This window comes from Sminthopsis crassicaudata, chromosome 4 (assembly GCF_048593235.1).
Source record: "Sminthopsis crassicaudata isolate SCR6 chromosome 4, ASM4859323v1, whole genome shotgun sequence".
NCBI classification, from domain to species: Eukaryota; Metazoa; Chordata; class Mammalia; order Dasyuromorphia; family Dasyuridae; genus Sminthopsis; species Sminthopsis crassicaudata.
In genome coordinates, this window is record NC_133620.1 from 428,388,234 (window position 1) to 428,532,412 (window position 144,179).

Consider the following 144,179-nt stretch of genomic DNA (forward strand, 5'->3'; position numbering starts at 1 on the left):
TTGTTAAGATCTAATTAATTTCATTTTCCACTGCTACTCAGTATTTGATATGTTTGCTGACTATTGCATCTTTTCCTGAAGAAAGCATTCATGATGTGAAGGTAATACATGATGCATTTTATCTAAAAATAATAGCAAGCATTTATATAATGCTTTGAGGTTTGTAAAGCACTTTAAATATTTGATCCTCACAACAACTTGAAAGAGAGGATTTATTCTAATTTTTTATTCTAATTTCATTAAATGAAACATTTGTGAGATGTTTAACACCATGCCTGGCACATAGTAGGTACCTAGTAAATATTTTTTTCTTTTGCATATGAGGAAACTAAGGCAGACAGAGGTTGTGTCCAAGGGTCATATAGCTAGTAAACGTGTGAGGTTGGATTTGAACTGAGGTCCTCTATCTTGAAGTCCAGTACTCTATCCACTGAGATACCCAGTTGCCTCTCCATATCTGCCCGCCCCTCTACATGTATCTGTCTATTCTCTCCAACTCTGATTGTTCCCAAATCTGCCTGTCTATCCCTTCTATGTCCTTCTCATAGGATAGCTCAATAATTACACTGATAATTGTAAAAGGGGGATAATATATCTATCAGGCTTATTGTGAGAATTAAAAGAGATATTTTTTGAAAAGTGCTCAGCATAGTGCCTAGCACACAGTAAGTACTTAGTACATACATGTTTGTTCTCTTCCTCAAATGCCCCTCCATCATGTTTTTGTCTGCTGCCCTTCTGGCCATCCTTTGCATATCTGTGTGTTTCCTCCATCAGCTCGTGCTAACATTGTACTTTTCACTTCACAAAACCCTTTCTCCATACTCAGTGTAGTGGGTATTACAAGAATCTATTCCTATTTTACAGATAAGGACACTGCCAGATGATGAATAATTGGTTCAAAACAACGATACTTAACATCTGTATGGGCTTTGCAGTTGGCCACATTCTTTACATATTCTGTCTCCTCTGATTCTCAGAACAGACTATCAAGGCCAGGACAAATTTGCTTATCCTCATTTTACATATGAGGAAGCACAAATCAAAGAAAGTAAGTGATTTGCTCATGGTCTCACAACAAGTAAACATCAGAGGTGAGAGTTGAATCCTGGTCTTTTTGATTCCAAGGCCTTCACTTGAGAATCAGGACACCATATTGCCTTTCACACAGTCAGTAAGTTGTTGTTTAGAGACTGGCCTTTATGTGTTTCACAGAAACAGTGCCAGAATTTAAGAGTTAGAAGATGCTTCAAAGGTCTAATCTGTCTCATGCCCCCCATAAGATCCTCTCTCTAAGATCTTCCCTCCCCAGCCTTTACTTTGAGATCACTGAGATAGAATTCCCAGAGGCATCTCACTCTACTTTTTTATAGTGTAACTTGTCAAGAAAATGTTTCTTATCTTAAATTTGCTTCCAATTTTCACTCATTGATCTTAATTCTGTTCTCTGGAAGACAAAAAGAGCAAGTTATAATTCCTATTTCACACAACAGACTTTCAAATATTTGAATCTAGCTTTCCTATCTTTCTTTTTTTTAGCCAAACATCCTCTATATCTAAAACAAGTCTTTTTATAGCACGATTGTCAGGCCTTTGATTATCCTCTTGGCTCCCCCAAGTAATTTTCAACTTAACAACATTCTTTTGAAAATATGGCAACTAAAAGTGAGCATATTACTGCAGATGTGGGCTGACAGGAAAGGGAGTGGGGATACTTTCTTGCAGGACTATTTTTCTAGTCCTGCACACACTCCTCTTAACATAACCTGAAATTTCACTAGTTTTTTGGCTTCTGTATTGGCATATTTGGAGTGTGGGGCCCACTAAGACCCCTAGATCCTTTATAGAAAATTGTTTCCTGGCCATTTTCCACTTAGAAAATTTTCACTTAGGAAATATAATTTCTGAACAAAAAATCAAGACCCTATATATGAATATCCTTTATTATGTTTCCCCTTATTAGATTCAGTCCAATGTTCAAGAAATCTAACAGTAAAACATATGTTAAGTGATTGCCAAATTACCATGTCATGTACTGGGGGAATGTCCTAAATTGTGAGAATAGAATTATATAAAATGCCACACTACTTTAATAGATCTGTGATCTTACCAATATGAGTAAACCCCTCCAGGAATACATAGGATGACCATCCATGCACTCTTGTCTTATACAATTCTTGTCCTTTTTTACTCCCTAAAGATACAAAGCCAGAAAGAGTAAACCATTCTGGACCAAAAGACCTTGTATTATGTAATTTAATCTGTTATCTTTTTGGATCCTAACTTTGCCTCCAACATATTATTTGCCCCTTTTAGCAGATTTGCAAATTTGATTAGCATGTTAATTATACCTTACTTCAAGTGTGTGTCAAAAATGCTAAATATCACAGAGCCACTGACAGATCCCTAGGACACCTCACTAAAGACCTCATGTCAACATCAAACCATTCACGACTCCTTTATTAGCCCAGTCATTTAACTAGATGAACAATATAATTCATCAATAATACAATCTAGGCAGCCAGCCCTTCAACCAGATGAATAATACAATCGCTCTAATTATATTATTACTTAGGCTACAATTCTTTTTCTTCTATGCAAGAATTGCATAAGAGATTTTTATCAAGTGCTTTGCTCAAATGAAGTAAAATATAGCTACAGAGTTCTTTTGATCTACCACTCTAGAAATTCTGCCAAAAAGGGAAATGAGCATGAGTGGCTTCTTTAGATAAAGTCATGCTGACTATTTTTAAATGAATAAGTGGGATAACCAGAAAAAGCATTTATTAGGCACTTACTATGTGCGAAGCACTGTATTAAGTGCAATGAATGTAAGTTAAAAAAAAAAAAAAGATAGTCCCTGCTCTCAAGGGGTTTCTTCTCTAATTTAGAGGGACATATAAAGCAGCAGCTTCAGGGAAAATGTCATGGATCAGAATAATAACTATATTATAGCCATTTTAAGGTGTGAAAAAGATAGTATGTGTCTCATTTGAACCTCTCAACAACCCTGGTATTATTATTATCCCCATTTTATAGATGAGGAAGCTGACACATAATGAGTGTCTGAGGCAGTATAAAAACTCTTATCTTCCTGACTCTCTCTACTTTCTTTGAAACACATAAATTCAGAGACATTTCTACTCCCAATGTTCAGATGTACTATTTGTGTCTGATCTTTGATAGAGCCTTCTGAGCTCATACTGGTCTGATCAGCTGCAGTTGGACACACTGTACCTTGATCGGACATAGTGATGTCATTTTGGTTCTCAATGAGCATGAAAGACAACAACCACATATATATTATATTATCAAGTTATTTTCTGCACCAGAAGTCCTAAAGTTGCAATTGGAGAACAGATATCAAAAGTCAGGGGTGCACCAGTTATTTAGATGACAGTGTTCAAAAATGGCAGTAGGGTAGTTGTTAAAACCTGGTGGTCCTCCATCTCAGTGCAAGATTTGTAGATAATGACTGCTAGCTCATACTGTGGCTATGAACAACCACAGTAGTTTTCCCACTTAGCTACCTCAGAGAGGGTCTTGATGGCTTGAGGGTCCTTCAGAAAGGAGTAAAGGAAAGGTAATGGGAAGGATACTCCTGCTTAAATTTCTCCCTAATTGGCCAATTCAAGTTTGTGAGAAATTGGACAGTCACTGAGGCAAAGAATAATAGTTAGGCTAAATACATCTTATATAATGATTATATCTGTTGATGATGCAAGTGTATATATATATACATATATGTTATATATATGTATATGTATGTAGTCTGTTAGAAGGGAAAAAGTTTATATTTCACTATCCCTTCTCTGGAGAAGTTATTTTTTTCCCTGTTAACCAGAGTTGATCTTTCTTTCAGTGATCTTTTAATTAGTATTATCATAATCATTTGGTATATTGTTTTCTTGGTTTTATTTGCTTCATCAGTTCATAGACCAATTCATAGAAATTTTCTAACATTTCTCTGATTTCCTCCATCATTCATTCTTACTTTGTAAAAGTATTCCATTATATTCATATGCCCTGGAGATTTTTCTTGTTGTTCCTCTAAATGATCTTTTTTTTCTGATTGCATTTTAAAATTTATTTTTAGCATTTTTTTTTTTTTTGCTGAGGCAATTGGGGTTAAGTGACTTGCCCAGGGTCACACTTCAGGGCTACCCCCACTGCACCACCTAGCTACCCCAACATTTATTTTTTTCCCCCCTGAGGCTGGGGTTAAGTGACTTTGCCCAGGGTTACACAGCTAGAAAGTGTTAAGTGTCTGAGACCAGATTTGAACTCGGGTCCTCCTGAATTCAGGGCTGGTGCTCTATCCACTGCTCCACCCAGCTGCAACATTCATTTTTTAAAGGAAAAACTTTAAATTCTGAATTTCCATCCTTCCTTCCACCCCTCCCCCACCTACTGTGAAAGCAAGAATTGTGATATCACTCATATATGTGAAAGCATGCAAAACATATCCATATTAGTCATGTTGCCAAAAAACCACCAAAGAAAGAAAAATAAAGTGAAAAAATTATGCTTCAAACTTCATTTAGATTATATCAGGTTTTTCTCTGATGGTAAAGAGAATTTTTCATCATAAGGCTTTCAGAATTATCTGGGATCATTGCATTATTTATCAGAATAGCTAAGTCATTCACAATTGATCATCATACAATATTGTCAATTCTGTGTACAATATTCTTGGATCTAAGCACGTCACTTTGCATTTAATTCCTATATATATTCCAATGTTTTTCTGAAATTATATTATTTATCATTTCTTACACACACATACAATAGTATTCCATCATAATAACATATTATGACTTGTTTAGCCATTCCCCATTTGATGGACATCCTTTCAGTTTCCAATTCTTTGCCACCACAAAAAGCTGTTATAAATATTTTTGTCAATATGGGTTCTTTTCCTTTTCCTTGAATTTCTTTGGTATACAGTAATAGTATTGCTGCATTAAAGGGATGCACAATTTTATAACCCTTTGGATAAAGCTCCAAATTGTTCTCCAAAATACTCGGATCACTTCACAACTCTACCAACAATGCAATAGTGGTCCAATTTTTCCACACCCTCTCCAATATTTGTCATTTTTTTCTGTCATATTAGACAATCTGATAGGTATGAGGTGGTACCTCAGAGTTGTTTTAATTTTCATTTCTCTAATCAAATGTGATTTATTAGAGCATTTTTAATATGAATATAGATAGTTTTGATTTTTTTCTTCCCAAAATTGCCAGTTCATATCCTTTTACCAGTCATCAATTGGGGAATGCCTCATATTCTTATAAATTTGACTCAGTTCTCTACATATTTGAGAAATGAGGTCTTTATCAAAGAAAAGTGCTATAAAAATGTTTTCCCAGTTTCCTGCTTTTCTCCTACATCTTGGCTACATTGGGTTTGTTTGCGCAAACCCTTTTTAATTTGATGTAATCAAAATTATCCATGTTATATCCCATGATCCTCTCTTATTTGGTCAAAATAGTGAGTTCTTGTCTAAAAAGCTTAAATATTTGGTTTTATTGAGTTACTGTTGTCATTTTCCATGGTGTATTGTGTACCTAATCTGTTCCATTGGTCCAGCACTCTATTTCTTAGCCAGTACCAAATTGTTTTGATGATTACTAATTTGTAATACAGTTTGAGATCTGGTACTGGTAGGCCACCTTCCTTCACATTTTTTTCATTGATTCCTTTAATATTCTTGATATTTTGTTTTTTCTGATGAATTTTGTTATTACTTTTTCTAGCTCTATAAAATAATGTTTGTTGGGTTTAGCTCAATGATTTTTTAGATTTAATTCCAGTTCCATACTTAGTAGCTAAGTTGTCTGAGTGAATCATGGAATGTTTTGGAGCTTCTGTTTCCTTTTTCTGTAGAATAGGAGATGTTAATACTTATTCTATGCATTCCCAATGCTTTGTGAGGAAAGAACTTGATAATTCTTACAGCATTTTATACCTTGATACTGTCAAAAATCTGTGACTCCCTTGGTTCAGGAACCCCTTTCACCAACTTCAGATTTATGCTTTTTATTCATAACTGAAAACATCATCACCACCAGACTCACCTTGGAGTAAGGAACTCTTCTGAACTTAGAGTCTCAAAGATCTTATGGAAGTGATCCCTCTGAAGAGTACAAGCTGTGCTAAGCCTGACCAAGCCGGAAAGGTTTCCTTCCCACTGATAGTGCTTCTGTATTAATACCTTTATGTTATTTCAGTTTTAGAGAATGAAATTAATCTGAGTCTGGAGACTGGAATCAGAAGGCAGCCTAGGAATGGACTATTCATCAGTCCACACAGGATCAGCTCAATGAAGCATGGGAATTCACAAAAGGTCTGTGATTTTGTCAGTGTGAAAACTCCCAGTGTGGAAAGTTCTTTCATCAAAGCAGAGCTCAACCCACCTATAACTTTGTAAATAAGTCCTAGGGAGTTGCTTGTGTCACATAGAAACTGTGATTTCTCAAGGTTGAATAGATAATAAGCATCAGAAGCAGAACTGGAAATCTGTGTCTTCTTTTTTATTGAAGCTTTTTATTTTCAAAACATATGCAAGAATAATTTTTCACCACTGACCCTTGCAAAACCTTGTGTTCCAATTTACTCTTCTCCTCCCTACTTCATCCCCTAGATGGCAAGTGGTCCAATATATGTTAAACATGGTAAAATATATGTAAATCCAATATAGGCATACATATTTATACAAATATCTTGCTGTACAAGAAAAATCAGATCAAAAAGGAAAAAAATGAGAAAGAAAATAAAATTCAAGCAAACAACAACAAGAGAAGTGAAAATGCTATGTTGTGATTCACACTCAGTTCTCACAGACCTCTCTCTGCATGTAGATAGCTCTCTTCATCATAAGATCATTGGAACTGGCCTGAATTATCTCATTGTTGAGAAGAAAAACGTCATTGCATAGTCTTGCTGTACAATGATTTCCTGATTCTCATTTCACTCAGCATCAGTTTATGTAAGTCTCTCCAGGCCTCTTTAAAATCCATCCTACTGATCATTTCTTAAAGAAATAATATTCTATAACATTCACATACCATAACTTATTCAGCCATTCTCCAACTGATGGGCATCCACTCAGTTTCCAGCTCTTTGCCTCTACAAAAAATGGCTGCCACAAATATTTTTGTACATATGGATCTCTTTCTTTCCTTTAAGATTTCTTTGGGAATAAACCAGTAGAAACACTGCTGGATCAAAGGGTATACACAGTTTGATATATGACTTCTTGACTGTAAGAACAGAAAAATATAAGAATCAGAACTGGAAATCTATGTCTTCTTGACTATAAGGTAAGCATTTTATCCGCTTGGCTATTCCACTTTCTACATACAAAAAGCATATTATTGATGTGTAAACAATGATTATTATTGGGAGACTGATGAGGTGTACTTGGAATCCCACTTCTGTAACTACTACCCCTGTGTGACCTTGGGTACATAATTTATTTTTTTCAGGCTTTACATTTTTTTCCTATAAAATGAGAAAGTCAGATTGACTGGTTCCTAAGATCCCTTCCAATTCTAAATCCATCATTTTATTATTATTCTACTTTTGTTCATGATAGTATTATTATTATTAAGAAGAAATTGAGGTTGAATTTCCCAAACAGAGTGATGGAAGGTTTTGTTTTACTTTCCCCCTAATTCTCTAATTAAATTATTTAACCCTTACCACAATGAACAGAATGTGCTGCTGATGAGGCCTACAGAGTGAATAAAGAACATTAGAAAATTTTCTTCCATGGCTGGAGAGGGCTGTTGATAACAAGAGGAAAAATGGAAGCAACTGAAAAAAAATGCTGTAGGGATTATCTTTGGGAATTATTTCTAGGCTTTCAGAGTAGTTTCCAGGAAATCTAATAAAAGTGGCTTCCAGTTTTGTCCTCTGCCCTGAGTTCAAATTCAGAAAGTATAATTTAGCAGGCAATTTCAGGACATATAAATAAAGAGCTTGTGTTTATAGATTGTTGTAAACATTCAAAGTGCTTTTATATCCATTATCTCAATCTTATTGGATTTTCCCAATAAGCCTCTGATACAGGCAGGTTAGATATTATCAGAGTCCTCTCCCACTCTTTAAAAGTATGTGAGTAGTAGTTGAAGCAGCAGATAAATTAATGAATGAATTTATGAATCAATAAGCTTACAATATTAAAAGAAGATATTTGCTGGTACTTTAATAAAAGCAGGGGGAAAGATCAGCAATTTTGAAATGATTCATTTTAAATTATTTTATGAATCTAAGAAAATGAGGTTAAATGTTATTTTATGACTGGTAATGATTACTTACATGATTAGAATGCTCAGAACCCTCACATTGGTCTGATCAGCCATATTTAGATACACTAGCTTCACCCTAACATAGCAATGTCATTTTGGTCTTCTTGATGAATGAATCACATCAACCAACCAACCAACTTATGTGATATCAAATAAAGTTCAAAACCAAACTAAACTTCAAACATGAACAAGGCAACATTATAACCTTGAATTTTTTTCAGAATTTTAGAGTTGGAAAGAATCTGTCATTACAGCTAGTCTCCTCCCCCCCCCAAAAAAAAAGGACTCCCAGTACAACATATCTGGTAAGTGACCATCCATCATCTTATCAAAGGATACTGTGAAAGGGGACAGCCCATTACACTATTGTGTAGCTTTAATTAGGAAAAGGTTTTCCTGATATTAAGCCTAAATTTGCCTGTTTGCCAACTATTGACATTAACTTGCACATAATCATTGTGAATTACCTTGTAAGAAGATAAAAGAAAGAAGATTATATGTTAAGAAATAGTGAGATATGCATACCTTACCACTTCTTCCTAGGTCTTGCCCAAAAAGAAAACATTTACCATACAGATAGAAGTGTGATTTTTGACAAGTTTGAGAGTAGACAGCAGTTATCTGCTGGTTTTTAAAAAAGTCAACAAGTCACCATTCACTCATGAAGTACCTACAATGTGTCAGGCTCTATGCTAAGGCTGGAAATACAAAGAAAGCTAAATGTGATGGCTGCTCCCAAGGAGCTTATAATTTAATGAGGGGAGCAATATACAAATAATTTATCATTTTTCTCAGCTCTTTAATTCCACCTGCCCTCTACCAGTTATCCTTGTGTATTTTCTTCCAAAAATCCCATTATAATATTATACTATATATATAAAAAACATAAAATACATCTCTATATCACTCCATACAGTCTAGTAGGTTTTCCTACATGGTGCTACCAATGGCCAGTGTTTTCTTCCTTTGACTCCCTCTCTCTTCTTGTTTTCCTCCATATCTTTGCTCTTCCCTCATTTATTTATCCCATCAAATCCAAGGGACACTGGATTAAACTCTGGCTCCCTGTCCCAGGCTCCACTTATTTTACTGAAATATCTCCCTTCTACACCTTTACATCTCCTTCCTTTCTGGAACAAACTGGCCCCGGATCCTTTTCCTTATCAAATACTTTCCTTCCTTCTTATCTATATGGAAATGTCTAAAATATATGTGAAAAAAGCAGAACTTTAGGTAAAGGTTGAGGGTGGGGTTATAGAATTGTAAATGATCTGCATAGAGGTAATAATTGGAACTACCTGAATACCAAGGTTAAAAATAATGATAAGAAAAGGGATCAAAAGCAGATAAAGCATCAGACCTAAAATTGAGAAAATTTGAATTGAAATCTACCCTCAGACAGCTGCTGGCTATGAAACCCTAGGAAAGTAACTTCTCTGCTTCTCCTTTGTTAAATAGAGATAACAATAGTACCTAACCTCCAGGGATGTTGTGAAAAGGGAATGAGATAATATTTTCAAAGTACTTTGCAAATTATAAAGTGATATACCTTAAAATGACATAAATGCTAATTATTATATTATCATTAATTAGGGACTTTGATCTTGGAGAAAGGTATTGAAGTAGGGTAATAAGACTCTTCCCTCTATTTCTTTTTACCTATCTCACATTAGTTCATATATGCCTCTTGACAACTGTAGGACTGCATTTTCTTATAAAATTTTTCTGAAAGGTTTGGATTATACCACTTAGGATTTCTTCCAGTACTAAAATTCTGTTTCTGAGGCCAACTTGCAGTAGAGTACTATACTACTATTACTCACCAGAGGTCGCTCTCAGCACATCCTTCTTCCCATCTTCCTTTCATTCTCCATCACCCCTTCTATTGAAAAAGATCCCCTACTGCATCTAGGGCCATCTCCAGTCATTCTGATCTATATCTTGCTATTGGTCCCAGATGGCTTCCCAGGAGAAAATGAGGCTGGTGATTTTGCATTTTACTTAAATCCAATTCACTTGCATGTCATGAATCGCCTCCCTAAAGTCATGGTCCTCGTTGAGGATGAAGGACAAACAACAGTAACTCCTTATATAAGCTCCTTTTGCTTTCTTATCTTCAGGCATCTCTGAGTTCCTATTACTCTAATCTAAGATACCTTAGAGAGGAGTCTTTGAGCAAAATCTTGAAGGAAGCCAAGAATTCTTAAAGGTGGAATTGAGGAGGAAGAACATTTCAGGCATATGGGACAGCCTGAACAAAGGCAAGGAGTTGGGAGATGGAGTTCTTTGTATGAGGAGCAACAAGAGGGACAATATGAAAAGACCATAGTCTACATGGAAGAGAATAACATGTAAGAGATTAGAAAAATAGGAAAAAACTAGAGGATGGAAAGATGGAGGATGGAAGAGTTTTAAATGCCAAATAGAGAAGTTTGTACTTGACTCCAGGGGTAATAAGAAGTCACTAGAGTTTGTTGAGGGAGGGAGAATGACACAGTATGTGGCCCATACTTTAACAAACTTTGGCAGCATGTAAAAGATAGGTTGGAGTAGGGAGAGACTTGGGACAGAGAGACCAATTAGAAAGCTATTACCATAGACTGGACATGAGTTGACATGACCTGAGCTAAGGCTGCAACTCTATAAACAACAAAGATGTGTTGGATAGCTTCACTAAGCCACAGTGCTAGTTTCTCTCCTATTTTTAACCATTTTTCATTTTTCTCTTTTTTATTCTCTTTGCTTAGGGAAATGGCACAATTCCAGCTAGTCTGGGAATGCTTTTGAAGTTATTTATTCATGTTTTCTTGGCATGGAAGTTTGATTCTGGTGAAACAGAGAGGGCAACTCTGACTCCTAAGAGACAAGAGAGTTCCATGGCATTTTCCTAAAAGTTCTTAGTATAGGGCATCTAACACTGATACTATGTATCCTATCGCTATAATTTTACTTGCTAATTTAAATAAATTATTATTTATGCAGTTTGTGGATTATCTAACCTGGTACCTCCTTGTCCTGGCTTATCAAACTTCCCTCTCCCTACTACCCATTCTAACTCCCTACTCCTTTTGGCCCTTTCCTGTTCTATAATAGTTTTGTACTGTTTTCAAATTTAAAAAATTAAGGAATCTTTTTGAGTCTAAACCAGTTAAACACTAGTGAGAAGGTATGATATAGTGGAGAGAGCCCTGATTTTGACATGTTAAGACCAAGTTTTAAATCCCTCTTTAATAAATATTATTTATGGGACTGTGGTGAATAACAAAATTTTCTGTGGCTTTAGTTTCCTTATCTGTAAAAGGAGGGAATTGGAATAGATGACTTCTGAAATCCCATCCAGCTTTAGACAATGAACCTATGAAATTTTCAATGCTTAGTCAGATTGAGTTCAGGACAATAAGGTCTCTGTGATCATGTGTCAACCTGCATCCTCTAGATGGGGTTCTCAAACTACCGAGCAGTGAGTGAGCCAGATATGGCCAGCTGAGGATGCTTATGCGACCCTAAGGGTTATGGCAAATGGGCTGAGGGGCGGAGACAGAGTGTGAGTTTTTGTTTTTACTACAGTCTGGCCCACCAACAGTCTGAGGGACAATGAAATGGCCTCCTACTTAAAAAGTTTGAGGACCACTGCTTTAGACTCATCAGCTACTAACATCAGAAGGGACTTTAGTATAACATCTCCAGGTATGATAACATCTAATAGGGTTAAAGCAGCTACCTAAGGTCTAAAGCTACAATAATACATTGAGGATTAGCTATGCATCTATCTTTATGGGAAATGATAATTTATATAGATTTTTGTTTTCTGTTTATGTTGTAATCAATTTTTTTTTGGTTAATGATAATTAGTTTTACAGCAAAGTCCTATTCTAAAGCTTCTTCTTTATGGTATAGTTATGAAACCATAACTGGTTTCTAGAAAGCTATACCAAGCAAACACAAGCTTTGGTACTGGAAAAGCTTTGAGATAGGATTCTGTGACAGGCTCATCCTTAGAGAGCCAGCCCAAGTGATGGAAGCTCATTCCCAAGCTGGCTGAATTTTTTAAGCCAGACAAGTCTCCAAAATCATCTTTTAAACTGCAAAATTGTTGGGCTCTGTGTCAGTGAAAGAAGCCACACCAAGGCAATAGTAAATTGAAAATATGAAAATATTAACCCATTCCATTATATTGTGTTTAGACTTCTCTCAGAGAACTCTCACATTTTGTCTCCCTCTCCCACCTTCATTTTATTATAGATACTGTCACTGCATAACCTACATGGGTACATATATCTAGGACAGGCCCTATAATCAAACAATAAGCTACACCCATAATTAAACAGGAGGGGAAAAGGATCCTGGGTAACATTTGGGAAACTGTGCAGTGCTTAGCACGATCCCAAATTCCTTTATGACACAAAAACCCATTTTAAAAAACACTGATGTTCTTCCCCAGATTTCTATATTATGGTTTTGAACTATGAAACAAGAATTTCCAAAGAGTCAGAAGTATAGGTACAAAAGGACAAGGAAAGAGACACAGTGGGCATAAGAAGACTATCTCATCTTACTGCTGAGGTTTTGTGTTCAAGAAGTAGTGTTAATGATATTACCCAGGAGAGAAAGAAGCCAAAGATAAGGGTTGGACAGCTCCAGCACTGCACCTGGTTGGTACTTATGGAATTAGTCAATCATCAGGTGTTTAATCAGGTTTCCACTAGGCTGCTGCTAGGAGCTGGAAAATGTTCAAAGACCTAGAGGAAAGCCTATATTGTGTTGGGTCGATACTCTATGGAAGATTTTTTGAAAGATATGGAAAATAATCACATAGGATGAGAAGTTGTGAATAGGTAGTGGTCTGTACCAATGGAAGTTACCTTTACAGATGAGATCATAAGGCTGATGAAATATTGTGGCAAACTTAGCTACAGCTAGGCCAAACTCTGCTCCTAAATGTAATTTCTTTAAAGTCTACCCCACAAATTCCAGACAGGGAGACTTCAGGAGAGGAAAGTGACTTTTTGTGAGGTTCATATTTTCAACATTCAATATATATTTATCCAGCTTGTCAGGTGCCCAGAAAGGTAGTAGGTGCCGGCAGATAAAAAAGAATTGTTACTCTCCTGCCTTGAAGGAGCTTACAATCTTGGATAGAAAAGACATAAAGGCATAAAAATTAAATAACAATGTAAGAGACAAATAGCAAGAGAGACAACGAAAGGCTTACTTTGTGTGGGGCACAGTGAAGAGTTTGTTATAGAATGGGCCTAAAGCTGCTTACACATTCTGGCTGCACAAACTCCTTTTATTACAGAGACCTCAGGCGAGGGACATAAAGGGAAATAAAGGACCCCAAATGGATCTGGCTTCAGTATGTGAGCAAGTTGTCTGAATAGAGCCCGAACACCTGTCTCCCCCAAAGACCTGCCTCCTTTTGTCTCTTTCCTTCTCTATGAACGGTGTCCCGGACTCGGCCACTACCCTGGACAGCTCCAGCATTCTCTCTTTGTTCCACCAGTGGGAAGACCATTTTTACACAAGACTAAAGGGACTCATGAGACTCTGCACCTAATCGCAAACTCCAAGAACTGCAGGAGCCGCCTCCTCAATGTCCTGATTCAGTCCCTGCGATAATTGCTGGTGACTGTTGCATCAGGTTCTCAACAAAACATACAAATACCTCAGAGACGCTCTTTTCCTCAACTCAGATTCCTGGGGCTGTGAGCAGCCGAAATCCATAGTTCAAAAGGACTCTTTTTCCTGCAGTACCTTATGGATGGCTCACTTCAAGACGGCCTCTCCTTCCAGTCCCAACCTTTGGGGAATACCTTAAGTAACTACGAAACAGCAATAGTCCAGCTAATGGGTGGGGCGGATGGACGATTCAGAGGGACCCGCTTAGGGAGACGCTAGAAACTAGGGGAGGGGAGATAGGTCAGGGGTCAAAAGCTCCTTTTTTCTCGGTCCCCGGGGCTGCAGTGGGCGGAGCTGCTGATTGAAGAGCTAGCTCCCGAGAGGGTGACGAGCGAGGGAGGGGAGCAGAAGCGGAGCGCCGGGCTGAGCGCCGGCAGTGACGGGGTTACTCGGCCCGGCGCAGTTGCGGGCTCATCTTGGGCCCGGAGAGAGAACCAGCCCTCAAACCCCGAGCAGCCGCGCCCGGCACCCCTAGTGGTCCAGGCGCAGCGCCTCGCGCCCCGCCCATCCCACCCCACTGAGGGCGCGCCTGGGCAAAGCGGAGCCGTCAGGAAAAGCCTCCGAGCTGGGAGTCCACAGCCAAGCAAAATCAGGAAGCTTCTCGGACGCCTGGGTCCCCCACCCCCGCCGCAGCAGAGCCTCCACCTGAGAGGCTACTTTGCCGGACCACCTTCACTTCCTCTCACCCTCCGCTTTGGCCAACCCCCCCTCACTTTCTCTCCCCGACAAACGTCGCCCCCCCTCCCCCCGCCCCGACATGGGCCGAGGCTTGGATGGCAAGGCCCCCGTTGCGGCTGGATCCCAGGGCCCCGGCGCTGGGGCGCTCCGCTGAGGCCGCCCCCCACCCGCGGCGCAGCCTCCAGGACTAAGCGCCGGGTGCCAGCGCTCTGCTCTCCCACAGATCCATCCGGACAATCCGCGGAGGGCGCCCCAAGCTCCGGTCAGCGCTGCTGCCCCGCCCCTTCTCACAGCTCGGCGCAGGACGCCCCGTCGGACTCCCCCGCCCGCCCGGCTCCGGCCCCCGCAGCGCTGCACCCAGACGCCACCTCCCGGAATCCCACTCGCAGTCCGCGCCACGGACCCAGGGGCCCGGGGCTCGCCAGGTCCTACCCTCACCGGCTTGTTTTCCTCCTGCAGGCGCCGCCGCCTCGCCCAGCGCAGCCCCTCCCCCGCCCCTCCCCCCTCTCTGCGCCGGATTTATGAATGGGGGGAAGAGGCCACATGCCGCCACCGCCGGGGCCGCCGCCGCCGCCGCCGCTGCCTCGTGTTGACCAGGAGCAGTCAGGGCAGGCGGAGCCGCTGCCGTGAGAGCATCGACCCGGCTCGGCAGCCTCTGCCGCGAGGACTTGTTGCTGCTGCGCTACCGCTGCCCCCGCTGCCCCCACCGGCGCCTCCTCGGCCGCCCGCGGTCCTGCTCCGGGCTTGGAAGGAGGCGCTCCCGGCCTGGGTCCGGGTCTGGCTGCCAGAGTGCGGCTCCGGCTCCGCGAGCTGCGGGAGTGAGGCTTCCCCGGCTGTGTGCGCGCGTCCCCGGCCCTCGCTGGTGCGGCTCCGGACGCTTCTCGTCCTTTGCGGGGGGGTGGAGGGTGTCGCGGGGCGTGCGTGTGTGAGTGCGCCCCTGTGGGGTGAGGGAAGGAGGGCGTGTGCGAGTGTGAGTGTGTTAGCGCGGGTGAGTGTGAGTGTCTGGGTCTGTGTACGTGCTCGCGCGTGCCCCTACCTCCCTGTGTCCCTTGTTCTGGCCCTCAGTTTTCCTCTTCCCGCTTCCCCCTCCTGCCGCCTGGCTCCCCCTCCCTTCTCCTCTCCCTCCCTCCCTCCTTCCTCCTCTCTCCCTCTCCCTGGCTGCTCTGCCTCCCCAAAGCCCCAACCACCTGTGCATCCGAGAAACCTAACTCCTTTCCTCGGAGCCTCGGGGAGTTGTGCCCCGGGGGGGAGGCAGGGGCAGAGGCGCTCGCCGGGAGGGGCTGCCCGCCTCTCTCTTCCTCCTCCCTTCCCTGCACCCCCCCCCCCGTGTCCCCTCCTCTCCTCCGCCCCCCCCCCCCTCAGTCTGACGCTGCCTCCTCAGGAAGGGTGTTTAGAGGGCAGCGGCCGCCCCAAGCCGGAGCCCCGCAGCGCTTCTTATGATCAGCTCGGTGTGTGTGTCCTCCTACCGCGGGCGTAAGTCGGGGAACAAGCCTCCGTCCAAAACATGTCTGAAGGAAGAAATGGCCAAGGGCGAGGCGTCGGAGAAGATCATTATCAACGTGGGCGGCACGCGACATGAGACCTACCGCAGCACCCTGCGGACCCTGCCCGGCACCCGCCTCGCCTGGCTGGCGGACCCCGACGGAGGGGGCCGGCAGGAGCAGGATGCGGGCGGCGGCCGCGCGGGGAGCAGCAGCACCTGCGGCGGCGGCGGCGGCGGCAGCGAGTTCTTCTTTGACCGGCACCCGGGCGTCTTTGCCTATGTCCTTAACTACTACCGCACCGGCAAGCTGCACTGCCCCGCAGACGTGTGCGGCCCGCTGTTCGAGGAGGAGCTCACCTTCTGGGGCATCGACGAGACCGACGTGGAGCCCTGCTGCTGGATGACCTACCGCCAGCACCGAGACGCCGAGGAGGCGCTGGACATCTTCGAGAGCCCCGACGGCGGCCCCGCAGCCGGGGAGGAGGCCGGGGAGGACGAGCGGGAGCTGGCCCTGCAGAGGCTGGGCCCTCACGAGGGAGGCGGTGGAGCGGGCCCCGGGGGCGCGGGCACCTGCAAAGGGTGGCAGCCGCGGATGTGGGCGCTCTTCGAGGATCCCTATTCGTCTCGAGCTGCCAGGGTGAGTAGCTGCCTCAGCCTTTCTCCTCAGGTGCACCCCTCACCAGAGACATCCGGGAGATGCTTGCGATGAGTTGTGATGTAGGGGAAGTTAGATTCGGAACTAAGGCCCGGACCCCTCCCCGGTGACCCGGGACTCTTTAACCTCCCCCCCCCCCTTCAGCTTATTCACCTCTTTACACACTTTCCTGGAAGACACATGCACCTGTACCTTTTCTTTCCCATCTTAGACGCTGGCCATGACTCGTTCTCCCCCCACCTTCCCCTAATCCCTAAAAGTAGCTGTGTCCCCATCCCACCTGCGTGTCCTGGCCTGCTCCCCATTCTGGGACCATTTAAGGGTGTTCCCTTGGCTTTTGCCCAAATGGAAGCCTTCAGACGTGCTGTCTAACTGCTTCTGGCACTCCTTCAGTGCAAAACTCCTCCACCTGATGGAGGTACGTACTCTATGGCTCCCGCACACGTAGGTGCCCACAGACCCGGCTAGACCGCCATATCGTGATTTATTTCTTCTTAGGTTAGGAAAGAGTGGAAAACAAGGGCAGGGCAGGGTTGGAAGTGGAGCAGAGAGGAGATGGGCTAGGTCTGAGCTTGTTTTCTGACCTTTAGGAAAGCTGCTTAGAGAAGCCTAGAATTTCAGATCAATCTCTGACCCCCGATTTCACTGGTCTCAGCCTCATTGGGGCTTAGAAAGAGTGCCCACCTTGCCTGACCCCAGATGACTTGGGCAGAAACTGGGCTGTCCTTTAGGCAGCAGACTTGGATGCAGTTCTGGTGCTTCATGCCTATTCATGGCCCTGTGTGTATGTGTGTGTGTGTGTGTGTGTGTGTGTGTGTGAGTGTGAGTGTGTGTGTGAGTGCGTGTGTGTGAGTGTGTGTGTGAGGGTGTGTGTGTGTTGGCACACACAAGTGTATATGCATACATGTACACACACACTCAACCTAGAGAGAGGAAAACGGGGAAGACTTCTCCCCACACATGTATATTTATGTGACTAAAATTTTAAAAACAGGGATAGGATGGAGTTTGGCCCTCAAAATAACTGCAGTCATGTATGAGGCAGAGACCCCTACCCGACCAGTGATACCCTTAGCCCAGGGTCTCCTCAGCTGTGATTCTACATAAAACACTAGTGGATTATCTCTCCTTCCACCACGGCCCCTCACTTCAGCACAGAACAGGGTACCTCGTATATATATGGTCAGTGGACTTTTAATGCTTGCTGAATTGAATTGGGGAAAAGCAAAGTGCTTCCTTCTGGGAGTAGTCGGTCACCTAAGACGTTCCAGGTTGCTTTATTGAGTGTTGTGAGGCAGCCATCTTCCCCCACTGCATCCTATGCCCAGTACCTCAACCTAGTTGCTGAAAAGTTCCCTTTCCCCAATCTGGGGAGAAGAGAGCAGAGCAGAAGCAGGGTATGAGATGGGACTGAAGGTAATGGGGGGGGATTGAGCTGGTATCCTAACTGAAGGAAGTATCCTTTCTCAGAAGGAAGGGAGGGCCAGGGCCAGAGGGCAGTCCCCCAGCCTGTGACAGGGTGACAGCAGGGACTCATGGCCCAAAAACAAAGTGTTGTGTGAGTTGGTTTCTCCCTTGAGCAAACCAGAGCCCAGGATTAAGGGAAGAACATCTGTTGAGGGTATTTGGGCATCCTGGAGTCTGTGCAATTGCCTATTCCTCCATCCTGGCCTTTCTCACAGCTGGTTACACAAGTTCCTTGACTAAGGCACCGAGACACTACAGTTAGATCATTCACCTGCACTAATGATGAGAGACAGGGGCAAGCATAACTCCACAAAGTAAGATAATCCTCCTGATGACCTCCATTTGGGTCAGGGTCCAGAAGTAGAGATGAAGAGGCAAGAGGATTATGAATGATGGGAGCTTGGCTATGACTGAAGTAGTGGGGAGGCAGCTGAAGAGATAGGAAGCTGGTGAGCTGAACAAAGGATCCTAGATTCAGTCCATTCATAAGCTTATAGTCAAGATGCCCCACTTTCAGCAAGCTGAGGCCTTTGGGGGTTTCTAAGATTCTTCCCTCCAGGAATACGCCTTTCCCTGTGATGGTATCTGTGTCCCAAGCTCTTGGATTAGACTTTTTGTTTGAATACTATTGGCTCCAGCTCGGGGCCCAGCCATAGAGTTTTCTATAGGAGAGATAAGCTTGAAATAGCTCTTCTGAATTGCTCAGAATCCCAAAGCAGAACTAAGTTTCTTTGACATTCAGTCCTATGTATGGTCATGGACACCAGTTAGAATGGACTAGAGTGGGGCCTATTTACCTTGATCCAAAACTTGAAATGAACATATCTGGGGTTTAAGTATCCCAGTTGGGGTGAGGGTGCCCCTGGGGACTTATAGTCAGTGACCACTTGGAAATTAATAACTGACATTCATATGGTGTTTTAAAGCTTGAAAAAGGACTCTGCAAATATTATCTTACTGAGATGGAGGGTGACCTGAGAGAAACAGGGATGTATAAAACCCTTCCAGAGCTTGTATCTACACCATTGTAGTGGGAAAATGTAATCATGTAGCATTCGGAACTGGAAGGGACCTCACTACTAGATTTGGGAGTCAGAAGACCTGCTACTGCCCACCTGTGTGACCTTCAGTAGATCTAAGACTTAGTTGCTGTATCTGTAAATTGAGGATGATCCTGGTACAACTTCTTCATAGTTATGTAAAGAATCATAGTTTTAAAACGGGAAGGGACCTAGAAGTCATCCGGTCCCACTACCCATTTTACAGATATGATAAATGAACCCTAGAAAAATAAAGTAATTTACCAAATTTACCAAAGGTCACAGAAGTTGAAACATACAACTTTTATCTCCCAATCGAATGCCCCTTTCATTGGTTTATGCTTGGAAAAATTCTATAAATGTCACTAAGGATATGCTGGGAAACAAGGAGAGCAGAACAAGCATTTATTAAGTACCTACTATATTCCAGACTCTATGCTAAGCACTTTAAAAATATAATCTTATTTTTATGGAGAGAGGGAGGCAGTTGGGGCCAATTGACTTGCTAGCGTCCGAGACCAGATCTAAACCTGATCTGAAGGATAGTGCGTCATCTATTGGACCACTTACCTGCCCCTATTATTATCTCATTTGATCTTCACAACATTGTCTCCATTATTATTGTCTCCATTTTACAGTTGAGATAACTGAGGCAGGCAGAGATAACGTAACTTGCCCAGGTAACACTTGAACTCAGGTCCTTCCCAAATCAAAACCCAGTGTTCTGTATACTGGAGCACTTAGCTGCCAAGGGAGGAAAGTCCAAACGTCTCCTTCTGAATAAATTTCTTAACATTGGTATTTAGGACCTTGAGTTTGGGAACTTTAGGCAAAAATCAGGTCTAATGTGGGGATTTGTGGGGTAAAATTCAAGAGCCCAAAGCTATTAGGGAGAGAAGGGACAGACTTTTCAGACCCCCAGAAAGCAGGCAAGTTTCCCAGTCATTGAAGAAGTAGATTATAATAGCAGCAAAATAGAAATAAATTAAAATCAAACAAAGCTGGTTTTGGGAGCCTGTTGCTTGGCTACAGGCCTGGGTCCCATGTAAGTTCAAATCCAACTAGATGCCTCATTCTTGGAGATTTGTCACCTTCAAGGTGCTTCTGGAGTACAGCTTGAGAACATGGCAATTGCCTCAGCTCTTGCCTGCTCTATCCTAGGCAGTGGTAATGCTAGTCTGGCCCTTGGTGAGACTGCCACATCCCTGATTGTTGCCCAAAGGCAAGTAAGAATATTTCCTGGTGTAGAGGACCAGAGTTAAATTAATGGTGATTTTGATTGAGCTGCCCAAACCAAGTAACCAGAACCCCCTCCCTGGGGCCAAAAATAACTGCATCCAATTTTCAGTGGGGCCTTATAAAGTCACAGAAGAATAGGATGTCAGAGCCACTGGGGATCTGAAGAATGAACACAGTTTTTGATGGCGCCCTGGGGCAAGGACTAAGATTAATAGTGAAAGTCAGAATTGTAAGGAAACTTAGAGGTCACTTAAACCAGCTGTAATTTAGAGGTCAAATGATGTTCCCAAGGTCACTAGTCAATTTGGAGCACAAAAAGGATTATATCCTAGGTTTCTTGACTTCCCACTATCCGACCTTGCTCTTTTTTTTTTTTTTTTTTTTTTTTTAAACTGTAATGATTTCTAAATAAGCCCCTCTGGACAGATGGAATAAGCCCCTTTGTGGGGTAATAGAAGAATGATGTTTCTGGCTATGAAAATTGTTAGTAGAATTGCTCTCTCCTGTCCTTTTGGTGGATGTCAGAGTGGACAATGGGTTCACGCAGGTGGGTACTGCTCTCCCAGCCAGAAGAAAGGAGGAGGACAATAGCAGGGCCAGATTGGGTAGCCTTGGCAGGGCTGTGGTTGGGTTCTGACACACCAGGGTTCTGGTATGGAGAAGGCTGATAGGGTCTGGTCCAAGAACCACTTTGAAGGCACTAATGTTTTCCCAGGCAGAGATGGAGGTGCTTCTGCATTTGGGGGCTATAATTGAATGCATGGCTTTCTCCTATTCAAGTAATTCCTCCTGAGTAGTCAGAAAGAATCAGGGAAATGGTTCTTTTCATCCTCTTTTTCAATCTCTTCCCAAGCTCATTGTTATTCAGTTCCCTATGCCCCTCTCTCCCTGCCAACTTCACTCTGAGAGTTGCCTCCTACAAAGCCAGGGTACAATCTGAGCTCAGATCAGAGACGGGAAGAAGGCTGGAAATGGGAGTTATGGAGGAGGTGACAGAAAGAGCAGTGAAAGACACCCAGCAATAGTGTTTGCCCTCAAAAGAAGTGGAATCAAATAAAACAATCAGAATGCCACTTGCCTGTCCACCTTAAGGCCCTCGATCTTGCTCCAGGAGGACTATCCTTCTTAGAATGATGCCTGGGACTTAGAAGGATTCAGGGATCTGCTACAGAACAGAGACATGACAGATCTCAGCCTGGTTCTTGACCCTGCTGGACTTTCGCAGCTGCCCAATCTCTGTCAGAAAAACCAAAACTCTGAAAGACTGTGAGGGGATCTCAAGAGAGAGTGCCCAGATCTCCTGGGCCCTCTTCCTGGCTCCCTTAAGGCAAAGGAAGAAGCCCGAGTTCTCTGTTCCAGCCTCAAGCAATTTCCTAACAAAGTCTTCTGTTTTTGTTTTTCTCTCTCCTTTCTCTAAACAGACTAACGTTTGCTTTTGAACATCTTGTTTCTGGGACAATGAGGTGTTTGTGCTGTTTTTTGAATTTTTTGAGGGTTTTTTTTTGTTGTTTTTTTTTTTTACTGGGGAGGGTGTTGGGAGTAGGTTAAAGAAAATACATTTAGACTATATTGAAAAGTGGAGAGTAGAGAATAAGAAATCTGGGTGTCTGTGGGCTTCATTTTCCCTATCCCTTATCTTCTTGGGGTTTGGAAGAGGGATGAAGGGTAGGGTGGCTAGAGCCTGAGACCCAGTGCACCATTTTTTGGCTTCAAAACACAAAAGGAGCCAGTTAGCATTCGACCTCTTGGTAGTCTTGTCTAGTTAACCCTGCACAGGTGGTCACACTTAGGATGATCAAAGGATTGGCTTACTTCAGGGAGACTCAGCCTCTGGGATTTTTCAGGGGAAAGTAATGGACACCATGATCTGATCTGACTTGGATATTTTGGAGTGTTGACACTTTTCATTGAATCTTCCCAGGTTCCAAGCCCAACACAAACTATCTTTAAGGGTCCCTAATGCCAGCCTTGAATAAGATGCCAGACAGTAGGCTAAGCTTGGACAGATGTAGCCCCTTCCCTGGGCTGACGAGAAATGATGGCAGAGAGTTGGAATTTCACACCGAAGATTACCCTGGAGCACAGCTGCAAATGGAGCCCTGGTATCTGAGAGTAATCTCTCTCCTGAGCCCCTGGGCCCAGTTTTCCCAGGGACCATTTTCTACTATGAGGTTGCTGGGGAACATTGCCATTTGTCACTGGAGGGGAAACCCCTATACCAAAGTCTCATATAGAAAGGACTTCTGTCTGACCTTGACTGTCTCCTTGGACCAGAGGGATCTCTTTGACATTCATCATTAGTTTTTCTTTTCATGGCACGGGCAATTGATCTACATTAGGAACAAGCATTTCAGAGTTAGGGTAAAGATCAAGGCTCCAAAACTGGAAGGAGACTTAGGCCAATCTCTTGGACCTCAGTTTTCTCATCTGCCAATTTTTTAAGGTGACGTCCAACTTCAAAATATTATAATTCTATGGTTCCCTTCCTTCTTCCTCCCTCTCTGCATAGCTCTGTCCCCATATTGGATATCTGGACACATTCAGGGTGCTCCAGGACATACAAGGTTGGTGGAAATAGCTTAATGTGAAAGGTTTCTGTCAGATGTTATGCATCAAGAGGGGAAACTGAGAATTCAGACTTGGTGACTGAAAAGGAATACCTTGAGGAGATTCTGATAGAAATGTGAGGTGACCTATCCCAAATCCAATGGCACCCATCTACATGTTTCTAATTGCTTTGTTTCTGTGGGATCTGCAGATGGAAAAAAAAAGCTCACTATTCAAACATTGTCGCATTCTGAAACTGAGCAGTCCTATCCCCAACCCCCATCTCCTGGAGTTCTGGGAAATGAGGTTCTATTTCTCATCTTCCCTGTCTGACAGGGGAGACAATATAAGGAGCATCAGTAGGTGTCTCTAACCCAGTTTGAGTTTACAGCAACCTGTTTCCTGGTATAATAAAAAGCCCATCAGAACCAGACATCATTGCCTTTGCCAAAAACCAATTTTTTTTTGAGGGAGTTACTATGTGAGCTTATGGCAAATCAGTTCATCCCTCTGGATCTCATTTCTTTGTCTATAAAGTGAGGAGATGGGGCTAGATGTGGTAGTCCATGCCTGTTGTCCCGGCTATCCCAGGGAAGCCAAGGCTGGTAAATGGATTAAGTTTGGGAGTTCTGAGCTGCAGCAGATTCAGTGTGCACACTAACTTTAGCATCATATAGGGAGCCCTGCCTATCCCACACCCCACTGCTTCACTGATCCTTTCTTCTATTAGGGAGTAGGAAGTCCCTGGGCTGCTTAAAGAAGGACAACCCAGTTCGAGACAGAAACAGACAAATTAAAGCTGGTCAGAAGTGGGCTTGAGTCTAGAGTAGTCTCTGCATTTCCAGTATAGGTGAAAGACTCTCTCAAATCAATAAATACATGGATAGATAAATACATATAGAAAACATTTATCTTGTGTATATGTATAAATATATGTACATAAACATACATGTTTAAGTGTGTGTATTTGTATAGTGAGAGGGTTGAACTATCTAGATTCTAGATCTGGCTGGAACCCTTAGAGACAATCACTTCTCTCATCCTGAGATTCTTTGGTCTTTGTTCAGCCTGATAAATATCTATTAAAAACATATCCTATGTGCAAGGTATGAAACTGACTCTAAAGACAAATGAGAATTGCTCTCTGCCCTCAGGGAGCTTACAGTAGCACCATATGGAAGACGAGTATATAATCATGGTACAGATTAAGAACCTAATGATGTCCTAAGAGAGATATGGGCAGGGTACTCTTGTGGAAACATTACACACACACACACACACACATCCCTAGGTCCCACTGAACTCAATTTTTTAAGCCTTTCCAGAAATATAAAAAGGGTCTTCCTGCCCTATCAAATCTTCAAGATCAGAAAAGTTCAGTTCAGGTTTCCTCCCATCCTTCTAGTTTGACTTTTCTAGCTCCCATCAATACTTTTGAGGACAAACTAGGAGAACTGAAAGAGACCTAGTTATTTGTGCCTGGAAGCATCTGGCCAAGTATCTTGGCTGATGAGCTGAGTAATAGATAGCAAAGAGGGGAGGAGAAACACGTCACTCAGTGTCAATGGGCAGTGTGGGGCTGTTCTTAATTGAAGACTGGATGGACATAAAGGGTTTTGATCTTTAAACCAACCCTGCTTCTTCCCAGGATGTAGGGACTGCTTCTGGAGGAGAGTGAAGGTGCAGCCAAAAACACCCCTTAGGCTGGGAATAAATGGAATCCTCACCATTGCTCATGAAACTAGATACAAAATCACTCAGTCATTTTAGAAAATAAAAGTACCTGATCAGCCTTGCATGAGAAATAGTTAATTTTGCAGGTACACTGGATACTGGACTGTGGATATGAGTCAAGAATTTCTTGAAACCCCAGCCCCTGGGATTCATAGGCTGTTGAACCCCAATGGGTTGCTTTCCCCTAGGGCTTCCTGTAGAGGCAGTGATATAGATGGGGAAGATACCAGCTGTGGAATCAGATCAGAATTTGAATCTTACCTTTACCATATACTCTTTGTGATCTTGATCTTGCCACTTCTATCTATTTGAACGTCCATTTCCTTCTCTGTGATTTAATTCAACAAACTTTTATTAAATACTCAGAATGGGAGAGCCAGCTAGCCTTGGAAGCAGGAAGCCTTGAGTTCCAGGCTAGTCTCTCTCACATGTCAGCTGGGAGCCTGGGGGGAGGAAGCAAACCCTTCCGTGCATCCAGTTCGGCTCTCTAAGGCTACAGGTTACAGGAAAAAAAAAAGTTCTCTTACTACTAATAACACTATTATTATAATATTATCATATAATACTAACAGTACCATAGTGCTTTAAGTTTTACAAAGCTCTTTACCCATGTCCTCTCATTTGATCTTCACCACAAACTTCAGTGCTATTATTATTCCCATTTTACAGATGAAGAAATACAGGCTGAGAGATCTTCAGGACTTTTTCCCGGAGTCACACCAGTAATAAGTAAGGGTCTGGGGTAAGATTCAGTCTTCCAGAATTGGCTCATCCAACATGACACTTGGTTGCTTGAGATGAAGAGGGGTTTCCATACAACAATGAAATCCCAGCTTCAGACTATTACTTACTAGGATTAAGGACACAAAGATGATATAAAGCTATGTCTGTCCCTCAGAAATTTAATTCATCAGAGAGAACTTTATTGTCGTCTTACAGGACAGAGGTGGAGTGATACCTGTCAAGCTTATGGCATTTTGTGGGGATCAGACAAAATGAAGCATATGAATGAAGCATATGAATGTACTTTCTACAATCTACAGTGCTTTGTGTGCAGAGATATTAGAATAATAAGTTGCAATTCCATGATGCTTTTCTTCCCAGGAACCCTGCAGGGTAGGGCAAATACAGAATGCTCATTTGACAGATGAGGAAATCAGCTTCAAAGAACTCTGTGATCCTGTAGGGGCAGAACTGGTGTCTCCACCCAGGTTTCCCGACTCTAGGTCCCTCAGACCACAGGAGAGAAGATGGTCCCTGCTTAGAAACTGCTGAAAGTGCTTAGGCTGAGAAGGAAAACAATGCATTATGTTCCTAAGGGGAGAGGAAGAGGCAGATAAGAAGAAAACTAGCATTCCAGATGTTGTGGGGAGAGGAGTATGTTCTGTTGTTTTGGGGTTAGACAAGCTGGAGTGATTTCCCTTGGTTGAACCAATGAGGTACCTAAGATAGAAGAATGGTTTAGTAGAAGAAAAGAAAAAAATCTATAGATTGGAATGAGAAGCTTGAATTCCAAATCTTATTTTTTTAAAATTAAAGCTTTTTATTTTCAAAATATATACATGGATCGCTTTTGACTTTTCAAAACCCTACAAAACCCTGTGTTCTAATTTTTCCCTCCCTTCCTCCCACTCCCTCCCCCAATCAGCAAGTGATCCAATATATGTTAAATATGTGCATTGAATTCATATCTCAACTACCTGCATGACTTCAAGCAACTCTGGGTGCCTCAGTTACTTCAGCTGTAAAATGGATACAGTAAAATGAGTAGCCTAATTCTCAGGGATTTGTATGGCATAGAAGAAATGATTACATTAGAAATATTTTGGGGGAAAAAAAGCAAAAGGTTGTATACAAGTGCTAATACAAACCGGACGGTTAGATGTCATAGTGGATAGAGCACCAGGCCTGAATTCAAATCCAGCTTCATTCACTTACTAGCTAAGTGATCCTGGGCAAGTCACTTAACCCTGTTTGCCTCATTTTTCTCATCTGTTAAATGAGTTGGAGAAGGAAATGGCAAACCACTCTAGTATCTCTGCCAAGAAAACCCCAAATGGGTTTATGAAGAATAGGACACAACTGAAAAACAATTGAACAGCATTTCATTACAATAGAAAAAGTAATTTTCAGGGCCCTAGGCAAGCCATGGCCATTTACTGTGAGCTTGATATTGTTGGTTTTGCAAGCTCCTTTTGATAACGACCTAGCTCTGATCAGAAACACAGAAGATTTGTCTTTGTCCCTGTAAAGAAACTGAGGCTTAAAAAAGAACAAAAGGGTTCTTTCTTTCCTTTCCTCCCCCCTTGCTTTATGCTGAACTCAGCCTCTTGGCTTCTCTATCTGCACTTGGTTTTTTCCAAATTACTAATTAACTTAAAGCTTTGGCTCCCAGATGAGCCAACTTCCCCACTCAGGAAGCAGTAGCATCCCATCACCCATTTGTTTCCATAGCTGTGCAATACCCACAGATAGAGGCTCAGTCTCAGCCATCTCCAAGAGACCAGCTTTAGTGTTTTCTGCCCATTTTTCTAGTGAGCAAAGAGCGGAGCAAGGAAGCTAATGTCAACTCTGGATAAAACAGAACCAAGTTCTTCTGACCCTTTCTCTTTCTTTGGTAGCAATCCCTTCTCCCCTTGTCCCCCCACATACACATCCATACATATCTTAATCTCATGGTACTCTTGTGTTCTCTCCTTCCCAGGAGCAAAACCTGTTCTCAGGAAAGGGCCAATAGATCATTATAAATAAATGAAAAGATGCAAAATTATCCTTCCCAGGAACAAGGTGAGGTAGTGAAAGGAATGCTTGCCTTAGAGGAAGTGAGTCCAAATGCTTTCTCTGCTACTGAGGGACAAATCATAGCTTCAGTGGGCTTCAGTTCCTTAATTTGTTAAATGAAGGAGTTAGATTAGCTCTAAATAGAGCTCTAAATATATGATCCCCAATCAATCATTTATTAAGTGGCTACTATGTGCTAAGTACAAAAAGAAGCAAAAGATAGTCCCTTGGGCTCAAGGAGTTTACAAGAACATGCATTTTATTTTTCTTTTTATTTCAATAATAATTTTTTATTTTCAAAATTCAAAATTAGTTTTCAACATTCATCCTTGTAAAACCTTGTGTTCCAAATTTTTCTCCTTCCCTTCCCCCTTCCCTTCTCCCCTAGAAAGCAAGTAATCCAGTATAAGTTAAACATGTGCAACTCTTCTAAACATATTTCCACATTTACCAAAACATTTGCATTTTAGCAAGGCAAAAATGTGACTATTAAATTTCAGTTATCTGTGAGTAGGGTGGCAAAGCTATTCTAGTAGCAAGGTTCCCTCACATATCTGAAGTTTTACTACTTGACAACTGCCCATCCTGCTCACCTGTAAAGCCTTAGAGACAGGACCTTTCCTTATCTTAACTGACACCTATCCTGCTCATCCTCATTCCCAAGAATTGTGGGTCCTCAGCCAAATGCTCCTGGATCTCCATCTTCCTTCTGAAAGCATCATCATGTGGTACACTCATTGACCTTGGGGTCTCAGGAGACACAACCCAGCCAGTGTCCCATACTTTCCCTGATCGCTCCCCTGCACCCCAGCTGCCTATAGAATCTGTCAATAAGCATTGATTTTGCCAGGTCACAGTGCCAAGGACAGGATACAGACGAAAAACAGAAACAGCCCCTGCCTCCAAGGAGTTTTTGATCTAGGGGGTGAGAGACAGCACAAACGAATCATCTACAGAGTAGTTAGAGGGATCCTCTACAGACTAGAAAGGGTGATAGTATATGAGCTGGGACAGGGATGGGACCAAGATGGGACCAGTCTCTGAAAGGGAGGTGGCCTTCAAGCTGACAGTGAAAGAGCTATGGGTTCTAAGAATGGAAGGTTAGGAAGGAGTGTTCCAAGTGTGGAGAATGGCCAGCACAAAAGCAGAGAGACAGGAGATGGGCTTTTCTTGTGTGTGGAACAGGGGTTAGGCTAAGATGATTGATCACAGCACGCACAAAGGGGGAAGAATGTAAGATTGGAAGGGCAAGAAGGGGTCAGCTTGTAATGAGTTTTAAATGGCAAACAGAAGACTTTATATTTGATCCTGGGGCCATAGGGCTTATTGAGCAGGACAGTAACATGGTCAGCCCTGTGCTTCAGGAAAATCACTGGCAACTGAGCTGATGATGGATTAGGGCAGCGAGAGACCAATGAAAATCCCAGTGCAACAGTTCTAGAGAGAGGTAATGAACTGGGGAGTGGCATTGGGAGCCAAGGGAAGGCGGGAGGAGTGTCCAAGATGCAGAGAAAAATTCTAAGGTTTGATGACTGATTGGATTGTGGGGTGGGTCAGAGCTGTGAAGTCTTTGAATCTGAGTGACAGGAAGGAGGATAGCACCCCTGACAGTAATAGGAAAGTTCAGCAGAGGGGAGGGTTGGGGGATAAAGATAATCGGTCCTGTTTTAGAAAAATATTTGTCCCACAGGCGCCAGTCTGGCTTCTCTACAGGACAGGGGGAGAAAGTCATTGCCCAATAGGAAAACCTATGCCAGAGAGGTAGGTTGTGATACTGGAAGCCCTGAAGCTTCTCACTTGCCTTTCTGGCTCAAGGGAAAGTCAAGAGTCTCCAGGGATCTAATTCAGGGGCAGGAGCCTGCAGCAAATAGCGTTTCATGTTCTGCTAGTCTGAGGCATCTTATGTCTTACAGTCTCAACAGCCTATGATTCTCCTCTCTAATCATAGACCTCTGTGCCTTCAACTCCAAAATTCTCAGAAGCTCAATCGGGAGGCAGTAGAAAGAATTGATTTGAACTCAAAAGACTTGGGTTTGAATGATTCTGATGGGCCAGTCAATTTCCTGTTCTGGATCTCATTATCTTCACCAATAAGTTTTAAGGTCCCTTTAGTTTTTTTTTTTTGTTTTTTTTTAGGGGGATGGGGCAATTGGGGTTAAATAACTTGCCCAAGATCACACAGCTAAGTGTCTGAGGTTGGATTTGAACTCAGGTCCTCTTTCCACTAAGTCATCTTGTTGCCTCTTCACCTCTAAATATTATGAGCTTTAAGGACCCTTGATTCAAAATGCAACAGGATTTGAGTCCTTGTTCTGCCATTTCAAATCACTTTGGCTATGGGAGCAAGTCATTTAACTTAGCACAATATTTGGTGTGTAGCAGGCAGTTAAATGTTTATTGAATTGAATTGAATTGGACTTGTCTGAACTTCCATTTCCTCATCTGTAAAATGGGGATAGAAATCGAGGATGACCCAATGATAGAATGCCAATATCAGAGCCATGGAAGATGTGACTTCAAATCCTACATCCTACATCTGACTGTGTGAGTGATTCTGGGCAAATCACTCAAGCTCTCAGTCTTCCCACCCTGAGAACTCTGGAAACCCTAAGTTTTAAGCAATTTCTTCTCTTCATTGGTGGGGAAATTTTCCTCACTAAGTGTTCTCTACACCAATTTAAACCCCTCCTCCCCCCAAATGGCAATAATGATACCCACCCCTACCTATCTCACAGGATTGTGGTTAGGATCTAATGAGATCACTTTATAAGGCAGAGAATGGCATCGAAACATCAACTATTACGATTATCGAGGAGTTTCTGAATGAAGGTGACATCCTCCTATCCACCCACCTCCCTACCTCAGCCCCCTCCAGTCCTGGATGAGGAAGTCTTAAGCACAGGCAGGTGGAAGCAGAAGGTTTTGGGAGGGAAGGGGAGTGAGGATGTGAGAATGAAGAAGCTGGCTGGCCTCCAGCTGCTGGGATCCTGACGGGTGGCGGATGGCAGCCACATGAATAACAGAGAAAGGTTCCATAATTGGTGTTATTACACATGCATTTCATCTCCATTCATAATGATTGGATACTTAAACCCAGTAGTTACTCAGCTGAACCCTGCTCTCATCATACCAGTAGCTGCCTGGATCAGCCCCCATCACTGGTGCGGTCCTCTCTCCCTCACCCCACTTCATGAACTGAACTTCTTGGGGAACTTAGAAGCAAAGTGATCACCCTGTCTGCTCTCTTCTATCCCCTTCCCTCCTTATGTCCCTTCCTTCAGAGGGTACCCCTTAAAGGACATAGTAAGAGAGATTGAGAGGACAGTGGTGATCATACCTTGAATAAAAAACCAGGCTCTTCAAACAGGAAGAGATTAAAGGATTATTTGTCCCATCCATCTGCTTCTGGGCAGATCTTTATCTTAGATACCTTACATTACATCTTAGATATCCCCTTACATTACTGTAAGTTGCTTGAGAATAAGGACCTTGTCTTTATTAAATTTTGTCTTTCCTTCAGCCCCTAAGATTGTGAAACTGTTTATAGCCAGCATTTAATGTTTGTTGTAGTTTCACTTTGGCGCTACAGGCACATCTACAAGACACTGTGCTAAGTAACAAAAATCAGGACTTGCCTGTCTTCAAAGAGATTACATTCTAATGGGGATGCAGTATGCACACAGGGATAAATATAACACTAGCAAGGCCTTGGAAGGAACAATAGACAAATGAGACAAAATGTTCTGACAATATGTAAGGAGAGAGCAAATACTAAGATTTCCTGGAGATGCTGACACCCGAACCTAGAAGAATGGTAAGGTTTCTGAAAGGTAGAAGGAGTATATTCCAAGCTTGGAGTACAAATGCAAAGAAACAAGAAAATGCCATCCCTTTTAAGAAGGCATTTTTTCTTATGTTTATTATTACCCATAAAAATGTAAGCTCTTTGAATACAAGGACTATCTTCACTTTTTCTTTGTACGCATAGCACTTAGCACAGCACCAGACATACAATAACAGGTTAATAAATGCTTGTGGATTGATCAGCTGATGATATGGCCGAATCAAGGAACAGACAGTAGAATCCAGTTGGACAGGAGTGTTGTGTGCATGAAGATTAAATCAGATGTAAACTCCCTGAGGGCAGGGTCTATTTATATTTTGTCTTTGTGTCTCCAGTGCCCCACGAAGATTGGAATTTAGTATCCAGAGAGATCTCCTGAGATGAGCACTTTGCACCCCTACTCCATCACCCATCCTGGGATCCTCCTCTAGCCCCTCTTTCTCAGGTTACATACATTGCCTCCCACCCCCTTCCTGCCCAATCCAGGGAAGTAAAACTCCCTCTCATTCCACCAGGACCAGTCAAAGTGATATAACCCAGTGCCTCCTCCCCCCTTCCCTTTGTCTCCTTCCCTGCCCTGCAGGTTGTGGCCTTTGCGTCTCTATTTTTTATCCTTGTCTCCATCACCACTTTCTGCCTGGAGACGCATGAGGCCTTCAACATTGACCGCAATGTGACAGAGATCCACCGAGTGGGGAACATCACCAGCGTGCGCTTCCGGAGGGAGGTGGAGACGGAGCCCATCCTGACCTACATCGAGGGGGTCTGTGTCCTTTGGTTCACACTGGAGTTCCTGGTGAGGATCATCTGCTGTCCAGATACGCTGGACTTTGTCAAGAATCTACTGAATATTATAGACTTTGTGGCCATCCTCCCCTTCTACCTGGAGGTGGGGCTGAGTGGACTCTCCTCCAAGGCAGCCCGGGACGTGCTGGGCTTCCTGCGTGTGGTCCGCTTCGTCCGAATTCTACGCATCTTCAAGCTCACCCGACACTTTGTGGGCCTCCGGGTCTTGGGCCACACTCTCCGCGCCAGCACCAACGAGTTCCTATTGCTGATCATCTTCCTGGCCTTGGGCGTCCTCATCTTTGCCACCATGATCTATTATGCTGAGCGAATCGGGGCCAAGCCATCTGACCCAAGAGGCAATGACCACACCGACTTCAAGAATATCCCCATTGGCTTCTGGTGGGCTGTGGTCACTATGACAACACTAGGCTATGGAGACATGTACCCCAAGACGTGGTCAGGGATGTTGGTGGGAGCTCTGTGTGCCTTGGCTGGGGTACTCACCATTGCCATGCCTGTCCCTGTCATTGTCAACAACTTTGGCATGTACTACTCCCTTGCCATGGCCAAGCAGAAGCTGCCCAAGAAAAGGAAGAAGCATGTGCCTCGGCCCCCCCAGCTTGAGTCGCCGGCCTATTGCAAGTCGGAGGAGACATCGCCCCGAGATAGCATCTTCAGTGACTCTAGCCCCCCTGTGGGGGAAGAAGGCATGGTGGAGAGGAAACGGGCAGGTGAGACTTATATGGGGGATGCTGGCGGGGTGAAGTTCAGTAAGGCTTTTAGATGAATCTTCTGCCTTATAAACTGACCCTCAGATTTTCAAGGGACTGATAGAATGGCTCTGGCTCAAGTCTTTTTAGGATTGATTATCGATACTGCATTTACCAAACTATGAGATGCTCTTTTCTGGAAGGGAAAATATTGGCTTTAGATTGCCCCATGTCATATAACTTTCTGCCATTCTGGGTTTTTTGGAGTGAGATCCCTAGAGTTCCCTGTAGGTACTCCTCCACTAGGCAATTCAGTTCCAGGAGCATCCTATTTATTGTTTCCACCATTACTCAACCAATAAAAATTTATATGCCAGGCACTCTGCTAAGTGTTAGGGACACAAAGAAAGGAGAGAAAAAAGACCCTCCTTCAAGGAGTTTACATTCTCCTCCCCACCCCACCCCCGAGGCAATTGGGGTTAAGTGACTTGCCAAGGATCACACAACTAGGACGTGTTAAGTATCTGAGACCAGATTTGAACTAAGATCCTCCTGACTTCAGGGATGGTGCTCTATCCACTGTGCCACCTAGCTCCCCCTAGGAACTTATATTCTAATGAGGGAAGCCAATATGCATATAGATAAGGAGAAGCAATGATATATAGTAAAAAACAAACAAAAAACCACAAAGACTAGGTGCCTGGTGGCCTAAGACACAGGTCTTAGATTTAGAAGGGAGCTCAGAAGCCATCTAGACTAACCTCCTCATTTAAAAAATATTCATTTAAAACCTAAATACAAAATGAGAAAATAAAAAGGACATTTCCATGTACACAGTAGAGCATAGAGGATTCAATATTCCATTTCAAACTGATTTTTTTAAACCTATATAATAGTGCACATTGTTTTCAAAGCTACCCAGCTTTTTTGTGCTTCCTTCTGTTTCCTTTTGTTATCTACTCTGTACTTTTAATTGTATTTCCTCCCCAATTCCCTCATTTTGTACCTAAAGAAAATGAGTCCAGTCTTTCCCTCCTGTATCACCTTAGCCTAAAGTCTGGCAAGATTTAAATTCTTCTGAGTCACTTATTGTTTCTGTATTTCACTTTCCCCACCTGCAAAATAGCTATGTCCCCTACCTCTCAGATAGTAGAATATACTGTCCGATAATAGAAATGAAGATGATTTGAAAAGTTAAACCCACTTTACACATTAAGGGATTAGTCTGAGAAAGGCAGCTTGAAGTAAAGAATAGATCACCAGATTTGTTATCAGGATGATCTGAGTTTGAATCTCCTCTCAGACATTCTCTCAGTGTGTACAAATCAATTCACCTTTCAGAGACTTCATTTTCTTATCTCTAAAATGGAAAAAAACAGAATTTTTTTTTATTCAAAATATGTTTAATAGTTACTATTGCTTTATTATATATAAATGCATATATCAGCTTTCTAATAATTATATGACACTAGACATTTTGAATTGTGTTTACCCATGTTTAATAGACATGAAAAAAATAAAAACATGCAAAAAATGCCCCAGATTTCTTGATTCAGAGGCATTATGGGGCTTAGCTAGGAGACGTGCAATTTACTTTATTTGCCACATAGTAACAGGATTGTTATAAGGTTCAAGTGAGGTGTTGTGTATGAGATACTTTGTAAACATGACAGTGTTATATAAACTTCAGCTATTATTTAGTTTTTAGAGGGAGATCACTGACCTTACAAGATATATCAGCAAAAGAAACCCTTCCTTCCAAATATTTCCTGGAGTATCTCAGAACCCAATCAATAAGGTCAGTTAAGGGTAGCACAATGCTGTCCTTCATTATGCTTAACCAGTCCTAACTTCAGATTTGGCCTCCCAAGTTTGAAATGGAAGGAGAAAAATGGAAGAGAGGTTGAATTCATGTAAAGATAAGTTACATGTGATAATCAGCTAATGAGAATTCTAAAGAAGATGGAGGAGGGCTAAAAGAACTAGGATCATGTGGCCTGGAAGAGAAGGCTGAGAATTTGAAACGCATATCTCTAGTTTGTTGAGCATAGGTGGGAGCTGGTTGATGAATTGTCCAGGATTTTGCTTTTGGGGATAATGAGTGAATTGTTTCTGGCCTAGGAGGGAGCATCTTCCTAGGGAGACTATATCCTGATTTGCTTATGATACAAACTAGAAGTTGGACTGCTCAAGGTAATTTAATCAATAAGCACTTATTAAGTACTTACTGTATGCCAGCATCTGTACCAGGCACTGGGATTACAAACATAAGCCCCATTTACAGGGAATTGTGAGTTTATAAGTGGGCCCTGCTGACTCTGTCTGTCTTCCCTTAGGAAGCAAAACAGTATTTTTAAAAATATTATTTTAATATTTTTAGTTTTTTATTTTAATAGTTTATTTTTATATATTATATTTTATATATTATAATTTATTTATTTTATTTTAATAGTTTTTTATTTTCAAAATATGTGCAAATATAGTTTTATTTTTTCTTTTATTATTTTTCTTTTCTTTTTTGTAAAGTTTTTATTTTCATTTTCAAAACATTATTTTTTAAACATATACATAATTTTCAACCTTCACCCTTGCAAAACCTTGTGTTCCCAATTTTTTCCTTCTCTTCCCCCCACCCCCTCCCTAAATGACAAGTAATCCAATACACGTTAAACATGTGTAATTTTTCTACACGTTTCCACAGATATCATGTTGTACAAGAAAAATCAGATCAAAAGGGAAAAAATGAAAAAGAAAATAAAATGCAAGCAAGCTACAACAAAAAAAAGATGATAATACTATGCTGTGATCCATACTCTGTCCCCACAGGTCTCTCTATCACAAGAGCATTGGAACTGGCTTGAATCACCTTGCTGTTGAAAAGAGCCATGCAGGATAATATTCTTAAAGCTTCCCTTTCTTGTCCTTCACCTATAACACTTTCTCATTTCTCAATCCCTGGTCCTTAGCTCCACATCCCAAGATGTCAGAGCATGTTCATGCCTTTGGTATGAACTCAGTTGTCTGGCAGATTCAGAAGGCAATTTATGCCATTGTACTTTGGGGTAAGAATTACCAGTCTTATGCACAGATAATAAAATGACAGCTAATATCAGTTTTCTTTCCATTATAAGATCCCCTTTCCCATGCTGAAGAGCCCTGATCCTTAGGGTGTTTTCCAGCTCTGATAATTTAGCGCCATCATTCAGTCTAGGTAGATTGTGATGTAGTGGAAAGTCACCCTATGTTCCAATCCTGACTCATTGGACAAATCACATTTCTAGAGCCATTCCCTTGTCTATTGAATGAGGAAAGACCACAGGTGCTATCCAAGGTCCTACTTGGTTTAAAACGTAATTAGTTACACTGCAAGACATTTCATAATACTGTCTGAAGCTTTTGAAGGGATAAGAAAGAGTGAGAATTATAGTCTCAGAGTCCAAAAGATTGGAAGAAAGGAAACATTCATGGCTTGTCCATCTATATTATACCAGACACTATCCAAAACATTGTTCTGGGTACTAAGGGTACAGATGAAAATGAAATTGTTCCTGCCCTCAAGGAGAATATATTCTATGTATGTATCTAATTATGTTAAAAGCATATACAAGATAAATACAACCTAAATTTAGCAGGAACGTAATAGTAGCTCTTAGAATAATAATGACACATGGATTGCTTGCTGTCTAGGGGAGGAAGGAGGTGGGAAGGGAAGGAGAAAAATTTGGAACACAGGTTTTGTAGGGATTAATGTTGAAAACTATCTTTGCATGTATTTTGAAAAATAAAAAGCTATTATAAAAATTAAATAAAAAACATAGAAATATATGTAATTGCCCTTAGAAAATAAAGTACAATTTTTTTTAAAGAATAGTAATGATAATCCTCTACATTAGTAAAGAGGTTTAACCTTTTAAAAGCATTTTTAGATCTACTATCTCATTTCAACTTCACAAATATTATTTCAACAAACCAGAGAAATAGGTACTGTTATTATTATCATTCTCTTTTTTTTTCATTGAGGAAACTGAGGAAAAGGTTGATTGATTGTCCAGAGTCACAAAGCTAATGTCTGGAACAGGCTTTGAACTCAGCTCTTCAAGATTTTTCTATCCACCGGGCCACCTAACTGGGGATCCTGAATGGAGCTATCCTGAAGGAGTTGCAGCAATCCTGGGCCTAGATTTTAGCTGCCATATTTCCAAGAAAGCTAGTGAGGTCATTGCTTGGAGAGCTGATTCAGGAGTTGTGGCTGGCAAGGACCCAGGAAGCCCAGTTTTAGGCTTAGTGAAGGGAGGTTGAAATCTGAGTCTCCAGGTGGTTTTTCTAATGGACAAGGGAATCCCCTAGTGAAGAGCCATTTGTCTTGAAAGACCCTGTTATTCAGTCTGGGTTCTTCTGTAGAATAGTTAGTCCTCCATTATTTGAGACACTGAGAATTTGAGATAAAGAAGGGAGCTACGTGTTTGTCTCTAGGTTGTTTTTCTACACTTACAGTTGGCCTAGCTACAGTCTTTTACCTTCCATTAGAGATGTTTGCTCAGGAAAACAAATTCATTTTAAGACTCCTGGGGAGGCTTGATTCAGCCCAAGCATGATGGAAGCTATGCCTATTTACCTATAGGCTACCATATTGCTTAGCCTCTCACTTGAGGGAATTTGCTTTGCTTAACTGTGGATATTTATTATAAGATTTTTCTTTTTCTTTTTTTGTGTGTTCAACTGGGGTATGGCAGAAGTGGGAGGTAGAGAAAATAATTGCCTATTAATTGAAAAATAATAAAACTAAATTTAAAAAAAAGCTAAAAAAGAAACTCCATACTATATAATAATTGGGAAGAAATATTTCCTTTTTTACCGTACTATAATATAAACTCTTCCCTGATCTTTCTTATTAATTAACTAACCCTTTAACAAGCATTTTTCCCCCACCTGAGGCTGGGGTTAAGTGACTTGCCCAGGGTCACACAGCTAGGAAGTGTAAAGTGTCTGAGACCAGATTTGAACTTGGGTCCTCCTGAATTCAGGGCTGGTGCTCTATCCACTGCACCACCTAGCTGCCCCCTAACAAGCATTTATTAAGGATTTAGGGGTACAGTACTTGGCATACAGTAGACACCTCATAAATGCACAACAGGGAAAAGAATAACAATTATCATATTAGGTTTTTGTGAAGGCAATGAGATAACAAATGTAAAGTACTTTGCAAACCTCAGCATTCTATATACATTATAACTACCACTAGAGATTATTATTAAATGTGTATTTTATTGATGGGTCGGTTGAAAGTACTGTGCCAGATGTTAAGGATACAAAGACAAAAAGAAAATAGTCCCTGCAAGGATTTTATATTCATCCTTCCCTCCCTCCCTCCCTCCCTCCCTCCCTTCTTTCCTTCCTTCCTTCCTTCCTTCCTTCCTTCCTTCCTTCCTTCCTTCCTTCCTTCCTTCCTTCCTTCCTTCCTTCATTCCTTTCTTTCTTTCTTTCTTTCTTTCTTTCTTTCTTTCTTTCTTTCTTTCTTTCTTTCTTTCTTTCTTTCTTTCTTTCTTTCTTTCTTTCTTTCTTTCTTTCTTTCTTTCTTTTCTTTCTTCTTTCCTTCCTTCCTTTCTCTTTCTTTCTTTCTTTCTTTCTTTCTTTCTTTCTTTCTTTCTTTCTTTCTTTCTTTCTTTTCTTTCTTTCTTTCTTTCTTTCTTTCTTTCTTTCTTTCTTTCTTTCTTTCTTCTTTCCTTTTCTTTTTTCTTTCCTTTTCTTTCTTTTTTCCTTTCAATCTCTCTCCCTCTGCCTCTTTCTTTTCTTTTCTTTTCTTTTCTTTTCTTTTCTTTCTCTTCTCCTTCCTTCCTTTTTTCTTTTTTCTTTATTTCTTGCTTGGTTGGTTTCTTGATCTCTTTCTTTCTTCTATCTACCTATTTATCCATCCATTTCTCTATATGTCCATCTAGCTAGCTAGCTAGCCATCTATCTCTATTCATCTCATTATCTTTCTATCCATCTATTCCTCCATCCATCTGTTTATCCATCTATCTATCCACCCATCTATCTCTTTCTATCCATCTGTCTCTTAACTATCCATCTATCCATCTATATAATTATATTATATTCAAATATATACAAGATAAATACAGTGTATATTTGGCTGGGAGGTAATAAAAGCTCTTAAGAATAATAATATTGATAACATCGATAAAGAGGCTTAACCTTTCCAAAGTGCTTTTTCTATTTGAATCTTTTGAGCAGTTGGAGAGGTAGCTAACCCTCCCTTATATGCTAGACCTCATCAGAAGGTCAAGAAAAGAGAAGCTAGATATAAGGTCTAAGGAAAGGGGGTAGATCATGAGAAAGAGGGGTCCACCAGGAAGCAAATGGCTCTTGGAAAATTGCCAAAAATTGTATGGGACATTCTCAAGTCAAAAAGAGCTTATCCATTTCTTTAGTTTATCTGTGCCATAATTTTTCATCCATGGAAGGTGATCGAAGATCCAAGCACCAGCCAAGCAGAAAAGCTAACACCAATATTGAAAGGTTCACCTTCCTAGGTTCATAGACTTAGAGATAAGGGAACTTAGAAGTCATCAAGTCCACATTCTCATTTTGCAGATAAGGAGTGATGATAAGTCAATTTACAAGAGTCCTGCAACTAGTAAGGGTTTGAGGTGGGATCCAAATCTAGATAATTCAGACGGCCTTTCTCTCCAAAATGGATGGCTTCTATGGATAGGCAAGAGGGGATGGGAGGACAGCTCCTTGCCCAGAGCTAACAGAAGCTGACCCACTAGTTCCAGATCATCTCCCTTGATCTTCATTGTGAAAAGAAGGGACAGAAGAGCTGGAGCTGAGGTGCTTGGAAAGGGGACAAGCCCCCATGAGGAGAAGTCCATTAGGCAGCAGCTGAATCTGGAACTGACCACCTCAAGCCCAGAGGAGCATCATCCCTTTTTCCCCCATGGTTACAGACCTTTTAATCCATATCTTATTTTCCCTCTCCTCCCTGCCATTAACAGATTCCAAACAAAATGGAGATGCAAATGTGGTGCTGTCAGATGAGGAGGGGGCCTGCCTTACCCAGCCCCTGGCCTCAGCCCCTGAAGAGCGAAGGGCTATGCGCCGTTCCAGTACCAGGGACAAGAACAAGAAAGCTGCCACCTGTTTTCTGCTCAGTGCTGGAGACTATGCTTGTGCTGATGGCAGTGTCCGAAAAGGTAAGAAAGGCCTTGCTGTCCAGTGGGGTAGGGACAGATGAGCCAGAGTCTGGGTGAGAGAGTCCCAAGGAGGGGCCCTTTCCATCATCTTCTCAATATAATAGCCCCATCTTTGAAGTCAAACCACACCTTTGAATTAGATTTAGACTTATCTACCTCCTGGCCTTTCTGTTTGTGCTATTCCTGGTCCCTTCTCCCCCACCTTTTTATACTGACCACCAGCTCTAGTGTGTACTCCATACTAAGCCTATTCTTCCAAGGACTTATCTCCTTTCCATAAACCCCAAATTAAGTGCCTTCTTTCTTCCTCCACCTTTCACTTCTTGACCTTCTTATATTGTTGCCCTGGGCTGCTGGACCCTTCCCAGGATCCACAGCTTAAGTCCAGTTCTCTCCACTTCCATCCCCACCCATCCTCAATTCTGCTTTCATCATTCATCCATCCATCTCTCTCTCCACTGGCTTCCACTTCTGACATTACCACCTGGGATTTTTCCTCTGCTCCTGAGCTCGGGGCCATTAGGGAACCTAATCAGTCCCTTTTTAGTGTTCCAGGTTATGTTTATTCTGGGCATGAGATGCTTTGAAAACTCTGAAATGTGTTCCCAGTCTGCCAGGATTTTCCAGGTCATTTTCTGCTAGATAGCCCCAACCACAAGGAGAATCCCCAGCTGTTCCAAAGGCATACTGTTCAATAACCCTGCATGAGGGAATGACAATAAGAAGAATAAAAGAAGCAACCTTCTAAAACTGAGATTTCAGAACTCATGTCCCACTTCTTCACCTTAAGTTAGCCCAGAAGGTCAAGTTTCCCATAGTTTGGAATGGCCACTCAGAGAGGAAGTTTTCCTACATTTGGATTTTATATACCTAAACTGGCTAGTGATTCTGCCTGGACTTGGCTACATGGTCTAAGCTGAAGAATTTTTTTTATGTCTCCCCCGCAGTGAGTGCTTCCTGTCTTAGACCTCTCCTCTTCCTCCTGCCTATCCAGCTATTTCCTCTATCCACCCTGTACTCCATATTCTCCATACCTCTGGCTTCCAGCATTCCTGTTCTAGATTTCATTATACCCAACTCAGCCCTGAATATTTATCCCAGGTAGATAGAACTACCCAATCCCCTTTCCTCAACTCAATCCTTTCCCAACTTCCTACTAGCCAGGGGACCCAGAATACCCAGTCCCTAATCCTTCATCATTCAGTCCCAGGATTTTTCCTTAGCCTGTCTCCACCTTTTCCCTCCCAGGGCCATACCCTGGGCTCTGCTCAGGTGCCTACCAGCTCCTTCTTCCACCTAGCCTTCTAGGAATTTACCTTCTATGTACAAGAATGTTTCATTTCATTGCTGAGGGGCATTAAGTTAATTGCTCCTCAGCAATATTGTTTTTCCCAAAGTTATCTTTTCATGAAACAGGTTAACAGTGGCAGAGTAGTATATGCTTAACAGTTTGAAACCCTTAGGCCTGCTCAGAGAGGAAATCCTAAGGCTAAATTGATAATAATCAGACTAAAGGGATGGACGTATTTTAGTCTTGATTCCTATACACAGATCCCTTGGGCAACATGCCTACTTAAGCTGGAGGGAGAAGCAGGGACTTCTTGGCTCCCTTGTAAGGAAAGGATACCCAGATGAGAAGTTCATTTTTGGTACCAAAATGAATTGCCGTATCATCCTTGGGGAATTATTTGCTGTTTCTTTTCCTCAGTGACTGTTTCTGGGTCCAAATCTGGTCTCAGACACTTAACACTTCCTAGCTGTGTGACCCTGGGCAAGTCACTTAATCCCAATTGCCTCAGAGAAAGAAAGAAAGGAAGGAAGGAAGGAAGGAAAAAAAAGAAGGAAGGAAGGAAGGAAGGAAATAGTAGTCTTGTAGCATCCTGAGAGTGGTAAAACCAAAATGAGCCTACTCCCAGACACCTGAGATCGATAGTTATTCCCATTAGGAATCATCCCAGAGTTATTGGTAGTGGAGGATAGCTTCTCATAGGAAGTTGGTTCTTAGCTCCTGCTCTGCTTCCAGTGCCCAAGGGTCTCCTGCTTAGTCAGAGAATAAAGGGCTTGGGTATAATCAGATGGCTGACCCTTGTGCTGAAGGAGAGAGGATGCCTGAGGGGTTCTGGCCACATGAAGAAAGTGTTCCCAAGGTCAGTTCAATAGCTAAATGTTGCCTGAACAGATGGCTTCTTCCTCTCTCCATCTGAGCCAGCTGCCCAAGCCCTATCCTATGGCCCTTTGTTCTGCCTTCATCCTCAGTGGCTTTTTCTCAAAGGTGAGAACAAAAAGGTTTTCTACTTTTCTTTCCCAGACATGGCACCCCATCCCAATGGGGAAGGTCTAGGTTTCAATAGAGAGAACAGTCCATATTTTTACTCCCATGGGTCTCAATTGCCTGATCCATTAAATGAGGGAGGTGGAGATGGCCTCCAACGTCCCTTCCAGCCACCGATCTATGATCCTATGATCTAACCCTCCGGAGAGAGTACTGCCCCAAGCACTAGGGAATATGGGAGCCAGTAAATGCCTTAGTCCACATGACTCTACACTCACGGCTGTGTTCAGCATGTGCTTTTCACAGCATGAATGACATCAGCAGAAAAAAACAGGTCTTCTATGGGCTTCTGATTCAATAGTCTACATGGACGGGTATTAGAGAGAGCATGTATTTCAAGGTTGCATCAGTGGATGTGGAGGTGGCCAGGATGCAGGAGCGTGGGCAAAAAGGACAAAAGCTGGAGGAGTGACATCTGGCTCTGGGGGTGTCCACATGTTATCATGTAGTAAGAACAAGTATCGTGTGTGTGTGTGTGTGTGTGTGTGTGTGTGTGTGTGTGTGTGTGTGCGCGCGCGCATGCACGTGCGTGCCTCTGTGTGTATGTTTGTGGAGAAGGGAAAACCTGCCTCCTGCTGCCAACACAGTCTGTGCCTCAGGGAGAAGAGCCTCTGGGGTACCCCCTGGGCCCAGCTACTGTGTTTGTCAGATGCCTCTACACAGCTCCTTGGTAACAAATACGCTGCTTAGCCAATTAGAGTGACCTTCATGAGGGAACAGGTGGGTTGCTGGGAAACAGGCCCTGCTAAGCAAGCACGGCAATTAGCATTCTCGAACCCCCAATGCTCGGCAACTTTCCCTGAACCTAGTACCCGAGCCCAGTTTGGAAACAGCATCATAAGGAGCAGTGATGGGCTGTGTCCCATAGGGATACAAGAACCCCTTGGCATTATTAGGAAAGGAGGAAGGCGAGTTGAATGAGGGATACCTAAGGTCGGGGGAGATCCCCCCAGGAATGAAGCTATATGACAAAGGTGGAGTGGGGTGAGCCAGAGAATGGGAATCATGGCAGACCAAGTTCTCTACCTGAAAAAGAAATCTCCCCTGCATTTTCCCCGTGAAGGGAAGATTATGTTTCCAGATGGGAGATGAGAGCTGGTAACCCAAGGGACATTTGACCCTTGCCCTGGGGGTTCCCTTTCAGTGCCCCTTGGTGGAAATACTGCATAGCCTAACTGGACGGGTGCAGCCTCTCTCTCACCATGCGTCTGCCTTTTCTTCACTAAGGCTGCGAAAAGTCCCGAAGCCTAAACAACATAGCCGGAGCAGCAGGAACAAGTCTGGGGCTCTCTCCACTCCCATCGCGCTACAGCTCACCCTACCCTCCGAGAAAGCTCCTGCTCTCCCACCCCTTCCATTCTCTAACGGGCCCGACCCACGGACATGCTGCTCCTTAACCAGCCCGTCTCCAGCGCCACGGTGCATCAAGGCTGCTCCGGCTCACCCTCATCTTCCTCACCTGCCCTCTGCCTCTCCCCCTTTCCTCGCCATAAGTCATGCTGCCCAGCCTCCTACATGACCCCTGCCTAGCCCCTGTGCCTCCCCCGCTCAAGCCTGCAGCTTTGACCCCATTTGGGGCGCCTCACTCCAACACCCCCCCCAACTCTTCAGAATTCCCACCTCCGGAGTCAGTGACCAAAGGTGGAGAACCGCAATGAGCTGCTCCCTAGATCTCTAGGCCCATCCTGAGAGGACAAAGAAGCCCCTGGCCCTCCTCTGTCTCAGGGCTCTCCCCGCCTCTGACCTTCCTGCTGCCTTTGTTCTGGGCAGAGCTGGGTGGGTGTGCACCCAGACCATGCCCACCCTATCCTGGAGCTGCTGGATGAACAATGCTGAAGCCTTAGCACCTTTCTTACCTTAGATGTTTATTTTTCTAATGGCAACAAAAACATTCCATTTCCATGCTGCCTTTAGCCAGGAATGAAATAGTTTTGCAAGAATGTCTTTGTCTACCTGTCTTTCAAGAAGAGCCTGGGCCCACTTAAAGCAAATCTGTGACCTAGATGGGCTTCTCTTCTCCCATCACCATTCTCTCTCTATGTCTCTCTCCTCTGTCTCTCTGTCTCAGTGTCTGCCTGTGTATGTATCTGTCTCTCTGTTTCTCCCTCTGTCTCTGTCTCTTTCTTCTTCTCTCTCTGTTCTCTCATAGGATGGGTATGAGAGAGGTTTAGAAACTTTTTTTTTTAACCCTCAGTCATGCTGCTTTTCATTGTGAGGATTAGATCAGGGATGGGGTCCTATGGCAATAGAGGAGGATGGGGTTACCCTCTGGAGCTCTCCACTCTGAGCTCTGCTGACTGATGACTCAAGTAAAACTCTTTACATAGATGGGCTTTGATTCACTTCTCCCCAAATCCATCATTATCTCTGTCTCTCTGTCTCTCTGTCTCTCTCTCTCTCTTTCTCTCTCTCTCTCTCTCTCTCTCTCTCTCTCTCTCTCTCTCTCTCTCTCTCTCTCTCTCTCTCTCTCTCTGTTTCTTTCTCTCTGTCTCTCATAGAATGGGGGTGAGGGAGGCTTAGAAACCTTTCTTTTACCCTCAGTCATTCGGCTTTTCATCCTGGAGGATAGATTTTGGACGGGGTCCTGTGGCAATAGTGGAGGATGGGGTTATCCTCTGGAGCTCTCCACCCTAATCTCTGCTGACTGATGACTCAAGGGAGAACCACTATATACTACAGAAAGCACAGCTTTCGCATGGCCCCCTTCTCCTTGGCTGTTCCAGGCAATTGCCTTCCCAGTGCCCATCTCCCCCCCACCTCTCACTGGACAGGCCAGGCCACAACAATAATCTGAACTTCAGGCACCCCTGTTTTCATCCAATTCCCGTGTCTGTGTTTCCCATTCCTGATATCCCCCCTCCCCAAACTCCTCTCTTGCCAAACTCTCTGCCATGCCTGCCTCTGAGTCACATACTATTCCCACCCAGCCTCTCCTCTCTCTATTTCTGCCAGAAGCAGAGACTCATCTAATTTCTATAATTAAGTGTATTCATTTACCTAACAATCCCGAGCCTGGGAAGACAACAGGTTTGTGAGTCACTAAGTGAGCATGTGTGTGCCTCGGACAGGAGAGAATTGACTTCCGTCTGGGCCCTACCAGCCACTTAGCCAAGGACAGGGTTATCCTTTAGGGGCTAGGTGTGGTAGTGCCCCCATAAATCTGGCCAGCTGAGCCAGGCTTCCTGGTGGGGTGGGCTCCTCCAGACCCTCTGAGCTCCCGAGCTCGGCCAGCAGCTGGACCTTCTGCAGGACCCAAGTTTCTCAGTGGAGATACTTCACAGTCTACCTGATGGGGATTAGATCTGACAGTGGAGCTATGTGCTCGGCAATTTTTAGAACTGGCATTATGCAACTTGGTGGGAATGACTAACCGTCCGTCTCTGCTCCTTCCAGAGCTGGCAGAGGCAAAGTTACAGCAAGAAAGAGAGTTCTGGGAGTGGAGCAGCAAGCAATATCAACTGGGAAGCTTTGGAAGATAGAGATTAGGGGGTGAGGGAGGTGGGCTCTCATTCTTTGGAGGAATAAGGCTGTGTCTGGGGGTTTCCTGCTTTTGATATTTCCCAAGTCTTAAGGTTCCCTTGGAGATGAGCCTTGGGTTGGGCTGGCCAAGGCTCTCTGGGGATTCTGACGCCTGTGACTTGCTTTACCTCCAGTCCTACCCTCCCAGAATGTGATGTTCCCTATAGGAAAAAAGGGAAGGCATTTGAAGAATCCTTCTCCCAATGGGGTCCTCAGAAATAATAGTAATAATAATCATGATAGCCACTTTCAAATTCACAGAGTGCTTAAGAGTGTGTCCAAGCAAAAGTCCTCCAGAGATAGAAAATAATTCCCTGAGGAATCAGAAGAACCAATGAGGTACCAGAGGAGTGAGGCAGGCAGCCTAGGAGCAAGGAGAGTGTCTCCTGGGACGAGGGCAGGAAAGCCAAGGGCGCCAAGGGACTAATTTGGCCCTGGCCTGGGACAGCATGAGCTAAGAGCACAATATCACCCCCATCCAAGCAGAGCTATTTTCTCCTGCAACTCTGTTTCAGAGAATTGAGTTAGCTATTTCTGTGGCAACCTCAGGAACTGTCAGGAACCCAAGTTTCCACAGTACTTCCCCCCCACCCCCTCTGCCCCTGGGAGGGGCACCATCCTTGAACAAGCTGCCCTTGTCGTGGCTCCAGTTGGCCAGGAGCAGCCTGATTTGGGTTGGTGCTGAAGCTGGCTCTCAGACTTTTCCTCCTGGCCCTTTGATGATGACATATAACTAACTCCTAGCTGGGGAATAACTTGAAGCCTCTTATACCTCCTCTCCTTGCCCACCCCCAGGATCTGTAGGGGTTCTCCTGGTGGAAACAGAGAGACAGTGCTAGACTAAGATAAGAGACCTAATTACAGCCAGTTGTGTCCACTATCTCTACTTCTCTAGAAATGTAAGCTTCCCTTAATACCTAGGCCTTAAAGCCCTATAGTAACACTACCTCTATGAAGCAGTCCCTCATCAGGAAAAAAAAGGGACTCTAATTTGCTTATATGTTGTATATGTACAATAATAGTATTCTAGCTCTTGTATTAGATAATAAACCCCATAAAGACAAAGTCAGCGTCTTGCCCAAACTTTGTGTCTCCCCCAGCGCACAATGCCCTAGGCCTAGCAGGCCCTTAATACGTGCTTGTTAAATTGAAATCTATCTGTAGTAAAACATTATTAGGGCATTACTAATGAGGGAAAGGACCAAATTAACTTGCACTTATTGAATGCATCCCCTATGTGGACCAGCCTTGAAGGAACAGTGGCTGCTCTCTGTTAGGATATTAGTATTGCTAGACTTTGGGATGTGGCCCTTCACAATAGGAGAGATGGCTGGATTTGGGTTGGCCCTTAACCTTTCAGTCCTTCTTAGACTCAGAACTCAGTTTCTTCAGCTTGAGGATTTGACAGATCTTGGTTCCCTACCCGTCTGAGACTGACTATTAGGTTTCTGGTCTCTCTTGAGTACAGGACTCGTTTTCTCCATTTTGAGGATTAGACAGGATGCTCTCAAGTCCTGACATGAGGACTTGGGATCAAAGTACTAAGATTAGCATGGGGAGGAGGGGACCTTTGCTCTTATTTTTTTTTTTTTTTTGAGAGAGACAGTCCTGGGGCCAGACAGAGCTTAACAATTTTGAAAACTATCTCCCTCTGATGCCAGAGGGGAAAGTGTATGGATCCAAGGGTTAGCCTTGCCCCCAGTCAGGAATTCTTTCTAGGGGCATCATATAGACCAGTAATTTGGTCACCCATAGTACACTGGTGGTGATCACTGTACTCAGGAGGGTCAAGGAACAATGTTTTCATGTAGGACCCAGTTCTTTCCCCAGGCTTCTTCTATCCATTTGGCTCATCCATCATTTTTGGCAAGTCCAGTAGGCAGATATAGCTAGCATAATGGGAAATCCCGGTTTTAAGAGGCTTTATAAGTACCCTTCTAGTTTATCAGATAGCCCAGGGAAAGAATTATGGGTCTGGGGGCAGGGAACCATTTCCCAGAATCTCTCATGGATCTCTTGGAGCATTAGACCATAGGATATTTAGCCAGAAGGAACCTTAGAGACCATCCAATCCAGCTCCCACATTTTACAGATGAGGCCCAGAGTGATTGTATAGAATTATAAATGTAGAAGGGACCCTAAAGCCATCTGCTTCAGCTCTCCTCATTTTACAAATGAAGAAGCTGGAGCTCAGAGAGGTTAGAATAGCTTGTTCAAAGTTACAGAGTAACAAAGCCAGGATTTTAGCCTGGATTCTTTCTTCCAGATCTTATTTTCTTTCCTTCCTCCGTTTAGCCCAGCTCAGTTGCTTCCTTTTATCTTTCATACAGCCCTGCCTTGGGAAGGCTTGAGATTGGGAGACTGTGGGGAACCTTTTCAATCAATGAGAGCCTCTTTATTTATCCCCTCCTAAAACCTGACATTTGGCTCCAGGTGGTTTCCCCTTGGCACTGGAGAGAGAAGGGATACCAGTGTTACAGATTTTGGAGCCAGAGTTGGGAGCGGGATGGAAGGCCTTTTTCTAGCTCCTTTAGGCCTGACACTAGGAGGAACCTGCTTTGGACTACCTGAGCTGAGATTTGTTGTCCTTCCACTGTACAATGGAAAGAATACTTATGATGGAGTTAGAGAATATTGGTACAAATCCCACTTTTGGTTTTTATTTGTGTCAACTTGGGCAAATTACTTAGGCAAATACTCTGTACCTCATTTATAAAATGAGGGGGAATGGCCGTGGAGTTCCCTTCTGGAACTATGATCCTATGAAGATTGTTAATCTAGATCTGGAAGGAATCTCAGAAACCATTCAATTCAACCCTCAGAGGTTGCTCATGATCCTACCAAAGGTTTGGGACGACTTCAAGTTTTTTGCTCTTTTCTCTGAGCCACGCTGGTGCCTGAGGCAAGGAGAACCAACCTGGATATCTGGTGATCTGGAGGAGGCTTGAATGCTAGGTTAGCAATACTATGCACAGGGTCCTGCACAATGATGTTTAGGATGCTTGGAGAAATAGCTTCTCCTAATGGAAAGAGCATTAGACTAAGGAGCTAGAAGAGATCTGCATTTAAATCTCTAACACAACATAGCTGTATGACTATGGGAAAATCCCGTAAGCTCTCAGAACCTCAGGGAAAGGAGGATAATAATATCCACATTGCCCAGGACTATTGTGAGGAAAGAACTTTGTAAGCCTTTGACTTACTACTCAGCTTTGTGAAGGACCTCTGTAGAGAGCTACAGGGCAAAGTGAGGGCCTGCTCATTAGGCTCAAGAAGGAAGTCAATCTCCAAGATATTGTTTTGGATCCATGTTTGGTCTTCTGGATTCACATGGTTCTCAGGACTTTAGTGGGAGATGAAGAATTGTAGGAAGGGTCCTAAAAGCTGGAAGAAGGGGTAAATAGCACTATCCAAAACCTAAATCTGTCACTTCTCCAACTCAGGGGATATTTGCTTAGTTTCTCATTGGGTTTTGGCCCCCTTCATTTGTTGACAGAGAAAATAGGCAGGACATGAGGTTTTGGGGGTTTTAGTTGCCTGTGTTTTGTGGGTAACATATAACTTGTGTACCAGCAAGGATGGGAGATCAGGCTGGTTGGACACAGGACACACTGTTGGAAACTCCACTAAACTTGGGAGGAATCCTGTGATAGCTCAAGGGTCATCCCAATAACCCCATGATTAAATCTGCCAAACTGGGCCCCCATCCCCTTGAGGGGTTATTTGTGCTTAGAGGGACCTGGGGACCTTCTGGAAACAGATCTGGATGTAGGGAACTGTTCTCTCCCTTCAAAAATTTTCCAAGAATACTCTGTGTCTGTCCTTTCTATCATGCTCTACCATATCTTATACTTATCTACATTCACATCAGATTCTCCCTTAATAGGTAGGCTAAGCAATTTGAGGGCAAAGATATATTGAATCTCATCCATCTTGTGCTAGCCCCTTCTGCATTGGCCAAGTGGCAAGGGTCAACCATGGGAGATGTGTGGATATGAAAAAAAGAAGAGGGAATAAGGAGAGGAGAAAAAAGAGTGTTTTTAAATACTGAATTGCTATTAGCTCCTCCCAAATCCTTCAGCCAAGAAGCAGAAGGCCTTTTGTCCGCTCTGTACACCTGGACTCCTGGATAGTCTCCATTGGCTTCCTCACCTGGGGGGTTGCGGGTTTCTCCCTCCTAATTTGTTCTTGCCTTCACCCTATTCCCAAAGAAGGCAATGTCGATGGGAAAGTGTGCATACCGGTGACTCACACCTGTGCTCTTTAAACACAGAGACCTGCCAAGACGTCCTCTCATCCAATTATGCCCAGGCCGAGGTCCTCACCTTCTCTTAAAGTTTGGCTCACGTGGAGGCCGGGAGCATGGAGAGAGACAGTGCGAGAGGCTTAGGGAAAACCTTGGATCTTTCACTCGGAAAGAATTGGAAATCCTTGTTTGTGCAGGACCGTTGGAACAAATACGCACACGCGCACACACACACACACACACACACACACACACACACACACTCTATGGGCCAGGATGGGTCCGATGGTTTATTATATTGTACAAATCTATAAAGATCTATATGCATATATATACATATATATTCTATATTCTTACATGCTGTACCCCTGTTTGTAGTGCATGTGTTGCTTGGTGGTCTGTCTCTTGTGTCAGCCTCTGCTACCCCTTCTCTTCCCCACCGATCCCAAGTCCTATGGTCCCACCTCCTTTCTTGCTCCTGGTTCCACATTAATTTTTCTGAAGCGACCCAAACCCTCCCAGAGAATTCCGATTGTAACTGGCCGGTTGGCTGATGTGGTTCCTGCTTCCACGTCACACTTGATTTGGGTTTAGCCAGTCCCTCTGTATCCATCTGTCTTCCCATTCCAAACCACATGTATCAGGGCAGGCAGAGCCTGACAGAAATTCAGACTGCCAGTCTATCCTCTCCCCCGACCCAGGGATCCCCTTCAAAGAAAATCCATTATTCCTACTCTCATGGCTTGCGGTCACTGACATCCTGGCCAGGGGAATGGGATGAGGGATCCCCTGCCTATGTCCCCCTGCCACCCCGTCTACTCCACAGATGAGGGTCATTTTGTTATTGTATTTCTATGTGTTGTCTCCCTCTACGTTTGTTTTCAAAGATGCTGCCAGGCGGACTCATGGGGAGGGGTGTCTGTCTGTCCGTCTGGCTCAAGGGTCCAAGGACCCACGGAAGCCTCGGGATGAAACGAGATGAGTTGCAATACACTCCTTCCTGACCTTGGGCCAGGGGACGCGTGCAATAGCAGAGTCAGGGCTGCCCCTTCTGCCTTGACCTCTGCCCCTCACCCCAGCACCCCTTCCCCTGCCCCCGACCCAACCTTCCCCGGTGTCTGTCAGCACTTTTCTAAAACTGTTACCTCTCTCTGTGTCTAAGGCAATACTCCGGCCAGGAGCTGCTGGTCTGTCCGCATGCCTCTGGCTGTTATACTGTGGTCAAGCCCCAATAAAGAGATTTGGAGCTGTCTCAATGCCCTTGCTGTGTGAATGGGCCTCTCCCTTTCCTTGCCGCTCTACCAGGGGAATACATTGACTCATACACGTGGCACTCGTACAACTCTGCTGGGACCCAGGGTCTCCCCTCTGGGAGGTTACAGTCTAAAGGTCGACGTACACATAGAAGGAAACGCTCGAATGGTCACAAAGAAAGAAAAGACCCAAGAACTGGTTGAAAATCCTATGTAGGATACTGCATGACAGGCTTTCTTGGGACTCAGTTTCCTCACCTGTTAAACTGCTGAACTAGATGTCCTCTGAGGCATTTTACAGATTGACAATCCCATGATAAAGTTTGTCTGAGGGGCCCCTCTCTATCCCATAACATTCCCTGCCCAACCATTTTATGAATTGTGTTCTCCTCATGAGAAATGTCTCCAGAACTCCTCTCTCCCACAGTCAGATGACCTTTTTAGAGGCAGATGTGGATGGGTGGCTATGTGCATGGTTGAAAGGACCCTCCAAGCTGTTAAAATGAGAAGTCCATTGAGTAAGATTCTATAGGTAGAGAATGGATGTTAATTTAATTGAATGAAACTTTTAAACTGGAGAGAACAACTCCATGGAGTCAATTTCTTCCTCATACATTGATATACAGCAATCTCAGATAGGGAGGCAGTATGGGACAGGAGACTGAATGCTGACTCTAAGGTCATAGGTTCTGGGTTCAAATCCCATCCCTGATGTTATCTTTCTCCTCAACTATAAAAGGAGTAAACTGGACTAATTGACTCCTGAGGTCCTTCTGACCATATATGTGTGAGCTCTAACATCTCCTCCTCTGTCTTTCAAGTCTTGTCCTATAACCTCAAGGGGGGAAAAGTCGACTTGAAAAGTCTTTATCTCTCAATGATTCTGGGAGGCAAGCAGTACAAGTGCAATTGTACCCATTTTTCAGATGAGAGACTGAAAGAGAGACTAAGTGACAGCGAAGTCGCTGAGAGAAAGCTCAGTTCTAATCTGACTCTAGACACTAGCTGTGTGATTGGGCAAGTCACTTAAATTTTGTCTGCCTCAGTTTATTCAACTGTAAAATGGGGATCATAATAGAAGCTACCTCCCAGAGTTATTGTGAAGATTAAATGATATAATACAGTACCTGGTACAGAGCAGGCATTCAGTAACTAGTGCTCTCTTCTTTCTCTCTTTCTGTCCCTCCTCCTTCCTTTTTTCCTTTCTTTTCTCTTTCCATCCTTCCTTCTCTCTCTCTCCTTCCTCCCCTCTTCCTCTTTTCTTCCTTTTTACCCTCCTTCATTCTTTCCATTATTCTTTCCTTCACTCTTTCCTCTGTCCTTCACTTTCCCCTTTCCTTTCTTCTCTTTCTCTCCTTCTTTGTTCCTTCATTGCATCTTATCCTCCTTCCTTTTTTCTTTTCTACATTCTTCTGTTCCCCTATTTCTATCATTCTTTCCTTCCCTCTTCTCCCCTCCTTCCTTTTTTCTTTCTTCTCTCTTTCCTTCTTTCTTTCTCTCCTTTCTCCCTTCTTTCCTGCTTCCTTCCTTCTTTATCTTTCCTTCTTCTTTCCCTATTTCCATCTCTTTCTCTCCTTCCTTTCTTTCCTTTCATAATTTTGAGGCTCCCCCCAAGAATCCTAAGCCCAAGGTATATCAAGGAAATTTAAACAACTTGTTCTGAAGTGAAATAAAGCTGAAGTAGTACAATTCCAACATTTTACAAATGAGGAAACTGAGGTTCTAGAGGTGGGTGATGGGAGTGGCCCAAGGTGACTCAGCTGACCAGTGGCTGGGTTAAAACCAGATCTCTTCTGTCTCAGCTCCTGGGATGGCACAGCCATATCTGTTTCATGAAACCTCACTGCCCCCTCACTACACTATTGTAATTGTGGAATCAAAGGGTTTTGTCCCTCTTCTATTAAAAGAAACCCAGGCATCAGGCAGTAGGAGGGGGAGGCTCTATTTTGAGCGAGGGGCCTTCCTGGCCCCCCTGAAATCACACCATGCCTACGCAGGTAGGGCTGACAACGAGGACAGAGTACCCAGATGGCAGAGTAACTACTCTGAACCAAAATGCAAACAGCCAGGGAAAAAGTGACGTCCCCTCTGGTGGGAAAGGGAGTGCCGAGAAAGCCCCCTGCCCAGCCTATGGTGGCAGGGACAGAAGCACAGAGGGCCTGAATTCAGTTGCCATTTGCTTGACACCCCAACTCTTAATACCTCCCCCTTTCCTTGGCTTTCTTTGCACCTCACCCCCAACATACTCACATACATACACACTGTATTCATAACAGCTAATAATAATTGCTAGCATTTATAGAGCACTTTAAGATTTGCAAAAACACATGGCATTTATTATTTCCTTTGATCTTTACAACTGCCTTGTGAGGTAGGAGCTATTATTATCCCTGTTTTACAGATGGGGAAACTGAGGCTGAGCAAAATGTTCCCAGCAGCATCCAACACATACGTAGCTAGCACATAATGGACAAAGGATTGGAACTGAGGTTTTTCTGACTCCAGGGCCCAGCATGGTGTCCATTAACTCTCTTCTGCTGTCTGCTTCTCCTGCTTTACTTACCCACTAATGCTGTGGGTACCAGGCTATAATACTCAGTCGTAGGACCTCTTGGGACTGGATCACACGAGAGAAGGACCGAATAACACAAATGGCTGATTGGAACTGTCCTGATCATCATGGGTCAAACGAGGGCCGTGGCAGGGAGGGCCTAAGGGGGCAACATCAAGTGAGGGTTCAGTATCAGAGAGAACATAAGGGCACATTATCAGGGAGGGGCTAAGGTGCTTAGGGGACAGGAGGGGACCATATGGGTGAAGGGTTGAGGGGAAAATGTGAGGGCAGGGACTATGGGGATGGTGTCACAGAAGAGGGTACCCTATGAGGGAGAAGCTGAGGGAACCGTGTCAGGGGAGATGTTATGGGGATAATATCAGGGAGAAGCTGAAGGGACAGGATTAGGGAAAAGGCCTGTTCCTGAAATGAAAGAGAAAAGCCAGGCTTCCAGCCCAGGCCAGCCTCTAGGAGATGGCAGACAGCCAATTGTCAATTAAAGATAAAATCTCTCCTCTCAGCCACAGAAGACTCTGGCCCTCTCAGACAAGAGAAGGCCATTTGCAACTGGGTTTGGTTTGGAGCTGCACGACCGGGCTGATAATGGGATTGGATGCATTGCTGGCTTCATAATGATATTAAGTGTCAGGGCCCAAGTCCAAAATTGCTGCTGGTTTTCGCTGATCGATGCAGAACTATTTCCTTCTTGGGGCTGAGAGCCCAGCAGTAGCAGGCTCAGGGCACCTGATGCTAGAGTGAGACCCAGTGGTTGCTGCTGAGATCTGGAAGCAGGTCTCTCTGGACATTGTGGGCAGACACCCCAGCAACAAAGCCCTGGGCCTTCGGAGGATGGAGGGATGGAGTAGAACATTTAGGGAAACATCCAGGGGACCTCCTTTCTGACTAGGGCCACAGGTAGCTTGGTCTATCTAGGGAGAAAACTCTCCAGGCATTTTCAGATCTCTGCATAGTTAGTTAGGGAGGCCAGGCTCTACTGAGGCTGATCTGAAAGGCAATAGATGCCATGTATGATTTGGCAAACCAACCCTTCTTGATTTGTTCTCAGGATTTCAGAGAAACCCCATTCCTTGATGAAAGTGGATGGGGAAAGTCCATTGGGAAGACCAGTTCTTCATATTTTACATACATTACATATATTTTACATCTTAATTGAACCTTACAACCACACCCCTGTTAGGTTAGCAGAGCATGAATTACAGCCCCCAACTTGTATATAAAGGAAATTAAAACGCAATGTGTCCATGGCCCCAGAGCTAGTTAGCTAAGGAAATGTGACTAAAACCCAATTTTCCTGACTCCTTTCCACTTGTAGCTTTGTAGAGATAAATTTCTCTGCCTGGGGTAGTGATTCTAATATGCCAAGTTTTTGGAGAGGAATTTCCTCCTAAACTAACCTATTTGGGGGGCTCACATTCATCCTAATTACCCCTCCCCCTTGCCTCACCTGTCCCCCAAACCAGATGAGACATTTATAACATCTAGTCTCTGGCCAATGAATGTCTTTGGGGGGTGGAGTGATTCTCCATCTCTAAAATAGGAGTAGCGATTCATGTTAGATCTTTATCTCATTGTAAAAAATGGCAAAAACCATTCTCCTTTTCCCAAAATTATGTACAAGACCCTTACTCAGCGAAATAGTCTACTCACATATGCACAGGTAAACATGCACACGTGTGGATGCCTGTACTCTGAGTCTCCATCTATTGTGTTCCATACAAGAGGCCCCAGGCACAGAAATAAAGTACACACACACACACACACACACACACACACACACACACACACACACACACACACACACACATATCCCTCTGGCCTACAACTTAGTTTCTGTGTGACCTTGATCAAATCAAATGAAATAACAGGAGCAGAGCTTTGCAACCATGGAAATGCTAGCTGTTTTTATTAAATCATTTATCTGAGCTGCAGCTTCCTAATTTGTAAAATGGGGTTTGACCCAATGTCTTTTGAGGGGAAGTCTCTTCCAGATCCAAGTCTATGATCCGATGACTCTGTGATACCTCAGGATTGCCCTGATCATCCATGGCCTGCTCTGGGACACACATTTATTTCTCAGTAAACTTCATCTACTTCATTGGATGAAGGGAGTGGGATGGAGCGGGGAAAGGAGGGAGGCTAGTCAGTGACTCAGATCCAGATGGATTCTGAAGGTCTCCTCTCCTCCCCATTTCTATGGATCTGGCCACACCCTTCCTCCCATTTCTGAGCCCCAGGTGCTGCCAAATAGAGAGACTCATGAGAGTGAACACCTGCCAACCATCTGTCTCCCGGCCAGCTCCTTACACACACACCCAGATCTGGATCTCTTGAGCAGTGCTAAGCCTACTAAGTCCCCTCTATCAACAGGACCTGCATGGGGTAACAACAATCCAAAGAAGGTGGCCCTCTCTTGGGTATAAGGTGATTGTTAGGGACAAAGGATAATGTAAAGCTGTCCCTAAAATGCTTTTTGGTCATAGAAACTCGCCATAGAAAGCTGAGATTCGGGGGTGGTTAAACCCATAGTAGAAAGGAGGTTGAAGTCCTTTACAGCTAGGTGGCTAGTAGGGAGAGCACCACACCTGGAGGAGGAAGACCTCAGTTCAAATCCAGCCTTAGTTAGTGGGATCTTAAGCAAGTCACTTAATCTCTGTTTCTTCAAATTGTAAAACGGGGATAATAATAGAACATAACCTCTCAGAGTTGTGAGGATCAAATGAAATAATAATTGTAAAATACTTAGTACAATGCCTGGCACTTAGCAGGTGCTGTATAAAAGCTAGCCTTTTTTGTTACTTTTATTGTTATTATTGACATCTCTTTTCATAGAATTAGAGTTGGAAGAGACTTTTGAGGTCAAATAGTCCAACACTTTTATTTTACAGATATAAAAACTGAGGACTGAGATTCATTGACTTGCCCAAAATCTCAGAATTGGAAAGAGTCCTCAAAAGTAATTTAATTCAACCATTACCTGAACAACAATTCTTCCTACAGGATCCTGACAAGTAATTGTATAACTTCCACTTGGAAACTTCCAGGAAGGGGGACGTCCGTTCCTATGAATCTACCCATTCCATTTACTGGAAAATCCTTTAGAATGGTTTCCCTAGTATTATGCCTAAATCAAGCTCTCTCCAGCTTTTAGCCATTGCTGAAACTGAAGCCAAACAGAAAAGGAGTAAAGAGCTTCACACCTGTTATCTCATTGAAGCCTCAAAACAACCCTGTAAGGTAGGTACTGTAAGAATGATCATGTTCAGTTTACAGCTGAGAAAACCAAGATTCAGAAGGTAATTTATTCAGGGGCACAACAAATCTATGCCATGCGTACTGGAGTATCATTGTGCCTGTTAAGGTGTCTACACACTGGCCCATGAGTCAAATCTATCTGAACCTCTCTTTGTATTACAAACTAAGAATGAATTTTTCCATTTTAAAATTGCATTTAAAAACATTCAAAACCATTCTTAGCTCCTAGGCCTGTAAACAAATGGTGTGCTGGATTTGGCGCTCCATAGTTTGCCAATTCCTAATCTAAGATAAAGACACCAAAGTTCAGAGTGTTTCTATAACTAGGGAAAGTTACAGTCAACTCTTGAATCCAGGTCTTTCTGCCTAATAATAATAGTAATAAAAATAATGGGTAGATTTTTTTTTTACAACACCACAGTGTTTCTCAGTAAGGATAACATTGATTTCCATATGACTTCCCTTAAAATATTTTAAGATTTCTATTTTTTGTAGTAGGAAAGAACTGGAAATGGAGGAGGTTCTCATCAATTAAGGAACAGCTAAACAAATGATGGGGTATAAATGTGATGGAACATTATCATACTGTAAGAAACTGGGAAGGGGACGGTTTCAGGGAAAGACTTGTGTGGGTGGAACCAGGAGAACAATTCATATAACACAAGAACACAGTAGAGACAAAACAGCCTTGAAAAACTTAAGATCTCTGATCTAAGCAATGACCAACCATGGTTCCAGAAGCTCCATTTACCCTTCTCCTGACAGAGAGGTGAAGGACTCAGCATGTAACTTATTAGACAGACAGTAAGATATATATGAAATGTAATCAATGCCAAAATTAGTTTTGCTTGATTATTTTTTAAAAAGACATATATCATGTTCCCCCCCCCAAATATTCTCCAGGCTATATATACCCAGTCCTTTCAAGTCCATCTCTTTATGCTATGTTCCAGATGCCTCTTGCTATATTAGCCCACTGTCCTCTTGATATATGAGAGTCATTTTTGAGTTTAATCTCATTAATTGGCCAACAAGAAGTCCCAGGTCAAACCCAATTGATCATTGTTTGGGCTCTGATGGACTCAGAATAAATATAAATAGCAATTGTTTCTGGCCAGAAACAGTGAGGGTCTTCCCCTTCCAGATTAATATATGTATGTATGTGTATATATGTATATGTAAATTTTTTCTGACTAGGTAAAAGAGGTCATTCTCTGCCTCATTTCTTACCTAGTCTTATTCACTGATTGGGTATTGACTTGTCAAATTGAGACCTATTAAAGACAAGAAGTCCAAGGTCTCCCCCTACATTCAGGGTCACCTCCAGTTGTCTTGATCTATATCCAGATGTCTCTGGAAAAGAAAGTGACCCTGGTGACTTAGCCCAGCCCTCCCTCACTTAAATCCAATTCCCTCTCATGTCATAGCATCACCTCCCTGATGTCATGGTCCTCTTCAAGAATGAAGGACAAACAACCACAACAATCTTGATGTATACCAGCTTATAAATATCTTATAAATATAAATAGTCTAAATGAGGTCCAGGGAAGAACACAAGGTGATTGCCTCCCTTGTTTAGGACATTATGTTTTCTCTTAAAGCAGTATAATAATAATGACTAGCATTTATGTGATACTTTAAGATTTGCAAAGCACTTTACAAATGGATCTTATTTTATTCTCTCAACACACTTGGGAGATTTTCAATTTCAATTTTTATTTTCCAGGTAAGGAAACTGAGGCAGAAGGCCCAGGGTTACTCAGTTAGTGACTATCTGAAGTTACTTTTGAACTCAGGTCTTTCCAATTCTAAGCCCAGAGCTCTGTCCATTATGTCACCGAATATCAGATTGAATTAGCTCTTTTGGCTTCAGGTAATATTATTTGACACATTTTGGGCTTGAAATTTCAAGTTGTAGGAATTATAGATTTATAGTTAGACATTTAGGCCTAAAGGAGTGAGAGACTATATAGAATGTTCAGTGGAACCCTTAGAGCAGTGGTCCTCAAACTTTTTAAACAGGGGGCCAGTTCACTATCCCTCAGACTGTTGGAGGGCCAGACTATAGTGAAAACAAAAGCTCACACTCTATCTCCGCCCCTCAGCCCATTTGTCATAACCCAGCGGGCCGCATAAACATCCTCAGAGGGCCACATCTGGCCCACAGGCCACATTTTGAGAACCCCTGCCCCAGAGGATCCCTTTCGGGACCAGGACAGTAGGACATCAAGGACATTTCAGGAGGAAACTCTCCAATATTTTTTATTGCCTATAGTGGCAAGACCAGAGTTGGTTGGGAAGGTTAGGCCATCCCAATAGTTTGATCAGCAGCAATTTACTGCAACTCTGTCTTATCCACTTCCTAATGTAATTTTACATATGAGAAAATTGAAGCTCAGGGAACCTACATGTCTTGTTCAATGACCCATAGGTGGTAAACTGCAGAGCTGGAATTTGGAATTGACTCTAATCCCTGGATTTTTTTAGTCTAGGTATAGACTTTAGATTATCCCTTTAAAATTTCACTGCATTAGATCTAGCCCAGATTTTTTTTTTGTATGGTGATTCTTTCAATGTGTTCCCTTATCCCTCCCAACACTGGGTCATTGGAAAACTCAATAAGCATGGCTTCTATGACTTTAACCAAGTCCTGATAAAAATCCAAAATATCACTGGGTCAAATACACTCCCCTGAGGCACTCTGCTTGAAACTTCCCTCCAAGTTGATAGCAACTCCTTAGGGATGATACTTTTCTTTGCTTGGGGTCATTCTATTAATTCAAAATCACCCCTGACAGTACTATCATCCAGTTCACATCTCTCCAACTTATTCACAAAGACAGGGTGAGAGAATTTGTCAAAGGATTTGCTGAAATCTAAGCATCTGTATCTACAGCACTCCCTTGATATATCAGTCTAGTAATCCTGTCAAAAAAGGAAATGAGGTTAGTCTGGCATGACCAGGCTTGATGAAGCCATGCTGATTCTCAGTAGGTGGGGGAGATGAACCAGAAACCAATGGTTGCTATCTCTCCACATCCTCTTTTACGTCTCTTCAGCTCTGAATCTAACCACTTAACCTCTTGCAGAGTCTCAGTTTTTTCCTCTGTGAAATGGAGACAATATTACTTCAGAATTGTTATAAGGAAAGTACTTTGTACCTTAACAGCATTATATAAAAGTGAAAGATCTGTCTCTCAATCTGTTCACCATTAAGGCATTCCTAGAAGTACCCAGGCACTAAAAAGAAATGCCTTTTGCCTCAATTCTCTAATTTCTTGTTGAGAAGACTGGATGGAAGTGAGGAAGAAAGAAAAGGAAGAAGTAAAGAGGAGGGGAGGAGGAAGAAGAAAGGAAAGCTGAAGAAGGCAGAAAAGGAAATCAGTAGCTTATGTCATATGAGGATCAGTTAAAAGAAATAAGAATGTTTAGCCAAAGAAGAGAAAACTTATAGCAGGGCTGAGGGCTGGGGCATAAAAGATGCCTTCAGATATTGGAAAGAATATTGAGTGGAGGGGGAATTAAATTTGTACTGCTTGGCCCCAGAAGGCAGGACTAGAAACAATGGGTGGGAGCTGCAAAGAGGCAGATTTATGTTCTGTATAAGGAAAAAGTTCCTTAAAATAGTCTATCCAAAAGTGGAGTGGGCTGTCTAAGGAAAGAACAGGTTTTCCTTCTCTGCAGGTCTTTAAGTTAAAGTTTGGTGACCACTTACTAGATATGCTGGGGGGAGAATCTTATATTAGATGGATTTAATGGACTCTGAGGTCCCTTATGCAATCCCCAGAAAAGGAAAAGAAAAGTCTACAATGGGGGAAGGGGAAATAAAAAAAAAAAAAAAAGCAGAGAAAAGAGAAGAAAGGATAAGTGGGTAGGAGGGTAAAGACTGGGAAAAGTGTAAGAAAAAATTTGATTTTGTAATTTCAACATTAAGTCCCTTGGTTCCTGTGAACGCTTCCTTCCTATTGCAAAGCATCAAGGACATCCTGTTTGGTTTCTCTGAATAATACCGAAGTTGAAAGTGTCATTGATTTTTTTGGGGAGTGGGGGGAATCCATTATATCCCCTGCTCACCAGGCCTTGGCATTGGAGCAGGGAGGAAAGGCTGAGCCAATAACCAGATTTCATAGATCCCAATAATCATCTCTGATCTGGATCAGCCCCTGTCCTTGAGAAATAGAATGGGTCATAGAATCAAATCCAAAAGAGGTCCATGAAGACATGAATAGTGCCCCACCTAAATTTTATATCTCCCCTAAGTTTAGTACAGTGCTCTACACACATTAATGGTTTTTGGATTAAGTGTCTATCTCCTAAACTCTCCTCATTAGTCTAGGATCTAGGATTTAGGATTGAATGGATGGAGGTTCTGAATTCATACTGATCTATGAGCCTCATGCCAAAGATACAGCCTCATAAAGCACAAAAAATAAATAATAAAAACAAATTGATTAATTAATTAATTAATAATTTTGGGATCAAAGGACCTGGGACACAAATCCTGATTCTATCAAATGTTACCTGTGTAGCTTTGGACAAATCATTTAAACTTGTTCTCCATTTTTCTTCATCTGTAGAATGAGAGATTAATCAATTTTGACTAAAAAGGGATCCTAGAGATAAGCCCCCTTTATTTTACAAATGAAGAAATCAAGGCCCAAGGAAGTTATTATTACATAGGTAGTAAGTAAAAGAGCTGAATTTAAACTCAAAGTCTCTTATTCCAAATACAGCAAGCTTTCTCCTGTGCTTCACTGCATCCAGTCTCAAGTCTATCCTCATGGGCCCACTAGTTAGTTTAACCTCAAAAGTGATATGTACTCCTGCTACTAAAAAAGCTGAGATACATTGGGCTTGGGAGTTCTAAGGTCAGTATTGATATGGTAACCCTCTAGAAGGTGAGGAACGCCAGGTTGCCTAAAAAGAGGTGAGCTTGCTCAGGTTGGAAGAGGAACAGGGGAAAGGTCCCAAAGCTCAGAAGATAAAAATGGAACTGTGCTCTGTACTTCCAGCCTGGGTGAGATAATGACACATAAAGGAGGGAGGGAGAGAGGGAGAGAGGAAGAGAGAGAGAGAGAGAGACAGAGAGACAGAGAGACAGAGAGAGACAGAGACAGAGAGAGACAGAGAGACAGAGAGAGGAGATAAGAGAGACAAAGTTAGAGTTGGAGAGACAAAGACAGAGAGAGGCAGAGGAGGAAGAGGAGAAGGAAGGGGAAGAAGAAGAAGAGGAGGAGGAGGAAGAGGAGGAGGAGGAGGAGAAAGAAGAGGAAGAGAAGGAAGAGGAAGAAGAAGAAAGAAAGAGGAGGGGGGAAGGAGGAAGGAAGGTGGGGAGGAGGAGGAGGAAGAAGGAAGGTAGGGAGGAAGGCATGGAGGAAGGAAGAGAAAGAGAGATGAAAGAAAGAAAAAGAAAGAAAAAAAGAAAGAGACCAAATGTTCTGAGAGTATTTTCCCTGATTCAAATGATGGGGGGTGAGGGGGAAATCCATCTTTACATGAATCCCCTCTCTATTGCCACCCCCCTCCAGCCAAGACCAATATCGTTCTTCTCCTGGGCCCCTGCCCCAGACCCCTGAGGCTTGGTCCTGGGCTTTAACCACTCTGATAAGTCCCTTAGCCCAACTTCAAGATGAGAAGCATGGGGGCTGTTCTCTTCCTGGGTCCCTTTGTCCCCGGACCAGGGGCTCTGGCTTGGTACCATGTATCCAGAGGCCTCAAGAAGAGTAGCCATCCGAGGCTGTTGCTATGGAGGCTTTCCTCCCTGCCGTAGCTGCACCCGAGTTGCTATGGAGAGCTCTCAACCTCGGCTGAGGAGCCCCAGATAGCTCCCCTGGGAATCTTTAACCCTCTCCAAGCTGACTGGAGAGGGCACCTCTTGCTGCTGGCCTTAGGATGCCGAGGCTTCTTGGGGCCATTCTGGAGTTAGTTCCTGAGGCATTCACATCCCCACATACCCTCACACATACATATATACACAACACATTCTGACTTCTGGCCCCTAAAAACTCAGCAACTCATGGAAATCCCTGTAGTTTCTGTCAATTATCAGCATAGTCCCCGTGGGCCCAAGGAGAGATGGCAGTAATTCCCAGCTGAAGATGGGAGAGGGAGTGGGTCAAAATTTTTTCTCTATTTCTGGGTTCTAGCTCAGGAATCTAGTAAATGCTAGGTAGCATAATGCAGTGAGGTAATTTTGAACTCAAAGGATATGAATTCAAATTCTATGTTTCTGATCTGGGGCAAGGTACTTAGTGCCCCCCCTTCCCCTCTAAAATGAAGAGGTTGGATGAAATGGCCTCTGAAATCTCTCTCTCAGCTCTATACATATAATCATAAATCGCCTGTCATCCCCTGGTTTTCAGTTTCCTCATTTGTTAAAAGAAGTCAGTCATTCAGTTAGATCATTGCTGATGTCCCTCAGACGGTATCTGTGAACTATGAGAGAGTTTAGGGGCACCATCATAAGGCTCATTCCCTGAACTGCTCCTGCTTTTGCTGGATCTCTTTATCTTCTCCCCAGCCCGATATGTACAAGTCATAGGAGGGAGACTGGAAATGGGGGCTCCAATGAGAGTTGGAGAAGGGGTCAGAGCCGGTCAATTAGCCCAACATCCTAATTTTTTAGACAAGAACCCTGAGACCCAGAGAGATGGTTCTGTTTGACAATTGTCACATGAGTAGCAGAGCTGGGATGCAAACAGATCATCTGCCTTCAAGTCTGGGCAGAAACAGAAGGAGGAATGAGTTGTGGTCTTAGATTGATATTATCTGTGTTTGGTAATAGAAGCATTTCTACCAAGCCCTTCAACTGAATTGGTTCTCACTCTGCTGCTGACTTTGAGTCTTCCAATGTCAAAGACTGGCTATGGTCCCTCCATCCATCTTTCCAGACTCTCTAATTAAAATCTACCTTGAAGGTGTTTCTCTCAGTGTAGATTACCCACTATTATCAGTCAATTCCATTTCCAAGACAACCAAGACCCTCAGTATCGCAGCCTGCTGATTGATCTCATCACTTCAAGTCTCTCCCTTTACTCCAGCTCATTCTTCTCTCACCTGTAGATGATTTTCCTAAAACTCAGGCCTGACCATGGCACTCTCATATTCAATAAACTCTAGTGGCTCCCTTTACCTACAGCATCAATATAAAATCTCCTGTTTGGCTCTTAAAACTTTTCATAGCCTGACCTTTTTCATGTACTCTGATCCATTGAGACATTTCTTTAAAGGGAACACTCAAGTCTCCCAACTCTGGGCATTTCCCTGGCTGCTCCTATAACTGAGGTCTTTACATCCATCTCTTGACTCCTCTGCCTTCACACAAGACTCAGTTCAAATCCTTCCTTCTGTTAGAGGCTTCCTGCTCCCCCTTACTCCCAGTACCTCCATCTAAGATTTCCTGCCATATACTCAGTAAGCATCTGATTTCTTAGTTGTTTGCACACTGATTCCCCATTAGCTCCTGGAGGTTAAGGGCTGTTTTTGCTTTGTTTTATATCCCCATCATTTAGTACATGGCCTGGCACATATTAGGTGCTTAATAAATGCTTGGGGAGAGGGGAAATGAGATATAGCAAAAGCGGAACAAAACTTGAAGTCATCAGATCTGAATCTGAATGTCAGTTGTAGCTCTTATTGTACTAATGTTATCTGGGCAAATCATTTAGCATCTTTTAATATTTTTTCCATCTGTAAAATGGAAATAATGTCTTTTCTGCTTACCTCATAGTATTGTTATGAAGAAAATCCTCTATAAATCCCAAGACACTGTATCAAATTATAGATACACTGAGAGACACACATAGAGAGACAGAGACACAGAGGGAGAAAGACCGGGGGGAGTCAGAAAGGGGGGAGGAGAGAGAGGGAGGGCAGAGTTAGCAGGCAAGCACATGTATGCACAAGGGAAAAATCACAGAATCTGATGTTGTGAGAATTGAGTTGAAATTTATTCTTTCCACTTACTAGTGGTGCTCTTTTTGCCAAATCACTTCCCCATTTTGTTTTCCCAATCTGTAAAATAGAGATAAAAATACTACCTTCTATATAGGGTTGTCATGAGGCTTAAATGAGACAACGTATATAGAGTACTTTGAATACTATAAAATACTAGAAAAGTGTCAGTTATCTTCCAGCATTTCAGAGTTTGTTTTTTCATTATCATACTCAAGAGTTATTCCTTTAATTGTTATTTTTTTCATTTTTTTGATCAACCTAATCAACATCAACAAATACAAACTAAATAAAACTATGAATCTCTGTTATATGCAACCTTTTAAACTTAAAATTAAATAGATAATAATTGAGGAGGCTTAATTTTTTTTTTTTTTTTTTTGAGGCTGGGGTTAAGTGACTTGCCCAGGGTCACACAGCTAGGAAATGTTAAGTGTCTGAGATCAGATTTGAACTCCAGGTCTCCTGAATTCAAGGCTGGTGCTCTATCCACTGCGCCACCTACCTGCCCTGAGATCTTCCTTTAGTTGAGAGGGACTTCTAGCTTGGGGAGCAGAATATGGGACAATTAACCAAGGACATAACCCTTAGGCAAAGCAACATTAAAAACCTAGACTGAATTCAGCAACCAGCTGATGATGTGACAAAAAATATGATAAGTATTAATGGAAAGTATCTGAACTTAGTAAAGACTTTGATTCCAACACTGGTCCTTCCACTTCTTTAGACTGTAGCCTTAGCTAAGTCTTCCTATCTTCTCAGCCTCATGTTCCTCATCTTTAAAATGAAGATACTCTTTTACTTCCTATATCACATAGATATGAGGAGAATTTTTGTAAACCTTAAAGAACTATATCAATACAAACAGCTGCTTTTATAGACTAATCACTGATGGGTGACCTTAAATGCTTCCTAGTTCAAACCTATGATTTATTTCAAACTCATGATTTTATAGATGGAAAAACTGATACGTGGAAAAGGGAAATGACTTGAAATCATCTACCTTGATCTGTGCATCATCTAATCTTGTAGTAGCAGAACTGAGATGCAAAATCAGATCCTCTGACTCTATGGTATTTTCTCCTCTTTATTTTTCCTTCTGTGAAATGGGGACAATTCACTCCAGAGATCAAGAGGAGGAAAAGGAAGAAAGGGAAATCCCCAAAGCCTGTTGATCAATTTTTAAAACAGGGATTGATGAGTTTGAGTCCTCATGCCTCTTTTATTAATTGCATGTAGGAACTGGTAGGGGAAGAAGGAAAAAGGAAGGAACTAATTATGGAATAGATCTTCTGATTTTATTTCCAAACACACCTGTGAGCAAAGGATCTCAAGAGCCGGGAAAAGCCCTGACACCTGCAAGAGAAGGGAGAGAACAGAAACAATGAGGTGAGAGAGGCTCAGGCAGAGAGACTTCAAAGAAACTCAGAACAGGAAGAGGGAGAGGCAACAGCTAAGGCGACCAGGATGGAGGCAGAGTGAGTGGGGCTGTGGGACTCAGGCAGAGGCAGTGAAGCCTCAAAATTAACTGCACATGCCCAAAATAGAACAGCTGGGCAAAATTCTGGCTCTGTTTGGGTGTCTGCTGAGCTGAGCTTGTATGGGAATGGGACAGGTTGGAAAAATGGTTATTTCCTCTTATAGGTAGGTCAGACTAGGGAGGAAGGAGTTTAATTGTTGTTCCAAAAGAGATGGCACTTGGAGCAGAAGGGACTTTTTGGCTGAGGACACTTCCTCTACCTGCGCAGATCAGCTAAGAGTCTTAGAGTTATCCATGAACAATGAGAGGTTAGGTAACTTGGCCAAGGTTACAGAGCCAGAGTGTGTTGGGGGAGGAGAAAGGGAGAACTTCAACTTATGTTTCCCTTACATCTAGGTCTTCTTATTTTATCAATCCCTCAGGTCTTCTTAACCCCTAGGCAAGCACTTCATCTAGAGATGTCAAATGTTCACATGACTCCAGAATGCAGTTCCAAGATAAAAATGTCACTGGGAAATGTTTAACAAAATAAATAAAAATACAATTTTTTGTTGTTGTTGTCCGATTGTTTTCAGTTGTATTCAACTCTTTGTGACCCTATTTAGGGTTTTTTTGGCCCTCCAGTTCATTTTACAGATGAGGAAACTGAGTCAAATAGGTTAAGTGACTTGCCCGGGATCACACAGCTAGAAAGTGTCCAAGACCAGATTTGAACTCATGAAGATGAGCCTTCCTGACTTTAGACTCAGCACACTATACACTATGGTTCCACCTAGATGACTAAAGATACAACACACCATGGTTAATATTAATTTGTAGTTTTCTAAATTAATTAGAAAATTTGGTGGTGGTGGAAAACAGCATCTGAGGTTTGGGGGTAAGGCAATTAGGGTTAAATGACTTGTCCAGGGTCACACAGCTAGGAAGTGTTAACTGTCTCAGGCTACATTTGAACTCAGGTGCTCCTGACTTCAGGGCTGGTGGTGCTCTATCCACTGCGCCATCGAGCTGCTCCAGCCCTAGAGATTCATTACTATTTGAGCTTAATACCACTGCATTACACCATGTGACCTCTCACATAAATCACAATAATAATTAATGTTTAAATGGCACTTTTAAGTTTGTAAAGTTGTAAGGCATAGTGGATAGAGAGCTGAAGCCAGAGTCAGGAAGACCTGAGTTCATATCCAACCTCAGATATTTTTTAGCTGTATGACCCTGGGTAAGTCACTTAGGTCTGATCCCTATCACTGAGGAAACTGCCTCAGTTTGCTCATCTGCAAAATGGGAATAATAATAGCACCTCCCTCTCAGGGTTATTGTGAGAAAGAATGAGATAACATTTAAGTGTTTTTTATACTATTAAAGCTCTTTGTAGACATTATTTCATTTGAGCCTTCCCATCACATTGATAGTATTACAATTGTTTCTCTCCTTGTTCTCCAGAGAAACAAACTAACATTCAGAGGAGTTAAGTGACTTTCCTGTGGTTACACAGCTATTGAGTATCACATGCAGACTGGGAACTCAGTTCTTCCAGTTTAGCATTCTAGTCACTATACTGTACCACACAGAGGCTACTATTTGAACCTAAGCTCCTCTGTTCCACCTCCAGAGCTCTTTTAACTACTCTATACTTCTGTCTTAGGGAAATTCTCTTGTCGCAACCATTATATTTAATTACAAAATTAACAGCTTGCTACCCATCCCTTCTCTTACTTGGGATGTCCACTGCCTAATACTGCTAGCTAACACGGACAGGTGTGAGATTTGAAATGAAATTTTTTTCCTCTAAAATTTATTGCTATTGATTTGAGGTAGAGAATCTAATTGCAGCTTTCCAAATGTTGATAGATTTAGTAAAACTACATAAGGACAGTCTATAGCCTGCAACAGAGGAAGGCGCCACCAAGTGGTACCCAAAGCAACTGCTGATGGGTTTCTCATTTTCCATCAGAAGCATCTGATTTTTTTCCTCTCCTTTTTATTTTTCGATTCCTGTCCCCCCTTCTCCTATACTTGTGCCCTAATCCTGCCAGTAGCCCCCATGGGCGTCAGCTTCCCTTAAGACCTTTGGAAAAAAACAACTTATTGATCTTTGGTGTGGACGTCAGAACTAAAGCCAGATAGAACCATAATTTGACCAGGTTATCTGGACTTCACCCTGGATGCAAAAATTTTCAGAGTATTAACAGTACTTAAGCAACTTAAAGACAACTAAACCTAAAATCTCGTTAGCAAAAGTAATTAGGTAACTAGGGATATTTTCCTGTTGTCCATACCCCAAATAAGCTCCTTCTTGACCTGACCTTCCCTTGACTTGTCCCCCATGGCTGACAGTAGCCTCACGGGGTGCTGAATTTTCCACCACCACCCACCACACACCAGCCAAGATGAAATAAATTGAAGGCATATTTCATGCTCTTTTCCCTCCACACAAAAATGGATTTATGGATTTATGAATCTGGGATCAAGTTGGGTCTTGACAAATAAGAGTATCAGATGGTCGTGGAAGACTGCTTTTTAGTCTAGCTGTGGGATGCTCAATATCAGAATCTTTCCTCTTATATAAGAACAGCTGTTTGTCTGGGTGCTAGGTTTGGCTCCAGGATTACTGGAACTAGAGAAGAGATTTAGTTAGGAGGAGAAAGCCAAGTCATTTCCACAGTAAGTGACAGGAAATGGAGAGGAAGGATGTGGTAAATTTGGGTTGTAGAAGAGATAGAAAGATAAGTGAGAAATTCATGGCTGATAGTCATATAGTACTTTATTTCCTCTAAATGAACTTGTAATGTTAGTTATACAGGAATAAGTACTACTGATAAATATTACTATTTCCAGTTTGTAGAGGAGAAAAATGTAGCTCAGAGGTTGCAAAGGACTTTTCCTGATCTCAGACCTAGGATTTCAACTCTTTCCATTATACTACTCTGCTTCTAATAGAAAGCAAACAATAAACAATCATTTAGTATGTACCTACTGTGTGCAAGGTATTGTGTTGGGTGCCTTAGTTACAAAAGACAAAAACAAATTAGTTCCTACCCTCAAGAAGCTTACATTTTGTTGGGGGAGACTAGAGGTATGAATGCATATATGTGTGCCTACATATATGTATGTATATACATATAGGTATACATATATACATAAATACCTTTATTCTCCATATATATATATATATATATATATGTCACAATATACAAAATAATCATGAGGTATTTTGACAAGGGGAGCACTAGGATGTGGGGCAAGAGCATCAGAAAAAGCCTCCTATAGAGTAAAAAGTGAAATTTGAGTAGAGCTTGGAGGAGACGGGAGATTTTAAGAGATAAACATTTAAAGAGGTTGCATTCCAGGAATGTAGAATAGCCTATAAGAAGCTATATACAAATGGTAGATTCAATGTCATGGGAGCAACAGCAAGAATGCCAGTTTGGCTGAACCAGAGTGTGTGAAGGGGAATAATGTATAATAAGTATGGAAAGGTAGATTGCTGCCAGATTGTTCCTGTTTCAATCATTACAGTTGGGTCTGACTCTTTCTGACCCCATTGAGGGATTTCTTGGCAAAGATACTGGAGTGATTTGCTATTTCCTTCTCCAGCTTATTTTACAGATGAGGAAACTGAGTCAAAAGAGTTAAGTGACTTGCCCAGGGTCACACAACTAGTAAGAGTCTGGAGCTATATTTGAATTCAGGTCTTCGTGAACTTTTGGACTTCAGCACAGAGTCAGAAGTCAAATTTGACAGCTAGATTATAAGCACAAGTGACTGGGTGGATGATTGCACCATGGTCAGTAAAAGAGAAGTTAGGAAGAAGGATGAATCTGGGTGGGAGAATAATTAAGTTGTTGAATCATCTCAGTTGTATCCTGACTCTTCATAACCTCATTTATGATTATCTTGGCAAAGATACTGGAATCATTTACCAATAACCCAGTTCAATACCTTAATTTTACAAATGAAGCAAGACTCAGAGAGTTGAAGTGATTTGTTCAAAGTCAGTTGAGAGTTGATCTCAGTACTGGAACTAATATCCCAATATCCTAAATTTTAGCCAAAATATTTTCCATTCTGTCATACAATTCACTCCAAAGAGTGTTAAAATTGAGGGGGAGTCCTGTTCCCAAGTTGATTAGATAAATCCTACTGTTCTGATTAGGACGATTAATGATGTATTTAGTAATTATATAACTCCAGTAGAAATTAGGCCCCCAGAGTCTATTGTTCCCCTAAATTAGTCAATCAGGAGGCAATTATTCATCAGAAAGATTAATCTGGGACACCTTTCACCTTGCCTCCTAATTTGTCAGTGACAGGCGGAGATTATCAAATAATCCCCTTATTTCTACCTCACCCCATCCCCTTCCCTGTGAGGATATGAATTTCCCTGCCCCCAGATCATAAGATTTAGAGCCACGTCATATCTTAGAAATCATCACACAGCAACTCCATCATCTTACAAAGGGACAGACTGTGTCATTCCCTGCCTTTCTTCCACAATTGGAAGGAATGAGAATTTGGGGGAACTAAGGAAGATGGGATATCCACTAGGAGATCTGATCTTGTCCCTATCTGACCTGTTCCTTTGCAGGGAGCCAGGGGGGTAATGTCTGAAGGAGTGTCTATAAAGTGCTCTGAGCTTCTCGGATGTAAAGGGCAAAAGAAATCAAAGCTGAGTTGTTATCATGACTCTTGACAAGTGAAAACAGGCCAGTATGTCCTTTCTTGCCTGATTTAGTCAGTGGCTGGGCCACTGTCAATAGGCTGGACTTGCTGTTACTTTTTTCTACTTGACCCCAAAAGCTAACTGAGTGTCAGCCACTGAATCATCAATAGATAGGTAGAGAGAGCTTCATTCCAGCCTGAGCCAGCTGCAAAGCATTGATCTGTGACCAAAATGAGACTCCATTCTGTGCTGGCCCCAGAGGCTACCTTGTCGCCTTGCTGTGAGTTTGGGTATTAGGTGTATAATTTGATATGGGACAAAGATATTTTTAGGTATCAACCACTCCCCATTCACAAGTAAGGGTGATTTGAGGATAGCAGAGAATAGGAAAAGACTGAGGCCCCAAGACATTAAGTTCTCATAAACAAATCCCTGTGGTCAATAGCCTAAGTTAGACTTATAAGATAGAGTTTGCAGAAGAACACCCCACCCTCCAGCCCAATATCTCAGAGACATATGTCTGGAGAATGAGTAGGGGCAAAGGAGGCATCTGACTATTTTCAAGGATATCTTGAGCTTTCACCATGCTGATGCCCAGGAGATGGGGGAAGGGGAGAAATGGGGAAGGCTACAGGTAGGGCTGTTTTAAACTCTCTAGGCTATAATCTACATAGGTTTCCTGAGTTCTTTCCATATATCAATCTAGGATATCATCAATCTTTGAGTCATGAGGAGTCAGTGTGTTTAACTTTCTCTAAATCCATGCAAATTTAGCTGTTCTACACTTGAAAAACTACAGCAGCTCTCTCTCTCTTCCTATTTCTCTCGCTCTCCTTTTCTCTCTCCTCCTCCTTCTCCTTCTTTTCTCTCTTTCCCCCCCCCCTCATGCACAAACACACTTCACTTTTGCTCCTGAGATTTACTGTTTAAAAGAAATAAAAACACTGAGTCCAGGGTTTAGACTCTCTGACTATGAAAATAGGAGTCTTATCTTCCCCTGGTATAGGTATGGCACTACATTCCACTTCTAACTTGGGAAAAAAGGGGAAAAGACTCAGTTAGGTTTCCAAAAGGCTAGGTTATGTAATTAAATATGGTGAACACCTTGACAGCACCTGGAACTGTCCACCAATAAAACAGGCTTTCTGTTTTAAGGGGACTACTTTAGTTATTGGAAGTATTAAATTAGAAGCTAGGCTTAATAGCCTTAATAGCCTCCTAATGGAGGACCACATCTCAAAGATACAATGATGGGTAGAGGGACTTCCTACAGGAAGTGGGAGTGTAGACTATCTGTGATATTTCCAAGGGTAAGATTCTATGATAGAAAAGTCACATCTTCAGAGAACAATACCAGTGAGCTAAAACCAAGGGGGACTGAGATGAAAATGCAGTGGTTTAGAAAGTTGCTGTGTTGATTTCAATTGAACAATCACTTATAAGAACTTACTATTTGCAGAGTATGGTGCCAAGGGACATGAAAAGTTTAGATAAGAGGATTGATGATCTCATGGAGTTTGAAGTCTAAAAGTTATTTGTTCTATTTTTAGAGTTGCTATGAGGAGAGACTCCTAGTATGATCAAAGAGCATCGTATTTGGAGCTAGAAATCTTGGCTTCAAGTCCATCCTCAGATATTAACTGAATAGTGTTGGTGGGACTCAATCTCCTTGGCCCTCAGTTTACTTACTCATAGAAATGAAAAAGCTACAAAGGCTAGCCTCTCTATACGTAGTGTTTTAATGTTTTTGAAACACTTTACAAATATCATTGCATTTTATCTTCACAAAAACCCTTTAAAGTAAATGATATTGTTATCTCCACATTACAAATAAAGAAATTGAAAATGATAAATTAAATGACAGAAATTAAGTGACTTTCCAGGATTACAAAGCTAGGAAGCATCTGAAACTGGATTTTAACTTGGGTTTCCTTGATTCCCTTTATCCACTGTACCGTCTAGCTGCTTCTAGGGTCTTATCCAGCTCTAAATGTTACTCAACAAATGGAAGAATTTTTTAAAAATATCGTTATTTCATTAAATATTTCCTAATTATGTGTAAGTTTTTTTTTTCAACATTTTGAGTTCCAAATTCTCTCCTTCCTTTACATCCCTCCTGCTTCTTTGAGCAGGTAAGCAATTTTATATTGATCTAATATCATTCAATATATATTTCCATATTGAGCATGTTGTAAAGAAAATATATCCCCCTAAAAGAAAAATAGAGAAAGTAAAAAAGCGTGCTTCAATCTGCATTCATCAAGTCTCTCTCTGGAGATGGATAGCCATTTTTCATCATGGATCCTTTGGAATCATCTTGGACCACTACATTTATCAGAATAATTATATCTTTAACAATTGATTATCCTTATATTGTGTACAATGGTTAATTTAAGTCTTTATGGAAGAACTTTTTAATAATTAAAGCTACCTGCATTTAGTTTTCTTTCTCATTTTTTTTCCTTTTTGTTCTGATTTTTCTTGTGAAGCATGATAATTATGGAAATATGTATAGAAGAATTGCACATGTTTAACATATATTGGATACTTATAGTCTAGGGGAAAGAAGGGGAGGAAGGAAGGGAGAAAAAATTTGGAACACAAGATTTTTTAAGGGTGGATGTTGAAAACCATCTATGTATATGTTTTAAAATTAAAAAAAAAAACTTTAAGAAAAACAGTTAAAGCTACCCAAAAATAGACTTTTGGGGTAGTGAATCCACCATTGCCAAAGTTATTTCAAATGACAGCTAAATCCCCATTCATCAGGTAGAACATAGAGGAAATTCATGCTTTGATTTGAGGCTGGGTTCTCTAAGCTTCATTCCAACCTTGGAATATATCTCTAACCTTAAGTTAGTTACTGTTGTTAGTCACCGTGCTAATAACTAAGTTAGCAGAGAATAGAAGAGGGCCCAGGACATTAAGTTCTCATAAACAAATTACTGTGGTCAGTAGCCTAAGTTAGGCTTATAGGATAGTTTGCAAGAATACCTCCCCCCCTCCAGCCCAGTATCTCAGAGACATATGTTAGTAGTTAGCACAGTGAGTGAGAAGCAAACATTAATGAAGACTGCAGGACCAAGTGCTTCCAGGGATCAAAGCTAATGATTCTATAGAATAAAATCTGCTAAAATTTTCCCTGGACTTGAAGTTAGAAAACTAACATGTCCTATGAGCTTGGGAAAGGTTATGGCCTATGTTTCCTCATTTGTTAAATGAGAGACTAGATCGTATCTATGACCTCTGTCAGCTGTAGGATTCTCTGAGAATTTCCCCTCTTCCAGGATGCTTGGAGGCTTTTTTATCTCTTGGAGTCACCTTTGAAAACAAATACTCAAGTTATTCACAGCTAACACACCTTCTGTAATTATCAGTTAACACCTTAGTAGGAATGTGTTTCAAAGAGCAAAAAAGGAAAATGTAGAAGAGATGAGAAGAACAGTGCTATAGAATCCTAGAGTAATTAATGTTGTTTGTCCTTTGTTCTTGGAAAAGAACCATGACATCAGGGAGATGATGCCATGACATGCAAGTGAATTGAATTTAAGTGAGGGAGGGCTGTGCAAAGTCACTAGCCTCACTTTTCCCTCCAGAAACAAAATTATAGGTCCAATGATACAGATTGGTCTCAAGTCTTAGGCTTCTTGGAAGTGCTTTTAAGGGATTTTAAAAGACAAATAAGAGAGGTAGAAGAAAAATGAGAAAAGAAATGGGAAGTATACAAGAAAGAGGAAGGCAATTCCTTAAAAAAATACAATTGGCCAAATGCAAAAAAAAAAAAAAAAATCCAATGAAAGAAACAATACCTTCAAAAGTAAAATTAATCAAATGGAAAAAGAGATATAAAAGCTAATTGAATAAAATCACACATTAAAAACTAGAACAGGGTAAATGAAAGCTAATGATTCTTTGAAACATCAAGAATCAGTCAGACTAAAAAGAATGAAAAAATGGAAGAAAATGTGAAAAACCTCATTGGAAAAACAGCTGACCTGGAATATAGATGTGGAAGAATCAATTTAAAAATTACTGGTCTACCTGAAGGCCGTGACCAAAAGAAGAGCCTGGATAACATTCTTTGAGATCATCAAGAAAAACTTCCCTGATATTCTAGAAACAGAAGGTGAAATATTCATTGAAAGAATCCATTGATCACCTTTGGAAAGAGATTCCACAAGGAAAACCCCAAGGAACATTGTTGTAAAACTTTAAAACTACAATCTCAGGGAAAAACTACTCTAAGCTGCCAGACAATTCAAATATCAAGAAATAACAGTCAAGAGCAACCCAGAATCTGGCAGCTTCTATAATAAAGAATCACAGGGCCTGGAATACTATATTCTAGAGGGCAAAGGACCTAGGGTTATAACCAAGAAACTCTCCAGCAAGACTGAACATCATCTTTCAGGGGAGGCAATGGATCTTCAATGAAGTAAGAACCTTTTAATCATTTCTATTGGAAAAAAAACACAGAACTAAATAGAAAATTTGATCTATAAACATAGGACTCAAGAGAAACATAGAAAGATAAACAGTGGGGAATATATATATATAATTTAAAGGTTAAACTATTTATGTCCCTAGATGGGAAAATGATATCTGTAAATCTTGAGAACTATATTTGTTATTGGAGCAGACAAAGGGGGACATCTCATGAATGGAGAGTGTGATTGTGAATAGACTCTCATATGATGATATTAAAGAAAAAGACAAAAAAAGATAAATTAGATTACATGAAGAGACACAAAAGACTTATTACAATCGAGGATGATAGGAGATGGCTCTGGATGCAGTGGGAGATCTTGGCCATGTTAAGCATCATTAAAAGGTCTCAGCTTGACTGAAGCAATGTCCAATCAGTGATTACATAGGATAGGAGCACCCTTGGAAACTTTTGAGTCTACTATGATAAGGACACAGAATATCCTATCTCCAGTTTGTCTGCCATGTTTGAAATGCATGAATGCATTTATTCCTTGACCCTGGATTCTTAGAATTCCCAGACTCCTTTAAAGCTCAACTTATATACTAACATTTATATAAGATTTTTGTTGATCCTTTCCAGCTGTTAGAGACTTCTCATTCCTACTCATAGTCAGGGGACAGATTTTGAATATACATATAAAAATAATAATAGCTAATATTTATTTAGCACTTTAAAGTTTGCCAAGCATTTTATGCATGTTTCATCCTCCCAGCAACTCCTGAGGTAGGTGCTATTATTTTTTTCCTTTTTAAAAAATGAGCAATGTTGTAAAATTACCCATGCATATATCTGGTAAATAAAGACTAATAAAAAAATGAGACTGTGTAAAGTTAAATTACTTGACTAGGGTTTCATAGATGGTATCAGAGGAAGAACTCAGATTCTGGTTTTTCTGACTCACAAAACCAACTTTTTATCTACTTACTACATTAACACCTCTTTTTAAAGGCCTACACGAAACTCTTTTTATAAAGATCTAATAGTATGACTTCATATCTTCCACAAAATATTAGATGTGGAAGTGACTTTAGAGATCATTGCTCCCTAAGTCTAGGATACTCTCCCTCCTCTTCATCTCTTCAATTCCTATCTGTTTTTTAACGACTCCCTCAAATGACCTCACTCAAATCTTCTCAAGGAAACCTTCTACTTTTTACCTTCTTAGTGATAATGTCCTCCCCTGCCAACCACAAAACACTGCTTTATATTTGTTTCTTTTTTAAAAACTTTTCTCCTTTCCTTTCTCTTCCCCTCCTCTCCCCTCTCTTTTCTCTTCTTCTTCCCTCTCTTCTTCTTCCCTTACCCTTCTTTTTCTCCTTCTCTTCCTTTCCTTCCCTTTTCCTTTTTTCTCCCTTTCCTCTTTCCCTTCCCTCTCCCTGTGCCTCTTTCTTCCCTTAACCCCTTTATTTTCTCTCCTTCTCTCCCTCTCTTCCCCTCCCTTTTCTAATCAGGCCTGTGACTTCTTGGCTATGGAGGCCTCTTGGTGAGGGAGGAAGCCCCTTTCCCACTTAGATATGTAATTTATAGTCTCAGACAGTTGCTTTTTTGTTTAGTTAATTTTATACTTAGCCAGATGCTCCTTGAAGATAGAGACCAAGTCTTATTTAATTTGAGAATCTTTCTCCACACTTAGTGCCATGCTCTCCACCCAGTGGGCACTTCATTAATGTCTGTAAATATATTTGCATCCTCTAATCCAAACCCTTCACATTACAGATGAGGAAGTCGGCTCCTGGAGAAATGATGTGCCTTGCCCCAGGTCACCAAGCTGGTAAGTCTTGGAGCCAGAATTGAATCTAACTCTTTTCCCATATTCAGTGCTGTTTCTCTTTCCCCATATTCAGTGCTGTTTCAGCTACACCAAAAAGCCACAATGCCTGTGCCATTTCTGCTTTTGAACACTCAGGGGAATCTATTCTTAAAAAGATGTCAGAAGGAGGAAAAGGAAAGTTTAAATGTTGAATTTTTTTGCCTTGCTGAAAACCAAGGTAGAGATGAAGTTCCTCCTTAAGATGGAACTTTCCTTTAAAAAATATTTATATTGTTTAGTAACCCCAAGGAATGAAACTGTAATAGTGGAATTTTGGCAGAGATGTTTTATATAAGACGACCCTTGAGTTATAATGGAGTTTATTGATAAGAAGGTTTAAAGAGTTTGTCTTTCTCTATCCTTTGAGAAATTCTCAGTGCTAAAAGCTCTCCTGGTCTGAGAAAATTCTCATCTTCTCAGGTCTACTCTCCTTCTGATCCCTGGAGATCCTGGAGAATCCATAGCCTTCTGGCCCAACAACCCTTAAATTCTTATTTGTGGCTCAAGACAACAAATATTTATTTTTGTGTCTGCCAATTACAGCTTGGGTTTTGTGCTTGGTTCTCTTGGGAATATGGGCCTAAACAAAACAGTCTCTTAAGCAGCTTACAGTTTAGTAGGAGAATAAGAGTTCAGATTTACAAACATTTATGAAGAACCTGCCCTATTCAAAGGATTATACTAAGTATAAAGGATAAAAACACATTTAATACAAACCCTGCTCTTGAAAAACTGACCTAATAAATAGGGGAAGTGATATATAAATAAATAACTATGATACAAGGGAGACCAAATCCAAATGCAAAATATAACTCCTCAAAAATATTGGGAGGAACTTTAAGAGAGAAATAATTTTCAGCTGGGAGAGATAAAGTGAATGATGGGAAAATTCATGAGGTCAAAGGGATAGTTCAGAGCAGCAATTTGACTGTGGGAAGAGAAAAGAGTCAAAGATGAATCACCAGGTGATTGGGTGAGTGGGAGGATGGTATTATCAACAGATAAAGACTTTGGGCAGAAAAAGGAGGGGCAAATTTTGTAGGAAAGAAGATAGTTTGTTCGATTTTGCACAAATAAGTACAGCCCAAGACAAAAAACAAGTGTCAGAAGAACCCATAGTTACCTGCATTAGGCAAGGAGTCATCATAGAAGAGGTAACATTCCAGCTGGGCCTGGCGGAATGATGGGTACAGATGGAGTAAAGGAATTCCAGGGAGATCTAACAGATTGAGACCAAGGTAAAAATGATTGACCAAGAAGGGAGAAAATTTTGTTTATGCTTAATTCAAAAGTCATTTAAATTTAAAAATCACACTATTTAGAAAACACTAAGCTAGGGGCTATTTAGTTCTAAAGAATAGTGTAAGTGAATGAAGAGATTTGTGGTTCATAAGAAAAGCAGATTTAGAATAAACTATGTTCCTTAGCATTTGAAGAACAGGGATTTTTTCATAGCTCCAGAGGCTATAACAGTGATAGGAACCCTTATCAGCCAACTTGTACATCAAATGCCTTGCAGTTGAATTACATGGTAAATCCTCATCAAAGAAACATACACATTCACTTTCAGGAGAGAATACATCTCCTGTTAACATTTTCAGCTATAGACTAACTCCTTGGAAAGTAATGGCTTTTCTTAGGTTTCTCTCCTCTTTCTCTCCTCTCCTCTTTTTTCCTTCTTTTTTTTTCCCTGCTCTCCTTTCTACTTCTCTCTCCTTATTTATCTTTCTCTTCACTCCAAAAAAAAAATCACTTGAGTGAAGTCAGTCAGAATCCAAAAAGATTCTGACAGTCTCAAGCACAAGGCTGAATGTAATAAGATGAACTTCTATTGAGATGGATGAAAAGTCTTATATTTGAGTATGAAAAAGAAATCAACTGCTCAAATATCAAGTGTCAGAGAAAGGATGGGTAAAGAGAAGTTGTTTTGAAAGGGAGCTGAAGGTTTTAGTGGGCTGGAAGCTTAACATCAGTGTAATGTGGCAAACAAAAAAGCTGAGATGATTTTGGGCTGCATTAGAAGGGGCGTAGCTCCTAGGAATAGGGAGGTGAGAGTCCAACTGTCCTCTACCCTTGCCAGATCTCATCTAGAGCATTGAAGTGTTTGGCTCAGGACAACAAAATTTAAAAAGAAAATTGGCAAGCTAGAGTGTGTCCAGAGTGGGGAAAACACAATGACGAAGAGCCTTAAAATACAACAGCTGAGGATGGTTTGCAGGAGTTGGGCATGTTTAGCCTAAAGTTGATTTGACCCAAGGGATATGATGACTTTCTCCAAATATATGATGGTCTGATCTGGAGAGAAAGGAGTAGACGTGTTTTGTTTGGTCCCAGAGGACAATACCAGGAGCAATGACTGGTACAAAGGAAGGAAACATTGATTAACTGCTTAATGTTGCTAAATGCTGAGGATACAGCAGAAAGGGGAAGGGAAGGGATGAAGGGCAGAATTTTGAAGTCCAGAGGAAGTCAGACACAGGGCTAGGAGGAAAACAAAAGCATGACAGCTCCAACCCTCTACAAATGGAATTCTGTGATTTTATGGTTGCCACAGGTGCTACCAGGACAATCTCTATTTTCTAGCCTCCTATTCCTATTTGTTTAGTGGAAAAGGAGAGAGGACATCCATTTGGGACAACTAAAAACAGAGAAGGAGAAATAAGACCAAACAGCATTTAGTAGCACCAACTCAATAGCCTTCTGTGTCTTATTAATCTGACAATTGCAAATGTTTGTACCTTAGTTCATTTGTTTGTAATTAATTGGAGGGGCTTTTGTCCACTCCTGAAGATTGCTGATGGAATACAGCTGCATCTAACTAATGAGTTAGGATTGGTGGCAACTTTTTTCTTACTCAGCTATTCCCATCTCCACATCCTATCCTTCATGACTTTTGAATCCATAATTCTGGTCATTCAAATAATAAGTACCTGGCAAATTAATATATTCTTGTTGAAATTGAATTGAATCTAAAAGATCGATAATAAAAACTTAGATTTATGTAGCACTTTGCCAAATGCTTTTCATACATTATCTCATTTGAGACTTACAATAAAACTATGACACAGGAAGTGAAGACATTATGAGCCCTATTTTACAAATGAGGAAATTATGGCTCAGAGAGTTGAAATGATCAAAGGCTTTAAAGGAAAGGGTTATTGGATATGATGTAGTAGGAATCTTTTTAAAGTATGGATTGGATTAGACTACCACCAAGGTCCTTCCCAATTCTGGAGCTTAGTAATTATCTAACTGGCCTACCATAATATAATAACCAGCAAAGTCAGGATTTGAATTAGGGACTTCCAACCAGCTATTCAGCAAATTAGTAGTGTCAAACTCAAATAGAAATTCAAATAATCTATATAATCAGATCCCATTAAATGAATATTGACTTAGAAAACCACATAACATTATTTGCTTTATATTTTTATTTAATTTGGTCTGTTTAATGTTTTTACCAATGACTTAGATAAAAGTATAGATGATAGTTGGCAGACGACACAAAGCTGAGAGGGAGAGCTTACATAATAGATGATATGGTCAGAATTCAAAATGACTTTGACTGACTAGCCCAAATTCTAATAGGAATAAATGTAAGCCCTTACTCTAGGGTTCAAAAAATTCACTTCACATATATAATATGGGCAAGGATGACTGGATAGCAGTTTATCTGAAAAAAAAAGGGATTTTGAGGGACTCCATATGAGGCAACAGTACCATGGCCCCCCAAAAGCTGTAGCAATGCTAGGCTGCACAATAAGAGACAAAGTGTCCAAGACTAGGGCTATAATAGGGACCCTGTTTAAGAGAGGAAAAGGGTAAAAGAGCAAACATTTAATTAAACATCAATATGTGCCAAACACTGTGCAAGGTGCTTTATCTCATTACTTCACCTAACAGTCACCCTGGAAAGTGAGGAATGTTATTAATCCAATTTTACATATGTGGAAACTGAGGTAAACAGAGGTTAAGTGACTAACCCAGCAGCACACAGTGTCTGAGGTCAGATTTGAACTCACAAAGATGAGCCCTCAGGTCCAGCACTCTTTACTGAGCCACTTCACTGGAGTATTTTATTCAATTCTGAAAGTCATATTTAGAAATTCATTGTACAAACTGGACAAAGTGCACAAGAGGGCAATGAGGAGGGGATGAAGGCACTGAAGCTGGTGCCATCTGGGGAATGCTGAAGGAATTGGGAATGTTATCTAGAAAAGGCTCGAGGATGAGAAGGGAAGGAAGGATGGTTCTCTTCTAGAATTTGAAGGCTTAACACTGGCCTGGCCCCAGAGGATCTATTTAATGGATGGAAATAGCTAAGAGGCAAATTTAAGTTTGAGAAGAAGAAATTTAACATTTAAATTGAATCAAATTTGGGATATTTAAAGATGTCCCAAAGTAGGATGAGTTGCTTCAAGAGGCAATGGATTTTCCCCCATAGAAAGTATTCACACAAAGACTAGCTGTTGTATAGAGACTTCTGACACTGTATCTCCATTGAGGAGCCTATTGGGGCAGGAAGGGGGTATCATAGTACACAGAACTCTGGCTCTGTAGTGTGGAAAACTTGAGCTCAAATACAGCCTCAGACACTCACCAGCTATGTGAGTCCAGACAAATCACTTAACTTCTGTCCACCTCAATTTCTTCATCTGTAAAATGGGTATAATAACAGCAGCCATCTCCAAGGGTTATTATGACTATCAACTGAGCTACATGACCCTGGGCAAGACTTCTATCTGCCAGCTTTTCATCTATAAAATGGGTAGTTATCTTGTACCAAAGAATTGGTCTCAGGGCCAAGAAGTTTAGGATTCAAGTTTTCCTTCTTGCACCACTTGCTGATTGACCCTGGTCAAATCATTTAACCCTGTCTGCCTTCTTCAACCTCCCACACGTTGTGAGGATTAAGTGTATTAATATTTTTTAAGTCTTTTGCACTATTCATAGTGCCTTCCTCCTAAGAAGGACTCTATAAGTTGTTTTTTTTCCTTCCCTTCTATCAGGGGGCTGATAGCAAAGGAAACCAAATCTATCCAATAAAAGCTGCATGAATTTGCAGCAAAAGATTAAAGTGAAAAGGAAATCTCTTGGTTCTACTTGGATTCTTATGTTCTTTGCCCCTCCTTCTCCTTTTAATTGGCATGGGATATACAAAAAAAGTCTCAGGCTAAGAGAAAAAACCAATGTACAATATATTGTACATATATTTCTTGTGCGTATATTTCTTGTAGGATTACTTGAAGTGGAGGGAGGGCACATGGTTCCTTCCCATAATGGACTCAGGAGTCACAATTAACCAATCAGCAGGAGATACAATCGATAGACATTTATTAGACACTTTACTAAACACTAGGGCTACAAAGAAAAAGAAAAAAAAAAATCTCTGATATCAAAGTGCCTGCATCCTAACGTGGGAAGTGACATATATAACTTAGAACATACAAGAAGGAACTTCTAATCCTACGTCAAACACTTGTCTGGCACAATGCTCTGCTCTTTAGCCTTAGGAAATTCAAAGACAGATTCAATGGTTATGAGCTTTTAGCTCAATGGCTATCCTGTGGTCCCCAAATGCTCAGACAGCGGAGGTAAAAACTCTTTCCAGAGAGAATAGTCACTCTTAACTAATGGATCTACCTTTATGGGAAGAAAAGGAGCCATGGGCTTTCCTCTGGTCTGATACTGGGAATGTAAAGAGTTTAAAAAGTAATTAAGTTTAATTCTCTGGGTTTTAGGTTAAAAGAGAAAACCTATTCTTCCACTTATGGTGAAGAGGCTGCAAATCAGTTGAGGACTCCAGCTGAACCTGGAAGGAGAGAGATACTCCACAAGCGTATGTCTAGTAGAGCCGTTCCTATCAGTGACCATAAAGCCACTGGGGCATTACTTGGCAGAGACTACAGTACACTGGAAGACACCAACAGAGAGCAGCATGATGACATCACCAGAAGATACTAGCAGCTCTAAAGCATCAGAGACGTGTTCCTTCCCATATGTATGCCCTGGCCACATCTGATTCTTACTTGTGTATCCCTCTATAAGTGTGTCCTAGAGGTGTCTGCTCTACCTGTGGATGGCTTGTATCTTGGGGTGATGGAGGAAATGTCCTATTTTTCTTTCTATGCTATTTCATTAAAATGTCTTTGTTTCTAATTGTGTCCTCTGAATAACTAGTAAAAAGTAAACAAATAAACGAGGGTATTTTAAAACATTTTAGTAAAAGGCAGCTTTGGGGGGAGGGAAATGGAGGGTGCTCATCACATCTGAGAGGAGGGATATCCAAGGTGATGTGCTTTCACCTGTGAGTTTCTCTGATAGTTTTTATTAGAGTTGGCTGGTATGTAGACTTGTGCAGGCTCCCCTCTGCTTCATCTCTCACCCCCAACTCCTTCTCCTCCCTCCAAAAAACTCTGCCCTTAGGTTTCATTTCATCTCCACTGGGGTAAAAAGTCCCATTCCCCAGTAGGAAATATTTGGCTCAGGCTGATCCTCTGGTAGTTTAGATACAATATTGGAATGAAATAAGGCATTATTCATAGCTCAGGAAGGAGAATCAACAAGGATACAGTATTTAATTTAGACGTGGCTACCATATTAAAATGGGTCAGGCAGACAGGGCAGCATTTGGTGATTTCCAGGGCCTTGTGACATTCATCAAGTCTGAAAGCCTCCCCTCCCCCACCCACCCCCTCCATATAGGCAGACCTCTTATTTTCAGGTGATCAGAAAGCCATATTAAAATGAACTAAGGCCACGTGAACAGGAAGTCTGGCTTTTATTTTAACCCTCAAGGCCAATCAAGTTCTGCAGCTGGTTTTAGGAAAAGAACTAGACTAGCCTATAGGATTAGCTGGGGTGGGAGGAGGGAGAAGGAATTCTGGTAGATATTGATCCTATTATGTCTTCCTTAGAAGATGTGCATTTTAACCAGGATCAAAGCCCTGTGGTTTTGCATCCCTAAAGGGCTGAAACTCAGGAGGAGGAAATTTTTACTGGAAAGAGGACCTCCCCCTCTGAGTTTAAAATCACAGATGCTTAGACTTGAAAAGGGTCTTTAAAAATATCTAGGCTAATCTCCCATCCTATAGGATCCCATCCTATGCAGGGATCCCTTCAGCAACATTCCCCAAAGTTGTACATTATCAGGAGGTCACAATAACCCAGTCCAGAGGAATTGGGAGTTCACTCTGACATAATCTAGAGGGAAAGGGATAAATCAGAGATCACTCTGACCTAATTATTCCTAGAGGGTTCAGAGATCAATATGACCTAGGTCTATTATGGGGAGAAATGAAGTGTCAGACATAAGTAACTCCCGTTCTTACAAACACAAGTCCAAAACAGAGCCCCTCAAACTCTCTCTTCTTCTGTCAATAGTGTTGCCATACTCTCAGTCACAGGCTCATGAACTGGGTGAGAATTATCTTTAATTCCTTACTTTCATCCACCCTACGTATTCAATCCATTGTCAAATCTCATTGTTTCTACTTTTACAGCATATGTGTCCCCTTCTCAGCCTTCGTACCATCACCAAGCACATAGAGACCTTCATCCCTTCCAGGCTAGACTGTTGCAAAAGTTTAATTTTATCTCTCTCACTCCAAACCCTTCTCCTCTCAGCTGCCAAAGTCATTTTCTTTTGTAATGTAGGTATCTGTCACTATCCAATTTAATGAACCTCAATGATCCCCTACTACTGTCAGAATCACACATAAACTGTCACATAAAACCTTCCACAACCTGGCCCCTTTCTACATTTCCAATCAGGTACTTGACTTCCCCTTCACATAGTCTATGTTCCAACTGTTGGCTTCCTTCCTTTTCCTCCCACACCCTCTCATCCCCATACCACTTTCAATGGCTCTCCTCCCCGCCTGGAATGCCCTTCTTTATTCCTACCTCTTAAATCCTCTGGCTTCCTTCAAGACTCAACTCAAATCCCAACTTCTTCAGGGGTTCCAGTCCCCCATTTCCAGCCTTCCCTCTCAGAGTCTCTCCTTTCTATTCTGCATATATCCAATATATATATATATATATAGTCTCCTGCTTTAGAATGTGAGGACATTTACTATATTTTTACCCTTCTTTGTATCCCCTTCACTTAGCGCAGTGCCTGGAATATAGGAAATACTTGATAAATTCTTGTTGACTGATATTTCTACCCCATCTCCCCACCCAATGAGCAGGAGACAACCAGAGCTATAATGGAAGACAATGTGTAGGGTCATCCCTGTAACATGGCTATTGGACTGACCATTTGGGTATCAGACACTAAAAGGGGGGAAAGAGGGTAGAGATGGGAAAAAAAGGGAGCATTGTTTTCACATTACAAGAGATGTAGCAGAATTGACATCTTCCTTTAGGAAAATGCCAGGTTCAACTTCGAAATGTTGAGTCTGCCTAAGAGTACGCTCAGCAGCCCTCAGAAGTCTCAGACCCAAGCATTCTTAATGTTGATTTGCTTCTAACAGTGGAAACTTGTAGACATAAGGTGGAGGTGGGCTAAATGACCAGAGGACAATACAGAGCAGGTGGGCGAGGTCCAGTTACTGGTGACTCAGTGTGACACACACAAAGGAATAAATCAAAGTAAAATTCCAGCAAAGAAGTGAAATTCAGAATCCATTTCTGGCTGCTGTGAGCCATCTCGGCTTTCCTTCTGCAGTCATGGAGTTGGCCATTTTCAGCTTAATTCTCTGCCTGCTGGATTTGGGGGAGGGGTGCTGGAGAGTATGAAGAGAGCTCCTCTCTCCTGGGGTTTCTGTGGTTCTGGCTGGTTTGGGCAAAGTGCTAATGAGAGCAATGTGATAATGAGGCTGAGGTCCCACACCCTTCTCATAGAAAGCCTGTTAACTTCCTTCCGTTCTGTTGAGCCACAGAAGAGACCTCCTGACCTCAGCTGATCATGCTGGCTTGTAGGAAAAGGGGATGCTAGTGGATAGATCATCCCTAGTACATCCCTGCTGATGGAAAAGCAGCTAAAATATTATTATTAGCTGACATTTATATAGTTCTTTTAAGGTTTGCAAAGCACTTTACAATTATCTTATCTGAGCCTCACAACCATCTTGGGAAGAAGTCACTATCATTAGATTCTTTTTACAAATGAGCAAATTGAGACTGAGAAAGATTAAATGCTTTGATCCTAGTCACAGAACTAGAAAATATCTGAGGCAGAATTTGATCTCAGGTCCAAATATAATACTCTAACCAATGGGCCACTTTGATGTCTGAATATGTTGTCATTGAAACAATAAGTACAAAAGATAAAACATTGAGCTGAGTGGGGACCACCTAGATTCAGACCACTTCAGATACTAATTAGCTGTGACCCTGGCCAAGTCACATCTCTTAAGACTCAAGTTTCTTCACTCATAAAATGACGAGATTGGGATGAATGATCTCTATGATCTTTTCCAACTCTAAATCTAAATCTGATATCAATTGATTCTTCCAACAGCCCTGTGAGGTATGAATTATAGGTAATATCCCATACTATAGATGAGAAAATAGGCTTAAAGATGCTGTGACTTTCCCCTGGCCCCAGTAAATGGTGGAGTTAAGATTTGAACCCAAATCTTTCTGATTCTAAGCTTATTATATTGGTTTTATGGTTTGATGAGGAGGAAGTCATGATATTCTAGGTTGAGGAAACAGCTTAGAATATATAGGAGAGGCAAAAATAAATGTATGATACATCCAGTAAACAAGTAGAGCTATCTCATGTCTTGAATGTGAAACTTTATTGTAAGTGAATGAAATAGGTAATAGAAAACCATGATAAATCATTGAACAAGATGATGATTCAATGAGAGTAGTACTTTAGGAAGCAATATGTTGCCTCAGATCTCCTAGACTTGTGAATGAAAAAAATTACAGGGACTAAATTGCGTTTCATCCACTTTCTAGGACATAGAATTTTAGGAAATTTAAGGATCTTGACTTCTGCACATTTGAAAGATGTTTCGGTGGTAGAAAAACATGGGGCAACAGCATGAAGAGAAGCTATGACTCCCCTCCTTTCCCCCACAAACTCATATATTTATGCCTAATTTTCCTTGTCTGTAAAATGAGTTGAATTAAAAGACCTCAAGTCCTTTTCAGCTTTAGCAATAGCAATTTTTATTGATTTGTGAAGTGTCCTTTGTATATAAATACGCTTATGTCATAAGCTGAGCCCTGCATCCATCAAATACATTATAAAACTTAATGAGGGCAGAGTTGGGAACTAAGTTAGCTTCTCTGAAGAAAGAATTCCCCAAACACCCTCCTGTGAGCCATTATAATCTCTTAGAATCTTAAAATTAGAAGGGTTCTTGAAATCAGCTATTTATTACTCCTAGTTTTGTCCTCTAGGGTCATATAAAATAAACTAATCCCTCTTCCTCGTGACATCTCTTAAAATATTTGAAGACAGTGATCAAGTTCTTCCTAAGTTTTATCTCCAGGCTAAAAAATCCCTCGGTTCTTTTAGATGATCCTCAGATAGTCTGATCTCATGACTTCCCTTTTCTAACCACTCCCCAGTCTACCAATATCCTTCCTAAACTGTCACCAAATTATTTTTTTCTCTTCAAGTCATCACTGAAAAAATGCTACAGCCTGTGAACAACCATCAGATATCTCTTCATTAGCTACTGGGCCATCATCAATTGTAATTCTCTTATCATATCACTATGATAAGTGATTCATATCCAAATAACATAATGAGATAATATGAGAGTGTGATTAATATTACAAGCAGCATCTTGATGAGGGGGAAAGAGAGATGGAGTTCAGAACCAAAAAAGATCCTTACTAGGTATGACCACATTGCTTGACCAGTTTCCTCATCTGCAAAATGCAAAAGTCACACCTGTGCTATCTGTCTGGCAGGGTTGTTATATAGTCAAATGAGATAATTTCCATAAAATACTCTGTATACCCTTAAGCACTCTAAAATATCATATTTCATTATTATTCTACTACCTACTTTTCAAGGCCCAATTTAAGCCTGACCTTCCTGTATAAATCAGAGCAATTTAGAACTGGACAGGATATTAGAAGTCATAAACACACACACACACACACACACACACACACACACACACACACACACACTTCAAATAAAGACAACTCTGACTCATCCAGCTTTCTCCTCTTCCAGATTTCTAACAGCACTTAGTTAACAAGGCAACAAGTATTTATGAAGTGATTACTGTGTATCAAGCACTGTGCTAAGTACTGGTGATACCAATACAAGCAGAAAGTCAGTCCAGGGCTTGGAGAAACCTTAATATAGTTCCCCTTCCATCAGCTTTTAATTGCTTTTGTGCATGTACTTATTTTTTCCCTCTGATTAGATTAGAAATTCCTTGAGAATAGGGGGACCATCTATGTAATAAGGTACGGTCTGATTTCAGAAGTCTGTGATATCTGTATGTCCTCACACCAAAAGTGCCTTACAGCATGCAGAGCAATAGGAGTCAATGCATTTTTACCGAATGTACTGCACACAAGTCCAGTAATTCCCCTTCCCTTTCCCCTACCACTACTGTGATTACAAAGGGTTTTCCTCACAACCAGACTGTTGAATGAATACATGAAGACATCTGGGTCTAATTTTCCTCATCAGTAAAAAATGAAGAACCAGATTATTTTTAAGGTCCTTTTTGATTCTAGTGATAGGATCCTATAAGCTTCTGAGCTAGACCATCTCTAAGGTCTCTTCTCCAATGTCCCAAGAGAACAGGTAATGAGATAAGCAGCTTCTAGCTCTGGGATGTAGAGAGTTAATACAAATACATTACAAAGAGCTATTCCCTAAAGGGTTAAGTGATCAAAAGATTGGAATAAACAGTTCTCAAAAGAATTACAAACTAGTAACCATATGAAAAACCATTTCAGATCACTAATGATAAGAAATGCAGCTTTACCTCCTGCTCAGCAAATTACATAGGTGAGGAATACTAGAGTACCAGGAACTCAAGTCCTCTGAGTACACTAAAATTCATACTATCTGAGTTATGTCTAAATTTTGGTAATTGGTTCCAATTCAATGGAAATATATCTCTCCTTGGGTAGCTAGGTGGTGCAGTGGACAGAGTACCAGCCCTGCAATCAGGAGGACATGAGTTCAAATCTGGTCTCAGGCACTTAATACTTCCTAGCTGTGTCATCCTGGGTAAGTCACTTAAATATTTTCCTTCCCTCCCTCTCTCTTCTTCCCATTTCCCCATTCTCCTTTCTTTCTCCCCTTTCATCCTCTTCTCCTTCTCTTCTCCTTTCCTTCTCTTTTTTACTTGTTGGCATCTCCCACTCATAAGCTCAATATCACTTCTGATATACATGGAAGTTCTGATCTGCTCCACTTCTGACCTGGACCTGTTTACCTTTCCTTAGGGTGCCAGTCTTGCACTACTGTGTTCTCTCAATGTTAGGAATCACCAAAATGGTGCCGGACTTAGTGAGGACACCAGATGAGTTTTAACTCTACTGAAGCTCAGAACTCCCAAGCTCGAGATTCATCAGCTTGTAGCCTCCCTCAGAAGCAGAGCTCCCAGGCATGTACCACCATGGCCATCCAGCATCCACTTGACCTGAAGTTGACAGCTGTTAAACACTGGAAGCAATGGGTCTCATTGCCAGGAGGCTCATCTATTGGTTCTACTATGGAACCAGGAATGCTTGGGTAGTTCAGTAACTCTAGGTCTGATGGAAATAACTGGCCCAGTGCCTCTGAGGGTGTGCAGAGACCCTGTCCCATTCCACACCAAATGTACAAGAAGCAGTCAGCAGGGGGAGCAAATGACCATTATCAGGCTCTCTGGGTAACTAGCCATTGAATCACTGCCCAGTACATAAAGATAAATAAAAATTGGCAGATGTGCTTCCCATTTCTAGAGAGAAGGAATAAAAGATCTGGGAAGGTAGCTGCAGGCTTTCCTCCCTTTCCTTCAGGATCCTTCTGTACATCAACTGTGCTATGCTATACCCCCATGATGATTCCCCCACGATGGAAGCTGTCTTGCTTTGCCAGCAGTAGGAGTCAGGTTGCACTGTCTCCCTCTCTCTCCTTGTGACTACAAGCCAAATTGTCTGCCTGTGGCACAAGGCTTTTCCCTGATCAGAGCTCCGGGCTTCTTCAGGGGTTAAACCTGCAGCCTTGGTTTATGCACCCCTACTCACACATTCTAAGCTTGCTCTCTGCATCCTCCTAGGAGGATTCCAAAGCCTTCTCCCTTTCTCCTCCTAAGATTCTCCAATAGGATATTCCATTAGGGTCCTGTTCTTATTTAAATGGACCACATATGTGCTTGCACAGAATTTAAGCAATATCATTTTCGGCATTTGTATCCACAGCATGCCTCTTGTGGTGCTGTGGGCCTAGTGGGCACTTAATTAATCTTGAATTGAATTCGCATGGCAGAGTTGGAAGGGACCCCAGAGGCCCTCTAGTTCAACCTGTACCTGTACCTATGCAGGAAACCTCTCCACAATATGAAATGCAAAAGTGCTTATTAATCTTTGACTCTGTGCAAGTGTTAGGGATACAAATACCCTCCGGGAGTTCCCATTCTAATTGGGGAAGGATTTGTGTTTATGTTCAATTTATCACATGGAAAAGCCAGGTAATATCAGGGCAGTTGAGAAATCTCCAAGAACTTTGGGAAATAAGGACCAGGCAGAAGATGATACCCAAGTGGGTTCAAGTGGGTGGGATACCTCCATCAGATGTAAGGAAGTGTGTTCAAAAGACCTCAGGCATCCCAGACTTTCTGGGAACTGAGCAATAAGACAATAAGGGTTGGCTGGGTAAGGATCACCTAAGTGACAGTAGGTGGTATTGATCTGTTTTCTAGCCGTTAGAGAAAAAAGGGAGTGGGTAGTTTCATACCACACACACACACACACACACACACACACACACACACACACACACAGACATTATATATATTATAAGCTCTGCTAGAAAACATTTCTATTACCTATTCCACTTTTGGACATCTCTGATTAGCAAATTTCTCCTTACTTGAAAAAGAAATCTACCTTTCTGTAATTTGGAGTCATAGGCTTAGAATTTCATGGACCATTAAGGATCATATTAATCTAATCTCCTCATTTTACAATAGTTAAGGAAAGAGAGTCCTAAAGAGATATTCACACCAATTGTAAGTACAGAATTCAAGCTCAAAATGAAGTTGTTGTATTCCAAATCCAATATCCTTTCCATTACTACTTTTATTTCTGGCTTCTAGAAGGAAACATAACAAGTTCTGAAAAACAAGAGCTGGAGACTCAATGACTATATAAAACCCCTTCAAACTCCAAATGTATTACCTACCTTAGTCTAACCCCAGCTCAGTGGATAGAATGAAAGCAAGGCCTGGAGTCAGGAAGACATCTTAAAACATTTACTAACCAATATGACCCAGGACATATAGCAGTATGCCCTCTATTTGTCTCAGTTTCCTCATCTGTAAAACTAGCAGAAGGAAATGACAAACTGCTTTGATATCTTTGCCAAGAAAATTCCAATTATGGTCATGAAGAATAGGACATGACTGAAAAGTGACTGAACAAAGCCATAACTCCACTTCTACACAAGATCCCTTCAAATACTTGAAGACAATATCATTAGTTCCCATAGGTTTTTCCTTTTCAGATGAACCATCTCCAATTCCTTTAAGTTGTCAAGTCTATCTTCTGGCTCCTAGGGTAGGAAATGGGGAAACTCAGAGAAGTACAAGCTTTGTTTGAAGCCTTTTGGCAATGTCTCACCCTGTTACACTCTTGGAAAATGGGCATTGTTCAAGCAGCTCATTACTTAGAGGATAAATCTCCCTTTCTGTAATTTAGGATCATAGATTTGGAAGAGGGATTTGGTGGCCCAGAGAGTTGACTGGCTGGTCCTCTGGCTTTCTTGCCTTCCTAACCATGGTCTTCTGCATTGTATTCCAATTTGTCATTTTTCTTCCTAAATTATGGAATCCAGGACTGAACAAAGGTATCCCAAATGTCATCTGACTAGAACAGAGCAAAGTGAGTTCATCACCTTCTTAGAGCTGGACCCATGCCTCAATTAAAGCAGCCTAGGAGGTTTAGGGCATCTTTTCCTGCCATGTCACCTTGTTGACTCATCTTAAATCTACAGCGTAAAATGCCCAGAACTGAGTTAATTTAGGTGAACCTACATAGACTTTACTGCATATATTTTTGAAAACCTTAAAATTATAGTCTAATCCCATTTGTCTGTTGTGTGCATTATCTGTCTTGCCAAGGAGACTGCAACTGGTAAAGACAGGTGAGGAACAATAGATATGGCAGGAGCCCTGGCATTGCCTCAGAGCCCCACTATTACTTCCTGCCCTGGGAAATGCAGAATTAATTGAATGACATGAGCCCTATTACGGGAAAGAGAAGGGGAAAAAAAATCAGTGGATCCTGCCAAAGAGAATAGGAATTCATTCAGCCTGTCACTTTATACTGAGTTCCCTTAGAAGATATGACTGGAGCTGTCATTTCTCTCATCCTAATAGAATCCTTCTCCACTCCAAAGAGCATTTTTTCAGTCCCAACCAGGGCTCTTGGGAGCTATAGAGAAGAAGGCTGCCTGTTACCACTGGAAAACTGAATCACAAATTGTGACTAGCCCATATTACTGCCCTTTATTCCCTGGCACTTTTAGTCCAGGTTTCTCTGAAAGCTTGTTCCTTTCCCTTCTCCACATTTTAAGGAATCCTCATCCTGGAGCTGATAGAGGCATCCCATTCCCAAATCCCTCAACTTGAAGTCAGAGGATTTGGGTTTAAATCCAGTGGAATACAACCTCTTTGAGGGCAGAAACTTCTTGAATTTGCCTTTCTTTCCCAAGTTCTTGTTACTTAGAAAACAGTTAATATCTTAATATTAATCCTAGTAATAGCATTTTCCTGCTTAATCTTTCTGACCCTCAATTTTCTAATTTTCTTATGGGACCTATCTATGTGACCTTGAGCAAGCCACCACCTCTCTAGGACTCAGTTTATTCATCTGTAAAATAGAGCAATTATCTAAGACTCAGTTTATTCATCTGTAAAATAGAGCAGTTGAATTCTCTTTAAGATACCCTGGAGTTTATAAGTATGATCCTCTGATTTGTAAAATGGTAATAATTATGCTTTCATTATTCATCTTCTGAGAGTTTAATGCTACAGAAATATATTATCATCATCATCAATCTATCATTTTTGTCTCTTTACTTCTACTACCCCCAACCCAACAAAAATCCCTGGGAGGGTGCTTCCTCACAAGTTTTGGCAGATGACTAATTTTAGCTGCATCTTCCTTGTCATGGGGCTAGTCAGCCGCAGTGTTACTCTGGGTCTCCAGCCGGAGTCCAAGTCTGGTATATTTTTAGGCCATTGGGTATCTGAAAAGGTATTAAGATGCAGCCAGTGTTACAGACATTGGGCAAATCAGTATTCTGTTACCGGCCTCCCCATACCAGCAATTTCCATTCAGTGTCTCAAAAGCAAGGGTTGCCATGGAGACTCAGCACCAGGGCAACAGAACTTCCTGTCAGGAAGCAACTGCACAGGTAGAGAGATGGGCCAATGGGAAGCCCTAGAACCCCAGGGATGTTGGTGGCTTCCTCTTCACAAGGCAAATGACAACCTGATACCCAGCAATGGATGGAGGAATGAGGACAACTACCTAAGGGGTGCCCTCAACTCCAAGTCAGGAAAATGGGCTCTCGTCTATTGGTTCCAGATGCCATCTGTTACCTCACAGCTGTTTGGAGGTTATACAGTGGCGGTGGGCAGTAGTAACTTGGAGGGGAGACTTTTGCAGACTTATTGAATCATAAATTTCAATCTGGAAGGGATCAATTCACTTCCTTTTACAGACGAGGAAACTGAGACCCACAGAAGTTAAATAATTGCATAAGATGACATTAGCAGCAAGTAGCAGTCAATCAACAAGTATTTATTCAACACTTAAATACTGGGAGTATAAAGACAAAATAAGGACCCTACCCTTGAGGACTTCACATGTAAATAACCACCTACTAAAATATAGAGACAGAGTAGAGGAAAGTAATCAAAGGGGAAAGTCATTTGCAACCAGGGGAGATTAGAAAAGGCCTCCTGCGGAAGAAGGGGGAATGGAGCTGAGTTTTTGAAGGAAGCCAGAGAAAAGGCACCGTGTTAGATGAGAAGCATCATGTCTGAAGAAAAGCAAATAGGCCAGTGTATCAGGATTGTAGGATAGAGGGAAGGGAAGAAGGAAAGAATCATAAGGCAAGAAAGGCCAGATTATGAAAGGCTATAAAAAACAATTTCATATTTGAAATTATTACAAGGAAGCCACAGGAATCTACTAGGCAGGAGGACAGACATAGTCAGACCTCAGATTTAGGAAAACCCCTTTGGCAGATGAATGGAAAAGGACTTGGATTAAGTAGATTCTTGAGGCACACATTTTACAAGATACTTCGGTTCATATTACATCTCTCCCTCAATTTGAACCCAAACTTTCTGCTGTATCACAACCAAAAGACCATGAGATTCTGCCTCTTTGCCATGGAGGCCCACACCTGGGAAGAGAAACAGCTTAGGAGGAGGAAGCTGGCAGAGCCACCAAACAACAGAAGCTCTTGTAGGTACAAATTGAAGGTCTAGGAAGACTCACTTTATAGGCTTCTGGGAGTCTTATTTTTAAAGTCTCCATGTATTTGTTCAGTGATTCCAAAATCTGGTTTGGGAGACAACCAAAGACAAGAGCCCATACTAAGTAGCCAGAACCTTTTTTTTTTATAATCTCTGCTTTCTAATTTCCTATCTCCCATTCTCTTTCCTCCACTTTGCTGGGACAATCTCCATCCTTTCTTAAAGAAAAATGGACCAACAAATTAATCTGGATGATGATAGCTTAATGTATATACACATATACCAGAGCCCTTTCCCAGGGGTATTTGCTTTTTAAAAGAGGCTCATCAGGGAAAATCAATGCTTCAGTCCAAAGGAAAGCATTCAACAAACATTTATTACATGCCTATTATATTAGGTAGGTTTAACAAGACTAGAGGTCCTGCCAAAAGGCATTTATAATCTAATTAAGAAAAGGTATCAAAGCTAAAGGAAAGTTAAAAGGGAAAAGGCTCCAAAGAAAGGATAAAATGCACATCCTTCCTAGGCTCAGTAGAGAGGGCTGATTATTTCAATGATCAGCATAAGCATTTACATCTTGGAAATCAGCACCACAAACCATGGTTTGATATATTGCTTTTGTGATAATTTTGACATCATAATTTTGTCTCTTAAGAAAATGATTTTGAAAATGTTAATAGCTCAGCAAAACAAATATGTGTTAGTGAGTTTGTTTGTTTTTCCCCCTGTGGAGAGCTGGTTGTTAGACATTTTACTATTATACCCCCGGAAGTGGGAGACATTCATTATAAACTCATTTTGGAAAGAAAGAAATAATTTTCAGCTAGATAATTCCCAGAAGGTTTCCTAGAAGCAGGAAACCTAAACTGAATTTTGAAGAGAGATTTCAAAAACTAGAGATAAGTACCTCTGAGAGAGGGCCGCAGCTGAGTGCTCTGTCTCAGGGCCTTCATTCAACAAATACCACATCACATTAGCGAACTACTCCCACGTACATTATTTCATTTGTTACTCACAGTGGCATTATAAGGGAGGGAAGGCAGTAATATTTTCATTTTAGAAAATGAGAAACTGAGGCTTAGAATGACCAAGTCGTGATGTAGTGAGTATTGAAATGGGCTAGAATCAATTTTTCATGGTCCAGTGCGTTTCCTGATTCACCAAGCAGATTCTAAATAACATGCTCCTTCAAATATTTATTAAAAATCTACTGTATGCTAGTTTGTAGAGGGGCTTGTCCTCAAGGAATTTACATTCCCTTGTGGAGGGCACAGAGGTGAGAGGGTTAGAGTTCTGGGTCCAGAGTCAGGAAAACCGGAATTCAAATCTAGTCTCAAGCACTAATTCTGTAGCCCTGAGCAATTCACTTATCCCTTCTTGCCTCAGTTTCCTCCTCTATAAAATGAACTATCCCCGTTTGCCTCAGTTTCTTCCTTTGCAAAATGAAGTAGAGAAGGGAATGACTAACAACTCCAGTGTCTTTGCCAAGAAAACCCCAAATGGAGTCACAGAGTCCTACAACTGAAAAATGACTCAACATGGAGGGCACTGACTATTCTGCTGAGAATAAGAATGATTATCCAGAGGGAGTCATCACCTTTCCCAAGGGTATCACAAAGTTCTCAAAAAATTATTAAATTAAAATGAATTAGAATGCATGTTCTAAAAACAATTTATTTGCTACAAAGTGCTTTTAAGAGGAAGTTGGATGTACTCTGAGCAGCTAGTGGATAGAGGACCAGACTTATAATATGGAATATCTGAATTCAAATCTGCTTCAAAACTTCCTAGTTCTGTGATCACAGATAAGGCATTTGTGCACGTAAGTATACTCATCTGTAAAACAGGTCATCCTTATTCTCATTCCCCCTGCCCATATCCAATCAGTTGCTAATTGTTATTGTTTCTTGCTTTGTCACATTTCTTTTATAGACCTCCTTCTTTCCAACATTACTAGTGTCCTGGTGCAGACCTTCATGACCTCAAGTCTTTCCCATCCCCCACCTCCAATTTAACCTTCTTTCACCTGTCAAACTGATCTTCCAAAAGCACCAGACTAACCATGTCACCTCCCTATTCTAGAAACTCCAGTGGCTCCCTATTATTTTTAGATTATTATATTATATTACAGATATATATTTCATATGTTTTCAAATATACCTCTATTATAAATACATGTACATATTTTTATATTTTAATATGTACTTATATATTAATATACATATATATGTACATATTTTATATCTTTTTATATATACCTATATTATAAATACATATTTTATATATTTTCATATATGTATAAATATATACACCTATATTGTTTGCCCATAATCATTTATATGTTATATGTTCCTATTACAAGTCAAGGAAACTGAGGCAGAAAAACTGAGATATTTCAAGGCCAACACACTAGTTAATGAATGCCCAAGAATTCCTCACAATTATGTCCCTGAAGCAGTTTCCCAATATCCTCCATGTGATGAATGCCATCTTAGTATGGTATTTGCAATATGAAGAACTCTTAGTGTATGGGACCTCCCCCACAACAGGGACTGTTTTTTGTCTTCCTTGTTTTTTATATCTCCAGACCTCAGCAGAATGCCTGACACAGGGGTAGATATTTAATAAATTCTTGTTGACTTGACTGAACATTATCGTGATCATTTAAATAGGATAGGGTTTTGAATTATAAGAAGGGTGAGAATCATTTATTTGTATAAAGCCTTCTTCCTCCCTATTCCCACCCTATAACTCCCTATTTTGACAATAAACACACATAGCCACTTTTTGTCTGAAAGCATCTCAGGGATACATAACCTCCCCCATTATAGACTGCTCATTTGCTGAAAGACATATCCCCTTTGGGACTGGCTGGGCCTAGGCCTGAAATAATTTGAAGCCCAGCTAGTTATAACAGGAGGTGGACGACAGGGCTCCAAGAAAGAGTCTGGGCATTTGGCCCTAATCCCCAAGTAATTCACAGCCGGCTCCTGTTATTTATGAATCAGAGGACTCTTCTTAGTGTCCTTCTTTTGTGAATCAAGGACAAGGAGGAATCTTTACACACTTAATCAGTGGTCTTGAGAAGACTCTGAAGAGTTAAAGATACCAATCTTAGTAGGGCCTTAGTACCAGAAAAATCTGAAATTTTTTTTTAATTCATGTAGCCTAACTTGCTAGAATTGGGACCAAAGTCTTGATTCCATTCCAGTGACCCATTTATTGCCCAAAGGTTCGCTCCACCGAGGAAACTAAGGATGTACTTTGGAACTCCTTGCCCAGCTATCTTGCTTAGTGAGTGTACACTAACCATTCTTTCTAGTTGGCCCTGAACCTTAGGCTGTTCCTCACCTTCATTTCCCATTCAGCAGACCACACATATTTAGCTTGTTGATTGACAGATCTGCCAGAAGCCTTTTCCCACTTTCCCTTTTCATCTCTTGCTTTGCATATAATAATCAATAGTGCTATTGCTTCTAGAAAGAGTAGGAAATTGATTTTCCTATGGATCAACTCACTACACTTGTGACTATAAAATACCTTTCTCCCACCACCATTCCCCCATGTGGGCCCCTTTCAGAAAGCAGGCAACAAAGCAAGAGATGGGAATTAAGAATAGGATAAGTCTTCAAATAGACCAGTTTATCAATGAGGTCCTTGAGACCTTCTCTTTTTGTATTTGTAGTCTGGGTATTTAGAACAGTGCTTATGTAAATGGGGGTCTGGACCATGTGCAGATTCAATCCACTAAGAATTCTTCACATTGCAAATACCATACTAAGATGGCATTCATCACATGGAGGATATTGGGAAACTGCTTCAGGAACATAATTGTGAGGAGTTCCTGGGCTAGTGTCTTGGCCTTGAAATATCTCAGTTTTTCTGCCTCAGTTTCTTTGTCTTGTAATAGCTCAGTTTCTCTGAGTCCCCCATCCACTTCTTGGCCATTCGGACTGAGAGAATTAGGGCTGCAGAGTCATAAAACTCCAGATGGTTTATTTCAAATACCTAGATGGCACCCTCTATCTTTCCTGGCCCAGACTTTCTGTCTCCTGCTTGAGCACCTTCTTCACTCCCAACTTCACAGAATTTATGGTCCTTCCTGAAATTATGACTTACTAAATGTTTCTCTCCTCTTGCCTTTCTTTCCCTGATAGTTGGAGCTCTATAAAAGTCTCTGAAATTAATGGCTGGATGCTGAGTGCTTTGAGACAAAAAAGTCCCATCCACCTGACTAGTCAAAGCTCTCCACTATTAAAATATTAAAAACCCTAATCTCTGCCTTGCCTCAATTTTCCCCTGCATTACAGTCTGTCTACCATGTGATTGGGAGGAGCCTCTTGCTATTGGCTATATAAACTGCTGAAATCTTTGAAAGGGTTTGGGTGAGCAAAAACTGTGGCTTTTGCTGCATTAGTGATCGAGGGAGCTCTGTGATTCCATCACTAAAGGTTTCTGGTGATAAAATCAAGCTTTAAGGGGATGGAAGGTCATATGGACAAGTGAGAATCTTTGGCTTTTTCATTCTTTGTTTTCTGTTTATGTTGTAAAGTGGAATCTCATATCTAGATTGGGAGCTCCAGCCAGGGGGACCAAAGAATTCAGGAATCCAGGCCAGGTGTTGCAGTCAGCCCTGTATCTATACCCTGAGGAGCAAGAATCCAGACCTCCAGCCTAGTGGAAGCCAGCAGCTTCTGTAGGAATTGAACTAAACTTTGAGCTTAATCCCCACAGAGACTGAAAGGACATGAGGGGGATTATGCCCTCCAGGTGTTGTGAGAAATGCTTGCACTTTGTTCTGGCTCTAGCTCTGAAGTTAACATTTCTTTGCAAAAACTATACAATTTTAAGTGGTTAAAGGGAACTGATAATATGCGACACTAGTCACTGTGAGCCCTAAACAATGAGAAGAACACAGCCAGTGGCAACTCAAACCTATGACAGAGAAGAAACATGCCTCAATACCTGGCTTTGAGGCAATAGGATTAGTCAACCATATTGTACTTACTAAAATGACTAAATCTGACGTTGAATTGCCCTAAGCCTTCTAGCAGAATCAGCTACATATTTTTCATAACCAGCTGGACCTCCCTAATTCCCCTATGCAAACATCATGCTGTCCTGGAGAGATGTTAGAAATTAACTATTAGAGAAGGAGCATGTTATGGGAAAATCCCCAGAATGGAAGTTCAAGTCCTGGGGACTAGTCCTGGTTCTTCCACTCATTAGCTGTATGACCCTGGACAAGTGACTCACCTCTACAGCTATAAAACAGAGGGCTGGAGTGGGCTATCACCAGGGTCCTTTCCAGCTACCATTCTTTCATTCAAAGCTTTATACAAGACTGTTCTCATTCCCTGCAGAGACTGCAATAAACAAGGAAGTCCATCCCCCTTGGCTTAGGAACACCTTGATGAAGAGAACAGTTTTGTCCCTTGTCCTAGCAAACGTGGTTTCTTTCCCTTCTTCCTAAAACACTGGTGATATGGGATTGAGGGATGAGAGTATAATGGCATATGAGAGGTCTAATGGCAATAATAATAATAGCAGACATTTATGTGGCCTCTTTCAATATGGATCTGTGATTTCACTGATTTGAGTATTCCCGCCAGCATTACAGATAAAATTCCATCTGTGTCTGAATATCCTGCTGAACTTTCTCCCATCTTCTCCCTTCAGTAGGACACAGCTGTTGCTCTGATCAGCCTCTTCCAGATGTAAGGAAAGTTTGGGGACACCAGTAGAGCACAGAGGCTGTTCATCTATTATCCCTTGTTCTCTCCCACTTGATTAAATGGCCCATCTTTTTGCAGCCATGCATTTATTTTATGACTTCCTTTATGTCCTTCCTCTTCCTAATTTCCTGTTTTTGATGAGTTTCAATCCTATTCTGGTCACCCAATACCTCTCTATTGACCTTTGGGAGATCTTCATCTTCAGTTCTTCAGAGATTGCAATGCTCCGTCCCTTAAAGAGGTATTAGAAAATGACAAGGCTTTCATATAGGTAATATGTGGTATATTTATATACCTTTCTAAGGTCTGCGAAATCCTTATCTCATACCAGCTCTGAGGGATGCAGGCCGTGCAAGTATTATGCAATTATTTTATAGATGTCCGGGAGACAATGAGCTGCTGTATGTCAAAACCAAAATTTGAACTCTTTCTTCTAATTCCTGTTATATACTTCCTGTATACATTTCAATGCCTATTTTGCAATCATCAGCTCCCTTTTATGTCATGATAGATAAGTTATAAGCCTTGCAGATATAACAGGAAAAATATGAAGCTTCAGTCAGCTACAACTTTTCTAGGTGAAGATGTGGAGAGAGATTTTTACAAGGTCAGATAAGGAGGTTTGGCTATGGAGCCAGACAGTGGGGCTGTGGCTGTAGTTGGCCATCACCAACAGCTTTCCACTTACAGGCATTCGGGCAAAAATAAGCAGAACTGGAAGAACTTGTCAACTGACAAGGTGTTGTGGAAAGGCTAGTCTGGAGGGACAGCTTAAGTGCCATCTCCAAAATGGAAGCATTTCCTGATTCCCTGCCCTCTCCTTGATTAGCACTCCTTCCCTCTTGACACTACATTATATAAACTTATTAACATGGGAATCCAGGAATCCTCACTAGTCACTAGGTCATCTTGATCAAAATCCCTGTTCCTCTTCTTTTGTCCTTGTTTTCAGTTTTGGAGCCATAATTAAATCAAATCTGTCATTGCTCCAGGAAAGGACACAAAAATCAACTCCCCTGTGACTCTATTCTCCATCTCTCTCTTTTCCAAGCCCAAATATCCCTCGAAGTCATTACTCCTCCAAATATGCAGTCTCCCTATAAGCATGTAATCTTCCTGAGGGAAGGAACTAGCTAAGCTTTTCTATTTGTATCTTCAGTGCTTAGCATAGTACTTAGCACATAGCCATTTCTTAAATTTTTTTCACTCATTCATTCATAAATGTCTCTAAACTGAGATCAAAAGAAATAAAGCATTTTGAAAACTCTTAAAGCCTACCTAAAAGAGAATTAGTATTATTACTTAGTAAAAATAAAAGCTCCTTGAAATCTTTCTTTCCTTTTGTGTTCATATTCCTAGAGCTTATCACAGGGTTGTTGCATAAAGTAGAGGATCAGGTAATGCTTCCTGATGAGTGATGATAGATTATTGACTTTGAATTTAGCACTCACACATGGCCACTAACTTTGTGTGTGATCTAAGTAATTGGCTTAACCTTTCCAGGACTTCATTTCCTTCTCTGGAAGAAAAAGGCTGGGGGGGGGGGGGGTTGGAGGGAGGGGGAAGAATTGGACTAAATGATCCTTAAAGTTCTTTTCTAAGCTCTAAAATTCTATTATTTTATTAAAGTGTCCCAGACAGTTTTCCATTTCCTCACATTTTTCCCTTGGCACATATGCATAAAAACAGGAGCTTCATTTCCCTGAACTGGTGCATCCCTGCTGCTCTATCCCCCTCCTTCCTCTGGACCTGGCTCTCTTTCTCATCTCTGTAATGTGTCCAATGACATCATGGTCTCCACAGCAACCACTTGTGAGGTCACCCACAGAGGATTTGGGACTTCAAAACTCTAGGGGAGTATCAGGAGGAGTGGAAGCTGGAGCTTTCCCCAAGATTCCTTATGCATCTCTGTAAGAAGGAAGGGGAAAGGAAGGAAGGAGGGAAGGAAGAAAAGGGAGAAAAGGAGGGAGGGGAAGAGGAAGGAAGGAAGGAAGGAAGGAAGGAAGGAAGGAAGGAAGGAAGGAAGGAAGGAAGGAAGGAAGGAAGGAAGGAAGGAAGGAAGGAAGGAAGGAAGGAAGGAAGGAAAAAATGTGAAGGAAGGAAGAAATGTGAAGGAAGGAAGAAAAGAAAGAAAGAAAGAAAGAAAGAAAGAAAGAAAGAAAGAAAGAAAGAAAGAAAGAAAGAAAGAAGAAAGAAAGAAAGAGAAAGAAAGAAAGAAAGAAAGAAAGAAGAAGAAAGAAAGAAAGAAAGAAAGAAAGAAAGAAAGAAAAAGAAAGAAAGAAAGAAAGAAAGAAAGAAGGAAAGAAGGAAGGAAAGGAAGGAAGGAAGGAAGGAAGGAAGGAAGGAAGGAAGGAAGGAGAGGAAGGAAGAAATGTGAAGGAAGGAAGGGAAGGAAGGAAGGGAAGGAAGGAAGGAAGGAAGGAAGGAAGGAAAAAATGTGAAGGAAGGAAGAAATGTGAAGGAAGGAAGAAAGAAGAAGAAAGAAAGAAAGAAAGAAAGAAAGAAAGAAAGAAAGAAAGAAAGAAAGAAAGAAAGAAAGAAAGAAAGAAAGAAAGAAGAAAGAAGGAAAGGAAGGAAAGAAGGAAAGAAAGAAAGAGAAGAAAGAAAGAAAGAAAGAAAGAAAGAAAGAAAGGAAAGAAAGAAAGAAAGGAAGGAAGAAGAAGGAAAGGAAGGAAGGAAGGAAAGAAGGAAGGAAGGAAGGAAGGAAGGAAGGAAGGAAGGAAGGAAGGAAGGAAGGAAGGAAGGAAGAAATGTGAAGGAAGGAAGGAAGGAAGGAAGGAAGGAAAGGAAGGAAAGGAAGGAAGGAAGGAAGGAAGGGAAGGAAGAAATGTGAAGGAAGGAAGGAAGGAAGGAAGGAAGAAGGAAGGAAGGAAGGAAGAAGGAAGGAAGGGAAGGAAGGAAGGAAGGAAGGAAGGAAGGAAGGAAGGAAGGAAGGAAGGAAGGAAGGAAGGAAGGAAGGAAGGAAGAATTGTGAAGGAAGGAAGGAAGGGAAGGAAGGAAGGAAGGAAGGAAGGAAGGGAAGGAAGGAAGGAAGGAAGGAAGGAAGGAAGGAAGGAAGGAAGGAAGGAAGAAATGTGAAGGAAGGAAGGAAGGAAGGAAGGAAGAAATGGAAGGAAGGAAGGGAAGGAAGGAAGGAAGGGAAGGAAGGAAGGAAGGAAGGAAGGAAAGAAGGAAGGAAGGAAGGAAGGAAGGAAGGAAGGAAGGAAGGAAGAAAGGAAAGGGAGAAAAGGAGGAAGGGAAGAAGGAAGGAAGGACAGAAGGAAGGAAGGAAGGAAGGAAGGAAGGAAGGAAGGAAGGAAGGAAGGAAGGAAGGAAGGAAGGAAGGAAGGAAGAAGGAAGGAAAGGAAAGAAGGAAAGGAAGGAAAGAAGGGAGAGAAGGAGAGAGGAAGGGAGGGAGGGAGGAAGGAAGAAAGAGAGAGAAGGAAGGTAGAGGGACTCTTTCTATAAGTGGACTTATTCAATATTGGCCCCCTACAGGGAGGAACAAATGAATGAACATTTTTTTAAGCATTTACTCTGTGCCAGGCACTGTACTAAGCACTTTACAAATATTAATTCATTTGATCCTCACAACAACCCTGGAAGATAGGAGCTATTATCTCCAGTTTACAGTTGGCAAAACTGAGGCAACCTAGAGGTAAAGAAGAAATTCAGAATAGTGAAAATTCTTGTTAAATTACTAAATAACCTTGCAGTAGTTTGGTGGCATAATGGAAGAATGCTGGGCTGGAGTCAAGAAGATCTGAGTTCAAATCCATTCTCATGTGATTCTGGGCAGGTCACTTAACCTTGTTTGCCTCAGATTCCTCATCTATAAAATGAACTGGAAATGTCAAACCACTCCAGCATTTTGCCAAGAAAACTCCAAAGGGGGTCATAAAGAGTTAGAATGAAAAAGACTAAACCACAAAAAAAAAAAAAAAAAAAAAAAAAAAAATCACAGGGTTTGCATTTATTTATGTTTGTTCCTTTGTATCTGAAGTAACTCCAACCATCCCTCTCATCTTTCCTCCCTCTCACTTTTACTCTTTTGTTGACCATACTCCTATCTTACAAATTATCCTGGGGAATGAAACATGGGGATCATCTTGATCTCTTCCCCTTCTGCATCTGGTTAGTTATGTTCTTGTCCTTTCTCCCATTATATCTTGCTTCTTTACCCTCCTTCCCAATCAAACAGTCACTGACAGAATCAATTCAGGTCTTTGTCACCTCTTGCCTAGACTTTTGAAATAAGCACCTAATTGGTTTCCCTTTTCTAGTCTCTTCCCTTTGCAAACTATCCTTCATCCAGCCACCAAAAGGTCTAAATTTAGAGCTGGAAGAGTTCACAGAGCAAACTCATCATAGAATATTTGCAAGATTATAAGCAGGATCTCAGAGACCATTTAATCAGAGACCAAGCTCTTTTACAGACAAACGCAGGCTCAGAGAGGTTGTCCATGTTAAGGTAAGTATTAAAAATCAGAGGCAGAAAGTCAGCTCTTTTTCCCATCATAATGTCCAAATGACCTCTCAATGGTATTGGTCCAACTACATTGGTGCCTTGCTCTAAAACCTTTAATCAGAGATTACAAATCCCTTAGTTTTTATTTAAGATTCTCTTCCCTATCTTAGCTCCAATCTATCTTTCCTCTTAGTCATTTTTAAAATTTTATTTTCAAAGAGCAAGGCATTTATTTATTGCAAAAATAAAATACAATTGAGAAAAAAATTTAAATAGTGCTTCCTTCCAAAACACAAAGCTTTGTTTTCTTTTCCTTTTTATGACAGAAAGAAAAAAATTTATAACAAATATCCATAGTCAAGAAAAATATTTTCTTGCTTTGCTTAGTTCAAAAATATGTTTCATTCATGAAATCATTAAAAAAAACTTTATAACAAATATACATAGTCAAGGAAGCAAGGATAGAAAGATTGAGCATGAGTCCATCATCTCTCTGTCAAAAAGTGGGGGAGCACTCATTATTGGTCCTCTGGATTTATGCCCATCTTTCTATCCTTATTTTACATTACTCTCTTTTATGCATTCTATTTTCCAGACAAATTGGGAATATTATTCTCTGATCTTTCCCCTAGTCTCTCTGCCCCTGGCAAGCTATCCCTTATTCTCTTCTATCTCTGCATCTCTGCCTATTAAGATTCATTTCTTCAAGGCTCAGCTTCCAGAGAGCTTTTTTTTTCCTGAAATTGATCTCTCCCTCCTCAAATTTTCATAGCACTTTGAACCTTCCTTTGGTCATTATCATAATCTATCTTGAACCTCATATTCATGAGCTTGAATTGCTTCTTAGACAAATGGAACAGTGGGAAAAAACCTGGCAGAAAACTTGTGTTCACATCCTACTTCTGACCTTTAGTACTTCTGACCTTGGGCTATATAAATGCTAGCTGTTCTTATTAGACAAACAGGTGGTGCAATGGATAAAGCAGAGGACTCAAAGAGTCAGGAAAAACTCGAGTTGGAATCCTACTTCAGATATTTAATAGCTCTGTGAATTTATATATTCTTTGTGTCTTAGTTTCCTGGAAAATCCAAATAATAGTAGTATCATGAGATTGTTGTAAGGATCAAATAAGTTAACATATAGAAAGTGCTTTGCACAAACCAAAGTGCTACAGAAATCATCAATCTATCATCATTTTTATTATTATGTAAAAAGATATCAATAAAAATCTATTAAAAAAAAAGAAATAGGCTGGGAAAGAAGAAAATGAGAGATAGAACAGAGAGCAACCCCAACCCCTACTATTGTCTTCCTCCTTGTCAGGAGGCCAGATCTTGGGCTCTACACATGGGTAAATGCTGGGGCAAGGGTACAAGTGAGAAACAAGAGAGTGTTACAAACAGATTGGCGACACATCCAAAGTTTGGAGAAATATCAGTTTTGGGATGAAGGGGAAGGATAGAAGCCATTCTTCCATGCCTGTCCCGCCCTTGACCCCATTCCACCATCTCTATTTATGATGATTAGCAGCAGAGCTACATTGAGATAGGCCAGGATTTAGGGGAGGGGAAAGACAGGGTAAGATGTCCCAGCCAACCCCCCCAAAAAAAAAGAATGGTAGATGAAAAATGGCCAGTGTAAGAATGTAAGGAAGACCATTAGGAGGCTATGAGTGGAAAAGCAAATGGAGGACTCTTGCTAGCTCCTGGAGAGAAATCAAGTCAAAAGATCTGACTTGTGTTCCTGGAATTCCTGAGTTGAAGACCTGCCTATAATCTGGTTTTGAACAGCCTTGGCTTATGAAGAACAAAAGTACACAAGGCCCCAAGACAATTGTTTTAATTATTGGTTTTGTTGCTTTTGCTTTGGGGATGATGAGCAAAAATTATTTGCCAATCAACAAATGGTTACTAAATGCCTTTTATTTACCAGACACTTTACTTATCACTAATTTACTAATCACAAAGGCAAAAAAGAAAAAGATTTTTGGCCCTCAATAAACTTATGCTTTAATGGGGGAAACATGTATGGCTGTATATATACACACATATACATATATGCAATATATATCCACACACTCCTATAAATGTATGTGTGTAGTGCAGATATTACATATACATATTTACAAAACACAAAACATACAGGGTAACCTTGGAGGAAAAGATACTAGCTTCTAAATGATCAGGAAACGTTTTAAAGAAGGTTGTGCTGGAGCAGAATTTTGAAGGAAACCAGGGGTTCTAAGGCCTGAAGGGGAGGAACCGGAGATTGTCAACATTAAACCCTGGAATAAGAGATGGAGCATCGAGTGTGAGAAACAGCAGGAAGAGACAAAATGACTAGAATTCATAGAGGGCTGGAATAAGGCTGGAAAGGGAAGAAGTGTTGGGGTCAGATTGTGACAAGCTTTCAAAGCCCAACCAAGGAGCTTATGTTTGATCCTAGAGGACTGAGAAAGCCCCTGGAGGCTACCGAGTAGGGGCACCATGAGGTCAGAACCGTGATTTAGGGAAATCACATGGGCAGCCATGGAGAGAGAAGCAGCTTGAGAAATGGAGACCAATTAGGGGTGCATTATAGAAAAGAGAAATTGGAAGCTGGGAGACCAATTATCAGGTTATTGCGAAAGGCAATAAACTTCTGAACTGGACAATGGTCTTAGGGAGAGAGACAAAAGGATGAATGCAAGAGAAGGGCAGAAAGAGGAAGAAGAGCCAAGGGCTGGCACTATTATGTTAGGCTCTGGAGAGTCTGTTTCCAAGTCTAGAGCTCTACTTTCCCTGACTCGGGGAAGTCCTCACCCCCCAGGCCTGCAAGATCTGGAGAGGAGGTCCCAGCCAAATGGGAGCCTGAGCCTTGGATGCCATCTCAGCCCCTGGGTGTGAGTTACAGTAATGACTCCAAACCCTGGGCCAAGATACATTTAATGACATCCTAGGAGTTTTGGGGGCATGAGACACGCTTTAAAAATAAATGAGAATTTAAGATTTCTTCCACACCTGCTGGGGGAACACAGCCACATGTCTGGGTTAATATTAAGGCTGTTTATTTCCTAGGGTTGACATTTCCTTGAGCAGTATGAGACTGTTGCTGGGTGCACTGGGTAAAATGAGTGACATTTACCTTGGCACACTCTATCCAGAAAGGATTATTGAAGGATAAAAACGAGCATGTCTGGGCTAGACAGGAGACAGACAGACATCTGTAAATATGGGTATCATTCCACATCCTACCGAAATCTGATATACAGAAGATTCGATGATAAGATGTGGCAGATTCATACATTAGAAGAGGTTTGGGAAGGAAGATTGCCAGGATAGAGGAAAAGGGGAGGCAATGGGGAGAGAAAAAGCATTCTCTAGGAATTCTAGCAAACCAGCCCTGGAGAAAGGGCCAAGTAATGTGCAGGTAAACCCAGGAGCCAGAATGCTTCATTGATGGAATAACCTAGACTCCCATCTAAAGTATTCAGAAAAAGAAATCATGGTTTTCTGAGGCAATCATGGATGGCTTCTTTTAGGAGGGCTTGAAGGAAGATTTCAGACACATCAAAAGAGGTAAAGAGGCTTCCAGGGAGGGGCTACAGTCTGTGCCTTTATACATATAGTATAAAGTATATAATTTAAAGTTAACATATATACATACAAGATTTCTGAAAAGGCTTGAATATATTTCTAAACTTAAAATAAGCAACCTTAAAATTAAACTAAAATTTTTGGGACACTGACAAGAACTGGCTTGATGAAGTTTAAAGCCTCCTTGAAAGGCTAATTGTTGGATAATCATAATCGCTTCCTAATTGGCTTCCTCTCTTCCAGTCTCTGCGGCTTCTGATCCATAATATAGACAGAAGAGTAATCTTATGAAAATATCACTGAAATGCCCATCACACCTTTTCTCTACAATTCTAGGTGTCTCTCCTACCTTTCTGATTGTTCCTCCTTATCCTCCTCTTCTGCTGGCTCTAGCTGTACTTTAAATGCGGTGCATCCTACTTCTGGACTTGGACTTTGTCTCTTCTCACTAGTTTACACTCTCACCTGTGATATCAATCAATCAACTCACAAGTTCTTATTAAGTCCCTGCTATGTGTCAGGCATTGTGCTGGGTGTTGCAGATACAAGATAAAAGGATTAAATAATTCCTGAGATTAAATCATTTCTGATAGTTATATTCTAATGGAATAGACCACAAGTATATGTAAAATATATTCATATGTGTGTATACAATATATCTACATATATAATTATATAATATAGTATACATATAGTATCAATTATATGATTTATATTTCTAGTTTTTTTCCCCCTGAAACAATTGGGGTTAAGTGACTTGCTCAGGGTCGAACAGCTAAGAAGTGTTAAGTATCTGAGGGCAGATTTGAACTTAGGTCCTCCTGACTTCAGGGCTGGTGCTCTACCCTCTGTACCACCTAGCTACTCCTATATTTCTAAACTTAAACAACCTCAAAACTGAACTAAAACTTTTGGGACACTAACAGACACTAGGATGCAATAAAGGTGGCAATTAATGCATGTTCCACGAGAAGGGGTTGCTGTTCTGAAGGAAATTTTGAATTTGAGTGAATATAACAGGAGTGGATATAAAAGGAGCTATGGCTCTCTCCTCTACGTCCACCTCAGAGCCCAGCAGCCCATTGTAGGGGTCATTCTTTCCATCTTGGCAGAGATGCTGCCTGATAGGAAGGAGCCCTCCCTTTTTTGCTGGTACAGACAAGAAGGTTTTGAGTTTTCATGACAAAGTCTGAAAAACCAGGGAAGGAATGGGGAGCAAGGTTAGAGACCTGAAATGGAGTTGAGCTGGGCTGAGCTGGGCTGGGCTGGGCTGGGCTGGGCTGAGCTGGGCTGGGCTGGGCTAGGCTGGGCTATGAACAGCTGATGTGAGAGAGAAACTGAGAGAGAAACAGAGCCAAGAATTTACTTAGAAACCTGGCAGCAGAGTCTTTAGAAAGCCTCTTGATAGCAACTGGAGCATAAATAGCAAACACCATTCCACCAAAGCCCTGGAGGAAAGAACTCAAACCCAATGACATGGTGAGCAGAAGAACCTCTGGCCTCTCACCACGCTCCCGGGTTTCACAGCATCCCAGTATTGGCCCCAGCCTCCACCCACCTCAGGGTGGTGTGAGAGCAGGGGGAGGGGGCTTCCTCCAATCCCAGTCACAGCCTCCCCCCTCCTCCACTACAGCAATCAGCAGCAGACACAAACACACAACAGCCCTTCCTTTCCCCAAAGGGAGCTTTCCTTAGAGACCTTCCAGCCGGCTATTTGCTAAATACTTGTGCCATCCAGGGGTTACAATTTGTTTTTGCTGTAGGCAGCTGCAGAGATGCCATTTGCCACCTGGAGCAAAAGGGAGATGAAAAGGGGTAGTATAATATATCAGAGGGGGTGGCTAGCAAGTGGAAACTCTGAGAGAAGGCAAGGATAGGAGGTAGCATTGTGGGGAAAGGGGAGAAAAAGCACCCACTGAAATTGTCAAAGGACCAGAATTCAAATCCTCCAGCCCCAGCACTTACTAGTTATATGTCCCTGGGTCATATATGTCACTTTGCCCTGTTTAATAGAGGTGGGGGTAAGCTAGATAGCTTCAGTGGTCTTTTCTAGTTCTAGACTTGTCGTTTTTATGCTTCAGTTTCCCCACCAATAAAAATAAGAGAATAATAATGAATGTTCTATCTCATCAATGCCTGGAATGGACTAGTCCCCCATCTTACCTTCTTTTTTGTGCTCTCTTTTTAAATCCCACCTCAAATGGTACCTCTTCCATAAAGCCTTCCCTTACTTCCAAAGGAAAGAAGCCTCTTCTTCCTCAAATTTTTTATAGCATGTATTCTCATTTTGATTAATTAATTGGCTTTGTGTTATTGTTGTTGTTCAGTCATTTCAGTCTTATCTGTGACTCCATCTGGAGTTTTCTTGGCAAAGATATGGGAGTGATTTCCCAGTTACTTCTCCAGTTCATTTTACAGATGAGGAAACTGAGGGAAATAGTTACATGACTTGCCCAGAAGCATACTTTTTTAAAGTGTCAGGCCAGATTTGAAATCAGAAAAATGAGTCTTCCTGATTTTCTTCCTATCAGTCTATCCACTGCACCACCTAACCCCCAATTAATTTACAATCATTAATAAAATGCTTGCTGTGTGTCAGTCACCATGCAGGCCAATAAAAATCAAACAATCTGTGCTCTTTTGTACCTTTTAATTACAGGAAAAAGATATTTAGAATGGGGAGGGATCTTTGAAGCTATCTAATAATAAGGAAACAGACTCAGAGATCTTGAACAATGTGCCCTAGGTTAGGCCCACATGGAATAACAGAATCAGAATTCAGACTATGTTGGTCCTCTGACCCAAATCCAGACTTTCTGCAGTTGTCATGCTGCTTGTTTCTCTTTTCTTCTATCTTTTGTCTCCCCCCATTAGATTATAAGCTTCTTGAAAGTAATTTTTGCCTCATACCTATTTTTTATCTCAAGGGCCTAACAACTCATAATAGGTATTTAATATTCATTTGTCAAATTGAATGGAATTCTGCTTCTAACCCCTTTCTGGCAACTGTCCTATAATTGAAGATGAAATTCAACAGGGATGAATATAAAGGCTGACATTTTGGGTTCTAAATTACAAGATGAGGGGGTACGTGGTTAGAAAACAAATTGTCTGAAAAAGATCTGGGATTTTGGTAGATTACAGCTTCAATATGAGTCACCTGTGTGATTCAGCAGCCAAAAAGAAAAAGGGAAAAAAAAAAACCATCTCTGGCTGCTTTAAGAGGTAATAAAGAACCCAGAGTCCCTCTCTCTACTCTGGACTGGTATGAACCCATCTAGTGGATTGTACTCAATTCTGGCATAGTCATTTAAGCAGGATGTATATAAGCAAGGGAATATTCAGAAGAGATAAATGAGGATAGCTCAAAACCTGAAGTTCATGTCATGGAAGGACTGGTTGGAGGAATGAAGTATGTTAGATTGAGGGGAAAGATGGGGGGCTCTTTCTAAGCATCTGGAGAACGACCCTATACAATTATCATTGATTCATTTGATACCAGGTAGCAAAACCAGATGTAAATTTTGAATTTAGGATTTACATTTAGGATTAATTTCTCAACAAACTTTCTACAAATTAGAGCTGTCTCCAGAGCAGGTTCTCTACCCATCCCCATCACTGAAGATCTTAAAGAGAGGCTGGTGGCACAGCAGAGTGGAAATTCATTAGTGGAAAGAAAGTACTTGGAATTAGATCCTCAGTTCTACTGCAACAATCACTACAACTACTGCCTGTATGGCTTGGGGTAATGCATTTAACCTTACTGCCTGTATGAAATGAGGGAATTGGACTGGATGATCCTTGAAAACTCTTTCATTTCCTAATCTGTGGTTCAGTGTGACCAGATGGCTTCATATATCCCATTTTCCAACAATGGATATATAGAAAGTGAGAAATATTTTAAAGTTATTGGGGTAGAATGGAGGGAAAGAGACAGAGAAAAAAAGGGAAGAAGGAGAGAGAGAGAAAGAAAGAGATGGAAGGAAGAAAGGGAGAAGGAGAGAGACAGAGACAGAGATAGAGACAGAAAGAAGAGAAAGAAAGGAGAGAGAGAGAGAGAGAGAGAGAGAGAGAGAGAGAGAGAGAGAGAGAGAGAGAGAGAGAGAGAGAGAGAAAGAGAGAGAGAGAGAGAGATGCTATTAAAGGCTACTGCCTCAGCCTGGAAAGCTGCAAATCAAAACCACTGAGATGAATTAAAAGGTCCAGATAACCTTGCAGAGGCTGAGACTGAGGCAGCTTAATAGGCTGGTGATCTTGTTTCAGTCCATTCAGTGGGAATCCCTTGAGAGGCTGGCAGTGTGATAGGCATACTTCTTAGGAAAGATAGGAAGGATTGCAAGCCAGAAATAGAAAGGGGGAAATGCAAAGACAGGCAGGCAAACCCTGATAGAGAAAAACTAAGAGTCAAGGAGAGCAGAAGCAGGACTGGCAGAGGTCTAAACAAGAGTTCTGGAGACCTCCTGCTACCTTTGGGTATATTAGGTGAGGGACTGACTTTGTGCCTGTAATTCAGCCACTGAGTGTTAGGAAGTCTTCAGCCAGAGTGGCTAAGATTGGATGCCCTGGAGGGCCAATCTGAATCCATTAGTGTGGTCCGTGGACTCCTGAGACCCTTTTAGGGGGTTCTAAGAGGTGAAAATTATTTTCTTAATTATACTAAGACATTATTTGCCTTTTAAAATAGTCTTCTTTTCCAACTACATATCTGGGGGGAGACTGGATATTCTTCATATACTACAAATCAAAACATCAAAACAGAAGCAGATATGAGAATTAATCTGTTAGACTAGACTTAGAAAAGACTTACAAAAATACATAAAAATAATGCCACTCTTCCCACTAATTTTTTAGATAAGGTAAGATTAAAAGGGATTGTTATTGTTATTTTTAATGAATTGATATTTTAATATCAGTCTTAATTTCTAATAACAGAAAGATGGATGAGAATATTGATTGACATAGATATATCCCATAAAAACAAAAGCTCCCTGAGGAGAATCCTCAGTAATTTTTAAGTTTAAAGGGATTCTGAAACAAAAAAGTTTAAGAACCATAGGCTGAGAAAGCTTACCACAAAGGGGATTTTCATTGCAGCCTCTGACTGGTCTAAAGGTCTTTCAACCTTTGATTTGGAGCATTCTGGGAACAATGAGGCTGTCTATGGATGGGAAGGGCCTACTGCTGAGCAGATTTGGATACTGGTGAGCAGCTGGGCAAAAGGTTCTTTGAAGACTAAAGTAAAAGGCCCATTCAGAAGCGGTCTGGCTAGGAGGCAACCTAGGGGGCTGCAGCTGTGATGGGAAGGTTTGAAGAAAAAAAAAGCAGTTGAATTAAAGAGCCAATAAGTTCAGCTTTGTGTAAATGCAAAGGCCAGAGCTATTGAATGAAGTACAGACTTCCACACATCACCTTCTGAATAAAGGGTGAAATTTTTTTCCTTTTTCCTCAGAGATTAAAAGAAAAATCCAAGAACTTTGGGGGGTTTGACTCATGGCATTATTTCCAGTCCTAAGCAATGGGGTTCTGAGGAACGTAGATAACATTCAGAAAAGGTGGAAATCATCAAAAGGTTGGAGAGAATGAAACAACAAGAAATTAACCGAATGTTTAATAAACACTTACCATCCCTGCATTTGTCACATCTCTCCTTTGCATCTTCTTTTGTCCATTCATTTAGCCACAACTCTTACTCAGGCCCTAATCATTTCTCACATGTTTGACTGCCATGGTCATCAGTGGATTCCAGACCTCATGTCTCCCCACTCCAATCCATCCTTCACTCACAGCCAAAGCAATTTCTACATATCTTTCTGTAGCTCTATCTGTGTTACCCTCTCCACTTATTTTTTTCTTGCTCAGTAAACTCCAATGACTCCCTACTATGTCCAGGATCAAATACAAAGCCTCCCACTCAATGTTTAAAGCTCTTCGCAACTCCCCATGCTTCTCATCCCTTGTTCCCTTCCAAGCCCTTCAGGATCCAGTCACACTATTTTCCTCCATCTTTCTGGCACCATGTTTTTTCATCAACTGTCTGCCATTCTTGGAATTATCTGCCTCCTTACCTTTATCTCTTCAGATTTCCTGACTTCCTTTAAGACTCAGCTCAGACCTTACTTTTGGCAATATATTTCCTTACCCCACTGCCAATGCTTCCCCTTTCTGATTTCTTTCATTTATTTTTTACATATCTGATATATATTATTTTTATTATTCATTCATTTCAGTAGTGTCCAAATCTTCTTGACTCCATTTGAGATTTTCTTGTCAAAGATGCTAAAGTGCTTTGCTATTTCCTTCTTGAACTCATTTACAGTTATGGAAACTGAGGCAAACTGGGTTAAGTGAATGTTGAAAACTTTGCATGTATTTTGAAACTAAAAAGCTAGAATTATTTTTAAAAATAAAATGTGGGGGGAATGTGATTTCATTGGTGTAGGGACATTCAAGTGAAGCAACCACTTCCACAAGTGCAGATTAGCAGCTCTTATACATTCCAGTGGGGGAAATCCCCACATAGAAGAGAAGCTCAAAAACAAGGTGAAGAGGACAATAATCTGGTGAGTCATGGGCTGGTGTGGGTTTGAAGGGAGAATAACAGCAGGCCCAAGTGCTTCCTCAAATGAGAAAAGGGAAAGAAGGATTGGTATGACCACTGCTTCTGGATTCAGTCCCACTTTCCTTCAGCAATAGTGATTGGAACTCACATAGACTTGCTTATCCTGTGGGATTTGAGTCCACAGAGCAATCAAGGCTTACTGAATGAATGATATCATTTGCTCCTGACCAATGCAGGAATACTTCTTTGGAGAATGAACAAGGCCATTAAGATTGAAGTTTGGACCAGAAATTACAGTTCTGCAGTTGCAACTCAGGTTGGATTAAAAATAAAATAAAATAGCTCCAGATAGGCAGCAATAATACTGGCAGATAAAAACAATCACCCAGAGGTGTTCTACTTTCTCCAGTCAGCCCTCAGCACTATATATCTGATTTGGTTGATGTACTTCATTTTTGAAAGGGACCAAGATGACATCACTATCTTAGAGTTGAGTTAGTGTGTCCAACTGTGGCTGATCAGACCAAAATGAGCTTGGAATGCTCTGTCATAGGTCTGCCATCAATAATACCAATTTGGGATGGCTTCTCTAACTTCATGTATCTAGAATTTCAATTCTGCTTTGCTCATAGAACACAGCACCTTCTCCAATGAGGGCATGTCATGCTGGGCGGTCCTGTGACAACATGTCCCACGTCGTGCAATACAATCCAAAACAATTCTTTTCAATAGACATCTTTTAAGAATCTCTACAGGATGGCACAGCTAGTGGAACAGATAGCTTTGGCCCTGACGTCAGGAGGAACTGAATTTGGATAAGTCACTTAAACCCAACTACCTTGCCCCCCCAAAAAATAATAATTTCTACAGGGTGCAAGGCACCGTGTTAGGTGATGGAGTTAAAAATAAAAAAAACCAGCCCCTTCCTTCAAGAAGCTTGTACTCTATATCTCTGTTACATCTATTACAGACACTTAGAAACTACATCTACACAACATATAGACATCCAGTGAGAGTACAGGCTGTATCTACCCACAGTTTGTCCTGGATGGTCTGTGAAGTACTTCATAGTTTTTAGATTCTATAATATCCAGAGGAAGAGAATAATCTTTCCATCACAGCCTGTTCCTTAGAATGGCAACCATTTCAATGCTACTGCACTGACCCTGAACAACTTTCATGAAGCGTGCTCTTTGTTTGGTCACAGGGCATGAAAGGCTAGTCAACTCAGCTGGTTAGTTAAAGCCCTTTGCTCTTAAGAACAGAGCTATGGATTTGATCCCAGCTTGGTTCTGTTTCAACAAATCCATCCCAACTCTAAAAAACACTGACAATGGATCAGTAAGGTCAAGAGGAGAAAATGCTCTGTGTGTAACAAACATACAAACATGCTAAGAGCTGTCTCGCCCAACAGAAAACTGCAGTAAAAAAATGCTTGTTAGTCTTGGACTCAGAAGCCCTAAAGCAGAGTCCCTCCTTTACCATGAAAGCTGTGGGACTGTGGAGCCACTTCATTTCTCACCTGTGTCCTCTATGATAATTTTTTTTTTTGCAATTTATATCTCACAGAGCTGTAATTTATATTCCACAGAGCTGCAATGAGGCAAGTATTTTATAAACCTTAAAGTTCTCTAGGACCAAAGCATGTATACTCTTCGAAACAGCAATACCACTAACTAGATCTATATCGCAAAGAGATCACAAAAAAAGGAAAAAAAGTACATGTAAAAATTATTTATAGCAGCCCTTTTTTTGTGGTGGCAAAATATTAGAAATTGAGGGAATGATCATCAACTGGCAAATGGTTAAACAATCTATGGTCTATGAATGTAATGGAATACTATTATTTTATGAGAAATGATCAACAAGAAGATTTCAGAAAATCCTGGAAAGACTTGTAGAAACTGATACAAAGTGAAATGATGAGAACTAAGAAAACATTGTACATAGTATCAGCAACACTGTATGATGATCAACTATGGATGATTCAGCTCTTCACAGTAACACAATGCTTCAAGACAAATCCAAACGACAGAACATGCTATTCACATCCAGATAAAGCAGTGATGGTCTCTGTATGCAGATCAAAACACAATTTTTCATTTTATTCATTTTCATAATTTTTTCTTTTTGATTTGTCTCTTCTTTCACAATTGTGACTAATATGAAAATATGTTTTAGTGATAACACATGTATAAGTAAATTAAAATTGTCTACCATTTTCAGAAAAGAGAAGAGAGAGAGAAAAAAAAATTGGAATTCAGAATCTTGTAGAAGTGAATGCTTGGGGCAGCTAAGTGGTACAGTAGATAGAATACTGGCCCTGGGGTCAGGAGAACCTGAGTTCAAATTTGACCTCAAACATTTGACACTTACAAATTCTTTAACCCCAATTGCCTCACCCCTTTCCCCCAAAATATGAATGATAAAAATTATCTAAACATGTTATTTGGAAAAATACTATTCAAAAATAGCCAAAAAAGTACTCTAGGATCTTTTTTTTAATGGAAAGTGGACAGATTTGGGGGGGACAAAAGAAGGAATGATGGAATTGAATTGATAATGAACACTTTTCCCATCAATGTCATTTATGTGCCCCCATAAAAGAAGGCCCTGAGCTCTATGAGCAAAGTAGATTTGCAGTACCTCAAAAGAAACATGAGATGCACAAATGTAGAGGTATCACCAACCTTAATGTTCATGTAGACTCTTTGTCCCTAACTTGTGGGAGAGCTTTCAGACCTCATTTTAGTCTGATCAGCCAGTTAAATATACTGTATTTTGGCTCTAACACAGTGATGCCATTTTGGTCCTCTAAGCACCAAGGACAACAGCAACATAAACACATACACAATATCTGTGTGTGTGTGTGTGTATAAACACTGCACAACTTTTAGTTGAAACTCCCAAGTTTTTCTTAATTGCCAAGGCCTGTACAACATACAACATCATCTCTGCTTCCCCTTTGGTTTGGGGGCATTTCTCCGCCCCCCTCCCATTCTAAACTTAGCCTTTTTTATGCCTATGTTTTGAGTATCAAAGCAACTCAGGCTCACTTGACAGGGGTGATATTATAAGTGAAAGCAATAAAGAACACACATCATTTTTTAAAAATGGGCCAACAGAATGTCTTTGAAATTGCTTAGTTTTAGCTTGAAACGTGAAAGAGTTTGGCCAGGGCAGGTTCTGACGGGCAACAGGGAGATAATAGAACCCGTAATGTTACACCCTCCTAGTGCCCTTTCCTATGCCGTGGGCAACTGAGTACAAGCAAATTAGCTGTAGGCTGTTCTTTTTAAGAAAGAAAAAAGAAAATTAGAAACCATTTGTGAAATAACCTGACATGGTTCTTTTTATTACATTGCTTTTCCAGTCCTTAAAATAACTCATCTGGTAAGAGAACTCTGAGTTGTTATCGTCTAAGGATGACATGAGAACAGACCCTCACCTTTTCCTCCTTTTTCTGTTTAATGGGCTGCAGTGCCTGTCATGCAAGTAGCACTCCCGGGCCTTGGAGTCCCGTAACTCTGCCAATTTCCAGGACAGGAAAGGTCTGGAGATGGTATAGATAGCAAATCCTGCCTAATTTTATTGCTGGGAACTGCTGCCTGTGGTGAGCTCTGCCTTCCCATCCGCTCCACGCAGGTCCAGCCACATGTAAGGGGAACAGACTCCCACAAATTACAGGCTTATGTGCATTTCTTTATATTATATAACACATTACTTTGAGGCTTTGCAAAGTACATTGCAAATGATGTCTCATTTGATCCTACATGGGTAGGGATTGTTAGTATTCCCATTTTAGGGAGAAGGGAAAGGGATTAGACTGATGATTTCATCAATATAGGGATAAATGAGGAAAATCCCTTTGGCAATGCAGGTGGGCATCTTTTCTGCAAACTGGAGGCTTAGAGAGTTGCCTAAAATACAAAGAAGTAGATTGATCTATATGGTCACACAGCAAATAATGCCAGGGGAAGACTTGAAGTCAGGTTTGCCTACCACCAAGACAAATTCTCTATTCATCACAAGTTCCCATTTTACAGACAAACTAAGGCTCAAGAAGAATCCTGTGATTTGTTCATGGTGACAGAATTCCCAAATATAGGAGATGCTATGTTTTTCTCACTCCCAAATCCAGCATTTGGTTCATTATTTCATATCACATTATCAGTTATCAAAATTTTGTCATTTATTCCTTGGTCCTAAAGATATTCCATCCTCTAAGTTCTATGCTGGAAAGAGACCTAGAGTTTCATTACAAAGACAGAACTTGAAGAGGTACTATATTTTGTGTCTCCCATATGAGGGAATGTAGAATTCATGGTATGGCTTGTCTTAAAGGCAGTGCAACACTGGCTTCATGTAACCCCAAAGAGCTGGGTTTTGCTCTTGGACATTTCTCTCAGATATTTCAGGGTCAGAGGTAAAACGAGGTACTGGTTAGGTACAGGTTGGACAAGACAGCCTCTGAGATGCCTTCCATCTCTAGGACTGTTAATTCTGAGAGGCAGAAATGAACTATTAGGGATAGTTAAGGCTAAAACAAAGACAGTATATTGGAAATTCCAATGAAAATTCTTAAGACCAGGAGTCAAATTCCAGTTCTTGTCTATAACATCTTAAGTAAATCATGTTCCCATTCATGGGCTTCATGAAGGCAGATAGGTAGTGCAATTAAAAGTATTAAACCTGGAATCAGGAAGACTGCAGTTCAAGTCTACTACTAGATATCTAACAATAGCCAAGTCATTTAACCTCTGTCTACCTCAGTTTTCTTGTCTGTAAAATGGAGATTATAATATAGATTATAATAGACCATGCCTCCCAGGGTTGTTGGGAAGATAAAATAAAATATTTATAAAGTTTAAAGTATTAATATAAAACAGGCTATTATTATCAGATTCATAGAATTCAGCATCCATTTAGTTTAGCCCACAGAAATTTCCTCTACTCTAGAGGAGCCAAATGGTGACCTGATGGAATTATTACAGTCTGTGAATTGAGATTGGAACAAGAAAATATATCCCAAAATTTCCCAGTATATCCCCAATGTATTCCCAGTGTCCCCAATGTATTCCCAGTGTCAATATGTCTTCTATATCTATATGAGTCTGCATGGATGGATGGATGGATGGATAAATGGATTGATGGATAGACAGATAGGATGGACAGATGAATTAAATAGCTAGAGAAACAAAACTATAACTTATATTTAAATGTGACACCACTACTTCACTCCATATATAACAAGTAGGTCATATACCTTTTTCTGAGGACCTGAAGTGGGGGTGAAGGGACCCCATTGTCTTCCAAGACAATGAGTTCCATTTTTGAATACTTATAATGGTTTGGCAATTTCCCCTTATTTCAAGCTTATGACTTCCACCAACCATCCCTTGTTCTGCCTTCTAGGACTAAGCAGAACAAGACAGATGTCTCGTCCACCTGACAGAGCATCAGATACTCAAGGACAACTAGCACGTTTCCTCCCCTGCCCCTTCAGTCTTCTTTCTTCAGGCTAAGTATCCTCAGTGGTCAGATGTGGCAGGATCTCTAGGCCCTTCTCTTTCCAGTTCAATCTCATCCAGCTGCCCTCTGGCTTATCATTGTGTTTTCTAAAAGGAGGTTCCCTAAATAGAGTGACCCACATGGGTTCTGACTACTGCAAAGTACATTGAGACAATCATTTCTCTGGTCTTGAGTGTGATGCTATTCTTAATACACTATAAGATCTAATAAGCCTTTTTGATTGCCAAGAAGTGAACTCATCTGCAAAAGGATGGGGTGGGACCAGATGACCTCCAAGACCTGTTCTGACCCTAAACCTGTCATTCTGGCTCTAGTAAACTGGGAGTCCCTCTGCAGCAGGGTACAGAAGTTATCAGGTAAAGATAAAGAAAAGCTTGATGGGAATTAGAACTCACAGAGCTCTCAGGGCAGGGAGAGAGCAGAGAAGAGAAAAGGAAAAATTAATCTTAACATTTTCTGAAGCTCAAGAAAAGAAAGGGAGAGAAGGAAGGGCAAAGGGGAAAAGCACCTACTATGTACCAGGCAATTGTTAAGTGCTTTACATATATTATTTCATTTGATTCTTACAACTTTGGGAGGTAGGTGGTATTGTTATCTCCATTTAACAGATGAGGAAACTGAACCAGAGTTGGTTAAGTGATTTACTTAGGATCCCATAGGTAGTAAGTGTCTTAGGACAGAATTTCACTCAGAGCTTCCTGAGACCTGATCCAGCACTCTAGCCACTGAGCCATCTAATTGCCTTCAATTAGCAATTTGGATATAATGGAAACAAAACTGTCTTTCCCAACCAGAGAATCATATTTATTATTTAGGTAGCAATCATTTATTGGGCAGTTACTACTCACTTGGCACTGTGTTAGGTGCTGGGTGATTTTTGTTTACTCATTTAAGTCATGTCTAATTCTTTGTGATCTGATTTGGGGTTTTCTTGGCAAAGATATTGGGATGGTCTGTCATTTTCTTCTTCAGCTCATTTTACAGATGAGGAAACAGATGAGGCAAACAAGGTAAAGTTACTTGCCCAGGGTCACACAGGTAAGAAGTATCTATGGCTGGATTTGAATTTGAGAAGATAAGTCTAGCACTCTACTTATTGTACCACCTATCTTCACTCTCTCTATACACACACATACATATATATATGTATGTATTATTATGTATATGTATGCCTACACATATCTGTATATATTAATATGCTTATATGCACAAACAAAGCTGATGCGTATGCATATATACAAAACTATATATGTGTAAATACATATGTATATAGGGAGAAAGAGAGGAAGGTAGCAAAGAGAGAGAGAGAAAGGGGGGAGGGAGAAGAAAAGGAGAGAAAGGCAGAGACTTGGGGGAGAAAGAAAGATACAGAGAACAGAGGGAGGGAGAAAGAGACAGAGAGAAAAAAGAGAAGAGAAACAGGCTGAGACAGAGAGACAGAGACAAAGAGAGGAGAGAGACACACACAGAGACATACACAATGAAAGAGAGAGACAGAGAGGGTGGAGAAAGAGAAAGCGATACAGAGAAGAGAGAGAGACACAGAGACAGAGACACATACACAGAGGCATACAAACATAAAGAGAGACAGAGAGAGGGGAAACAGAAACAGAGAAAGACCCACAGAGAGACACACAGACAGAGACAGAGACACAGAGGAAGAAATAAGGAGAAGAAAGATAAAAAGAGAGAGATTGAGAGGGAGAGAGGGACAAAGGGAAAGAGGAAAAGAAAAAGAAAGAGAGGGAGAGCCACAGACACAGAGAGAGACAGAGAAGGAGAGACAAAGAGAGGGGGGAAAAGAGAGAGAAAAATAGAGACAGACAGAGAGACAAAGACATAGAGAGAGGGAGAGACAAAGAAGGAGAGAGAGATAGACAGACATGGAGAGAGAGAGAGAGAGAGAGAGAGAGAGAGAGAGAGAGAGAGAGAGAGAGAGAGAGAGAGAGAGACTGAGGCAGAGACACAGGGAAAGGGGAAGAGAGAAGAGGAGAGGAGAGGAAGGAAGGAGGATGAGGGAGAGAAAGAGAGGAGAGTGCTGCAAAGAGAGACCGACAGAGAGACAGAGACAGAGGCAGAGAGAGACAGAGAAAAAACAGACAAAGAGAACAAGAGAGAGCAAGAGAACTTTCCCAGCAAGATGTAAGCTACTTGAGTACAAGGGCTTTTACTTTTTATCTGGATTTTACCCAGATAAGCACCTAGAACAGTACTTGGCATACAAAAAGTACCTAATAAATGCTTGCTAAATAAACAACAAATACTGCCAATGGTCCTGGAGCCATCTACAACTTTTACCTGTTATTACTTGTTTTTTTGTATCCCCAGCACGTAGCACAATGCTGAGTATACAGTAGACATTTAATAAATGCTTGTAGACTATTACCATTTGGCAGCAAAGAGACAACCCTAATCAGATGGGTCCTGAGTAAAGAGATAGATCCTTTCTCTGGGATTCAAAGCCCTCCCTAATCGAGTTCCAATACAATGTCTAACCTTCTTTGAGAGGACTCTCCTTACTATATTCAACATTAGAATAGACATCCCACTTCCCTGTCTCTGTTGAAAGGTCTCTCTTCAAGGGAATCTTTGATAATGGTTCCTCCACAAGCCTTACTCTTCCTCCATGTTAATCCTGGTAAAGTCACTTAACCTGTCTGCTTCAATTTCCCCATCTGTAAAATGGGGATGTAATAACATCAATTTCTCAAGATGGTTGTGAGAATCAAATTAAATAACGCATGTAAAATGCTTCACAAATCTCAAAGCAATGTATAAGTGCAAGCTATTATGACTTTCCCAAATCCATTAGATTATCATTTCCTTGCAAGGAAATTCTCTGTGATTTCTCTTTGTTTTCTGACAGCATCTAGCATCCTTCTTGTATATAGTGGACTCTTATATTAAATGGAACACATTTTCACTTATCCTGTCATTGTCTCTTGATTTCCCCATCCTTCCCCCACTCTAGGCTTTACCCACCATATCTCTATCCAGACATTCAATCTGCTTTTCTATCAAGACCATAGCTTACACACATGAAATTTAAAAGTCAAATTCTCATTTTATAGGTGGGGAAACTGAGGCTCAAAGAGTGAAGTGCCTATTGACAATGTTTATAAAGTGGAAATCTTTTTTTTTTTTTTATATATATATATATATATTTTATAATATTATCCCTTGTATTCATTTTTCCAATTTACCCCCCCTCCCTCTATTCCCTCCCCCCGACGACAGGCAATACCATACAATAAAGTGGAAATCTTAAAAAGTCATATTAATGTCAGCTATTATCACCCAAGACAGCAACAGATCTAGGGTGCAAATTTGGCTCCTTTCACTCCAGCATGACTTATCTATTCTTAAATACCTCTTTATGGCCTAAGGATGCAGACACTGCACTTTCCCCAAGTAGCGAAGCATATATGATCAGAGGTGTATTGAAGATTTAGGGGGATATGAGATGGAGAATAGGTGCACAATTCTCTATCCTTGAAATTCTGAGTCAACTGGATACCCAGGAGCTGCTGAGTCAGAGTCCTTGACTATAGTATCCTGGCTGTGATTCAGCCTCCCTAATTGGGGCCAGGACCCACAAAATATAAGCAGCTGTTATGTGGTGATATGACACTGAACCTCTTTCTTTTCCCAGCTTGAACCAAATCCTTGCTGGACAGTCAGCCTGGGAGGGTATGGGTCCCAGGCAGAGGTGTGGAGGTGGATAGGGATGAATTTTAAGGTCAGGAAGAGTAATTAGGCTAATGAGCCAAGAAATGTTGCTTAGTGATTTGGAAAACTTCATCAACGTCCTGGATTTGGGCCAGATCAATCATTTTGAGGTATAGGTATACACTGGTCAGGAAATGGTGGTGGGAACTGGAAATAGAGGAGGGGCTTTTTTTTTTTCTACCTTCCAAATAGAACAGACTAATGAATTATGAATGGGGAATTTACTTGGGTCCTAAAGTTGTTTCCCCATAATGCTTTCCCAATGTGCTTTGTGTCTATACCTTTGAGAGAAATGTGAAAGAGTTTGATCATTGAGGAAGGGTCAGTGTTCTGGCAAGAAAACCAAGAAACATTCAAAGAAGAGAAAATTCCCCAATGGAAGGAAAAATGAGAAAGCTCTTGATCCATGTCCCCTCTCCTCTCATCTATAACCAACAAAGAGATATAATATAAAGAGAACTAGATATGTCAATTGACTCAACAACCTATATGTCCAATTCAACATTTATTAAATTCCTTCTCTGTGGAATGGATGAATAAATTAGCATTTGATACAAAGATCTACTCTCAAGGAGTTTATATTCTAATGGGGCAGATGAGGCAATTCGTAAAAGACGGCGCTACAAAAGACAACCATGGAAGAGTGCTTTGGTTGATTTGCTCCAGTGTTACAGAATAGGAAAGGAGGGGAAGGCAGGGGATTGGCGATGTCAGGAGGGAGATGGCTACAGAACAGGAGGAGATGGTCAATGGCCAATGGCTGATGGTTGGAGATTAGGAGGCAAAGTGAGCATGGAGGCTGGATTTTTTCTGAAATGATGATCTTGGAGTATTGGTCCCAATGGACAAAAAAGTTTCTCCAAGTGGTTGGTGATGATAAAGAAGTAATGTCTGGAGAATATGAAGTGAAATATTGATATCCAGGCAAGATAGCTGGGGCTTTCCTGAAGCAGGAAGTCAAGAGAGACAGTCACCAATCAGTATATTTTGAGTTGGGAGAGATCATTTTCAGTTTATGGAATAAGAGCAGACATAATGGAGGTGGTATCACCTAAAATGAGTCTTGAAGCATTTTAGCCAGAAGAGAACATGTACCTAAATGCACAGGAATGGAAAAATACAGGATGCAAGTAGAGAATCAAAAATGGAACCATAATCTTAAGGGGAATAGGGCAATCAAACGCCATCATGAAGCATGACTATGGGTTTCAGCACTGGGGCAGCTGTGTCTCCCGCTGTGGGAAAAGATATTAAGACCAAAATTCCCTTTTGAATAATGCACAAAGAACAATAAGAATAACAATATATCTAAAGAATGACTAGACATTATATTCCCCAAAATATCAGGCTGAAAAATGTAAATATTAGGGAAATTTCATAGACTTTGTCATTACCCTCTAGAAAAACAAGGAAGAAAAAATAGAATGTTGGGAAATTTTCACAAATTTTTCATTATAGTGGGCTGCTTTAAACAATCAATAATTCTGATTTTAGTAAAGCAGATATTGCTGCCTAAACTGACAAGATTGATGTCCAGTCATCTACTTGGCTGGAACATAGAATTCACGAAATGGGGTAATGTGAAAAAAGGCTGAAAAGGTAAGTTGGAGCCAGACTGAGGAAAATCTTAAATGCCATACTAAAGAGTTTGTCTTTTATTCGAAATGCAATAGGGAAATGTTGAAGATATTTGAACAAGGAAGTGTTACAGTCAGATTTTGTGCCTTAGGAATAAAATTTTGGCAGATATGTAGATGGAAGAGAGGAGAGTCTGTAAATGTTGAGGCAGAGAAAAAGGGAGAAAAAGAAATAAGAGGCTAAGACCTCCTCATGTGTCCAGGTGAGAAGTGATGAGTGCTTGAACTATTTAGTTTTGAATACCATATTTTAAGAAGAGTATTAGAAAATTAATTAGTTGAAGGATCTTGTGGGATTGAGCCTGGAGAAGAGAAAATTTAAGAAAACATGTTTTTAAATTTTAGTGAGTCACTTAGAAAAGAGAAGTTTATTCTTCTGGGTGCTGGAGCGGAGGACCCAGAGCAGGACCAATGAGTTGAAATTTTGTTGTTATTCAGTTGTTCTTCAGTCATGTCTGACTCTTTGTAACCCCATTGGGATTTCCTTGGCAAAGATACTGCTGTAGTTTGCCATTTCCTTCTCTGGAGAGTAGAAGTTATTGGGAGGTAAATTTTGACTCAATTAAATGAAAATCTTCTGAAAAATCAGATCTATCAGAAGTGAGATGGGCCACCATGTATGGTAATGGGTTTCCTAATCACGTGGAGTCTTTATGTGAAAGTAAGTTGACCATTTCTTGGAGGATAAGATAGAAGGAATTCAGGCTAAAGCATGTATGTACCCTCTGAGGTCCCTTCAGTCTAGAATCCAGACTTGAGGTCTGGATCCAACTTTTTCTTTTCTTTGCTCATTAACCTCCCTGCCTCAGTTTCTTTATCTATCAAATGGAGATAATAGCTCTGCTATGGAAAGCATGAAATAAAATATATAAAAGCACTTAGGAAATGACAAAGTCATATCCAATGACAAGACAGACAGACTGTTATTTCCAGATAGCAATGAATAAGCAATGAGCAAGGTTGGGATGAATAGCAGCACAGATAAGGAAACTGAGAGAATGAGGGATAGATCACACTTTGCAAATCTCAGGCTTCCCTTAGATTCTACATTCCCCCCCCAAAAAAAATTCTACATTCCCACCTCTCTCTCTACAAGACCATACCCACTGTCAGTGTTTCCTGAGGCTGGGGCTAGTCTGACTTTCAAAGAGAATTTATTGGAGATTCTCTTCCCTCTCTCTCTCCTCATCACCTCCAGGCAGATGGTAGGAATCTCCTTTCTCATTTATCATCCCAGGAAGTTCATCTGGAAGAATCCATCTGCTGAAATCTCCTACAACCACCTTTTTTCCTGCCTTTTTCCTTTTGATGAGATGTCTTTAAGTAGTCAACCTGAAACAACCTTTGGGTGCTTTCAGCTGTGAGCCAGCATCTGTCTGTCTGCCTGTCTCTGTCTCTGTCACATACACACACACACACACACACACACACACACACACACACACACACACACACACACTCCAGGAGGGATTGGACCAGGATTCTTAAATGCTTTGACCAAGCCTACAAAATGACCTTGAAAGGCAGTGGAATGAAGTGAAAAAAAAATTAGATTGAAATCAAGGCAGCCAGGTTCCAGTCCTTCTTCTGCCACTAACTGCTTTTGTACTTAACAAATAAACTAATTTCTAAGGCTCTCATTTTTGTCATCTATAAAATGAGAGGATGATCTCTATTGCTCTAGATCATATAATTTCATAAAGCTTTGCCACCTTGTCTTTTCTGTCCCAGCCTCAAAAAACATAGACTATCTCTCTGGAAGGGACAAGGCAAGGTGAGAATGCTGGGATGACTCTGTTGAAGTTAACTACAAATCCTTCTTTGTTCTACAGACCCAGTGGTCTCATCATCGAGACAGCCTTGCCACTGTGTATTCCTTCTCATTTAGCTTAATTAAGCCATCTGCCCACATTAAATGGTAAATTATCTCAATCACTCACTGAATCCCAATTCTTATAGTACAGATAGAAATAATTGTGTCCCCATCTGGGCAAGGCCATCTTCCCTTGATAGAATCATCTACCCCCTCGACATTTACAAATCCTTCTTTGTTCTACAGACCCAGTCTGTTGGCTCCATTCAATGGTTCTTTTTATTCTGTGGATAGTAATTCTATGAAATCATGTCTGAAGTTATTGTTAGCATTTGATAATGTCAGAACCATGAATGGGGGAAATGAAGTCATTTTTACAAGAACTCTAGTTTATGGTTTTAATCCTGCATAGTGACATTTGACTTCTTAAAATGACTTCTTGTCTCTAAATCCACAATTAACATCTGGGTCCTAACTGGTAGGCTGGGGAAACCGGTCCATCTGAGAAATCTTCCTTAGTTGAACCAGATTGTGCTCTTTTATGGTGGAAAAATCATGGAAATCATAGCACCAGAAGACCAAAAGAACAAGAAGACTTGGGTTCAAGTCATGATTCTCTTCAGTATATTAATTCTGTGACCTTTTTCTGCAAAACAACAATAAAAATACCTGTAGTATTGATTTCCCAGCATGGATGTAAGAAAGGTCACTGGAGAGCTTAAAGGACTCTGTGGGATTTAGAAGAAAAAATGGCTTTAGAGATCAACTATCTAGTTCCATCCCTTCATTTCATAGACCAAAGCCCTGGAAAGCCAAGGCTATCCCTATAATAAATATTAGAGGTAAAATTCCAACTCAGATTCTTTGATATCAGATATGGTACATTCTACCAAATCAAATATATGTAGTAAGCAATTATTCACTACCACCCATCAATACATGACTAGAAGGGTGGAAAGTGGAAATGGTGGTAATTGACCTTACTGCACAGAGGAAAGGATAACCATGGAAGGAGAAAGTAGGCAGTGTCTCACAACACTATGGCTGAGGGCTTAGGGGCTTGCAATTCTAAGCATGTATGTGCTCTGATTTCTCTGTCAAATCAATAAGCATTTATTAAACACCTATTGGGTATCAGGCTCTATACTAAGCTCTGGGAATACAAAGAAAGGCTCTGCTCTCCAGAACCTCATGGTCTAATGGGGGAACAGAATGCAAACAGCTATGTACAAATAAGATTTAACAGCATCAATTGGAAATAATCAACAGAGGGAAGTAAAATATTTACTACCTAAATATTTGCAGATGTTTTGGTATGATAAATAATGGGAAAATAACCCCCACTTTTGGCTGCTTTATCTGAGCACCAAATCCATTTATCTGAGCAACAGACTAACTACGGGTACTGAGGTGAATGCAGGAATGGGTTATTAACAAGTCAAGCAATCACAAGATATAAAACCCCAGTATAATAGAGTGCCAGACTTGGAATCAAATTCAGACTTGAATTTGAATTTTCCACCATATTTCTCATGTGAAACTTGAGCTAATCACAACCTCTCTGACTCTCAATTTTTTCATCTATTATTAAATGGGGATAACCTATTTCATAGGGTGGTTATAAGGCTCAAAACAAGATAATATTATTAATAGCAATATTAATAATAACTGATATTAAGTGCACTATTAAGCACCTACTATGTGACAATGGGAAAACTTTTTATCAGTTCCTGTCCTTGTTCCTGTCCTCAAAAAGTATATATTTTACTGGAGGATACAACATGCACACAGACACAAAAAATTCTAAGGTAGTTTGAGGAGGAAAGAATAGCAATCACTGGGGATAGGGAGAGGAGACATCATGTATGAAAAAGTCCCCAAAAGAAGTAGGATCTAAGTGGATCTTGAAGGATGACAGGGAACATAAGAGGAGGAGCTGAAATAGAAGTAAAATTTTTTAAACTTAAATTTTAAAGTTTTAAATTTAAAGGGGGTAAAATAAGCACAGGAATCAGACAATCCATGAAAAGAAAATGATTCGGGAAATAGTAAAGAGCCAGCTGGAATTGCAACGGGGAGCAATATGAAGTACAAAGTGTCCCCAAAGTGCTAATAAAGTACTTTGACACTTAGCAAAGTTTTCCCAATTTTAAGCCACAAAGCTTATAACCACATTAGGACTTTGGGGACACTCTGAGATCAAATTGTAAAGGGCTTTGAAGTCAAGGTTGAGAAGCATGTAGTCCCTCCTCAGGGTGTTGGGGAGTGACATGGGGACCTGTGCAGCAGGAAAATTATTTTGATATCTGTGAAGAAAATGGACTAAAGAGGGGAGACACAAGGAGTAGAAAGACTTATTATGATTCTGTTGCAGTAGTCCAGGAGAGAAATAATGAGGTCCTGACCTAGAAAGGCAGCCAGTACCGTGAGTTGAAAGAAGAAAGATTCAGGAGATGCCGTGAAAACAGAATCGATAGAACTTGGCAAATGATTGGATGTAAGGGCTGAGGAACAGACAATGAAGAGTCAAGTCTGACCCTAAGATTTTGAGCCTGGCTGACTTGGAGGGATGATGGCGACTTCCATAGAGACAGGGATGTTGATAGTTGGTAGGGTTAAGAGAAGAAAAATCCTGAGTTCTATTAATGTTTCCTGCTACACTCTCTGAAGAAAAGGTTCTGTTCTTGGTTGCCAGGATATCCTTGTAGTTTATATTCCTAATGCAAATCTTCACCAAGGAGAGATAAGCTATAACAAAGCAGAATGTATTGTAGTATCTGGAGACTTGGATTGCTGCTGCTCCTACTTATTAGCTAAACAACTTCAAGCAGGTAATTTCACCTTTCTGGTCTCAGTTTCCCTGGTTGTAACAGGAGACTTCATGAAGCCTAACTCCCTTTTCAAATGCTGTTCAGTGGAACAAAATTCTCTTTCATTTTACATTTTTTCTCCAGGCTTTGTTTGCCATTTTTACTTTCTAGACACCTGGCTTTCCTTGTCCAATGTGCAAGGCAGCTTTCTGATCCTTTTCCAAACAAAGCAAGCCATCCAGCCTCTGGAGGGGAAGCAAAGCAACATTCTCTGTTTACTTAAGCAATAACAGCTGCCATACACCAACCTGTTTCCCTTACCTGGCTGGTTACACATCTCCAGATGAAGGAGGTCACTTCACAGAGGTGTGGATGGACAGGTGGTCGGCTGATGGCAGGGGATTCGCCAATGGGCCTCTCACAGGCTGAAAATATAGTCTTCTCTACTGGGTGGTACAAGGTGCCATCAAAGGTACAATACACTTAAAGACAAAGGACAATTCTAAAAGCAATTAGGCAATTCTAAATCTAGGTCAAGCAGCTAGGTAACTCAGTAGATAGAGCAGTGAGCCTGGAGTCAGGGATCCGGCCTCAGATCCTTACTAGCTGTGTGACCCTGATTTAACTCTAAACTCATTTTGCTTTTAACCACTGGAGAAGAAAATGGCAAACCACTATAGTATCTTTATCAAGAAAACCCCATAGACTGGGAAATGAGTGTAAACTGTGAGCATTGTTTTTTTTGGTTTTGTTTTGTTTCTCTTCCCAGATTATTTTTATCTTCCGCATACAATCTTTCCTTTGCAACAGCAACAACGACAAAATTCGGTTCTGCACATATATATTGTACGTAGGATATACTATAAGATATTTAATATGTATGGGAATGCCTGCCATCTAGGGGAGGGGGTGGAGGGAAGGAGGGGAAAAACTCGGAACAGAAGGGAGTGCAAGGGATAATGTTGTAAAAAAAAAAAAAAAATTACCTATGCATATGTACTGTCAAAAATGTTATAATTATAAAAATTAATAAAAAAAAAAAAAAGAAAAGAAAATTCCATAGACAGTTGGCGTTCTATGGTCCATGGGGGCATGGAGAATCAGACATAACTGAACAACATAACAACCCTGTATTTGTTACATACATACCAACGAAGGTACAAATCCACAATGTGGATTCTACTATGTATAGGGTCTCAGGCTGCGCTTATAAATGTCTGTATAATCATTCCAATCTCTTGGGTTTTGTTTCATCTTCATGTTTTACATTTTTTTCATGTTCTGGATTATACATTTAAAAATTGTCCTTCTCAATGGAAATTAGAAGAAAATTTAAAAGCAGGAAGGAAAAATCAAGCCAGCTATTCTTCTATCTCTGATGTGCAGGATTTTGTTTTTTGCTATTATGAATAAAAACAAATTTATCAAGTGCTTATTCTGTGCCATATTCTGTGCCAAGCACTATGCTAATCCTAAGTATACATACACAAAACATATATATACACACACACACACATCTGAGTATATCACATAGTTTGTAATACATGTTTATATATAATAAAATAATAAAGTACATCAAATTATATGCCAAAATATTATTACAATTATTATATTACTATGTTATAATTATTGTATTATATATACGTATTATGCTTGCATACATTGAAAACCAGTTCTCCTTATCTCTCCCTAACTAGAAGTATGGTGGATGCTCACATGTCATGCAAAAAAAGACTTTTAAGTAGCTTCACACATTGTTACTACAATGTTAGACACAAAAAAATACAAAGGTAAATACAATAGGTCCCTGCCCTCAGGAGGTGTATAGTTTCTCTGAATAAATTAGGACAAATAATATCCTTGTGCTCCTACTGATACTGTTGGTCAGTCATTTGCAGCTGTGTCCACCCCCCATGACCTAATTTGGAGTTTTCTTGGCAAAAATTATTGAAGCAGTCTGCCATTTCCTCCTCTACTTCATTGTACAGATGAGGAAACTAAGGTAAACAGGATAAAGTGATTTGCTCAGGATGACCTAGCTAGTGTCTGAGACTGGATTTGAACTCGGGAAGATGACTCTACCTGACTTCAGACCCAGAGCTCTGTCCACTGTAGGGCCACCTAGCTGCCCTTTATTGATAGTAGGCTCACTCATAATATCTGACCTTGACTGATTGAACTAAGCTGAGCTGGTTTCTCCCCGAGTAGCTGGTTTTGTCAACTGGATGTTCGATTTTATACCATACATGAACACTTAATTGATTTCATTGGTTGTGTTCTTTAAGAGTCTCTCTTCAGTGTCTCTCCTTCACCAGGGCATAATGACCAGGAAAAAATGTAACACAAGTGTGTGCCTTCCCTAGCAACTCTCCACTCAGGGTAGGTCACTTTATACCCTCTGATAAAACAGCTCCTGAGTTGCTCCTGCACAACAAATTTCTTGTATTCTTTCCAGCAGATACACCAGATGGGCTGGACTCAGGGGGGCTATTTCTGGAGTTTTTAATCCACCTGAATCATTCTAAGCCCCAGGTGTCTAGGTCCTTATGTTGCCCCTTAGTTCATAATAAGATGTGAGTAACTGTAGTTACCTCCCTCTTCCTCAATGTTTGGCCCAAAGGCACGGATCTCTAATGGTAGAGTTTTAGACATCATGACACTATGGTACCCAAAACACAGAACAGGCCAAGAGTCAAGGCTATATAATTCTTGGCATTTTTCCAACTGCTTTCATAGTAACCCTCTAATTTGACCCTTAGGATAATGTTGTGAGATAATCAGTGTGGGTGTTATTATTCTCAAATTTATCATTGTAGAAGATAAACCTGATTTGCCCAAAGTCATACAGCAGCAGTAGCAGTAGCCAACATTTAGATAGCAGTTACTAGCTCAGAAGAAATAAGAGATTTAGAGACATCTCCATTCCAAATGGTCATATGGACTATTTGTGCCCAAGCTTGTATTGTTGATCATCTGGACACATTGTGCGTTGATCCTGATATAATGATATCATTTTTGTTGTTTTCCAGCACAAAGAACAAAGAATAACAGCATCTACGCAACAACCACGTTGCTAAGTGCTTTTACAATTATTATCTCATTTGATCCTCACAATGATCTTGAGATTATTGCCATTTTGCAAGTGAGAAAACTAAAGCAGACAGAAATTAAGTGAATTGCCTACAATACGTAAGGTTTTGAGGTTACATTGAACTCAGCTCCCTGTGCACTCTGGTGCCCCCAGCTGCCCCCAGAAAATCAGTGGAAATGTATTGGAGCAGACTGGCCTAGGCAAATTATGAATCTGGCCCAATTTGTCCTTGGTGCTTCCTGCTTCCACTTTATCCTGTCTTTTCCTCTTGTCTTCCTTGCACATCTCTCCCAAACACCCAACGCCTCTTGAACCAAAGGGGACCAGAGGCAGCACAGAATCGTAGGAAAGGAGTCAAGTCCTACTTGAGTCAGACTAGGATTCTAATTCTGGCACTGCCACAGAATAGCTTTCTAATCTAAAATTTCCCACCTGCAACACAGATTCTATTACCAAAGTTCCATCTATCTGCAACATCTTATGAGCAATTAACATTTATTATCAATTCCCAGGAGCATTTGGATTTTAAAGGAGGGATAATTAAAAAAGGAAATACTTAGTCAAAAGGAATGAATGTCTAAGAGAGGAATTTCAGACATCACTGGCACTTGTGAAGGGCAGTATATGTTTTGTCAGGTATCATACTGGAGGGCCTTCTATTAGAGCATGTGGGCATTCACTCAGTATTCCTATACTTAAGGCAGACCCTTTCCAAACTTCTTCTACAGAGTTTTCCCAGGTTGCTTTTGACCCCTGGGTGATAATGGAACCACTATCACAGGGTTCTGCTGAGATATCAAGAGTAGGATATCTGAACAGAATAAATAAAAGGCCTGCTCCATGTCCAAAGACTAGAGTGCAAGTGTGACTGAGCTGACCGCTTGTGGACATTCAGAGCAAAATCCCCAAAGAATGGTTTCAGCCCAATTAAGAGCCATCTCAAGAGCTGGAAGGAAGTGGTCAGTAGTGCCCTGAGGCCAGAACTAACCAATTAAATTCTAACTTCCAACATCCTCTCTGCCTGGGCTGCCAGGGGCCCTCAGCTGTATTTTCTCCTAGTCCCCTCTGCTCTCCATCAGCACCACTCTCTCTCTTGCCTTCTCCTCATTTTCTCTAGCTCCCCTCTGCTCTCCATCAGCATCACTCTTTCCTTCTCCCCATTTTCTCTAGCTCCCCTCTGCTGTCCATCAGCACTGCTGCTCCCTCCCTCCTTCCCAGCCCCCTCCTGCCTTACTGGGAGCCCTGTTTGTATCTTGCTCACTCTTCCGTGACATGGATTAATCTCCTCTCTGCCTTTCCATCTCCTTCTCCTCCTGAGGCCTCCCTGTCACATCCTCTTCTCCTCAAACTCTCTCTCTCTCTCCTCCCTTCTGTGTGGTTTTCTCCCCACCTCCTCCATGGAATCCTTTCTTTGTCTCACCTCTCTACAGGTTTTTGCTTAATTTTTATCGAGGTTTGGCTGTTAAGGGAGAACAAGGCATCTTGTTATTATAAGCCCTCCCAATGTGGAAGGGGTTTCCACTGAGAGGGGCTGGGAATTGGACCATCTTGTTTCTGTGTGCGCCAGCTCCCCCAGGGAGCATGCCAGAAATCAGGGGAGCCTCCTTCTCTTAGATCCCTTTCTGACTTCCTGCCCAGGCTTCCCACATATTTGGGGTAGAAGATGCCAAGGTTTGCTGTCCCCTCATCTCTTCCCTTACCTGCCCTCTCCCCTTCACAAACATTTCTGTCCCCCACCCCATTTCAACATCCTTTCCATTTATATGCTTTTCCTTCTTTTCCTATTGGCTTCCTGGACTCCCAGCTGCCTTCTCCCTCTCCCTACTGACAGCTTCTCCAAATACTGTGAGCTGTAGGCCAATGAAACCTGGGGGATGGGGGGGGGGTATAGATTTTTAGCTGAGGGCTATGTTTTTCTTTTACCCCCTCATGCAGAGGACTGTTTGAAGGATTTTGTGACTGACTGCACATTCCAACTGGATTTTCTTTTTATCAATGAAAGTGTTTCTCACTTAAGGGGAGCTGCAGGCAGATGAATGCTGAGTCTGGCTCATTCATCTCTCTACTGATGGAGGATGGGAAGTAACTGCTCCAAAATCCCCTCTATGGGCAGACACATGCTTCCTTTTACCTCCTTCCCATTCATTTAGTCATTTATCCAATAAACATGTGCTAGATACTGGGGATAAGGATTGATGCCATATAAGCCCAGCTCGAAAGGAATTTAAAATCTAAAGGCGAAAATATGTACTGAAAATCATTATGATTAAGAGGGAAGCAGCATGGTATAACAGGGAGAATACCAGATTTGCAAGGAGTTTCCTGTTGTTCAGTCATTTTTCAGTGGCGTCCAACTCTTCGTGACCCCCTTTGGGGTTTTCTTGGCAAAGATATTGGAGTGTTTTGAATTTCCTTCTCCAGCTCATTTTACAGCTAAGGATGTGGAAGCAAGCAAGGTGAAGTGACTTTCCAGGGTCACATAGCTAGTAAGTATCTGAGGCAGGATTTGAATTCAAGTCTTCTTGAATACAGACCCAGTGTTCTACCCATTGTGCCATCACTACCCCAAATAACTATGTACAAGCAAGCTACATATAAGATAAATTAGGAGTAATAGCAAAGGGAATACATTAAGATTATGGAGGACTGGGAAAGATTTCTGGTAGAAGGTGGGATTTTAGCCACAATCTGAAGGAAGCTAGGGAAAGCGCGAATTTAGGAGGAAGAAGAAGAGGATGAATTACAGGCAGAGGGGACAGGTCATGAAAATGTATGGAGTTGGGAGCAAAACTAGTAGTAATGTAGAGTAATCTGAGGGCCATTTATAAATTAGAATGTGTCCAGAGAGAGACAAACAGAATAGTTAAAGTATTAGAAAATGTGCCTCCTAGATCAGTGAGTAATAGATTTGGATCTCAAAGGGAGCTCAGAATCCATCTAATCCTATTCTTTTATTTTATAGATGAGGAAACTGAGGAAAGGAAAAGAATAATCAATGCCAAAGGTGGGATATAGACTCAAGGTCATTTGATAGAACTGAAGACTTTTAGCCTGGAGTAGAGTCTTGGAGGATGAAGGATGAAAGCTGTCTTCATGTATTTGAAAGGCGATGTCATCTGAGGAGGGAAAATCAACTTTCTTTTCTTGGCTTCAGAGGGCAGAGTCATGACCAAAGGGTGGAAGCATCAGAGAAGCAAGTTCCAGCTGGATCTAAAGGAAAGCTTTCTAACAATTAGAGCTGCACAAAATGAGAATGGTCTGCCTTGAGTGGTAGTGAGGTCCTCACCATCAAGTAGAACCTAGAAAAGCATTTGCCAGGGTACTGTAAAGATTCCTGGTCAGACAGTAGTTGGACTAGATGTCCTTTGAGGTCCCTTCTAATTCTGTGAGTATGAGAATAAGCAACAAACAGTCAAGTTGGATGGGGATATAAAATATTAAATGACAAAGAAGAGTATCACAAATTACAAGTAGGCAGGCTGGAGCTCTGAATTAGAGAGGAGCAGAAGGTCATAAAAGAAGGCATCTGACCAAATCCTTCAAGCTATCCTTGTCAATAAGATGGAAAGATGTAGATTAGATTATGATACTCTTGGGTGGGGACTCTAATACTAGCTGGGAGGTCTATTAACAGAATGTCCTAAGGTTCTGATTTTGCATTGTTTTTCAATGACTTACCACTGTTATCAGCAACAGCAAAAACAAGTAGCATTCATACAGTTTAAATCTTCTTTACCCTCGGATTGGGAGAGTTTAAGTAGGCTAGGATAGGGTGGGCAAGAAAATCTCAAATATTTTCAATAAATCAAATATTTGAGCTGGGAGGAAGGAAGCTTACAAGTATTTGGTATCCTTGGCGTCTTTGGGTTAAGACCTCAGGATGTATGGTGTTGATATAATTTGACCTCACTTGTGCTTCTATTCCAACCAAAGGAAATTGCCAGTTTTTTTTCTTATTAATGATACCTGGGTCATGGTATATGAATGTAATAGAATATCATGGTGCTATAAGAAATGATAAGTAGGTAGATTTAAGAAACATCTGCAAAGACTTAGATGAACTGATGCAAAGTGAAGTGAGAAGTACTAGGAGAATCTTATACACTATAATAGTGCTAATGTGCAATGCTAGCTATGTATGACTTAAGTTCTTCTCAACAATGCAATGATCCAAGACAATTCCAAGGGACTTGTGATAGAAAATGCTATGGGAGAAAGAATTGATGGAGTCTGAATGCAGATCAAAGCATACTATTTTCACTTCATTTTTTCTTGTCTTTTATCTTTCTCCCTAAAATCTCCCCTATTTCTAACTCCTTTACTAATATTTTTAAAAATTTTACTTATTTTCAATTCATAAAACAAAATAAACATTTCCATAACACAGTACAATAAAAAGATGATTGCACATGAAACTGCAAATCTACTGTAATGCCAGAGAAACTGAGCAAGATAGAGATTAGAGAGTATTCAATACAGAATTTATTAGAGGAAGATATTTACTGGGACCAAATGGATCCATGGCTGGTCCCAGGGATGAACGAAACTAAAGTCTCAAAGAATCCAGCCCTGAATGTCATAAGGCAAGACTTTTATAGGTAACAAGAACAATGACATAATGGGGGAGGTACCTGGACGGGAATGACCTAATGGGGGAGGCAACTAGGATAACAGGATGGAGGGAGGTGCCTAGGATGGCATAATGGGAAGTACTGAGAGGTTCCTGATATTCTAATGATGTCTAAAATGGATAAAGACTTTATCCCATCAAACATTAAGAGGGAATGGTTATAACCTGAGGCAGAGTAACTGAATAGGACAATTAGGGAAACTGGGCCAGGACATTAAAAGAGAACTGTGGCACAACACTACCATATATACCTTGTTATTTATTCCAAATATGCAACAAAATTATGATATCATTTTCTTCTTTTTTCCTTTTTTTTCCAGCCCTCCCCTCCCCACTCCTGCCTTAGAGAGATAGCTAACATTAGAAACAAATAAGTGTACATGCACATACATATATATAAATTATTCTATACATACTTCTATTTATCAATTCTCTCTCTGGATTTAGATAGCTTCTTTCTTCATGCATCCTTTTTTTTTTTTCAATTTGTGAATATAAAGTCAAAATGACAATCGCTCAAAGTCATTCCTCAGACAATATTGTTGTTACTATATACAATGTTATCCTGATTCTGCTCATTTCACTCTTCATCATTTCCTACAAATCTTTCCATGCTCTTCTAATATTACTGAACTCATCACTTCTTACAGTATAGTATCCCATCACAATCATATATCACAACTTGTTCAGCTATCCTTAATGGGGATACACTCAGTTTCCAGTTCTTTGTCACCACAAAGAGAGCTGCTATAAATATCCCATTCATCCCATTCAGTTATAATTACTATTTGTGAAATTTCCATCTTATTTTTAATCACTATTTTCTTTCTTAATCTCTTTTTAGCCTCTCCCTGTTACCTTTTCTTTTCCCTCAACCCTACAAATCCAACCTATCCCCACTTAATCAGATTTGTGATAGCGGCCCTTTAGCCCAGAGGGAACCTGTTGACAATATCTGGTTCGACTCCCTGAGAAGTCAGGGGGTGATGATAACCTGTGTTGAGATTGAAGTAGAGCAATATCAGGTGACAAACTACATACATTAACAAGTAGTTCATGTGGTCCCACGTGTGAAGTATATACCTGGCACATGCCCAGTGTTGCTTTGGTTACATAAGGGTATGAGGGTATATAAGGGTGAGAGAATTTGGAATAAACGGACTCCCTATTTCCACCATCCCCAGGAGTTCTACCTCATCATTTCTCCACTAGGAAGGTATATTTTAATCACCCCAACTTGGGGGCTCTAGAAAGCAGGACACAATATAAGACTTCCTGAAAGTTATGATAAAAAAAGAAGCCAGATACAATATTACAAAAAATTATTAAGGAAAATTACTCTGAAGTTCTTTTTTTTTTTTTTTGAGCTTTACATGACAACTTGAAGTCATATTTACTTGAGCACACAATGATGAAACACAGATTTGTTAAGGATGGTAGTGACATAGTTGAACTTAGTTAAGAAAATTTACTTTGAGATCATTTGTACATGGCAACATCAATATTATACGATGATTAATTCTGATGAACATGACTTTCCAACAATGAGATGATTGATGCCAGTTCCGATGATCTTGTGATGAAGAGAGCCATCTACACCCAGAGAGAGTGGCTGTGGAAACTGAGTGGGGATCACAACATAGCACCCTAACTCCCCCCACTTCCTGTCCTCTCTCCCCACCCACTTGCATTTTCTTTTCTTACTCATTTACTTTCCTTTTTGATCGGATCCTTCCAGCGCAGCAAGAGAACTGCACAAATATATCTACAAACACTGAATTTAACATATACTTTCACATGTATGACATACATCGGACTGCCTGTCATCCAGGAGAGGGGGTAGGGGAAAGGAGGTGAAAATCTGAAGCACAAGGTTATGTCAGAGTCAATGCTGAAAAATTATCAGTGCATATGCTTTGAAAATAAAAAGCTTTAAAAATATGAATCATGTTGGGAGAGAAAAACCAGAACAAAAGGGAAAAACCATGGGAAAGATAAAACAACAACAACAACAAAAAGACAAAGTGAACACAGCATGTGTTACCCTGAAGTTCTGCAACTAGAAGATAAAGTAGAAATAGAAAAAATTCAATTGTTCACTGCCTCAAAGAGATCCCTTGTGTCATCCTCAATTTCTCACTGTCACTCACCTCCAAAATACCAATCTGGTGGCAAATCTTGTCATTTCTACCTCCACACCATCTCTTATATATGTGTCCCCCTCTATTGACTAATATAATCACCACCCTAGTTCAGGCCCTTGTTACCTTCCCTCTGGACTATTACAATAACTTCTAAATGTCTCCATGCTTAAAATCTCTTCCTATTCCAATCTATCTTCCACTCACTTGCCAAAGGGACTTTCTTAAAACACAGGTTTGACTGTGTCCTCTCACTACTTAAAAAACTCCAGTGGCTCTCCTTTTTACCTCCAGCAGTCTCTATTTAAACTCCTCTATTTAGAATTTAAAGTTTTTCATCTAACTTAAAGCCCTTCATATTTTTCTAGTCTTCTTTTTTTTTTCCTTCTAGTCTTCTTATAAATGAATTCCCTTCCCACTCACTCTGCAGTCCAGATACACTGGCCTATTTTTTGCTCCCCACATAAAAGGACCTCCATCCTTCTGCTCTGCCACCTTAGCTGATCTTCCTGTCCCCATGACTCTTTGAATGCCTCCACAGCCAATCAAATAGCCTACTCTTCAAAACAGGGCTAACCAGCCAGAACCAGTTATAGAAAAGTCTGTCTCTCTAAGGCAATTACTTTACACATCATCATGATTCTCTTGGAAACAGATCTGTGGGCTCCTAAAAGCAGGGAAATGCTGTCTAAGAGTGTCTGGAACACAGACCTCCCTCATTAGTCTTCCCTCCCTCTTCTCCTAGATTTCATTTTGTATCATAATTATAATATAATTATAATTAATTCCATAATTGTAATCATAATTATTATATCATATTGAACATGTCAGTTTATGTCAACGGGAAAAAGGAATTAGGAGAACTGAGCTCAAATGCAGGCTCTGACACTTGTCTTGGGTCACACCTGATTATTTCATCTGAATCTCAGTTTCTTTATCTGTAAAATTACATGTAATTAAATAAAACTATATTTTATTTATGAGTTATCAGTTATCAAAGTGGAAATTATAATATCTGTGCTATTTACCTACCTACATTGTTGGGAAAGCATTTTGTAATCCTAATAGTAATATACATATATGTTATTGCCCCTATTGGGCTATAAACTCATTGGGCCCAAGGCCTTTATCTTATTCATCTTTGTACCTCCTCCATGTCTATCAAAGTGCCAGATTTATGCTATACATATAATAAATGTTTACTGAATTTCATTGAATAGAATGATTGGGAATTGGGGAAATCTGGATATGGATCTCTACCTAGCAATAGGAGGCAGTATGGTTGTGAGTGTAGTGAATAGAGTCAGGATTTTAAAAAAAGAAAATCAGTTAAATGCTCTCAGCCTCAGTTTATTCATCTGTAATTATCATTATATAAAGTTTGTTTATGTAATGGTACTTTTAAAAGAGCAGCAAGAGGAAGAGAAAGAACTTTGGAATTAGATTAGTACTAATTTGGCAAATAGAAATCATAAAACTTCAAAATAGAAAGTAAGCTTCTTGAAGAAAAGCTTAGTTTTAATTTTTGCATCTCTATCATCTATCAAATTGCCTTGCACGTAGTAGGCACTTAATAGATATTTAATACAATTAAATTCAACAAGCATTTATTAAATGATATTGCCTCAGATTAGAAACTAAAGGATTGGGAAAGTAACACTCATCTTAAGAAAAGTAGAGTAAAGCTCCCTATCTTCCTCGCCCCCAACAGCCCCACTTATGTGCTTTTTTTTAAAGCATTCTTTTTTTAAAAATTCTGAATTCCAAGTTTTCTTCCTCTTTTCCACACCTCCATTCCTTTTCCAAGACAGCAAACAATTTAAAATAGGTTATTTTTTCATTTTTTCCAATTACATGTAAAGAAAATTTTTAGCATTCATTTTATTTTTCAAACATATTTTCATATTATTCATGTTATGAAAGAAGAATCAAAACAAAAGGGAAAAACCACAAGAAGGAAAATAAAACTGAAAATACTATTTTTTGATCTGCAGTCATACTCCATATTTCTTTCTCTGAATGTGGATAGCATTTGCCATTATAGTCTTCCTGTATTGTCATAGCTGAGAAGAGCTAAGTCAATCATAACTGATCACCACAAAATGTTCTTCCAGTTTTGCTCACTTCACTTTGTATCAGTTCATATAAAATTTTCCAGGTTTTTCTGAAATCTTCCTGCTCACTATTTCTTATAACAATAATATTCCAATGATTCATTGGAATCAACTTGTTCAGCCATTAGGTAGTTGATGGGCATCCCTTCAATTTCGAATTCTTTGCCACCACAAAAAAGAGCTACTATAAATATTTTTGTACATGTGGGCCCTCCTCCATTTCTCATGCATGATCTCTTTGGAATACACACCTAAGAGTAGTATTTAGCACTTATTTAAAAAAAAAAACAGCTCCAAATTTTTTTTCTACTTGATATATTTATTACCCATATTCTTAAGAGATGGAGAGTTATTGACATATGTTCATGTTTTTGTCCAAATTTTAAAAGTCAGCTGGAAAGGATAGTCTACCTCTCAGATCTGTAGAGAAGGAAGGAATTTGTGGTCAAGGAAGAACTACATTATGGAATGCAAAATGGATAATTTTGATTATATCAAGTTAAAAAGTTTTTGTACAAACAAAACCAATGCAGATGAGATTAGAAGGGAAGCAATAAAGGGGGGAAAAATTACATCCAAGGGTTCTAGTAAAGGTCTCATTTCTAAAATACATAGAGAATTGACTCAAATTTGTAAGAATTCAAGCCATTCTCCAATTGATAAATGGTCAATGGATATGAACAGATATGAACCATTTTCAGATGAAGAAATTAAAATCATTTCTTGCCATATGAAAAAAATGCTCTAAATCACTACTGATCAGAGAAATGCAAATTAAGACAATTCTGAGATACAGCTACCCACTTCTCAGATTGGCTATGATGACAGGAAAAGATAATAGGGATATGGGAAAACTGGGATATTAATACATTGTTGGAGTTGTGAAATGATTCAACCATTTTGGAGAGCAATTTGGAACTGTGCTCAAAGGGGTATAAAACTGCATAATCTTTGATCCAGGAGTATCTCTACTAGGTCTGTAATCCAAAGAGATCATAA

The 144,179-nt window shown here is 41.0% G+C and overlaps 1 protein-coding gene across 3 annotated transcripts; it reads left to right on the forward strand.

The window, feature by feature from the left end:
• The first annotated feature begins 16,085 nt into the window (after positions 1-16,085).
• On the forward strand, positions 16,086-83,848 carry KCNC4 (potassium voltage-gated channel subfamily C member 4). Of its 3 annotated transcripts, XM_074262960.1 has the most exons (5): positions 16,086-16,793; positions 32,047-32,983; positions 39,958-40,155; positions 77,637-77,691; positions 83,472-83,848. In XM_074262960.1, the coding sequence occupies exons 1-5, from the start codon at positions 16,110-16,112 to the stop codon at positions 83,692-83,694; spliced, it is 2,097 nt and encodes a 698-aa protein (XP_074119061.1). In that variant the 5' UTR covers positions 16,086-16,109; the 3' UTR covers positions 83,695-83,848. The 3 variants fall into 3 exon arrangements, with proteins under 3 accessions (XP_074119061.1, XP_074119063.1, XP_074119062.1); XM_074262962.1 differs by lacking the exons at positions 77,637-77,691; positions 83,472-83,848 and adding an exon at positions 50,280-51,525; XM_074262961.1 differs by lacking the exons at positions 77,637-77,691; positions 83,472-83,848 and adding an exon at positions 43,715-44,985.
• Positions 83,849-144,179: the final 60,331 nt, after the last annotated feature.

Coding starts and splice junctions, on each gene's coding strand:
- KCNC4 (XM_074262960.1), top strand. CDS start 16,110: ATGATCAGCTCGGTGTGTGTGTCCTCCTACCGCGGGCGTAAGTCGGGG. Junction 16,794..32,046: donor ATTCGTCTCGAGCTGCCAGG/GTGAGTAGCTGC, acceptor CCTGCCCTGCAG/GTTGTGGCCTTTGCGTCTCT. Junction 32,984..39,957: donor GGTGGAGAGGAAACGGGCAG/GTGAGACTTATA, acceptor TGCCATTAACAG/ATTCCAAACAAAATGGAGAT.